The sequence below is a fragment of the Bufo gargarizans genome, chromosome 4 (genome assembly GCF_014858855.1).
Source record: "Bufo gargarizans isolate SCDJY-AF-19 chromosome 4, ASM1485885v1, whole genome shotgun sequence".
NCBI lineage: Eukaryota > Metazoa > Chordata > Amphibia > Anura > Bufonidae > Bufo > Bufo gargarizans.
The window spans coordinates 144,539,139-144,683,317 of NC_058083.1; the positions used below are offsets into that span (position 1 = coordinate 144,539,139).

General features: G+C 42.9%; 1 protein-coding gene across 1 annotated transcript; it reads right to left on the minus strand.

Moving 5' to 3' along the window:
* Nucleotides 1–21,731: 21,731 nt before the first annotated feature.
* Nucleotides 21,732–91,428, minus strand: IGSF10 (immunoglobulin superfamily member 10). Its single transcript, XM_044291636.1, has 7 exons — nt 91,064–91,428; nt 77,866–78,092; nt 42,471–42,600; nt 38,253–38,643; nt 32,602–37,716; nt 29,430–30,330; nt 21,732–23,968 (listed from the first exon to the last, which is right to left on the minus strand). Exons 2-7 carry the CDS (start codon nt 78,060–78,062, stop codon nt 22,060–22,062), a joined length of 8,643 nt encoding a protein of 2,880 aa, XP_044147571.1. The 5' UTR covers nt 78,063–78,092; nt 91,064–91,428; the 3' UTR covers nt 21,732–22,059.
* Nucleotides 91,429–144,179: the final 52,751 nt, after the last annotated feature.

The following is a 144,179-nucleotide window of genomic DNA, read 5'->3' on the forward strand; positions in this document are numbered from 1 at the left end:
AGGCATCGCTCTCTCTCAGGGAGTCACAGTCACAGACTTCTTCGCAGACAACCAAACTGGTGCTTTATTGTTGCACTTCAGCACCCACACAAACATGATCATCAAAATGAAATAAACACCTGCCCCTCTGGGCTCTAACTAATACTAATAGTTTTCCCTCACTCACCTCTATGTACAGGTTCTACACAGTATCTCAGGCTCCAAGCCTTAGTAGATCTAGTCATTAAGTCCATACAGGGAAGAGGTCTGGCTACACATAGCCTCATGGCCACCCAGAGCTTCACTAGGCCTCTGCTTACAAGTCCTCTCTTCTCAGACTGACACACAGAGGGTTGGTTTTATGCCTCCTTGATTACACCTACAATGACCTCAGGCTAGGGGAAAACCTGGCGTGGAATGGGAGATGGACTGGGAAGGTCCCACTACCAAACCTACCTTCCCAGTCCAAATAAAATCCAGCCCTTGTACTCCAACAAAACAAATAGCTCCAGCAACTATGTTTGTTGAAGCCAGCGCCATCCTCCTGGATTTTACTTCTCACCCAGTTGAGGAACCTGGTTGAGATATACACATACACATTGCCACATGACATTAAATAAAAACACCACTTAAAACACTATGACCACAATTTGGCATCAGTATTAAGAACACAATACTACTGAAACAAATTTTGCTCATTATAGGAGTGTACAGTATTGCAATTTTAACACATATGAAGGTGTGCGAGGGCGGACAAACACGCTACAGTGGAGCAGCTCACCGCCAAAGTGAACAAGAATGCTATCAGACATGTGCCTAAAACAGCACTCCAGTTAACCCTACTGCCTATGTGGCTCCAAAGCAGACAGTAGATCATGCCACCTGTGCTAATGAATCAGCAGAAAAGGCTTAAATTTGTGCTGCAGTATCGGGATTGGACCTTTGCTGATTGGCAAAGGCTTGCCTTGTCCAATAAGTCACGTTTACTGCTTCATCCAATGGATGGGCATTGGCATGTCAGGCGAGAAACATTAAATAACAAACATCCTGCAACCATTGCTGGAAGAACACAAGCTGGTGATGGCAGCGTTATGGTCTGGGGAATGTTTTCATGGCCTTCATTGAGCCCACTTATCCATGTGGAAGGCACTGTCAACTGATTTGGGTATGAATCCATCCTTGCAGATCACTTACACCCATACATGCTGATTGTCTTCCCCGGGGCAGATGGGATCTTCCAGCAAGACAATGTGACATGTCACACAGCTAGAAATGTCCAACATTGGTTAGAAGAGCATTAAATTTACTTTAGGTCATGTATCATACTAGTAGAAAAAGCGGAAACTGACTGTTATACGGAACTTCAGCCCACAAGCTTTGTGGAAATGTTAATTTTCATATAAATACTATACTTAATTCAGGTGTTTTAGAGTTCAACAAAAAAATCACAACTCAACTTTCTTTCACATTTTTGCTATTGAAGAGAATAAGTGTCTTTTCTTAAAAAAAAACAAAAACAAAACTAGAACGAGTTTTAGCTTGAGATTCCTGATTTTGTGTATTTTGGCAAAAGCACAGAAAGTTCACAGAAACTTTCCACTGGATGAAGGTTTTCTGTTACAGTACATACAGAAAAATGTGAATGAACTGAGGTCTGTGTAATTGCTGTAAAATAACAAGTGAAAATATGTCTATTACAGCATATATAGAGATTCCTGGCTACTTGCAGCACTCTTTTATCACTTTTACGCCTATGCTTTGGCAGAAGGCTGATCAAATAACTCTTACCTAGGTTATTTCACCTCCTGTCTCCTAAGTTCATGCATTTCAGATTGCTTGTGCGAATAAACAGCTGGCAATATTTGAACACCTTACAGAAGTCTGCAAGTTTTAAGCAATTTAATGTGGAAATTACAATTGTCAATAATCATATTAGTAAAGTAAAACTATAGATGTGCTCTTCAAAGGTTTTAACATTTGGACTAAGGCTACTTTCCCACTAGCGTTTTTGCTGGATCTGGCAGGGTTCAGCAAAAATGTTTCCGTTACTAATAATACAAACATCTGTATTATCCTTAACATAGCCAAGATGGATCCGTCATGAACTCCATTGAAAGTCAATGAGGGATGGATCCATGTTCTACTGTATCAGATTGTGTCAGACAAACCGGATCCGTCCCCATTGACTTGCATTGTGGGTCATGACGGATCCGTCTTGATCCGTATCCCAGGGCGTAAAGCAAACAACAGCATGCTGCAGTTTGCTCTCCGGTATGAGAACGGAACGCATTTTGGAGTATTCCGTTCTGTTCAGTTACGTTTTGTCCCCATTGACAATGAATGGGGACAAAACGGAAGGTTTTTTTTCCCGCTATAGAGACCCTATGATGGATCTCAAGTCCCAAAAATATTAGCGCTAGTGTGAAAGTAGCCTTACGTTTGCAAAAATCCAAATTATCACTATACGAAAACCTAAGAAAAAGCTAGAACTTCTTGAGTATTGTTCTTTTCTACAAGATGGAAAAGCCTTTTAACTTGTAGGTCCAAGAAGGATTAGCAGTCAGGCACTACAGATTCTGTACCTAAGTCAATGAATATAGATGACTGTGTTTGTGTTTCTCGCTATTTGGGTTCAGTTATAAGTAGTGGCGTCGCTAGAGGGGGGCGAGGGGGGGCAATTGCCCCCCCTATGTTGTCCCTTGCCCCCCCGGGTGCCCCCCCGCTGATTCCCCAGAGTGAATACTAATGAGCGCTTCCATTATGGAAGCGCTCATTAGTACCGAAGGACCAGGAAGTGGTGAACGCTCTGTACTCACCACTTCCTGGTCCTCGGCTGTCGGCTGTGCAGGGCTGCGCACAGCGTAAGGTCGCTCTGTGACCTCACGCTGTGCGCGCCAGTTTAGAGCACAGTCGACTGAGGAGAAAATGGCAGGCGGCGTCCGTCCAGGAGCAGGAGAGGTAAGTGTTTTTATTTTTTATTTTATAGAAAATGTGGCTGCTGGGGGCATTATGGGGGTTAATTGGAGGCATATGGGGCATTTGGAGGCATATGGGGGCTAATTGGAGGCATATTTGGGGGCTAATTGGAGGCATATGGGGGCATTTGGAGGCATATGGGGGCTAATTGGAGGCATATTTGGGGGCTAATTGGAGGCATATTTGGGGCTAATTGGAGGCATATTTGGGGCTAATAGGAGGCATATGGGGCTAATAGGAGGCATATGGGGCTAATAGGAGGCATATGGGGCTAATATGAGGCATATGGGGGCTAATATGAGGCATAATGGGGCTAATAGGAGGCATATGGGGGCTAATAGGAGGCATATGGGGGCTAATAGGAGGCATATGGGGGCTAATAGGAGGCATATGGGGGCTAATTGGAGGCATATGGGGGCTAATTGGAGGCATATGGGGCTAATTGGAGGCATATGGGGGCTAATAGGAGGCATATGGGGCTAATAGGAGGCATATGGGGCTAATAGGAGGCATATGGGGCTAATATGAGGCATATGGGGGCTAATATGAGGCATATGGGGGCTAATAGGAGGCATATGGGGCTAATAGGAGGCATATGGGGCTAATATGAGGCATATGGGGGCTAATAGGAGGCATATGGGGGCTAATAGGAGGCATATGGGGGTTAATTGGAGGCATATGGGGGTTAATTGGAGGCATATGGGGCTAATAGGAGGCATATGGGGCTAATATGAGGCATATGGGGGCTAATAGGAGGCATATGGGGCTAATAGGAGGCATATGGGGCTAATATGAGGCATATGGGGGCTAATAGGAGGCATATGGGGGCTAATAGGAGGCATATGGGGGTTAATTGGAGGCATATGGGGCTAATTGGAGGCATATGGGGCTAATTGGAGGCATATGGGGGCTAATTGGAGGCATATGGGGGCTAATTGGAGGCATATGGGGGCTAATAGGAGGCATATGGGGCTAATAGGAGGCATATGGGGCTAATAGGAGGTATATGGGGCTAATAGGAGGCATATGGGGGCTAATAGGAGGCATATGGGGCTAATAGGAGGCATATGGGGGCTAATTGGAGGCATATGGGGGCTAATTGGAGGCATATGGGGTCTAATTGGAGGCATATGGGGCTAATAGGAGGCATATGGGGCTAATAGGAGGCATATGGGGCTAATTGGAGGCATATGGGGGCTAATTGGAGGCATATGGGGGCTAATTGGAGGCATATGGGGCTAATAGGAGGTATATGGGGCTAATAGGAGGCATATGGGGGCTAATAGGAGGCATATGGGGGCTAATAGGAGGCATATGGGGGCTAATAGGAGGCATATGGGGGTTAATTGGAGGCATATGGGGCTAATTGGAGGCATATGGGGCTAATTGGAGGCATATGGGGGCTAATTGGAGGCATATGGGGGCTAATTGGAGGCATATGGGGGCTAATAGGAGGCATATGGGGCTAATAGGAGGTATATGGGGCTAATAGGAGGCATATGGGGGCTAATAGGAGGCATATGGGGCTAATAGGAGGCATATGGGGGCTAATAGGAGGCATATGGGGGCTAATTGGAGGCATATGGGGGCTAATTGGAGGCATATGGGGGCTAATTGGAGGCATATGGGGTCTAATTGGAGGCATATGGGGCTAATAGGAGGCATATGGGGCTAATAGGAGGCATATGGGGCTAATTGGAGGCATATGGGGGCTAATTGGAGGCATATGGGGGCTAATTGGAGGCATATGGGGGCTAATTGGAGGCATATGGGGGCTAATTGGAGGCATATGGGGCTAATAGGAGGCATATGGGGGCTAATAGGAGGCATATGGGGCTAATAAGAGGCATAATGGGGCTAATAAGAGGCATAATGGGGGCTAATGAGGCATAAGGGCTGATATGGGGGCTAATGAGGCATAAGGGCTGATATGGGGGCTAATGAGGCATAAGGGCTGATATGGGGGCTAATGAGGCATAAGGGCTGATATGGGGGCTGATATGAGAGGCATAATGAGGGCTAATGAGAGGCATAATGTGTCATCCACAGATGCCCCCATAACAGTGTGTCTTCCACAGATCCACCATAACAGTGCGCCTGTGCACTGACGAGAGACAGAAAGAAGGGGAAAGAATCCGTGGAAGCAAGCAGAGGACGGCACTGCAGACGACTGAATAGCTTCTTTTGTAAGTAAATTGCTTTATTATAACTGTATCCCTGCATATCGCAATTCTCTCGTATTTTGTAATCTTATTGATATATACTTATTTTGTTTGTGCCCCCCCATTTTTGACTGTGGTATCTTTGTGCCCCCCCTATATATTGTTCCTAGAGTCGCCACTGGTTATAAGACAAGCCTGTGTGAGTTTGTAAAAAATGTGTCATTTTACTCACATAGCCTTTTACAGACACAGCTTATTCTCCTTGTAAATGTGTTTATTAGCTTCTGCAAAGTGTGTGTAGGTCAATCCATCAGCACACTGTCCCTGTGTCTCAGTCATGGCCCTTTCTGCTCTCTCCTTCCTTCTCTCAGCATTAGAGATATCATAGGGCAGTTGTACAGATCTGTGTGCATGGGGGGTGATCCATAGGGATGAGCGAACTCGAACTGTATAGTTCGGGTTCGTACCGAATTTTGGGGTGTCCGTGACACGGACCCGAACCCGGACATTTTCGTAAAAGTCCGGGTTCGGGTTCGGTGTTCGTCGCTTTCTTCGCGCTTTTGTGACGCTTTCTTGGCGCTTTTTGAAAGGCTGCAAAGCAGCCAATCAACAAGCGTCATACTACTTGCCCCAAGAGGCCATCACAGCCATGCCTACTATTGGCATGGCTGTGATTGGCCAGAGCACCATGTGACCCAGCCTCTCTTTAAGCTGGAGTCACATAGCGCCGCCCGTCACTCTGCTCTGATTAGCGTAGGGAGAGGTTGCGGCTGCGACAGTAGGGCGAGATTAGGCAGATTAACTCCTCCAAAGGACTTGATTAACTGATCGATCTGCAGCTGTGGATCATTGAGCTGCTGATCCTCAATTGCTCACTGTTTTTAGGCTGCACAGACCGTTTGTCAGTCACATTTTTCTGGGGTGATCGGCGGCCATTTTGTGTCTTGTGGTGCGCCAGCACAAGCTGCGACCAAGTGCATTTAACCCTCAATGGTGTGGTTGTTTTTTGGCTAAAGCCTACATCAGGGTGAAGCTGTCACACCAAGTGCATTTAACCAGCAATAGTCTGTTCATTTTTTGGCCATATACAAAATCAGGGGCAAGCTGCGCCTGTCACCAAGTGCATTTAACCCTCAATGGTGTGGTTGTTTTTTGGCTAAAGCCTACATCAGGGTGAAGCTGTCACACCAAGTGCATTTAACCAGCAATAGTCTGTTCATTTTTTGGCCATATACTAAATCAGGGGCAAGCTGCGCCTGTCACCAAGTGCATTTAACCCTCAATGGTGTGGTTGTTTTTTGGCTAAAGCCTACATCAGGGTGAAGCTGTCACACCAAGTGCATTTAACCAGCAATAGTCTGTTTATTTTTTGGCCATATCCCAGTCTAATTCTGTCACTAAATCCATACCGGTCACCCAGCGCCTAAATACTAGGCCTCAAATTTATATCCAGCTAAATCTGTCCCTAGTGCTGTAGCTGGGCGAGGTATTTAGTGTCCGTTCAAGCACATTTCTTGTTCTGGGTTGAAATACAATTCCCAATTTAGCAATTTCATAATTTAGTGGTTTCTGCTATATCAGAGCTATTTGAAATCTATCCCTAAAAGGGTATATAATATTCAAGGTGCACATTGGGTCATTCAGAATAACTTCACACACACCCGCTACTGTGTATTTCCAAGTCTAATTCTGTCACTAAACCCATACCTGTCACGCAGCGCCTAAATACTAGGCCTCAAATTTATATCCAGCTAAATCTGTCCCTAGTGCTGTAGCTGGGCGAGTTATTTAGTGTCCGTTCAAGCACATTTCTTGTTCTGGGTTGAAATACAATTCCCAATTTAGCAATTTCATAATTTAGTGGTTTCTGCTATATCAGAGCTATTTGAAATCTATCCCTAAAAGGGTATATAATATTCAAGGTGCACATTGGGTCATTCAGAATAACTTCACACACACCCGCTACTGTGTATTTCCAAGTCTAATTCTGGCACTAAACCCATACGTGTCACCCAGCGCCTAAATACTAGGCCTCAAATTTATATCCCGCTAAATCTGTCCTTAGTGCTGTAGCTGGGCGAGTTATTTAGTGTCCGTTCAAGCACATTTCTTGTTCTGGGTTGAAATACAATTCCCAATTTAGCAATTTCATAATTTAGTGGTTTCTGCTATATCAGAGCTATTTGAAATCTATCCCTAAAAGGGTAGATCATATTGAAGGTGCACATAGGGTCATTCAGAATAACTTCACACACACGCTTCTGTGCATTTCCAAGTCTAATTCTGTCACTAAATCCATACCGGTCACCCAGCGCCTAAATACTAGGCCTCAAATTTATATCCCGCTGAATTTGAATACAATACATTGGGCCAAATAATATATTTGTTGTTGTGGTGAACCATAACAATGAGAAAAACATCTAGTAAGGGACGCGGACGTGGACATGGTCGTGGTGGTGTTAGTGGACCCTCTGGTGCTGGGAGAGGACGTGGCCGTTCTGCCACATCCACACGTCCTAGTGTACCAACTACCTCAGGTCCCAGTAGCCGCCAGAATTTACAGCGATATATGGTGGGGCCCAATGCCGTTCTAAGGATGGTAAGGCCTGAGCAGGTACAGGCATTAGTCAATTGGGTGGCCGACAGTGGATCCAGCACGTTCACATTATCTCCCACTCAGTCTTCTGCAGAAAGCGCACAGATGGCGCCTGAAAACCAACCCCATCAGTCTGTCACATCACCCCCATGCATACCAGGGAAACTGTCTCAGCCTCAAGTTATGCAGCAGTCTCTTATGCTGTTTGAAGACTCCGCTGGCAGGGTTTCCCAAGGGCATCCACCTAGCCCTTCCCCAGCGGTGAAAGACATAGAATGCACTGACGCACAACCACTTATGTTTCCTGATGATGAGGACATGGGAATACCACCTCAGCATGTCTCTGATGATGACGAAACACAGGTGCCAACTGCTGCGTCTTTCTGCAGTGTGCAGACTGAACAGGAGGTCAGGGATCAAGACTGGGTGGAAGACGATGCAGGGGACGATGAGGTCCTAGACCCCACATGGAATGAAGGTCGTGCCACTGACTTTCACAGTTCGGAGGAAGAGGCAGTGGTGAGACCGAGCCAACAGCGTAGCAAAAGAGGGAGCAGTGGGCAAAAGCAGAACACCCGCCGCCAAGAGACTCCGCCTGCTACTGACCGCCGCCATCTGGGACCGAGCACCCCAAAGGCAGCTTCAAGGAGTTCCCTGGCATGGCACTTCTTCAAACAATGTGCTGACGACAAGACCCGAGTGGTTTGCACGCTGTGCCATCAGAGCCTGAAGCGAGGCATTAACGTTCTGAACCTGAGCACAACCTGCATGACCAGGCACCTGCATGCAAAGCATGAACTGCAGTGGAGTAAACACCTTAAAACCAAGGAAGTCACTCAGGCTCCCCCTGCTACCTCTTCTGCTGCTGCCGCCTCGGCCTATTCTGCTGCTGCCGCCTCGGCCTCTTCCTCCGCCTCTGGAGGAACGTTGGCACCTGCCGCCCAGCAAACAGGGGATGTACCACCAACACCACCACCACCACCTCCGTCACCAAGCGTCTCAACCATGTCACACGCCAGCGTTCAGCTCTCCATCTCACAAACATTTGATAGAAAGCGTAAATTCCCACCTAGCCACCCTCGATCCCTGGCCCTGAATGCCAGCATTTCTAAACTACTGGCCTATGAAATGCTGTCATTTAGGCTGGTGGACACAGACAGCTTCAAACAGCTCATGTCGCTTGCTGTCCCACAGTATGTTGTTCCCAGCCGGCACTACTTCTCCAAGAGAGCCGTGCCTTCCCTGCACAACCAAGTATCCGATAAAATCAAGTGTGCACTGCGCAACGCCATCTGTGGCAAGGTCCACCTAACCACAGATACGTGGACCAGTAAGCACGGCCAGGGACGCTATATCTCCCTAACTGCACACTGGGTAAATGTAGTGGCAGCTGGGCCCCAGGCGGAGAGCTGTTTGGCGCACGTCCTTCCGCCGCCAAGGATCGCAGGGCAACATTCTTTGCCTCCTGTTGCCACCTCCTCCTTCTCGGCTTCCTCCTCCTCTTCTTCCACCTGCTCATCCAGTCAGCCACACACCTTCACCACCAACTTCAGCACAGCCCGGGGTAAACGTCAGCAGGCCATTCTGAAACTCATATGTTTGGGGGACAGGCCCCACACCGCACAGGAGTTGTGGCGGGGTATAGAACAACAGACCGACGAGTGGTTGCTGCCGGTGAGCCTCAAGCCCGGCCTGGTGGTGTGTGATAATGGGCGAAATCTCGTTGCAGCTCTGGGACTAGCCAATTTGACGCACATCCCTTGCTTGGCGCATGTGCTGAATTTGGTGGTGCAGAAGTTCATTCACAACTACCCCGACATGTCAGAGCTGCTGCATAAAGTGCGGGCCGTCTGTTCGCGCTTCCGGCGTTCACATCCTGCTGCTGCTCGCCTGTCTGCGCTACAGCGTAACTTCGGCCTTCCCGCTCACCGCCTCATATGCGACGTGCCCACCAGGTGGAACTCCACCTTGCACATGCTGGACAGACTGTGCGAGCAGCAGCAGGCCATAGTGGAGTTTCAGCTGCAGCACGCACGGGTCAGTCGCACTACAGAACAGCACCACTTCACCACCAATGACTGGGCCTCCATGCGAGACCTGTGTGCCCTGTTGCGCTGTTTCGAGTACTCCACCAACATGGCCAGTGGCGATGACACCGTTATCAGCGTTACAATACCACTTCTATGTCTCCTTGAGAAAACACTTAGGGCGATGATGGAAGAGGAGGTGGCCCAGGAGGAGGAGGAGGAGGAGGAGGAAGAGGGGTCATTTTTAGCACTTTCAGGCCAGTCTCTTCGAAGTGACTCAGAGGGAGGTTTTTGGCAACAGCAGAGGCCAGGTACAAATGTGGCCAGCCAGGGCCCACTACTGGAGGACGAGGAGGACGAGGATGAGGAGGAGGTGGAGGAGGATGAGGATGAAGCATGGTCACAGCGGGGTGGCACCCAACGCAGCTCGGGTCCATCACTGGTGCGTGGCTGGGGGGAAAGGCAGGACGATGACGATACGCCTCCCACAGAGGACAGCTTGTCCTTATCCCTGGGCAGCCTGGCACACATGAGCGACTACATGCTGCAGTGCCTGCGCAACGACAGCAGAGTTGCCCACATTTTAACCTGTGCGGACTACTGGGTTGCCACCCTGCTGGATCCACGCTACAAAGACAATGTGCCCACCTTACTTCCTGCACTGGAGCGTGATAGGAAGATGCGCGAGTACAAGCGCACGTTGGTAGACGCGCTACTGAGAGCATTCCCAAATGTCACAGGGGAACAAGTGGAAGCCCAAGGCCAAGGCAGAGGAGGAGCAAGAGGTCGCCAAGGCAGCTGTGTCACGGCCAGCTCCTCTGAGGGCAGGGTTAGCATGGCAGAGATGTGGAAAACTTTTGTCAACACGCCACAGCTAACTGCACCACCACCTGATACGCAACGTGTTAGCAGGAGGCAACATTTCACTAACATGGTGGAACAGTACGTGTGCACACCCCTCCACGTACTGACTGATGGTTCGGCCCCATTCAACTTCTGGGTCTCTAAATTGTCCACGTGGCCAGAGCTAGCCTTTTATGCCTTGGAGGTGCTGGCCTGCCCGGCAGCCAGCGTTTTGTCTGAACGTGTATTCAGCACGGCAGGGGGCGTCATTACAGACAAACGCAGCCGCCTGTCTACAGCCAATGTGGACAAGCTGACGTTCATAAAAATGAACCAGGCATGGATCCCACAGGACCTGTCCGTCCCTTGTCCAGATTAGACATTAACTACCTCCCCATAACCATATATTATTGGACTCCAGGGCACTTCCTCATTCAATCCTATTTTTATTTTCATTTTACCATTATATTGCGATGCTACCCAAAGTTGAATGAACCTCTCCTCTGCCTGTGTGCTAGGCCTAAATATATGCCAATGGACTGTTGCAGTGGTGGCTGACATGAAGCCTGATTCTCTGCTATGACATGCAGACTAATTCTCTGCTGACATGAAGCCAGATTGTCTGTTACGGGACCTCTCTCCTCTGCCTGGGTGCTGGGCCTAAATTTATGACAATGGACTGTTGCAGTGGTGGCTGACGTGAAGCCTGATTCTCTGCTATGACATGCAGACTGATTCTCTGCTGTCATGAAGCCAGATTGTCTGTTACGGGACCTCTCTGCTCTGCCTGTGTGCTAGGCCTAAATATATGCCAATGGACTGTTGCAGTGGTGGGTGACGTGAAGCCTGATTCTCTGCTATGATATGAAGACTGATTCTCTGCTGACATGAAGCCAGATTGTCTGTTACGGGACCTTTCTCCTCTGCCTGGGTTCTGGGCCTAAATATATGCCAATGGACTGTTGCAGTGGTGGGTGACGTGAAGCCTCATTCTCTGCTATGACATGCAGACTGATTCTCTGCTGACATGAAGCCAGATTGTCTGTTACGGGACCTCTCTGCTCTGCCTGTGTGCTAGGCCTAAATATATGCCAATGGACTGTTGCAGTGGTGGGTGACGTGAAGCCTGATTCTCTGCTATGATATGAAGACTGATTCTCTGCTGACATGAAGCCAGATTGTCTGTTACGGGACCTTTCTCCTCTGCCTGGGTTCTGGGCCTAAATTTATGAAAATTGACTCTTACAGTGGTGGGTGACGTGAAGCCTGATTCTCTGCTATGATATGAAGACTGATTCTCTGCTGACATGAAGCCAGATTGTCTGTTACGGGACCTTTCTCCTCTGCCTGGGTTCTGGGCCTAAATTTATGAAAATTGACTCTTACAGTGGTGGGTGACGTGAAGCCTGATTCTCTGCTATGATATGAAGACTGATTCTCTGCTGACATGAAGCCAGATTGTCTGTTACGGGACCTTTCTCCTCTGCCTGGGTTCTGGGCCTAAATTTATGAAAATTGACTCTTACAGTGGTGGATGACGTGAAGCCTGATTCTCTGCTATGATATGAAGACTGATTCTCTGCTGACATGAAGCCAGATTGTCTGTTACGGGACCTTTCTCCTCTGCCTGGGTTCTGGGCCTAAATTTATGAAAATTGACTCTTACAGTGGTGGGTGACGTGAAGCCTGATTCTCTGCTATGATATGAAGACTGATTCTCTGCTGACATGAAGCCAGATTGTCTGTTACGGGACCTTTCTCCTCTGCCTGGGTTCTGGGCCTAAATTTATGAAAATTGACTCTTACAGTGGTGGGTGACGTGAAGCCTGATTCTCTGCTATGATATGAAGACTGATTCTCTGCTGACATGAAGCCAGATTCTCTGTTACGGGACCTCTCTCCTCTGCCTGGGTGCTGGGCCTAAATTTATGACAATGGACTGTTGCAGTGGTGGCTGACGTGAAGCCTGATTCTCTGCTATGACATGCAGACTGATTCTCTGCTGACATGAAGCCAGATCCTCTGTTACGGGACCTCTCTCCTCTGCCTGTGTGTGTGCTGGGCCTAAATATATGCCAATGGACTGTTGCAGTGGTGGGTGACGTGAAGCCTCATTCTCTGCTATGACATGCAGACTGATTCTCTGCTGACATGAAGCCAGATTGTCTGTTACGGGACCTCTCTCCTCTGCCTGTGTGCTAGGCCTAAATATATGCCAATGGACTGTTGCAGTGGTGGCTGACGTGAAGCCTGATTCTCTGCTATGACATGCAGACTAATTCTCTGCTGACATGAAGCCAGATTGTCTGTTACGGGACCTCTCTCCTCTGCCTGGGTGCTGGGCCTAAATTTATGACAATGGACTGTTGCAGTGGTGGCTGACGTGAAGCCTGATTCTCTGCTATGACATGCAGACTGATTCTCTGCTGACATGAAGCCAGATCCTCTGTTACGGGACCTCTCTCCTCTGCCTGTGTGTGTGCTGGGCCTAAATATATGCCAATGGACTGTTGCAGTGGTGGCTGACGTGAAGCCTCATTCTCTGCTATGACATGCAGACTGATTCTCTGCTGACATGAAGCCAGATTCTCTGTTACGGGACCTCTCTCCTCTGCCTGTGTGTGTGCTGGGCCTAAATATATGCCAATGGACTGTTGCAGTGGTGGCTGACGTGAAGCCTCATTCTCTGCTATGACATGCAGACTAATTCTCTGCTGACATGAAGACAGATTCTCTGTTACGGGACCTCTCTCCTCTGCCTGTGTGTGTGCTGGGCCTAAATATATGCCAATGGACTGTTGCAGTGGTGGCTGACGTGAAGCCTAATTCTCTGCTATGACATGCAGACTAATTCTCTGCTGACATGAAGACAGATTCTCTGTTACGGGACCTCTCTCCTCTGCCTGGGTGCCGGGGCCTAAATATCTGAGAATGGACTGTTCCAGTGGTGGGTGACGGGAAGCCAGATTCTCTGCTATGGAACCTCTCTCCAATTGATTTTGGTTAATTTTTATTTATTTAATTTTTATTTTAATTCATTTCCCTATCCACATTTGTTTGCAGGGGATTTACCTACATGTTGCTGCCTTTTGCAGCCCTCTAGCTCTTTCCTGGGCTGTTTTACAGCCTTTTTAGTGCCGAAAAGTTCGGGTCCCCATTGACTTCAATGGGGTTCGGGTTCGGGACGAAGTTCGGATCGGGTTCGGATCCCGAACCCGAACATTTCCGGGATGTTCGGCCGAACTTCTCGAACCCGAACATCCAGGTGTTCGCTCAACTCTAGTGATCCATGGAGGGCAGCTTACATCGATAGGGTGGAAAGTACACACAGGACAGTGTCCAGGGGGAAGAGAGCAGCATCCGAGACACACAGATCCAGCATGTATTACTGGGAGCGACATGTTCACATGGTAAAAGCTTGATACTGGGAGCAGGTAGAAAATTGAATATCATGGAGTCTGAAAATGAATAAAGGAGTGAAGGTTGCAACTTTTATATTCAAGGTAGCCACTAACACATGTAAGAATCATTTTTTATATGCCAGGTGTCCTTAGACTTTGGGCTATGGGCACCTTAAGGGGGCATTTTTTTTTTAAATTAAGGCATAGTCCTTATTTTGGCTTAAAACATTTTTCTATTAGTCTTTATAAAAATGTTCAACTATTTGTCTTCTTCTGGCTTCAGGTTTCACTCACTTAGCATACTGGTCTTTCTACTTCTCAATAAAATCAGTTATAGAGTTGCTCTGATGGCTCAACCTGTATTCCTTATCTCTACATTCCTGAGGGCTACACTCATTTAAAGCCCTTTTTCATTTACTTATGCATAGGGAAACGATGGAGAACAAACTGGTCAGCAATGCAGCAATCATCCACTCTGTATGGGGATGAATGATCACTACTATGATTGTTCATCCTCATACATATTCAGTGCTTGTTCACAGCACATCCTCCTCTACACAGGGAAATGTGTTGCTGACAAATGATTATTTTAGGCACTTATTGGGTATGAACATTCTTCCCAGATAATTGGCATGATCCTTGGTCCATGTAAAGAACCCTTACAGTGGTTTTCCAGGAGTTGGCACCATTTTACTTAAGATCCTTAGTGTATGGTACCTAAGTTAAGAATGGAACCTTCTTCCTGCAGCTCGGGTCTGTCACCTCCGTGCAGCAGGCTTCCAGACCCTGACTTGTTTACTTTGGACCGGAGTGCTTACAGGGTCACATGTGCCACTGCAGCCAATGACTGGCCTTAGTGGTGAAATGTCGCCAAGTAGCAGGTGATCAAGCAGTGATGTCCCACTTGAGGACATATCACCATTGAGACTAGTTATTGGCTATAGTGGTACACGTGGTCCCGTTCCTCCTCAGCCAAGGACCAAAAGATCAGAAAATTGAGCCAGGGGGCCATAAGAGAAAGGGAGTAGGTCAGTTTTTTTTTTTTTTTTTTCTTAGGCACCACACATTAGGGAACGTAAGTAGAAAGTGGTCAAATCTTAGAAAATCCCTTTAAAGAGAACCTGTCACAATGAAATACAGTCCAGTTCTTTCTGTTGTACATGAGGCCAAATTATCGGTGACCGACAGCTATCTCTGCACACACTTATACAGGGAAGCTGCCAATCACTGACAAGACCACTTATTTGGCAACTGAGCAGAGATTTGAATGTATAAATCAAATGTGTTGCTGAGTTTTTCCCCCCAAAAACTATAAATCAATCTGAACAGTTTTTCCTATTCTACAGCATGAACATTTTTTTTTTTTTTATTATTGAACGCAAACAGTAAAAATTATTTTTCCCCCCAAAATGTGTACAATGTGAAAAAAAAAACAATGACCCCAAAGCTGTCCATTTCAAATGTAATTGTTTCACCAAGGTTTCTCTTTATCAGTCTAATAAACCACTACTGTAGGCCGTGTCAACTTTTTCCTTTTCAAGCATGTGTCCTTCCAACATAGCCCAGGGCAGGCAGCCATCTTGCACAACTGCCTCTGTCTTCTTGAATGGAGTCACCCTGCTTTTGTCTCTCCTAGATATCTACATGGAATGTTAAGATATAAAAAATGGGGCTCCCCTATTTCATTGAGAACCGAACCAATGAGCTCAATTCGAATTTGAATTTATTTTTGTTGTGCGGATTACCATAGGGAGGCCTCCTTTTGTATATGTTATTGCACATTACTTGGTGTATGGGGGCATCATGATATGCCATATTATGCATACTTCAGAATGGAGGACAGGGGTATCATATCATACACATTACCCGCTGACATCTCTAAAATGGGGGGCTCAGGTGTGGTAATACGTATTGGGTGGGGAGAGAACACATTATATAGAATCTTCTTTGATAATTGCTTCTCAGTCTATGACTCATGATGTTCTCTTTCTGTTTTGTATCAGGTAACCAGCCACAACAAACGGTGAATTTATATGGAGAGCCTTCCAGTTTCTAAACTCGGAGACATTCGATATATGCTTTTTGTGTTCTCTTTACAATGTGTTTTTGAAACTCCATGTTATAAACCTTTTTCTTATTCTGCTGACTGTGTGGGTGCCTCACAAGAGGAAGTTTTTGGTATTTGCTCATGTTTTACTTGGAGACCTAAAAAACAGTAGTCTGTGTTTTCTATTATTCATTTTCTGCTATTAAAATAAGAGCGTTGTGAATGTACGATGTTTGAATAAGACCAAACTACTGGCTTCTATAAGACAATGCTGTACTTAGTGGTAGACTGTACTGTACCTTCCTATGAAATCCCATGAATGTTTCCATACATATAGAGATGTAGACACACTGTTCATATTTCCTGCATTCTGCTGTTCAGATTCATTGGTGTAGTATGGTGTATATACCTACAATGCAGTGCTGAAGCCAATCACCAGTAAATGTGCGCTTACTGGAAAGGGTAATGCAAAATATTGCTTTACTGCTTAAATTGTCTTTGTCTCAGGGACCATTTTAGACTTTAGGCTTTGTACATATATTTATTGCACATAACACATTTATTTAGTTGGGAGTACTGTTTAAAAGGTTATACAAGATTAGTAGAAGTCAGCAAGTTTCTAATATACTTATAGTAGCTAATGTTTCCTTAACTGCCTGGAACGACTAAGTGCTTTCCCATGCCCACTGACTACAGGCTTCTGAGAGTGGTTTGTAGCTGAATCATGGAACCCACAATAGAGATTGCTATATATCGGTAAAGTCCATACCCATAGCGGGTAGGTAGCCATAAGAATTTTGAACTTGTGCATCTAAACATAGAGATTATTGAAACATTTACTATAAAAGAAACACAAGGAAATGGCCCCATTTTAATATAAGGAAGGGGGGGGGGGCTACAACTTAAAGGCCATGGGCCCTTTTTGCGACCATTTTTTATTGATCCAATAAATCTAAAATAAAAGACATAGCAGCATTGTAAATGGTCTTGATTTAAAAAAAATGTCAGACCCTAACATTGTTTTCTACCGCCTTCCATCTACGTTTGCTTCATGTTAACCTTCAAATATCCACATATGCTTTAAGTATCAAGCTTACATTGACAGGGCAGCCAGTAGTTTTACCCTCGTAATGTCTATGTATTTCTTGCTGTGGTCGCCCGTACTCTCCTATGGGGAAAACAAGAGCAGGAACGGCAGTATATATTTTTTTTTTCGGCCAATTTTTTTTTTTATCCCCAGAGTTAAGGAGTAGCAGAACACAGTACAATTAAGAACACAACCACTGTGTGGCGGACATAGACACACCTAGGATAGACATCTTATGTAAAAATATTGTAGAATCAGCTATTTTAAGCTGGTAATATCACACATCTCAGGATATGTTGGGCCAAGAAGAAAGGTAATGAAGTACACACCTGTAGCAAGCTTGTTAGGCCGAGTTGAATGAACAAGCTTTTCAGAAACGAAAACGGTCACTTTCTGATGTCCTAAAACCTTAACCATGCCAAGACAAATGCCTTTTCATGAGCCTAATCATCACATGGAGGAAAAAAATCAGAGCCAGCTTAATAAACTAGATGATAATCTGCTACAACAGCTTCATTTTAACATGTTTTTTTTGTTTTGTTTTTTGCCATTGTAAGTCAGCATCAATCAACACATCTTCATCTCTAAGGATTCGAGATAAATGCTCTGAATTATTGCAAAATTCTTCACTTGCTGCTGTAAAGTCTCCATTGTAGTGTTAACTGGAAAACACAATGTTAGTATACATGGCTGTTCTTGCTGATACATTTACAGGCTGTCACTCTGTTGGTTAAGACATTTCACATTTATTTGTGAAGAGGTGGTGTCCTTATGTTCATCATCAGCAGGCCAAATACTGTATGCACAATCTAATATCCTATTCATATCCTATTGATATGCCATAAATGTCCTGAAGGAACAACCCATATAAGTCTCAGTTCTGTGAATTCTGACTCCATTATCTTAGAATTCTGACTTTTTGTACCAGAGTTGTGTTACTATTTTTCACATGGCCAGTGTTTTTCTATACAATTACAATGTGCAAACTGGGTCCACCACATTTATGCATTATCAAGTACAGTCATACATACAGTACAAGGTACATTTCCTTCTTGTCCTTCTCTTCTGCTGCCATATGGCAATGCCACCTACAGTAAGTTGTAGCATTCCCTTTTATGCTCACAATAAAAACGTAGTACCGTAAGTCTTGACAAGGTTGTGAAATACTGCAGTGCTTTAGGGCACTTTCACAATTGCGGCAGAGGAATCTGGCAGGCAGCTCCGTCGCTGGAACTGCCTGCCGGATACGGCAATCCGGACGCAAACTGATGGCATTTGTCAGACGGATCCGGATGCAGATTCATCTGACAAATGCATTGCAATACTGGATCTGTCTCTCCGGTTTCATCTGGAAAAACAGATCCAATATTATTTTTATTTTTTCATTTTTAAAGGTCTGCGCATGGAATTTCAGGCAAGTGTCCAGTATTTTTGTCCGGAGATAAAACTGCAGCATGCTGCGGTATTTTCTCTGTCCAAAAAACTTAAAAGGGACTGAACTGAAGACATCCTGATGCATCCTGAACGGAATACTCTCCATTCAGAAAGCATTAGGATAAAACTGATCAGTTCCTTTCCGGTATAGAGCTCCTGTGACGGAACTCAATACCAGAAAACAAAAACGCTAGTGTGAAAGTACCCTTAGTTTTGTAGATAGCCATAAAGCAAACATGACTATCATTGGTAAGCAATGTAACTCCTTTTACAGTACCTTCAATCCTTTGCTGGTCCTCACAGAGACATTAGTGACTCGGATGAACTTTCAAATATCAACCTTTTTTCCAACTGAAGGTAGATTGGGCCTTAAAGTAACAGATTGACCCACAAACAGGATGGCTTTCAAGGCTGTATAAGAGGTTAGCTTCTCTTTTAGGACTGCAACACCTGCACCTCCGTTTTTAGTGCAGTAGAAATGTGAAGAGATGTTGCAGAGCTCAAAAAGACATGCTAAAATGAAGGTGTATTACAGTCTAAAACCCCTTGAAGATGGTAACCATGAACTTAAGTTTGGCCTCGTCCCTTGTCATAGATTTTTTTTTAACTATGACATATTACTGGCTGTGAAAACTGCTGCTATTACGTTTTATTATGCGTTTTTTTTCCCAAGAACACAAAAACCACATGTGTTTAACATCAGGAGATATATATCCATAATGCCATAGGACAAATTTGGCCTAGATTGCTAGGAATGTTAGACACATTTCCGCTCCTTACTAGTGATGAGCAGCTCAGGCTATATTCGTTTTCGCGATATTTCACAAATTTTTGCCTTAATATTCGCCATAAATTCGCAAATTCAAGAATTCATGATCTCCAGTCATTATTTTCTTGATTGCGAAAATCAGCAATGTTATATGGCGTATTGCGCATGCAATACAGGCGTGGGTCACTTTTGCTACATTTTTCAAGCTGCTAGAAGTTTTCTGAGACTGGAGAAAATGCACAGTACAGTCATTCCTATCACACTACCTAACACCCTGCACTGGAACCTAGCAGCTACACTATATCACTATCTAACCTACACTGACTATCTCCCACTGACTATCTGTATTATATATATGAGCTAACTAACTAACTATCTAATGTAATTGAATAAAGATCCAGGTGAAAGCACAGAGCACAGCAATAATACTGCTGTCTTTCTCAGAACTGTAAAAAACTGCAGAAAATGGCTGCTGGGGAGATTCTTATATAGTAAAGGGTAGGCAACTTTCCTATTGGTTGCTAGGGATGTTGCTAAGCTCAGACAAAGATATTGCAGCCTTCTCATTGGCCCACAAGCAAGAAGCAGGGAGGGTATTGATTAAAAAAAATCTAGAATATTTGCGATTACGAAGCTATAGCACTATATTCTACACTTCGCGAATTCTCGAAGTGCCGATATTCGCGATGCAAATTTGCGATTAGAATATTTGCGATCAACACTTACGCCACTTCATGGCTACCATACAAATATACCACCAAATTGCGCCAAAAAATACCGTGCTTATTTTGTAAATTTGGCAGATTTTTACTAATCCTCTCAGCCTAGAAGTTATACATAACTAAAATACAGAATACATTTTTGCATGCCATATATTCAACTTTTTAGTGCAATTTGCTATAGAATGTTTGTCTTCTGTCTGTCTTCTTCATTGTGTGAAGTGACCTATGTGAACATTCCCCTATCTACATATAACATATGTGTTATCTTAACAATGTCTAAATATTGTATAGGATATAAACGGTGGTCCTTAAAGTTAGCAGATTATTTGGTCCAGAACGACCATTAAAGGTTGAAAATATGGTATCTTGAGACCATAACTCTATGGAAAACCAATCACTGCTTGAGAGGACCTAAAGTTTCACCAAAAAAATAAGAACGTTTAAAGAATTATAAGAAGATAATGGATACAGTTAAAGCTAATCCTTACATATAAAGGTCAGTAATAGCTGCTGAGAGTTGTGCATCACTTTATATGAAGAAGACAGGGTCGTGTACAGCTATCATATGGTCTCCAAAGCAGCAGCTCATCCCGGCACAGATACAGAGCAGAGAGGTGCGATTAGGCAGCCATGTACTTCAATAATACAGTATGTGTTTTACCAGTGAAATGTTGAATGGTTGGATCTTGCAGACAATCACATGTGCCCTAGATCGGCAGAGTGTGTAGCACTGTATGTTGAATGTGGTCTCAAATTATAATTGCCCAAAAAGGGTATTTTACTGTAGGTTGGCAATATTGTAACCTGGGCCATTGTAACTTAATGGACTACCGTATTCCATACAGTACCTCAAAGATAATTAAAGCTTGCTTCGTAAATTAGATGTTGTGAGATTTTGCCCATAATAGCTAATAGATTGGGACCTTAAAGGGAAACTGTCAACATGATCTTAGACTATTGTCTGCAGGTAATACATGATTAGTACTGCGCATAAGAAGTCCAGGTCGCTATTTTTTTATTTATTCATCCCCTGTCAGCGTTTAAAGCTGCACTGAAATACATTGCCAGGACTGCCGTCCAAGCACACAGAAATCCACTCCATTATGTTAGCAATGCACAGTAGTCTGGACTGTGCATTTTAGAACAACTTTGAGTGCTGAGAGCAAGGGAATGAGGGGTAGTAGGAAAATAAAATGGCAATATGGACTCTTTGTTTCTCAATACTACTCATATATTACTGCAGTTAATAGTCCAAGATCATAGTGACAGATATCCTTTAAATATAATTAGTTGTTACGGGCCGATCCTCCGCTGTTCCTTAAGATTGATACTTAACAGTATGTTGCAGTATTCACTAATGATTAACACTATACAATGGATTTCACATAAGGTATACGGTACATCTTCCAGCTCAAACTGTATCTATAATGTTTTTCTTCCTATAAATGTTTGAGTTTAGCAGACTACATTATTCTGACAAATTGATAGATAGAAATGCTGTGCTTGAGAAGTCTTGTCCTTTTAGACAATTGGCTAATAACCCTTGTACTGCCATGTTGCTGCCATTGTAGCAGAATGTAAATAAAGCAGTAAATTATTTGCAAACTGTCTCATGTGACTTTGTCTCATTTACCAAACAAAAACCCATTGCGTCCTACAAAATAGCATATCGTAAAAATAATAAAAAACAAAAAACAATAGTTTTTATTTTATTGCTGTGATCTTAAAAAAATTACAGCACATCTAATCTTGATAGGTAAAGAAATGTAACAGAAAAAAAACTGTCCATCATATAATTCAGAATAAAAATATATTTTTTTTATATATATAATGCAATTTCAGTTCACAGTTTAATTACTGTAGGAGCTTGCAGAAAGGTGCTTTGAAGAAGAGATTTCTTAATGACATAATTGCTGATTAAAATTTCAACATATGGTACGATAAGAAAACTGATCAGAGGTCTTTTAACCTTTTTAGGTAAAGTATACTGTATCATTTATTTCCCAGCCACTTTGCTTAGATGACTTTTAAATATGTAGTGCTGCTATCCGTACCCAGTGGGTTCTTAGCAATGCACCTGTACATCCCAGAGTCTGAAGTTCTTGGATTTTGCACAACCAATGTTCCTTGTGGCTGAAGAAGCCCACTTCCCATGGGTCTTCCTTTGCTACCTGTTGTTAATATTGATAAGTCTGGTAACTCCCAAGATATCTCTGGTTTTGGTATTCCAATGGCCATGCAGTTGAGATGTACTGGGGATCCTACTCTTGTGTGAATGTTATGTGGAGGTTTATTTGTAATCCTTGGAGGATAGGCTACAATCATGACAGGGACACTAATAGCCGCCTCTCCAGCATTATTTTTAGCTTTGCACAAATAGTTTCCACGATCATGTATGGTTGTTTCTTGAATGACCAATGTACCGTTCTCCAGTAATAAGTATTTCCCATTGACTTGAGGTCTGTCGATAATATATCCACTTGGAAGGGTCCATATAATACTGGGTCTTGGTATTCCATCAGAAAGACAATGTAAAGATAAAGACTCACCAATTATGCTCTTTATTGTCCCCCGTGGATGTGTCAGAATATTAGGTTTCTGACCTACTTCCAAAATAATTAGTTTTTCAATGTAACCCACTTTATTCCTGGCTGCACACCGATATTTTCCCACATCATCTTTGGTTGGACTGTAAAGTATGAAGGTTCCATTAGTTCCTACATGATATTTTGAAGACTTCTGCCCATTTAGAAATCTGGTGCCATTTGGTAAAAGCCATGTAATTTCTGGAAGGGGATTCCCAACAGCAAAGCAATTAAGAATGGTCATTTTGCCTGGTTTAGCAATGATCTTCTCATTGAATGGATTTTGAAACATAGGTCTTCGAAGGACATCATGAACTTCCAGCTGAACTACCAATGAACTTTCACCTCCATCATTACGAGCAACACAGGTAAATTCAGCTGTATCAGAGGGTCTGACGTTACGAATTTCCAAAGTTCCATTCTTGTGTACTGTAATCCTGCTGCCGTGGTATGGTGCAGTTAGATATATGTTGTCAGGCATGATCCACATTATTTGAAGAGGAGGTGTCCCTTCTGCACTACAGTGGATCAACTTTCTAGAGTGTTTTAAGGCAGAATCTTTAATTATAGTCTTATTTGTGTATAATCCATTAATAACAGGTGGAGTTGAAAGAACATCTAACTTGAGAAGTCTTGTATCATCTCCTGCTGGATTGCGTGCCACACACATGTATTCCCCAGCATCTAATAACTTGATTTGGTTGATGGACAAAGATCCATTTTCATGCAATGTATATCTGTCATGGGAAGTTGCGATTACATCACTAGATGGAAGCAACCAGAATATCTTTGGTTTTGGTTCTCCAATGGCTTGGCAATCAAGAACTGTTCTAGACCCCGCTCTTGCTTCAAACTTTGTGTTTGGATTGACTTGAATACGTGGGGCAGCTGCTACAACACTAATATGTATTTTCATCTCATCTCTTCCCAATGTATTTTCAGCATAGCATGTATAGTCTCCTTCTTCAGACATCCCAACTTTGTTGAGGTACAATGTACCATTGTCAAAAAGGACATATCTTCGTTTTCTCCTACCACCGTCATCAGCTTGAAGAACGTTGTTTATCAATGTACCATCTGGTAAACTCCATGATATTTCTGGTACTGGAGATCCTAAGGCCTTGCAATCAACTTTAAAATCTTTGCCAAATGGAACTTGTTTTGTGAGGTATTGCTTTTGAACTATTTTAGCTGGTTTCATGCTTACGCTGACTTTCATTAGGATTACATCATCTCCCAATTTATTTCTTGCCACACACAAGTAGTCTCCAGCGTCTTTTTCATTTACAGAAAGAACAGCTAATGAACCATTTGGATAAACTTGTATTCGGCTTCCCATTCTGAAAAAGAAGACAATTTTATAACATTGATACTAGTTTTGCTGTAATAAATTTGAACATAAAATATGTTGCATGTAACAGAGCTAGATTTATCATTTGATTTGTTATTTTGTGCACATCAAAAGCTCACTATGTAGAACCAGCAGTCCAGTGGAGCACTGTTCTCAATGCATCAATGAATTGTCCCAATCTACAAATTCAGCTCTGCTCAATCTTTGTTACAAAATTAATTATGCAACTGTATGGGACCAATAAAAACAAACTATATACAGTACATGATCAGAAAATGATGCCACAAATGCTTGTCTTATTATATTCCTATTTATAAGCTTGACTCATTTCATGCCGCAAGCGGCAGCAAATAGCCAGGAGTCAAAGCCTTTTGCATCAGTTTTCTTTTGTAAAGGAAGTGATAAAATCACACCTCCCCCAGATGTGTAGCTTAGTCATATCCTGGGCACTAGAGTGCCCAGAGTGAAGAACCAGAGCTATGAGAGGAGAAGTTATGAACTTGTCCTAGTGCAGGGTATTGGCCATCCAGATAGTGGAGCAACTAGCACAAGCACAGTTTAAAGGGTTCCAGACGAATTCAAGCCACACAGGCAAGACTCATCCTTGAGACATGTACAAAAAAGAGCAGCTCAATGTGAGCAAGCACAATATTGTTCTGAATCTGCCATCAGCTCTATCAAAATAGATTTCTGAGTTACAGAGACTTTATGCATTATATTATCCTGATGTCTGCTGTGGTCCATGCACAGTAAAGACTGTTCTAAATGTACTTATATACTAGTTACATCTAGCCTGTTACAGCTAGAAATCACCCCCATAAATCACCCCATTTTAGAAACTACACCCCTCAAGGTATGAACTGATTTTACAAACTTTGTTAACCCTTTAGGTGTTCCACAAGAATTAAAGGAAAATGTAGATGAAATTTCAGAATTTCACTTTTTTGGACAGATTTTCCATTTTAATCCATTTTTCCAGTAACAAAGCAAAGGTTAACAGCCAAACAAAACTCAATAGTTATTGCCCTGATTCTGTAGTAACACCCCATATGTGGTCGTAAACTCCTGTACGGACAGACGGCAGGGTGCAGAAGGAAAGGAACGCCATATCGTTTTTAGAAGGCAGATTTCTCTGGGATAATTTTAAGTTGCCATGTCACATTTGAAGCCCCCCTGATGCACCCCTAGAGTAGAAACTCCCAAAAAATAACCCATTTTGGAAACTACGGGATAAGGTGGCAGTTTTGTTTTTACTATTTTAGGGTACATATGACTTTTGCTTGCTCTATATTACACTTTTTGTGAGGCAAGGTAACAATAAACAAATGTTTTGGCAACTTTTTTTATTTTTTTTATTTACAATGTTCATCAGACAGGTTAGCTCATGTGGTATTTTTATAGATCAGGTTGTTACAGATGCTACAAAACCAATAATGACTACTTTTTCTGATTGTTTGTTTCAGGTTTACATAATAAAGCATAAAAAAAAAAAAGATTTTTTAGTGTCTCCATATTCCGAAAGCCAAATATATATATATATTTTTTGGGCAATTATATAGGGGCAATTTTTTTTTTTCGGTATGAGATGATGGTTTGATTTGCCATCCAGATAGTGGAGCAACTAGCACAAGCACAGTTTAAAGGGTTCCAGAAGAATTCAAGCCACACAGGCAAGACTCATCCTGTACAAGACATGTACAAAAAAGAGCAGCTCAACGTGAGCAAGCACAATATTGTTATGACTTTTTGATCCCTTGGTATTACATTTTTTGTGATGTAAAGTGACAAAAAATTGCTTTTTTGACACACTTTTTATTTTATTTTTTTGATGTTGTTCACCTGACGGGTTAGGTCATATGATATTTTTATAGAGCAGGTCGTAATGGACGTGGCAATACCTAATATGTATACTTTTTTTTATTTATTTAAGTTTTACATAATAATATAATTTTTGAAACAAAAAATCATGTTTTGGTGTCTCCATATTCTGGGAGCTATATTATTATTTTTTGGAGGCGATTGTCCTAGTTAGGGGCAAATTTTTGCAGGATGAGATGACTGTTTGATTGGTATGATTTTGGGGTGCGTATGACATTTTGATCGCTTGGTATTACACTTTTTGTGATGTAAGGTGACAAAAAATTGCTTTTTTGACACCATTTTTATTTTATCTTTTATACGGTGTTCACCTGAGGGGTTAGGTCATGTGGGATTTTTATAGAGCATTTTTTTTTTTTTTTACATTTAACATAATAAAAGCATTTTAGAAACAAAAAAAATGTTTTAGTGTCTCCATTGTCTGAGAGCCATAGTGTTTTTATTTTTTGGGTGATTGTCTTAGGTAGGGGCTCATTTTTTGCAGGATGAGGTGACGGTTAGATTGGTTCTATTCTGCTATTTTGGGGGCATATTCCTTTTTGATTGCTTGCTGTTGCACTTTTCGTGATATAAGGTGACAAAAAAAATGTTTTTTAGCACAGTTTTTATTTTTTTTATGGTGTTCACCTGCGGGGTTAGGTCATATGATATTTTTATAGAGCCAGTCTATTCGGATGCGACGATATCTAATATGTCTACTTTTCTTATTTTCCTTTTTTTTTCCTTTTTTTTTGTCCCACTGTGAAAGATCACGTTTTCAGGGTTTAATCCCTGTTTCAATTGAACTGTCAGCGTCTTACACTGTAAGACGCTGAAAGTTGCCTAGGAGACCCAGCCCTCAGGCTATATCTCCTGGATTTCCATAGCTCGCAGGCTCCGATGCCTGTGTAAGGCATCGAGGCTGCCATAGCAACCACCTGCCCCCTGCCACCGCAGTGCGGGGGGCCGATGGAGTCAGAGGGAGCCCCTCCCTCTGTAAAGCCTGCACATGCCATGGTCAGCAGGGGTCCGGCTATCAGTAACAACCGGGCCCGCACTGCGGATTGGGCGGGTGCAGCTCCTGCACCCACCCAATCCCATCACGTACAGTACAGACCAAAAGTTTGGACACACCTTCTCATCCAAAGAGTTTTCTTTATTTTCATGACTATGAAAATTGTAGATTCACACTCAAGGCATCAAAACTATGAATTAACACATGTGGAATTATATACATAACAAAAATTGTGAAACAACTGAAAATATGTCATATTCTAGGTTCTTCAAAGTAGCCACCTTTTGCTTTGATTACTGCTTTGTACACTCTTGGCATTCTCTTGATGAGCTTCAAGAGGTAGTCACCTGAAAAAGTTTTCACTTCACAGGTGTGCTCTGTCAGGTTTAATAAGTGGGATTTCTTGCCTTATAAATGGGGTTAGGACCATAAGTTGCGTTGTGGAGAAGTCAGGTGGATACACAGCTGATAGTCCTACTGAATAGACTGTTAGAATTTGTATTATGGCAAGAAAAAAGCAGCTAAGTAAAGAAAAACGAGTGGCCATCATTACTTTAAGAAATGAAGGTCAGTCAGTCCAAAAAATTGGGAGAACTTTGAAAGTGTCCCCAAGTGCAGTCACAAAAACTATCAAGCGCTACAAAGAAACTGGCTCACATGTGGACATCCCCAGGAAAGGAAGACCAAGAGTCACCTCTGCTGCGGAGGATAAGTTCATCCGAGTCACCAGCCTCAGAAATCGCAGGTTAACAGCAGCTCAGATTAGAGACCAGGTCAATGCCACACAGAGTTCTAGCAGCAGACACATCTCTAGAACAACTGTTAAGAGGAGACTGTGTGAATCAGGCCTTCATGGTAGAATATCTGCTAGGAAACCTACTGCTAAGGACAGGCAACAAGCAGAAGAGACTTGTTTGGGCTAAAGAACACAAGGAATGGACATTGGAAATCTGTGCTTTGGTCTGATGAGTCCAAATTTGAGATCTTTGGTTCCAACCACCGTGTCTTTGTGCGACGCAGAAAAGGTGAACAGATGGACTCTACATGCCTGGTTCCCACCGTGAAGCATGGAGGAGGAGGTGTGATGATGTGGGGGTGCTTTGAGGGTGACACTGTTGGGGATTTATTCAAAATTGAAGGCATACTGAACCAGCATGGCTACCACAGCATCTTGCAACGGCATGCTATTCCATCCGGTTTGCATTTAGTTGGACTATCATTTATTTTTCAACAGGACAATGACCCCAAACACACCAACAGACCTCCAGGCTGTGTAAGGGCTATTTGACCATGAAGGAGAGTGATGGGGTGCTGCGCCAGATGACCTGGCCTCCACAGTCACCGGACCTGAACCCAATCGAGATGGTTTGGGGTGAGCTGGACCGCAGAGTGAAGGCAAAAGGGCCAACAAGTGCTAAGCATCTCTGGGAACTCCTTCAAGACTGTTGGAAGACCATTTCAGATGGCTACCTCTTGAAGCTCATCAAGAGAATGCCAAGAGTGTGCAAAGCAGTAATCAAAGCAAAAGGTGGCTACTTTGAAGAACCTAGAATATGACATATTTTCAGTTGTTTCACACTTTTTTGTTATGTATATAGTTCCACATGTGTTAATTCATAGTTTTGATGCCTTCAGTGTGAATCTACAATTTTCATAGTCATGAAAATAAAGAAAACTCTTTGAATGAGAAGGTGTGTCCAAACTTTTGGTCTGTACTGTACATGTACATGGGAATACGGTAAGGCACCACATTCCCCCACTTACATGTGCGTTAAAATGCTTGAAGGGGTTAATGTAACATTCACCTATTTCCAAATTAGAGGTAAAATTTTAAAAAACTTCCCACGCAGACTGCTATTCATCCAAATATTTGAAGCCCTGATGACATGGAAACTTCTAATCATATATTCCCTAAACTACAAAGACCGCTTTCATACAGGAAAGAGCCACGTGTTAAGCTTATTTTCCTACATTTGAATCCAGGAGAAGGAAATGAAGAGAATTACATGACAAGCAAATAACTTATTCATCCAAGGAGAGATCAAGAGGGACTGGAGTAAATGTCATTCAGGAAGGCAAAGAAAGCAACAAAAAAGGAATAGGTCATCAAAATTTTTCCAGGTTTAATTTTTTTCACCCAAAAAGTTTTATGTCTACAGGCTATGGTTTACAATGCCCTGCTGAATGTGTAATAATAACTTTTGCTTCACAATCTGTTTCGTCATTTGGCAAAGAAAGTACTTTTATATGCAGCTGAGCAGTTAAGTGCTTTTTGAGGTCCTTTTTGATTCAGAGGCCTGGTGAGATGGCTATGTAGGAACCGAACTATCCAGGAACCTAGTAAAGGCCATATCAGAAACATACATACACATGTCCACTTGATTTTGTAAGGACTTTAATTTCTCACAATACAATATTGTGACATGCTAGGAAAACCCTTGACAGGCTGTGAACCACATCACAACCACTGGATGGCCACATGTAGAAACACGTAGCATAAACAGCTCCCAAGAATAGGGGAGGAGAAGAAGGGTAAAAAAAGGAATATCAGCAATTTACCATAAATGTTTTTTCTTACCTGTGCCATTGATCTACCACAGCTTTTGATGGTAGTCTCCACATTATTCTTGGCGTTGGTTCTCCAGCTGCACTACAGTTTAGCATCAATTTTTCACCAAAGTTTATTTCAGTGGTCTTTGGAGATGCATAGATTATCTTTGGTCCAATATCATTTTGCTCCACCCTGAGAGTTACAACCCTTCTTTCTGAGCCAGTAGAGCTGGTTGCTATACACTCATAATTTCCATTGTCGGAGGACGCTGCATTCCGTAAGTAGAGTGTTCCATTGGAAAATAGAAATAACTTTTCATTTACATAATGTAATGGTTTCACCTTTGTACCGTCAAATGCTACCCAGTGAACACTTGGTTGAGGTTCTCCTTTTGCAGTGCAGTGAAGTTTAACATTCTCTCCTGAATGTGCCAGGACAGTTTGTCTTTTGTCTTCCAAAATAGTAGGGGGGGCAGCAATCACTTGAACTTTTACCGTAAATGTATCTGCTCCAGCTATATTCGTAGCAAAACACTTATAAATTCCTCGATCGTAAATAGTTACTTTTGTAATTGTAAGAGTCCCATCAGTCAGGACAAAAGCCTTGTAATTATTGTCAGATTTTTCAGATGCAATGGTCTCATTGGCTAGTATCCAAGTGATGGTAGGGAAAGGTCGGCCTTCTGCTTGACACTTTATGGTTATAGTACTCCCAGAGTGCACTGTAATCTCTTTTGATCTGCCCTGTATAATCCTTGGTGGATATGTAATGACAGAAAGTGTAACAAGCAACCGGTCTGAGCCATACTGGTTATTAGCAACGCAAAGATACTGCCCATGGTCCTCGACACTCACGCTTGAAATAGAGAGTGTTCCATTTGGAAAGACTTCCATCCTGTTTCCCCTTCTTGTCTTTGACACGAAAGTCCCTGGTAAGAGAAATATAAAAAGCATTCAAACATGAGTTCAGTTCTGAAATGTAAATATAACGACATTAGATTTATTTTTGTTCTTCCTCATCCTGATGTATGTTGTACTGTACCAAGTGGCAATTTAAATACATTTGCAGTATGACAAACAAGTGTGAAATGTGAATAAGGAAAATGTCCAAACAGAAATGAAAGTTGGAGTTTTCAGAGTCTGTTGCTAAAATATAAGCTGTAAGCAAGGAAACCAGCCACTGTTTTTAACCGCAGGAGCGGTTTTAAGAACAAGAGGTCCTTGCCAACAGCTACCGGAGGTAGCTAAGGGCTAGGGGCAGTAATCAGAGACCGTGACAAGCGGTCTCTTATCATACGTAGCCCTAATACGTTTAATAAAGGGCAAAAAAAAACAAAAAAAAAAACTGCTCAGTAACCATCAGGAACTATTCCTATTGCTCCCTGATCATGTGGTCTCCATGATAACCCTATCATGGAGATCATATTCATTATATTTACTAAACACAGCCAGAATATGGGCTGTGCTTCTCTCTCCCCTCAGTGCAGTTATTCTGTGAGGAGAGAGAGAAATCAGACTTCTGTCCTGACTAAGATTTACTGTGAAAAAAAGAAAAATGCATTCATAAACTATCCGTCCGTAACTGGCGGGTAGTGGGCGTCTGTCATTAGGCATCCGTCATTAGGCATCTATTAGGGACTGTGAGTTACTTTCATTAGGGACTGTGTGTTTATCTGTTACTGGCGGTCAGAGGCCATCTGTTACTGTCTGTCACTGGCGGTCAGAGGCCATCTGTCACTGTCCGTCTGTTACTGCCGGTCAGAGGCCATCTGTCACTGTCCGTCTGTCACTGACGGTCAGAGGCAATCTGTTACTGTCTGTCTGTCACTGGCGGTCAGAGGCTATCTGTCACTGTCCGTCTGTCACTGAGGGTCAGAGGCCAACTGTCACTGTCTATCTGTTAGTCCGTCACTGGGCATCTGTTAGGGTCCGTCCACAATTGTTGGTCAGTGGACGTACTGCTACTGACACTAGCGAACACTTACTTTTATTTTTTAGGGTGGGATATATATATATTTTTTTCAGATCTTTTTAGTAAATAAAATGGCTCGAAGATCATTCAGTGCAGAGCAGGCATATGAATTTCTATGCTCTGAAAACTCAGAATCCAACACCGCTTCAGAGGCGGAAATATTTTTTAGTGGGGACTCTAGCGTCGCTTCCATCCCCAGACTCCATAGCCCTATGGCGGTAGAAGTTGCCACCTCATCGCATTCACCACCCAGCGATCCTGTCCCTTTTACTACGTGGGTTCCTGCTTCATAATTTTCAGTTTTTTGATGTCACCAATTTTACCCATTATGATTTTTATTCATTTATTTGTGGACGATAAAGTTCTGGAATTAATTGTGCAGCAGACTAATCTGTACGCCACACAGTTTGCTGTGCAAAAGCCTACGTCTATTTAAAAGTAAAGTAAAGTCTATTTAAAAAAAAAAGTTAAGATTTTTTGTAAGTGCAGCCAAAATAAAGTAAAGATGTGGAAATATATTTCTGATACAAAATATTGAATAGTATTTATGTACGTATGGGAGATATTGCAATTGAAAATATTTTTACACATTTTTATAGATTTTTAAGTTTTTTAATAAAGATACGCATATTGTATCAGTAAAATTTTACCACCTAAGTAAAGTACAATATGTGACTAGAAAACAATGTTGGAATAACTTTTATGTGCAAAACCTTTACGAAGTTATTCTCTGCTAAAGTGACGCATGCTATATATCCAAAATCTGGCTTGGTCATTAAGGCCCAAACAAGCTTGGTCACTAAGGGGTTAAAGAACTATAGTTTTAGATGTATGTGTCATGAATGCAAAATGAAAAATATTCACAAACTGACTGCAGCTATAAGCAGTTTCATTGTGTACGATTGTGCGTTCATTAACAATTAAACTGGATTTATCTGCAGACAGCTTGAAAACCAGCTGATGCATGTGATGGCATGGTTGCATTGCAAGTGCACTTTGGCTGAAGTGTATTCAATCTGGGTTTACATGCTGCTATTGCCACATGCAGCTAAAGACCCACCCACGTGTAGTGACTAATGTCCACACAATTTTGAAGGTTTTACCTACAAACTCATTCAGCCATTAGCCACTGCAGGTGTGCAGGGTTCTGGCTCCATGCACCAGCCATGGCATGTAAACTCAGCTGAATGACAAATTTATTTCTTAAGTATTAAAAAATTTGCCTCACCTGAAGCCACTTTTGTCCACAATATCGTAGGCATTGGGTTCCCAGTTGCTTCACATGGAATGAAGGCATCAGAGTTAGCAAGGACTGTGAAACTTGCAGCTTTACCTCCCAAAATGTGAGGTTTTTTGTATATGATTTCTTCGGTTTTTTTAGGTGTTTCTTTAGTTACAGTTTGTTGTGTTATTGTGGAAGAAAAGTTGTATCGTACAGGTGTCCTCAATACATTTGGAACATGTACTATTGTATGTACATTTCTCTGAGATGTTTTTGTTGTCCTGACATTTTCCTTTCCAGATCCAGCTGTTGGTTGGGAAGTGCTTGGAATCATTATAGGTGCTGGGATAGTCACCCGGTTGATAACATTAGGTGCTATTGATAGTGGGGAGGGAGTACTAGTTGTAGGATTTCTCTTATGTGTTGAAAAGCCTTTAGTTTTATATGTTGTGACATAACGTTCATGTGGAGTATTCTTTTTGACTACTCGGTCAGATGTGGTTATATAATTTGTGTCTGATGGTTCTAGGTATGTTGTAGTTAAGGCATCAATACCATTTATTAGAAGTGATGGTTGAATGGTTAACTTATCATTCGTGGTCAGATTACTCCAGAAGGATTTGGTCACCATGTTTAGAGGAATATCATTTTCTAAACTTGATAATGTCGTTGGTGCTCTTGTAATAGTAGTAGTGAAGTATTTTGGTGTTAATGTCATTCTATGATATGTTGTATCTTCAGAACTAGTTGCCAAGTTCATGTTTGTTGATGAATTTTGAGTGTTTCCTGAGTTACTTAAGATATTCTTCTTTCGCTGTCGTTTTCTTTTCAGAAATCGATGTCTGTTGTAGGCAGCAACAAATGATTTGGGGGTTAAAGAAGTGGATACATAGCTTGTGGTAGGGATTAGAGTAATTTCTTTGGAAGCTTTTACCACAGTTGTACTGACTGAATGTGTTTCAGTCTTTGCAACGTTATAAGTTGTTGGCTGAACTTTAGTTGCTGCAAAATTTATACTGGATGGAACCTGTACAGTTTCTGGTACTGCAGCACTATGTAGGAAATTTAGCCCTTGTTTATCACTAGTGATTGTTGGGTAAACCACAGTTGTTTTTTTGGAGGCATACCTTGTTTCCTTTGCAATGGTGGTTGGATAAACAGTTGTTGCTTCTCTTGTACCAGTGGTGGGATGCATTATTGTTTTTAATGCTTTCGCACTAATTTGATAATCTTTACTTGATGTAGCTTCAGCGCTCATAGGGTAATTTACTGTTGTTATAATAGAGCTGCTTGGGCTTCCTCTTACTGTTATCCCTGCCTTTGTATAAGGTACATTAGTCTCTGACTTTAAACTATGCAATGTAGACTGAGCTGCTGGGATTGAGGTTCCAAGATTAGTAGTAGTAATAGTTGGTACTGGATAATAGTGTTTTCTTAGTTTCTTGAGTATCTCTCTTTGCATGTGCTGATTGTTTCCAAAAAGTCTATGCCAGGGAATTTTTCTTCTAATTATTTTTGAGGCTACTATAGGTTTGGTGGTAGACTGGGGAGATGTGGATACCAGTACGTCTGTTCTTTCAACTACAGGCATGGTTGTTGGAATGGGTGTTGTTGCACCTTGGGTATAACTTAATCCAACCTTAAACTTTTCCAAAAGAGACATGTCACTTGCTTTCAGAATATTATCAGGTATAGTTGTCAATGGTGTAACATTGATATTATCTGATTTTTCAGTGTTAACAGTGTTTTTGAATTGTCTGGTGACCAAAGTGGTTGTCTTTTTGCCCTTGAATGTTTCCAGTCCCATTATAGAAGACTGTTCAATGGCCAATGGAGCATTTGTGATTGAAGGTGCTGTACTATATAACATCTGTTTATATTTACCTGTTTCAGAAGCCATAGGGTATGCTGTTGTGGTTTCAATAATGTCATTTATATTGTCTACTTTTCCAAATTTAAATTGAGGAGCTCTAACATTTGGTATACGATCTGGCCTTATAATGCGCCTTCTTCCTGGGATTCTTCTGCGACCATACCGTCTTATGGTTGGAACAAATGTTGTAACTTCTTTACCTATTTGGATCTGTTGATGAGTAATGATGGTGGAACCAGCTGGAAGCCCTGGAGTAATAATTTTCTGAGTGCTACGAAAGTAGATGGGACCAATGTCAGTTTGCGAGAAAAACAATTTTGCACTTGACTTGGTGGAGGAATCAAAACTAACAGTTTGATCTTCCAAATCATCTCTTTCTGAAGAATAATGTGAAATCCTTGTGGTGTTATTCTTTGATGTAGAAACATGTAAATTACCAGAAGTTGTCTGTAGCACACTTGAAGCATAAACCTTTGTAATGTTTTTGGTATTCGAAACAACAGGTGCCATAGTAGTAATGGTTGGAATGTACAATGGTGTTTTTGAATGTGAATTAACAGTGAATAGTGATTTTTTATGAGAAACTGGAGTATTTGTAATGTGGTTTGTGACTGATGGTTCTGTAACTTCCTTCGGGGCTGTAGAAATGGCAGAACTTTCTGTACTTGAAATGGTTGGTGGAACAGTTATTTGTTCATAAGGTGGTGGTGTGCTAATAGAATTTTGAATTACATGGCGGTAGCTAGATGTAGTTGTTTGATCTATAATTATATTTTGTGTAGGGGACTCGTATGTTGTTGTTGTTGTTGTTGTTGGATTGATTATTATATTTGGAGGTGAGCTGTGGATATAAATTGCTTCTTGTTCAGGCATAGTGACCACATTCTCAGATAGACTATCCAAATAACTGGATGTTGTGACAGTGTTCATGTCATCATACCAAGATGTTGATTGTAGTCCATTTTCCAAAAGGACAGGGTTTGAAATATCAGTTGTAGCAGTATAATGAGAATTGGTTTGTGTAGTTACCGAGGGTGTTATACGTTCTTGTGAATCAGTATGAACGTAACTGCTAGAGATTGTTGGACTTATTACACCAGACTGTGGAGTTGCAGTTAATGATTTTATAGTAGTGATAAAAGTATTACTGTCAGATTCAAGTCCACTATATTTAGTTAATGGAAAATGCTGTGAGACTAAATTGGTTGTGGCATCGGTCGGTAACATGTCTGAAACACTTGTAGTAGGTGGTGATTCTGATATTGCCAATGCTGGTGGGTTTAAAATGCTCAGTGTTGTTGGCTGTTCACTATCATAATTGTTGGTAGTAGGGTTTACTCCTGAAGTTAAAGAATGTGATATGGTTGGTTCCTGACTGCTCACTGTGATGTAATTACTCACCCCTGTAATTTTTGTGGGGTTCTCATCAGTATTCATTGTTGTTGGTGTTGTAGGTAGTTTATCTGTTCTCCATTTAAGATCATCAGAAACAGGCACTGAAGACATTGTTGGTTTTGTATCTAGCATGCCTGCACTTGAGTATTTTTCTGTTACTATTAAAAACTTTTCATTCACTGGAAGTAATTCTTCACCTGATGGTTGTTCTGCATCCCCAGATGCACTTTCTATATCATTTTCTTCCTTGACTGTTTGCATGACTTCTGTTGTTGATTTGCTATTAATTGAGTTCTGTTTCGTTTTTTGCAATATTTCTGACCAGCGTTGGGGATCAATTCTTCTTGTGTTTTGAGTAAATTGTCTCCTATGTCCTCTATGTCTATGGTTAATTCTGTTCCTTCTCTGTGCTATATTTGAGTTCTGTCGCCCATCAGATTTATCAGGAATGCGTCTATTAGGGTATCTTTTATTCTCAGTGGCTTTCCCTCTTCCAGATTGAACATTTACTTTAATGTCTTCATTGCCTGACCCTTCATTATTTTCATCCTTATTTTGGTCCATATGTATTTTCCTAGTGATTGTGTTGATTCTTCTATCTTCCACTAAAACTTTGTGGGTTAGAATGTCTAAGCCATATTGATTAGCTGCTAAACATCTAAAATGACCTCTGTCTCTTTGAGTTACAGCTTGGATTTTTAGTGTGCCATTGGAGAAAATGATTTTGTTCTTTGAGGTCTCATGCAAAATCGTGTGATCTGGTAATATCCAGTTCACAAATGCATCAGGAACTCCAACTGAACTACAAGGAAGATAGAGAACATCTCCATGACTGACTAAAAGCTCAATCCCATTTATAGCTTCTTCTTCCACATCACCGCTTACCACAGTAATTCTAAATGAAAGTACATCGGCATCTAAATAATTGGTAGCAATGCAGTGGTAAACCCCATTGTCAAAACTATCAGCTGCCCTTAATATAAACTTTCCATTTTTTGTAATTGTTATCCTTCCTTCTTCACTTATATATGGTGCTGCAATTTTACTTCCATCAGGTAGAACCCATTCAATATTTGGTACTGGTTCACCCACAACTTGGCAGTCCATCTCTACTGTTCCTCCTATTAATGCAGTATATTCTGTCTGTGTCTGGTTGCTCTTGATAATCATAGCCCAATGGTTTCTTGAAGGGTATTCAACAGAATTAGGAATTGTGACATGCATATCTGTCAAGAAGCGAATATGCAATGTGCTGAGAGTTGTAGCTATCCTATCAAGTTGTAAAGTTACCAAGTCCTGCATCAGCCAGTTTGGTTCTGCTCGAATTTCTGCATCAATGTCAGTGAAGACATCATCAACAGAACTCACTTGCTTGTATTTGTAGCTGATAAAAGGTGTCTTCGTAAGCAAGAGTTCTTGTTTAAGTTTCATTGGGGAATCACTATACATTGCTAATATTCCCCATAACTTCTGGATATAATCATAGTCAATATTGCATATCAGGAAAGAAGAAAATGTTGTTGTCATGACTGTGTATTCTTCCTTTCTGTCCAACATTATCTGAGACATTTTGGTTGGTCTTTGAACATTACATGCCAGGTTTGCTTCATTCCCCGACTTGTCTGTCATGTTTAGGATCAGAGACCCAATTGGAGCTACAAAGTCTTTGGCTGATATAACTGTGAAGCTTCCTTCTTCAAGGGTAGAGGCATTTTTTAACTTCTCAATAGTAGGCTTAACACAGGTAAGATCTTGAAATGATATTTCATTTAAAGATTTTCCTTGATTTTTTTGGGGACAGGAGCAAAGAGGGCATTGAGTTCCTGAGCGATCTCTCTTGCACTTGATTAAGTCTGTGAAAACAAAAGTAAATAAGGACTGTGAAGTCATGTTGTTTAATTGCTATAATTATAACCTAATTCCATTTTCAAAACTTTTAATTCTATTTGTAACACACATCAGTTGTTTATCAAAACCACATATTTAGGAACTAAATGAGAAACATTCACTATATGGACTTTTTAAGCTATTTATTGAAATTTCCCATGTGATTTAAAGGGGTTGGCCCATCTCACACATTGGTGGGATATCACTTGCACACATCTAATGAAAGAGGTTGTCCTAACTAGACAAACCATTTAAGTATAAATGTTATCTTAGATTTAAAGGGGTTGTCCGCTTTTTTTATATTGATGACCTATCCTCTCGGCAACCCCGCTGACTAAGTCATCCAATTCACTCCAATGGGATGGATTCTTTCTTTTCTCTTTAAACAGCTGAGCCCCCCTACTAAAACCAACTTCCTTTTGGAGTGCTAATATTATACAGTACCTACTTCACATTGGGATCATGTGTATGTTGACATGACTATAAACATAGCTTAAAATACCTCTAGATTGCTCTCCCAATTCTGTGAGCCACTGAAGATCACAGTCACAGGACCAAGGATTTCCATGAAGATAAAGTCCTTCCAGTTCATCCAAGTACAAGAACATCTCTTTTGGCAGTGATGATAACTGGTTATCTGACAGATAGATGTGTTTTATAGTTGATGTTCTAAATATCTGTATGAAACGTAAAGTGACAAAAGTGTCCGGATGTAACTGCCTCAGTTCATTTCCCTCTAAGTGCACCAGTTTCAGAGATGTGAGCCCGTAGAATGATTCTGGGGGCAGGATTTCTAGTTTATTGTGGTCCATGTGTAGTCTGACCATACTCTTCAGACTGCAGAATGTATTCTTGTGGAGGGTTTTCACTTTATTGTAACTCATTTTCAATACCTAGAGAATGTGAAAAAGACTATAAGTTGCACATTTTCGTTGCAAGAAGAAAGTATAAAAGTATTATTAGAACCAAAACACTAAAAATATTATTTTTGCCCCACAAATAATGGTGTGCAAAAAGTAGCATGGTGAATAATATGCAAATTGGATGCTGCCAATTGATTATTTGACTTGGACCTTTGTTATAGTTATATTTTCAGATTTGGAAAAGGTCTATAAAATGGGGCCTGGCTAAGAGTAGTCATAAATAGAGTCATATATTTATTTATATGTACACTGAACAAAAATATAAACACAATACTTTTGGTTTTGCTCACATGTGTGGCATATCAAGGTGCTGATTAGACAGCATGAATATTGCACAGGTGTGCCTTAGACTTCCCACTATAAAATAACACACTGAAATGTTTTGCCCTACTGCAGGGGGTGGGGGGGGGGGGCAGAAAACCAGTCAGTATCTGGTGTGGCCACTATTTGCTTCACGCAGTGAAACTCATCTCCGTCACATAGAGTTGATCAGGTTGTTGACTGTGGCCTGTGGAAAGTTGGTCCACTCCTCTTCAGTAGCTGTGCGAAGTTGCAGAATATTGTCAGGAACTGGAACACGGAGTTGTATACGCAGATCCAGAGCATCCCACACATGCTCAATGGGTGACATGTCTTGTGAGTATGCTGGCCATGCAAGAACTGGGATGTTTTCAGCTTCCAAGAAATGTGCGCAGATCCTTGCAATATGGGGCCGTGCATTATCGTGCTGCAATATGAGGTTATGGTCATGGATGAATGGCACAACAATGGGCCTAAGGAAGGATCTTGTCGCGGTATCTCTGTGCATTCAAAATGCAATCAATAAAATGCACCTGTGTTCATTGCCCATAACATACACCTGCCCATACCATAACCCCACCATCACCATGGGCCACTTGATCCACAATGTTGACGTCAGCAAATCGATCACCCACACGATGCCACACAAGCTGTCTGCCATCTGCCCTGAAGAGTGAAAACCGGGACTCATGCGTGAACAGAATGCTTCTCCAATGTGCCAGACGACATTGAATGTGAGCATTCAAGTCGGGTATAACGACAAAAAAGCAGTCCGGTCCAGACCCCGATGAGGATGACGAGCATGCAGATGAGCTTCCCTGAGACAGTTTCTACCAGTTTGTGCAGAAATTCTTTGGTTATGCAAACCAATTGTTGCTGCAGCTGTCTGGGTGGCTGGTCTCAGATGATCATGGAGGTGAACATGCTGGCTGTGGAGGTCCTGGGCTGGTGTGGTTACATGTGGTCTGCGGTTGTGAGGCCGGTTGGATGCACTGCCAAATTCTCTGAAACGCCTTTGGGAATAGCTTATGGTAGAGAAATGAACATTAATTGCACGGGCAACAGTTTTGGTAAACACTCCTGCAGTCAGCATGCCAATTGTATGCTCCCTCAAATGATGCGACATCTGTGGCATTGTGCTGTGTGATCAAAATGCGCATTTCAGAGTGGTCTTTTATTGTGGGCAGTCTAAGGAATACCTGTGCAATATTCATTCTGTCTAATTAGCACCTTGATATGCCACACCTGTGAGGTGGGATGGATTATCTCTGCAAAGGAGAAGTGCTCACTAACACAGATTTAGATTTGTGAAGAATATTTGAGAGTAATGGGTCTTTTGTGTATGTAGAAAATGTTTCAGATCTTTGAGTTCAGCTCATGCAAAATGGGAGCAAAACTAAAAGTGTTGCATTTATATTTTTAGTCAGTGTATGTGTATATATTCCACAACCATGAGGCGGTTTATTGGGAGAAAAAAGGTGTAAAATACCTAACAAGATACAGCAAATATATCAAGGCATGTGGACCATTTTTAAAAATGTGGTGCCATTTTTCCCCAGCCTACAAACACTTTTGAGCAATCTTCTCCATAGATTAGTTGCTATGGGTAATAGGGACATTTTCTGGCATACTATTATGGGCAATAGGTGTGGACCCACTGTACCAACCAACTGTCTTAGGACTAACTCTAAGACCGTTACTTCTTGAGATAGTCCTGGTGTGGTTGGCAGATAACCCACAGGGGTCAGAGACACCGGTGCGAAGCACCGAAGGATCAGGCAATAAGTGTAGTCTGGAGGCGGGCCAAGGTCAAGGCAGGCAGCATACAAATGTATCTGAAAGACAAGTCCAAGGTCATGGCAGGTGGCTTTAGGACAATCCGAGAAACATGCTAAGGTCAGGGCAGGAGGCAAGAAATCATAGTTGGTAGTCAGATTGGAGTACAGTACACAGTTGATCAGACAGAATATACACCTTTACTGGTTACTATAGACTAGGAAACCTAAAGCTTAGGCACCCTCCCCCTGGGAAAAGGTGTCACGGTCACTCCCAGGCTAGGTGTTAGAAGGTCGAAGAGGCTGTCTGCATGTGATCTCTTCTGACAGCCTCTTTTAGTTTCACTTTGTTGTTGATGGTAATGACCACACCTCTAGTCAGGGTCAGCATAGTGGTCGTTGCTATTTAAGTCTGGCTACTCTCTTTACTCCTTGCAGTGTATAGCTTCATTTGCAAGTGGAAGAGCTGGTGTGTTTTCCCCTCGGGTGTTCCTGCTCTTTCTTCTACTTCAGGAAGTTAAGTGTCTCATTCCTTTGTATTTGTATTGTGCTGTTTCCCCTGCCTTCTGGTATCTGGTCTGAGTCAAGACCCCTGTTCCATAAGCTTAAGGAACGGGTCGTCTTTGGGCCCTACCACAACCTTAGGGCATTACAGGGTTATCAGGCTTTAGGTTCCAGTGAATGAACGGTCCTACCACTGAGGTCCATTCATTCGGTTAGCAGTCAGGTCTAGGGTTAGGATTCATTAGGTGGTGACCTTTTCCTCTACCTAGCTTGTAGGCCATATACCCCCTCCCCCTTGTGTTTGGTGTGGTGTTCCCTCCCACAAAAGGTCACTTATATACCCAAGGCCAACCAGCCATAGGCTGCAGAAGAAATTGAACGGGTTCATGCAGACCCTTAAATAGGCCAAAAGAGAGTATGCACACACTCTATGGAACAAGCCTAGGGCCTTCACATTGGAGCGCCGGTCGCAGCCTGCAGAATGCACAGGAGAAACTGGGAACTGGCACCACCACTGGATAGAGAAGGATGGACAGATGGACCCAGACAGTAGCTGAGTGACTGCCCCACTTCTCCTGTAAGTAAAAGTGGGGCAGCACTGAGCATGGGACACCAGCAGCTGTCATACAAGAGATTATGTATGAGATCATATATTTGCTTGACCAACAGTTTATAATGATAAGAAACTGAAACACTTGGAGAATGTCAGTGCAAACTCATCCCTGAGTCCCTAACCTAACCATAATTTGTATTTTTTCCCTCTCTTTGATGCCCCACTTTCTCCTGAGGCCGTCCTCTTTATGTACAGGTGAAACTCGAAAAATTAGAATATCGTGCAGAGTTCATTTATTTCAGTAATGCAACTTAAAAGGTGAAACTAACATATGAGATAGACTCATTACATGCAAAGCGAGATATTTCAAGCCTTTATTTGTTATAATTTGGATGATTATGGCTTACAGCTTATGAAACCCCTAAGTCACAATTTCAGGTACCCTTTGCTCAGGGGGTATGGATTAATTAGCTGACTAGAGTGTGACACTTTGAGCTTAGAATATTGAACCTTTTCACAAAATTCTAATTTTAAGTTGCATTAATGCAACTCCTTTCAAGTTGCATTACTGAAATAAATGAACATTTGCACTATATTCAAATTTTTCGAGTTTCACCTGTATACCTGTTATTTACATGTTTTGAACTGAATATGGCAACTCATACCTGCAATGAGGTTAAATCCTGGAAAGCATTTTCGTGAATTGTTTGGATTTCGTTACTATGTAACATCAGAAGCTCTAATTTCTTCAAGCCAGTGAAGTCACTCTCTGTCAGTTTGTTCAGGCTGTTGTACCTGTTAACATTTAGGGGCGTATAAAGAAAAGCAGTCAGCATGTTATCTATACAGAAGTCTAGGGTTGCCAATTGCTTGCACATTCTTGGGCAGTCCCCAAAAAATAATTTTTTCCTGGAATACAAACTGAAGCATCTGTGATCTTTTTTTAAACTGGACAAGCTTTTGCCGGTTATTGAAATTGTAATTCTTATCATTTCATAAATTACTACAAATGCAACATACAGTATCTCACAAAAGTGAATACACTCCTCAAACTTTTGGAAATATTTTAGTGTATCTTTTCATGGGGCAACATTGAAGATATGCTACTGTACAGTATTTTGATACAATGTAAAGTAGTCAGTGTACAGCATATATAACAGTGTAAATTTGGTGTGCCATTAATGTCTAAACTGTTGGCTACAAAAGTGAGTACATCCTTAAATGAAAATGGCCAAATAGTGCACAAAGTGTCCATATTTTGTGTAGCCACCATTATTTTCTAGCACTGCCTTAACTCTCTTGGGCATGGAGTTCAACTAGAGCTTCACAGGTTGCCACTGGAATCCTCTTCCACTCCTCCATGACAACATCACAGAGCTGGTGGATATTAGAGATCTTGCGCTCCTCCACTTTGCATTTGAAGATGCCCCATAGATGCTCTATAGGGTTTAGGTCTGGAGACATGCTTGGACAGTCCACCACCTTTACCCTCGGTTTCTTTAGCAAGGCAGTGGTCATCTTGGAGGTGTGTTTAGAGTCATTATCATGTTGGAATACTGCTCTGAGGCCCAGTTTCCAAAGTGAGGGGATGATGCTCTGCTTCAGTATGTCACAGTAAATGTTGGCATTCATGGTTCCCTCAATGAATTGTAGTTCCCAACAGCCAGTAGCACTCATGCAGCCCCAAAAATAGGAAAATAGCTAATTGAACACAATTTGGCCATTTTCACTTAGGGATGTACTCACTTTTGCTGCCAGAGGTTTAAACATTAATGGCTGTGTATAGAGTTATTTTGAGGTCACGACAAATTTACAAGCTGCATACTGTCTACTTTACACTGTATCAAAGTGTCATATCTTCAGTGTTTTCCCATAAAAAGATATAATAAAATATGAACATATATCAATTATATTTGTTATGATTTGTCCATAAGAAATAATAGTTACGCACGATTTTGGGAATAGGTTGGCAACCCTGTAGAATACACTGGAAATTACATTTTAATATTCAGTACATGTCTGTCTCCAGGAGTATGAAGTAATCTATAAAGCATACCTTAGAGAGATTTCTTGCCTAGAAATAACTTCATCATTTTTTTTTGAAATCACATATGCTACAATGTCTTTTACAAGAGTTTCTTTTATTCACTGGATTCTTGCCACCAGTTTTATGGCTTTACAAGGCAAGGGTGCTGTGATGTTTCTACATACTGAACAGCTGTAACTAGGAAAGAATACATGTACAGTTCACATATCGGGCTTATTTAACCCCTTACAGACCATCCACTCTCCTTTTTCATTGCTAATCTTTGCTAAATGATTGAAAAGGGAAAATTAAAATTGCATTGACGTAAGTATTCAGATCCTTTACTCGGTACTTAGTTGAGGCACCTTTGGCATCTATTACAGCCTCCAGTCTTCTTGGATATGATGCCACAGGGTTTGCACACCTGGATTTGGGGATTTTATGCTATTCTTATCTGAAGATCCTCTCAAACTCTATCAGGTTGGATAGGGACCGTTGGTGGACAGCCATTTTCAGGTCTCTCCAGAGATGTTTGATTGGGTTTAAGTCAAGGGTCCAGCTGGGCCTCTTAAGGACATTCACAGATTCGTCCCTAATCCATTCCTGTGTTGACTTAGCTGTGTGCTTAGGGTCATTGTCTTGTTGGATTGTAAACCTTCAGCCCAGAGTACTTTGGATCATGTTTTTATAGGAATATATCTGTGCGCTTTGTTCCATTTAGCTTTCCCTCATCCCTGACCAGTCTCCCTGTCGTAGACACTGAAATACTGCTGCCACCACCTTGCTTCAGAGTAATGATGGCATTGGGTAGGTGATGAGTAGTACAAGGTTTCTCCAGACATGACACTTAGAATTGAGGCTAAAAATTTCAATCATGGTTTGATCAAACCAAAGAATCTTGTTTCTCACAGTTTGAAAGTTCTTTAAGTGCTTTTTTTCAAACTCAAGGCAGGCTTTCAAATGTATTTTACTGAGGAGAGGCTTCTTTCTGGTCACTCAACCATAAAGCCTAGATTGGTGGATTGCTACACTGATGGTTGATCTTCTGGAAGTTTCTCCCATCTGCATACAGGATCTTTATGGCTCAACCAGAGAGACTATTGGGTTCTTGGTCACCTCTATAACCAAGACACTTCTCACCTGAATGCATAGTTTGATGGGGTGGCCAGCTCTAGTTTTTTTTTTATTTCTTCCATTTAAGAATTTTGGAGGGCACTGTGTGGAAACTTTCAGTGGAGCAGAATTTTTTTATGTCCCTTCTTCAGATCTGTGCCTCCAATCCTGTCTCTGAGCTCTACAGGCATTTATTTCCTCCTCGTGGCTTGGTTTTCTCAAATATGTATAGTCAACCATGAGACCTTATGTAGACAGGGGTATGACTTTGCAAATCATGTCTAATCAACTGAGATTACAGGAGGTGGACTCCAATCAAATTTTAGAAACATCTCTAAGATGATTTAGGGAAATGGGAGGTCCCCAGAACTGAAGTATCATAGCAAAGGGTCTGAATACTAGTGTTCATGCAAATTTTTTGTTTTCCCTTGGGTGTATGGGTTAGGGTTAGTACTGTAACACTGTATGCTGTCTCTAGGTGTCACTTTTGTAATGAATATTTACATAGAAGTATTTTCCAGTAAGAGGAAAGACTATGGCTAAACAGTGTGCACTAGTTGCCTGTGCAGAGCTGAGAGACAAAAAGTAGGCCAGAGAAATTCCCTAGAAAAAGGCCTAAAGAAGGGATATACCATGTTACCCATTGATCTCTAGTGGCTGGTGGAATAGATAAAGATAAATTCACTCACCAGTTTCCCTATGGGGAAAAAATGCCTGTTTACTAGCCACTACTGGTTTATGTTAAGAAATAACATTTATTATATTAATAAAATTGTATCCCTAATCCAATAATGCCTCACCAGTCACCAACAAAGAAAACATAAAATTATCAGATAACCGAGCATGCACGTTGATGTATTACATGGGATAACAAAATAAAGTCTGTAGCACTTCACTGCTTCAACACTTATCGTATAGACTCTCTACCACTAGGCATATATTATCAGTAGAGATAAGCCAAATTTGTGCCCAGATTGTTGTAAAAATGTGTGTGAGAGGTCTCCTAGTATTCTGTATCCATTCCTTTTCAAGATCTTTCATGCCAAGATATCATTAATAATGTCAAAGTGACAGCAATATATTTGCCTATGGGTAAATGGATAGTAGCCAGTGGTAGCAAGGCTGTAACTAACAACATACAGTGGATATAAAAAGTCTACACACCCCTGGTAAAATGTCAGGTTTCTGTGCTGTAGAAAAATGAGACAAAGATAAATCATTTCAGAACTTTTTTCCACCTTTAATGTGACCTATAAACTGTACCACTCAATTGAAAAACAAACTGAAATCTTTTAGGTGGAGGAAAATAAAAATAAAAAAATAATGTGGTTGCTTAAGTGTGCACACCCTCTTATAACTGGGGATGTAGCTGTGTTCAGAATTAAGCAATCACATTCAAAATCATGTTAATAAGGAGTCAGCATACACCTGCCATCATTTAAAGTGCCTCTGATTAACCCCAAATAAAGTTCAGCTGCTTTAGTTGGTCTTTCCTGAAATTTTCTTAGTCGCATCCCACAGCAAAAGCTATGATCTACAGAGAGCTTCCAAAGCATCAGAGGGATCTCATTGATAAAAGGTATCAGTCAGGAGAAGGGTACAAAAGAATTTCCAAGGCATTAGATATACCAAGGAACACAGTGAAAGTCATCGTCAAGTGGAGAAAATATGGCACAACAGTGACATTACCAAGAATTGGACATCCCTCCAAAATTGATGAAAAGAGGAGAAGAAAACTGGTCTGGGAGGCGACCAAGAGGCCTACAGCAACATTAAAGGAGCTGCAGGAATATTTGGAAAGTACTGGCTGTGTGGTACATGTGACAACAATCTCCCGTATTCTTCATATGTCTGGGCTATGGGGTAGAGTGGCAAGACTAAAACCTTTTCTTACGAAGAAAAACATTCAAGCCAGACTACATTTTTCAAAAACACATCTGAAGTCTCCCAAAAGCATGAGGGAAAAGGTGTTATGGTCTGATGAAACCAAGGTTGAACTTTTTGGCCATAATCCCAAAATATATGTTTGCCGCAAATACAACACTGCACATCACCAATAGAACACAATACCCACAGTGAAGCATGGTGGTTGCAGCATCATGCTTTGGGGCTGTTTTTCTTCAGCAGGAACTGGGGCCTTAGATAAGCTAGAGGAAATTATGAACAGTTCCAAATACCAGTCAATATTGGCACAAAACCTTCAGGCTTCTGCTAGAAAGATAAACATGAAGAGGAACCTCATCTTTCAGCATGACAACGACCCAAATCATACATCCAAATCAACAAAGGAATGGCTTCACCAGAAGAAGATTAAAGTTTTGGAATGGCCCAGCCACAGGCCAGACCTGAATCCGATTGAAAAGCTGTGGGGTGATCTGAAGAGGGCTGTGCACAGGAGATGCCCTCGCAATCTGACAGATTTGGATTGTTTCTGCAAAGAAGAGTGGACAAATTTTGCCAAGTCAAAATGTGCCATGCTGATAGACTCATACCCAAAAAGACTGTAATAATTTTATTTTTTATTTTTGTTCTTCCCTCTACCTAAACAATTTCAGTTTGTTTTTCAATTGAGTGGTACAGTTTATAGGTCACATTAAAGGTGGAAAAAGTTCTGAAATGATTTATCTTTGTCTAATTTTTTTATATCACAGAAACCTGACATTTTAACAGGGGTGTGTAGACTTTTTATATCCACTGTATATATTATAAATGGCTTGAAGAGGGGAAAGGGCACTCTTTTTTACTTGAAACATTTTTTTTTCTTATATTTACTTTTACAGTAGGCTTTCCTGTCTTTACTCTGATGTTGTTAAATGATGTGACAATAAAATGTGGACATTTTATATGGTGTTGGAAGAATAATTTTTAGACTTTACATTGGTACCTGTTGCGACTGAAGATTTTCCTTTCTTGCATGGATGTCTGACGTGTTATATTGCCTGCCTGGAGTGGTGAGCTCATTATACACTTTCTGATTTTTATTTTGTAGTGGTAACAAATGGCATGTTTAAAAACATACTGCACTGTCAGATTTTTTTGTGCTTATTTAAATGAAAAAATGGCTAAAAAATAATCATTTTTTGTCTTCTTGTGGAGTAGTTAAAGTATATATATATAAATATATAAATATTGTGGGGATTTTCTCTGGTAGACAGGCTTGCGGACGCAGTATAGATGCAACGACAACGTCTTTAACTTAAACAGTTCGGTGTTTATTCACACATAAGGATAAGCAAAACAAAAAGTCAGTTTTAAGGAAAACAGTCACCTTGAGTCTGGTGTTTGTTAACACCATGCAGCAATGCAGAAGTCCTTGGACATAGAAGAAACCACCTGCTCTCATGCCAACAAGGTAGCAGGCCTTTACCCAGGCCCAAACTCCCAGGTCCCAACACAGACAGACAGAGCTTCACTGTCAGAGAGGAGTAAATTCCTACCACCTGACAGTGCTGCCTGTGTTTTACAGCCCAAACCAAGACCCAGCCTGGAACATGGGGAGCAGCCACCCAACCTGCACTTTGGCTGCTCCCAGTAAGAGTCAGCCCGGATTGGCTTTACAGCCATACTAAATAGCAAAACCAAGTCAGCCAGCACTAGCTGCCACTGACACATGGAATTACCGTCTCTTACCTCACTGAGGCCAGGGATCTCGGTGACACATACCTTTCAGTACCAACCTTGCGCCTTCCTACAATATATATATATATATATATATATATATATATACACTGATGAGCAAAAGGGTAACACTGATTAGAACTTTTGACTTTCAGGCTCCATAACTCACCATCCACTACAGCTTAGAACATGAGACTACCATCATTTTATAGACAATCATCTTGGCTATCTCATACATAAACTGGACTTGGAACTATTTAGCATATGATTTGTTATGCAGATTTTTGTCATATAACTGCATTGTTACTGTGCTGCTCCTTGTGGTGGAACAATCTTTTTCTTCTTTCTTCTTGTTCTCACATTCCCTAATAGCTTAGAGTGTTATTAGGTTGATTCCCAAGTAAAAGGTCACTGGTTCGATCCAGGAGCAGCCATGAATAACATTTCCCAAGAAAATAAAAACAGCATCATCCAGCAAATTGATAGCGGTATCTCGGCCAAAAAGATTGCCAAACTGCATCACGTGAGTGCCATGACAGTTAGAATAAAACAAAATGAAGTCCATCCATCCATTCCAAAGCCAAGAGGTGGACGTCCAGGCAAAATATCAGAGTCAACAAGTCAGGTCATCACAAGGGCTGTCAGTTCTGGCGCAACAAACACAGCAGTGTAGGTGACTTGCATGCTTTGTAATAGTAAGATGCAAGACGTTCATCCATGCACCTTCCGACACGCATTACACAAGTCTGGAATGGTGGCCCAAAAAAAGGTGAAGAAGCCTTAATTTCAATATTGTCATAAGAAGCGTTGGCTTGAGTTTGCAATAAAGGACAAACAGTGGATAGTAGAAGATTGGAAAAGTGTGAATTGGAACAATTATGTGAAAGTCAATAGACTGGGCTTTGATGGGTGCATATGGGTCTGGAAGAAACAAGGGAAAAGGGGACTAATGGATTGAGAAATTGAAGGAACTGTCAAGTTCAGTGGAGAAAGCCTGATAATATGGGTTTGTTTCACAGCCAAAGGCATTGGATACTTGACCAGGATCGATGGTGGTCTCAATGCTGAGCTATATGTGAGTATCCTACAAGATGACGTACTTTGTACACTCAAGTACTATGGGTATGAAAAGGACGACATAGTGTTTCAGTAGGACAACAAACCCAAAGCATATGTCGAGACTGGCGAAGAAATGGTTCAATGACAATGAAGTAGAGGTGCTGGATTGGCCTCCCCAGACCTCAACCCAATTGAACACTTGTGGCTAGAGTTGAAAAAAAAGCTGTATTTGTACCCAAGTTAGTCAACCAGTATGCACCAACATTAAGAACGTGTAGAAGAGACCTGGGAACAGATTTCGGTCGAGACATGCCCAAAAGGATTCAGGCAGTGTTGAAAGCCAAAGGTGGATTTACAAAATACTTATAAAATAATAAAAACTTTGAATTTTAGGAGAAAAACAGTAATAATGCAGTGTCCTTTCACTTGGGAATCAACCTAATAACACTCTAAGAAATTAGGGAATGTGAGAACACATTATAATTTGTAGCATACAAGAAGAAAAAGATTGTTCCACCACCAGGAGCAAAACAGTAACAATGCAATTACTTGACAAGAATCTAATCATATGCTAAATATTTGTAAGTCCAATTGATGTATAGAGATAGCCAAGATGATTGTCTATAAAATGATGGTAGTCTTATGTTCGAAGCTGTAGTGGATGGTGAGATATGGAGCCTGAAAGTCAAAAATACAAAACATTACCCTTTTACTCGTCAGTAAGTACGGAAAAAGACATCACTCCATCCAGTCCAGCCTACAAACACACAAACACATTCTCTACCAATGCACAGTAGCTGTGATGCATAAAAATGCATCAGGTGGTATAATATCAGCACCGGAATACCAGGATAGATATTGTAAAAGCCTGTATTCTAGTTCATGTAGCTTTTGCTTTATAGTAGGTAGCCATAAAGCCTCTGTGCACTGTTGTGCATTCTCCATGAGCCCTAACTTGTCATTAGTGTTGAGCGAATCGAAACATCCGAAATGGAATTTGATCTGAAGTTTAGGAAAAATTACATTTGCCACAAATCCTAATTTTCCTCGCACTTCGTGGTAACGAATCGATTTTTTATAAAATAGCTGCTGCATGTGTTACAATGTGAAAGTAAGAAGGCCTTTAAGAAGCCTGATCCTGCATGGTCTCCACCATTTCAGTGTGAGTTCAGCTTAGGGAAAGATGTCACAAACGCTTATGCATTAGGGACAGTGTTTCAGAAAGCTATTGTAACATTTTGGATAGGGAGAGTGCACGGACAGTGCAGGGAGAGGTAGGGAGATTGTAGGGAGAGGTTTTAAACACTGTAGGGAGAGCATAGGAAGACTGCAGGTTGAGTGTAATCACCGTGTGCATCTTGTTCAACTGCTGTCCCAATCCCCATTAATCTGTTAGTTTATACATAGAATTACTGTGCCTCAGTATTCAAGGGTGGTCTCATATATCACCGCCTTTATCTTGTTCAACAGCTGCCACAATCCCTGTTAATCTGTTAGTTTATACATAGAATTACTGTTTCTCAGTATTCAAGGGTGGTCTTGTATATCCCTGCCTTTATCTTGTACAACTGCTGCCACAATCCCTGTTAATCTATTAGTTTATACATAGAATTACTGTGCCTCAGTATTAAAGAAAGGTCTAATATATTGTTGCGTTTACCTTGTCCAACTGCTGCTACAATCCCCGTTAATCTGTTAGTTTATACATAAAATTAGTGTGCCTCAGTATTAAAGGCCAGTCTAATATATTGCCACATTTGTCTTGTTCAACGGCTGCCACAATCCCTATTAATCTGTGAGTGTGCTTCAGTAGAAAAGGGCTGTTTAATATATCACTATGTGCATCTTGTTGAACTGCTGCCACATTCTTAGTTAATCAGTTAAATTACTGATTCGGTTACTGTACACTATATCCAACAGACAGTTGCCTGGACCGTCCAAAGGAATGGGCAGTGTCAAAAATATTGCTGCAGCGAGCACAAGTAGAAGCAGAAGAAGGAGTGGTGGTGTCAGCAGCATCCAGTGGTCGGGTTTTGACCAACAATGCAGCTGTACTGGAATGGTTGACTGCCTCTGTGCCCTCATCTGTCCTGAACCTGTCTCTTGCTTTTGCTGCTCCTTCTGCTAATCAAATAACGGTAGCCGCCAACTCTGCTCCAATTTTTAGCGAGAAATAGCTTTGTGAGGACAGTCAGCAGTTACAGTCCAGTCTAGACTGTACAGTACAGTCTAGGTGTGCAACTACCGATGATGACAGTTGGGTGGCAGCACATGTTGTGAGAAGTCAGGGACGTACACAAGAGACAGGTGAGGGTGACACAAGTGATGACCAAACAGATGTAGGTGATGATGTAGCCGATCCCACGGGGAAGCTGGGTGAAGAAGGGGCATTGTTGTCATCAGGGTGCAAGGGCAGCAGCGTGCCTGTGAGACAGCAGGGTGGAAGCTTGCCCATAAGAAAGCAGAGTGGATTCAGTGAGAAATCTGAAGCCAAACGCGAGAGAGGTACACTGTATGCTACTCTGGAGACTACCTCTGAGCAACACACTAGCAGTGAACAGATTCATATAAGTAGCCTCAGGCAGGTATCACGTAGTGATGGAGGGAAAATGCCATACTAATTCAACGGAGCACAAGCAGAACATGCTCCTGGCCAAGTTGCTGGCGCTACAGTTCCTCCCTTACCATGTAGTGGACTGCACATTTCAGAGAACTGATGGCTTGCGTCCACTCAAGGTGGAGAGTCCCAACTGTACAAGCTCTGCACACGTACATTGAACAGAAGGTGGGCCAATCATTGGGCCTATTTGTTTTTATTTTTTTATTTTTGTTGGTTGCGTCTCTCAGTTTAATTGGTATAGAAAAAGTAAAATTATACAAGCGAGGGGGCAGTTTCAAAAAATTATTATTGGAGAGAGAAGCTTCTGAATCTACTGAATGAAAATTATTAATAACATAAGGTATAGCAATATCGTAGGATAGGGATTATAAGTACACAAAAAAAAAGTTTAGTGGTGTGACAGAAGCCCTTTAAACACAGCTCACTCTTATGGAATGAATTATCATACAGATATTTTATTACATGTTAATATATGATTGTTTCTCATTCCTGCATTATTGTACATTGTGTCATTATTATTTACTCATATCTATATTTTTAGTGCAAGTCAGTCTTCAGCCACAGGCATGTACTGTACATAAAGAGTTAATATTATCTACATTTTAACCTACACCTGCACTGTGGGTGTTCCTTAATATTTTCAATTGATTTCATTCCCCCCTTTTTGCTTAAAAAGCAGTTACATGCCTGTATCTGAATACTTTATACTATGAATCTATGGAAAAGACCTGTCTTATGGTTGAAACAAGTTGTTGTTATGCAGGAGGATTACTTGTTTATACATTTTTTTTATTATTAAGAAATAAAGAATCATTGATTTTACTCATTGGATCTGTAACGGGGTACTCTAAGGAATTTGTCACATCATGGAATAACATTCTCAGAAGATACTCCATAAAACTAATGGAATTAATCGTTGATCATGAGAAAACTAAATTCAACTTCTTGCAAACTGAAATTAAGACAACTAAGATTAACTTCAATCAGTTCAAGCAAACACATGATTATAATGAAAAAATGACTGAAATTAAACAAGTGTCAGAACTGGAGGATTATATGGCACAAGTCAAGAAAAACAAGAATGCAAGAGATCTATATGATTATCAACAAACCCAAGTTTATGAATGGTGCAGAAGGTCTCAAGCTCCTCATGTACCAAGATCCATTCTTAAAAATAAATCCAAGCGATACCACAAACGCAGACCGAACAACCATGTTACTTTTAGCTCATCAGAAATGGACACATCAGACAAACAAACAGATGAGTTGGATTTGGAATCACCTTCAGTTTCAACAAATGCACGTCTTTCCTATTATAGGAATCCAAAGCCATTAAGAAAACAAAAATCTAACAACACTCCAAAAAACAGAGGAGAGCAGTATACAAACATAGAAAATGCAACAGGTGTGATTACATGCCAGCAGCACAGGAATAAATAAACCAGACACCAGTATTACAAGTCATGAACTTGTCTTCCTATGAACTCAACAAACATCAAATTGAAGTCCTCAGCTTGGGTTTAAATTTTGCACCTACTAATACTCCTAATATTTTGGTATCATAAAAGACATCAACAAATGTATTAGGGATCTAACAATCAGGAGACATTTTTTTGACAATCAGTATTTTTACCGCAGATGCGGAGCACACTAGTGAACAATCAGTCCATCAAGATCTGGAATTTTTAAAGCAATTATCGCTAATTAATTTAGAAAATTTGGATGATGGTGTTCGGCACACTAACCCTAATGTGAACATGTCCATAGATTTCAAGACAACCAATAAGGGTTTTTACCCAATACATTCTAGGGTGGAATCCATAGACCGTTTCCAAACAGTATTGGGAGATTAAAATTTGCATTCTAAATATGATGCTGCATATGTCCATCACAACTTGTCATCAGCTAAAAAACTTGCATTATCACAATTACAGAATGAGTCCTCTGTCACTATAAAAATGGCAGATAAAGAAGGTGCTGTGGTTGTGATGGACACTGTGCAATATAAGCAGCAAAGCATGAGTATGTTGAACAAGCCACTTATTTATCAAAAAAATCCTGACAAGAGACCCCACTAAAAACCTATTGTCACGGATGTAGTAGGGGAGAGCACCAAAAGACAACAAGAAGGAAGGGGAAAGACACTAAGCCTCACTGCTAGGGAAGGAAAAGGGTCACCACCTATAAAACCCTGCTGATGGCCCTAACTCCTATCCGTATGGGCACCTCTCGATGGTAGAGATGCCCATATACAGGAACCTAGAAAATCCTGGTTACCCTCGGATGCCCTAAAGGCAATGACAGGGCAGAGACAACCCGTTCCTTCCCTGGTGAAGAAACCAGCATCTCACTGAGGCCTAGTAAACAACCGGGGAAGGGGGGGAGGAAATACAAAACACAACAAGCGGAACACTTAACTTCTGAGGATGATGGATGAACAGGACTTTAACAAGAAACACACTTCAGCTCTTCCAAAACCAAATGAAGCTCTCCAGAGCAAGAAGTGATGGGTAAAGTCAGACTAAATAGGGAGAGGAAAAGGTCACATGATCCACACCTGAACAGGAGGTGTGGATATACCAGCAAAACACAAAGTGAAACCAAAAGAGGCTGTCTGATCACTCAGGTGCATTCATTCTTTCAGACCTTCTAACACCTGTCACAGGTGTGACAGCACCCCCCTTCTACGGGTGACCTCTGGGCACCCAGGACTGACCTTATCAGGATGAGCTCTGTGGAATGCTCTCACCAGACGACTAGGATTTACATCGGTTGCTGGAACCCACATCCTCTCCTCTGGTCTTTAACCTCTCCAATGAACGAAATACTGTAGGGATCTCCGGAGAACTCGGGAGTCCACAATCCTGCTGATCTGAAATTCTAAATTGCCATCCACCATGACAGGAGTGGGAGGTAAGGAGGATGGCTCAACAGGTTTGACACATTTCTTTAACAATGATTTATGAAATACGTTATGGATTTTCAAAGCCTGAGGAAGTTCAATATGAAAGGCTACAGGGTTAATAATGGCAGTGATCTTATATGGACCAATAAATCTTGGGCCCAACTTCCAAGAAGGTACCTTAAGTTTAATGTTTCTTGTTGACAACCACACAGAATCACCCACTCTCAGGTCCGGACCACTCATACGTCTCCTGTCAGCCGCACGTTTATACTTGTTGCCCATCTTTTTCAGGTTATTTTGGATTTTCCGCCAAAGAAGAGGAAAATCATTCCTCCTCAGGAATGCCGGAATTTTGAGCACCAGAAATGTACCAAACTGTGGATGGAACCCGTATGCCCCAAAAAATGGTGACTTATCAGTGGATTCCTGTCTACGGTTATTTATAGCAAACTCAGCTAACAACAAAAATAAAGACCACACCACTCTTCCTGATTTTCTATAACAAAACATCTCAAGTAAGTCTCCAGATCCTGATTAGTGTGCTCCGTCTGTCCATTCGACTGAGGATGAAAAGCCGAAGAGAAGGACAATTGTACACCCAGACGAGTACAGAACACTTTCCAGAATCTGGAAACAAACTGAGTACCTGTATCGGACACCACATCAGAGGGAATGCCATGTAGTTTTACGATGTTGTCGACAAACACCTGTGCAAGAGTTTTAGCATTGGGTAGACTAGGTAATGTAATAAAGTGTGCCATTTTACTAAAACGATCGACAACCACCAGAATCAAATTTTTTCCCAAAGAATTCGGTAAATCTGTGATAAAATCCATGGACAAATGGGTCCAAGGTCTGGACGGGACGGACAATGGAAGCAGAGATCCGGAAGGCTGAGTATGTGTCACCTTAGCTTGTGCACAGGTACCACAGGCTGACACATAGTCCTCAACACACTTACGCAACCGTGGCCACCAGAATCTGCAAGAGATGATATTGACAGTCGATCTGCTCCCAGGGTGCCCAGCAAGCACCGTACAGTGATGTTCCTCGAACACCTTGTAACGTAATTTGGAGGGAACAAACAATTTCCCCACAGGACAAGAATCTGGAGCATCCTCCTGTGCCTCCAACACCCTGGCCCCGAGATCAGGATAAAGAGCGGTTATGACTACCCCTTCAAATAAAATGGGACTAGGGTCATTATACTCACCCCCCCAGGAAATCTATGCGACAAAGCATCCGCCTTGACGTTCTTAACCCCAGGGCAGAAAGTGACAATTAAGATAAAACTGGTGAAAAACAATGACCATCTGGCCTGCCTTGGCTTAGTCGCTTAGCCGACTACAGGTAGGCCAGATTCTTGTGATCCGTAATTACCGTAATAGGAGGAATTGCTCCTTCTAACCAATGCCACCATTCCTCGAATGACAACTTAATGGCCAGTAATTCCTTATTCCCCACATCATAATTCCTTTCAGCAGTCGAGAGTTTTTTGAGAAAAATGCACATGGGTGCCATTTACTGGGTGAAGGACCCTGCGACAAGATTGCCCCTACCTCGGACGTGTCAACCTCAACAATAAATGGCTGAGACACGTCCGGTTGCACCAGAATAGGGGCTGAAGCGAAACATTCTTTCACAGCAGAAAAGGCCTGTAATGCTGCATCAGACCAGATAGAAATATCAGCACCCTTCCTAGTCATGTCTGTTAAAGGTTTAACCAGCGATGAATAGTTCAAGACAAATTTATAGTAGTAGTTGGGAAACCCCAAAAACCGCATAAACGCTTTCACCAGAAATAACTGCAACAGTGCAGTGTGTATATATTTTTCTTTTTTTACTGTAATACGCCCCTATATGCTTTCAACAGAAATAACGGTAGAAGTGAACTGGGAATATATTTTTCTTGTTGGGCTGAAATATGCCACTATATGCTTTCACCAGAATTAACTGCAGAAATGCACTGAGAATATATTTTTCTTGTAGTACTGAAATACGCCCCTATACGCTTTCACCAGAAATAACTGCAACAGTGCAGTGCGTATATATTTTTCTTTTTTTACTGTTATACGCCCCTATATGCTTTCAACAGAAATAACTGCAGAAGTGAACTGAGAATATATTTTTCTTGTTGGACTGAAATAGGCCACTATACACTTTCACAAAAAAAATGTAAAGAGTGAAGTGCGTATATATTTTTCTTGTAGTACTGAAATGCGCCCCTATACGCTTTTACCAGAAATAACTGCAGAAGTGAAATGCGTATATATTTTTCTTGTAGTACTGATATAAGATACTAAAGACACTAAGATATAAGCCACTAAAGGCTTTTCAAGATAGCACTTGCAGCCCAATAACAAATAACTGGAATGACAGAGCTGTCTAATGACTATTTGGATCCCCAAATAATCTTTCCCTGCACTTGTAAATCGCTTTCCTATCAATGTCTCTAGCGCCTTCTGATTTCTCTCCCTGCACTAAGATGCTGTGATATGATTCCTCCCTATCCTTTCCCTGCACTTTTAAATAGTTTTTTCAGTCTTTTTTTTTTCACAATGAGGTTTTTCCAATTGCTGTCCCTAGTGCCTTCGCACGTCTTTCCCTGCACTCTGAACGCTGGAAAATGGCAGAATCTAAAATGGCTGCCGTATTTATAGGGCTGTGACCAGTGGCGTATCTAGAAATGACTGGGCCCCACAGCAAATTTTTGAATAGGCCCCCCCCAGTAATTTTTTTTAAACCTCTTTCTTTCAAGCCGCCCCCATTCCTGTGCTAGTAAAAAGATCACTCTGTCAGACCAGGCCTGGCAGCTGTTCCATCCGTTTTCTACACTGTCTATACTGCCACTGTATATAATTTAATTGTGTAATACTGTTGAGGGGGCCCTGAAAAAATCTTTTAGTCCTCCTCCTGGATGGGCCCCTTCCGGGTCTGGGCCCCAAAGCAGCTGCCCCCCCAACTTCCCCTATAGCTACACCCCTGGCTGTGACATTACAGGGCTGGCTGGCTGCTGATTGGCTGCATGCAGGCATGTCAATCTGGGTGATCCCGCCTTCCCAGAGTTCCTTGCCCTATGTCCTCAGTCCTTACACATGTAGCCGCCATTTTAGGAAAATTGCGATTCGTATTCGTATTGGAAATTCGTATTCGTTGCAAATCAAATTTTTCCTGAAATTTGTATCGAATTCCACTTCGTCAGCTTTGATTTGCTCATCTCTAGCTGACACCTTCTCCACTCTGTCGGGGGAGGGGGGGGGCTCTACTTGTATAAGTGTTTAGTAGAACAGGATCTGTAGACATCTATGTTGAATCAGCTGGTGACGGTGTAAAGGGTAAAGGGAGTGCGCTTCTTCTTGGTGCCAACATAAACCTGTAAGCCTGAATTCATACTTGCGTTATTTGGTCAGTTTTGGCCCCGTGACTGCCCAAATAAGTGAAGTATGCGGTGATTCTAAGAGCGACGCCTGTCATTTGCATGTGATATGGACTCACAGTATTGTTTCACTACCACAGCAGACTCCCTATGCGTGTTACTACAAGGCAAGGTGTTCCACGCAACTATAAAGTCTCTTTGCAGCCAGGAAATAGCCGTTTTTTAACATAATTCTGCGAGAATAAATTCAGATCAAACCGAATTTTTCTCAAAAATTCAGCGAACCGGCTAATCGAACTTTTTAAAAAATTCGCTCATCTCTAGTCACAGGTAATTAACTTACGTGTCACAGGCATGTAAGCCACATGTCACAGGCACTTAAGTGATGAGTCGCTTTATACCCATGAACAAAAACACAAGTCAGAGGCAGACAGTGCAGGCGCCTAGTAGACAGCTCCAAACTAATTACATATCCAAGAATAGCTGAGTAGACACTGGTAAAAAAAAGGGTAGAAAGGTCTGATCAATGTTCAGAACATGGTCTCATTCTCCTTGTTGAACACAGGAGATACACCCTTAATGACATACAGCCATGGGTGTGGTCCCATATTCAGGTCTAATTCAACTCATATGGGAATCCCCCAGAAACTTGCACAGAATAAAAATATTAATCTCAAGCAACTCACAATGGGCCTGGATTAAAAAGATATTCCTGTTTTTGATGCTGATTAGTTTCCTAATAATTGTTCTTATCACTCACAAATACGCAGAGAGAAAGAAATAAACATATGAACATATGCCTAAATGAAAGTCCAACGAACATTTACTGAACAGTGACTCAGTTTCACAAACCATAGCGGTTTGAATAAATTGACCCTCTTTATATGTTTCTTACCTTCAGACCTCAGATCAGAGCGCGACTTTCATCTTGGTTATTAGTGCCAGATCTGAAAGCCAAAGCCATGCATGCAGCACTACGACAAAAAGGATCCTGTGCCTGAGTCAGGTACTCACAGCTACCTCGCTCAGGACCCCATTGACACTCTCTGTTGGAGACATGTGTCACCCATCACCTAGAGCAACTGTGGGCTAAAGAGGAGCCTCCAGAACACCAGCATTTGGTCCTGGGCTTCCTGAAGTCCCTGCCACAAGTAACCTCTAGGAAGATGCACCACATGCTTGCCCCATCATCCTCACACATGGTAGGCATACACAAACACTGATCCTGTCTGCCTCCACAGTAATAAAGTTAAAGGCGTTGGCCATTTTCTGGTTACTGTTGACCAACGTAAGCAGGGCCGGTTCTAGGTGAAATGGGGCCCTGGGGCAAAAAACAATAAGGGGGCCCCCCCCCCATGACACTTGATGATTTTTACAGAAGAAACTGTATATTTTGGGGCACAGTGTAGAGGTATACTGTATATTGTGTGGCACAGTGTAGCAGTATACTGTATATTGTGGGGCACAGTGTAGCGGTATACTGTATATTGTGGGGCACAGTGTAGAGGTATACTGTATATTGTGGGGCACAGTGTAGAGGTATACTGTATATTGTGTGGCACAGTGTAGTGGTATACTGTATATTGTGTGGCACAGTGTAGCAGTATACTGTACATTGTGGGGCACAGTGTAGAGAGGTATACTGTATATTGTGTGGCACAGTGTAGAGGTATACTGTATATTGTGTGGCACAGTGTAGCGGTATACTGTATATTGTGTGGCACAGTGTAGAGGTATACTGTATATTGTGTGGCACAGTGTAGCGGTATACTGTACATTGTGGGGCACAGTGTAGAGAGGTATACTGTATATTGTGTGGCACAGTGTAGAGAGGTATACTGTATATTGTGTGGCACAGTGTAGAGGTATACTGTATATTGTGTGGCACAGTGTAGAAGTATACTGTATATTGTGTGGCACAGTGTAGCGGTATACTGTATATTGTGGGGCACAGTGTAGCGGTATACTGTATATTGTGGGGCACAGTGTAGAGGTATACTGTATATTGTGGGGCACAGTGTAGCGGTATACTGTATATTGTGGGGCACAGTGTAGAGGTATACTGTATATTGTGGGGCACAGTGTAGCGGTATACTGTATATTGTGGGGCACAGTGTAGCGGTATACTGTATATTGTGGGGCACAGTGTAGCGGTATACTGTATATTGTGTGGCACAGTGTAGCGGTATACTGTACATTGTGGGGCACAGTGTAGAGAGGTATACTGTATATTGTGTGGCACAGTGTAGAGGTATACTGTATATTGTGTGGCACGGTGTAGCGGTATACTGTATAACAAACATATTTCACATGAAAACTTACAATTACTTGGCTTGGCCCTTGGGGGTCTCGGACACCACTTCCACACTTTGGCCGGGGGCTCGGCGGAGCTGATGTTGTGTTTTATCCTAATGAGAAAGATTTCATAATAAGGATTTGGAGAAGGGGCAGAGGGATAGCAGAGCAGGGAGAGGCTGGTGCTGCTACTAGGGGGTCATACCATGGGGGGGGGGGTAATAAAGCCCACCATAATGTCCCCCCCCAGTAGAAATAATTCTCCTTATAATGTGTCAGTGCAAAAAATACCCCCCTGTAATGCCCCCGGTTGAGCTAATGCCCCTATACAGAGCCCCCATATAAAATAACCGTTCTTTGTGGCCTCAGTAGATGCGCCTATAGTGCCACCAATAATGTGCCAGTAAGAAGTCCCCCCATAGATGTCCCCCAATAATGTGCCAGTGAAATGTGCCCTCATAGATGCCCCTTAATCATGTGCCAGTAGCCTCAGCCCCCCATTAACATGTGCCAGTAGCCATAGGCGCCCCCCTATCATGTGCCAGTAGCCATAGGGCCCCCCTATCATGTGCCAGTAGCCATAGGCGGCCCCCCATGAACATGTGCCACTAGCCATAGGGCCCCCCTATCATGTGCCACTAGCCATAGGGCCCCCCCTATCATTTGCCAGTAGCCATCAGTATTGTACAGAAAAAAAAAAAAAGGAAAAAACCCCTATACTTACCTCCTTGGCAGCGATGCGATGCAGGCCTCTTCCGGCCTGTGTCCCGCGCTGTGCATGGCTCAGGGCTCAGGCGGCGCGATGACGTCATCGCGCCGCCTGCGCCGGCCTCTGATAGCAGGGCTCCAGACTAAAAAAAATACCTAGTAACCATTGGCTCCTGAACTGAAAAATTTAGGAGCCAAATTAAATTTTTAGTCGCCAAATCGAAACCGAATGAAAATTTTGGTATCGTGACAACGCTACGCCGATCAGATCGGCGTAGGGTTGTTTCAATACCAAAATTTTGATTCGCTTTCGTCACCATAAAAAAGTATTGCGATACTCAATACCACGCAAAAAAGCCACGTGCATTTCGCATTTTATGAAACGTTCGGCCCATAATAGAACAGTCCTATCCTATTTTTTGGGGTGACAAGGTGACTAAAAAATGGCGAATGCTCACCACATAGGAGATATTTCTTAATAATTTAATAGTTTGGACTTTTCGGACGCAGCGCTATGTAATGTGTTTATTTATTGTATATATTTTTTATATGTAAAATTGGGAAAGGGGGGATTTAAACTTAATATTTTAGAGTACTTTCACACTAGGTTTTCTTTTTCGGCATAGAGTTCCGTCACAGGGGCTCTATACCGGAAAAGAACTGATCAGGCATATCCCCATGCATTCTGAATGGAGTAATCCGTCCAGGATGCATCAGGATGTCTTCAGTTCAGTCGTTTTGACTGATCAGGCAAAAGAGAAAACTGCAGCATGCTACGGTTTTATCTCCGGCGAAAAAAACTGAAGACATGCCTGAACGCCGGATTTGGCATTTTTCCCATAGGAATGTATTAGTGCCAGATCCGGCATTCAAAATACCGGAATGCAGGATCCGTCCTTCCGGTCTGCGCATGCCGGTAAAAAGATACAAGATGGATCCGTCTGTCCGCATGACAAGCGGAGACATGGATTCATTCTTGCAATGCATTTGTGAGACGGATCCGCATCCGGATGCATCTCATAAATGCTTTCAGTCACATCAAGATGGGCGGATCTGGCAGGCAGTTCTGACAACGGAACTGCTTGCCGCATCACACTACCGCAAGTGTGAAAGTAGCCTTAGTGTTTGTGTTTTATTTTTACTTACTATTAGCCCCCTTAGGGGCTGGAACCCTTGTCCTATTCACCGTTAGGCCCCTTTCACAGTGCACCCCCCCCAGTATAATAAACATTGAGTGCCCCCCCCCCTAGTATATGTTTATTATACTGGGGGGGGGCGCACTCAATGTTTATTATACTGGGGGGCCGCACTCAATGTTTATTATACTGGGGGGGGGGGGGTGGCCGCACTCAATGTTTATTATACTGGGGGGGGGGGGGGGCGCACTGCGCCACCAATGTTAATACAAATGCAGGAGGTGGGTGCCGGAGTGAAATAGCCGGCACCCGACCTCTATGATAGGGGGCTGCGATCAGCGGCAGTTAACCCCTAAGGTGCCGCTCCCTGTCATAGAAGTCGGGTGCCGGCTATTTGATTCCGGCACCTGCCTCCTGTATTTGTATTACAGGTCAGTTTTCATCATTGGTGGCGCAGTGGCCACAGCCCCTCCCCTCCTCCTCCTTTGTCTCTTCTTATTGGCAGAGGCGACAGCAGCAGCACAGGGGGGAGGGAGAGAGCCCCCCCGCCCCCGCCCCCTCCTCTATGGAAGCGCCGACGCCGTCCCTGCCTATAGTTAGTTGCGGGCCGGCGCGGGGGGCCCCTAAGGACTTGGGGGCCCGGGGGCAATTGCCCCCCTTGCCTCTATGGAAGCGCCGGCCCTGAACGTAAGATTACTATATAGCACTTACTAATGTAGCCTTTGTAAATATTCTGTGCTATTTTCTAAATTACATAAGGTATGCCCCCTTGTTGACCAAGTATAGTGATGAGCGATGTTATGAAAATTTCGATTCAGCTGCTCCGTCGAATTTCACAAATAAGTTTTCAGTTTGACGAATTACTTAGTTACAAAGAGCATTTCTTTGTAAGTAGCAGGTGTGATTGTGCGGCCTTCCCCCTTCCCCATCATTCAACCCCTCAGATGCAGATTTTATCACTGCTCTTGGCATCTGAAGTAAAAATGGAGACCTTTCAGGCTTTAAAAAAAAAAAAAAAAAAAAATCATCCATTTGATCGCGAATCAGCCACTGCGACCATCTTAATTCAAGATCCCACATGATCTTGAATCAAGATGGCCGTGGGGGCCTCTTTGCGCTCAAACGGATGAGGTGAGTAGTTTTTTTTAATGACATTTCAGGGAAAATTGATTTGTTACCACGGCGCACAAGGAAATTCAGCTTTGCGGCAAATCAAATTTTCCCTAATATTCGGATCAAAGTCCACTTTGGATACTTTGATTCACTCAACACTAGCCATACAGTCATTTTACAAACACATTGGTCAGCATTAACCAGAAAGTGGACAACTCCTTTAAAGGGGTTGTCCACTTTATACTATTGTTGAGCTATCCTCATTCACTTCTATGGGACGGCTTAGTAGTATTCACTTGAACAGACAGAGCCATCCTATAGAAGTGAATGGGGATGCCTTACTTGTAATTATATCTGCTCACCACTGCAAATGGTGTCGCAAGCAGGTAAGCAGATAAGCAAACAACTTATCGGCGAGGGTGCCGGGGGTCAGACCCTGCCAATCTCATATTGAGTATACAGTGCTGCCCATAATTATTCATACCCCAGGCAAATTTTGACTTAAAGTTACTTTTATTCAACCAGCAAGTAATTTTTTGACAGGAAATTACATAGGTGTCTCACAAAAGATAATAAGACGATGTACAAGAGGCATTATTGTGGGAAAAAAAACATTTAGCAGCTTTTATTTACATTTGAGCAAAAAGTGTCCAGTCCAAAATTATTCATATCCTTCTCAATAATCAATAGAAAAGCCTTTATTGGCTATTACAGCGATCAAACACTTCCTATAATTGCAGACCAGCTTTTTGCATGTTTCCACAGGTATTTTTGTCCATTCATCTTTAGCAATGAGCTCCAAATCTTTCAGACATTGCCACCAGCAGAGCCCAGATTCACCATTATGGCCTTAGTGGTGATCCTTGGATTCTTTTTCACCTCTCTAACTCTCCTCCTGGCCAGCACAGGTGTCACTTTTGGCTTCTGACCACGTCCTCTGAGATTTTCCACAGTGCGGAACATCTTGTATTTTTTAATAATACTTTGCACTGTAACCACTGGAACTTGAAAACATTTAGAAATGGCCTTGTAGCCCTTTCCTGACTTGTGAGCAGCCTTCAATGCGCAGCCACGTCCTCACTGAGCTCCTTTGTCTAAGGCTAGGTCTACACGACGACATTTGTCGCGCGACATTTTGTTGCACTAATGTCGCGCAACAATTTTTATAATGGCAGTCTATGGTGTCGCACTGCAACATGCAACAGTCGCAGAAAATCCATTCCAGATGGATTTTTCTGCGACTGTTGCGTCGCAGTCGCAGCATGTCGCATGTTGCAGTGCGACACCATAGACTGCCATCATAAAAATTGTCGCGCGACATTAGTGCAACAAAATGTCGCGCGACAAATGTTGCGTGACTTATTGCCGCGCAATAAATGTCGTCGTGTAGACCTAGCCTTAGCCATGACTGTCCACAAACCAACTGCAGAGAGCTGCTGTTTTTCACCTGTTAAGTTGATTAAAACAGCTGTTCCGAATTAATCAGGGTAATTAGGATGCTTTAGAACAGCTTGGACTATTTGGAATGGTATAGAACCTTTGATTTTCCCACATACTGTGACAGTTTGTGAAGGATATGAATAATTTTGGACTGGACACTTTTTGCTCAAATGTAAATAAAAGCTGAGAAATGTTTTTTTTTCCCCCCACAATAATGCCTCTTGTACATCGTCTTATTATCTTTTGATAAATGACTTGCTGTTGAATAAAAGTAACTTTAACCCCTTAAGGACTTTTTGCAAATCTGACCAGTGTCACTTTAAGTGCTCATAACTTTAAAACGCTTTGACTTATCCAGGCCATTCTGAGATTGTTTTTTTGTCATATATTGTACTTCATGACACTGGTAAAATGAAGTAAATAAAATACATTTTTATTTATAAAAAAAAATACCAAATTTACCAAAAATTTGTAAAAAATAGCAAATTTCCAAGTTTCAATTTCTCTACTTCTATAATACATAGTAATACCTCCAAAAATAGTTAATACTTTACATTCCCCATATGCCTACTTCATGTTTGGATCATTTTGGGAATGATATTACATTTTTTGGTGATGTTACAAGGCTTAGAAGTTTAGAAGCAAATCTTTAAATTTTTCTGAAATTTTCAAAAACACAATTTTTAGGGACCAGTACAGGTCTGAAGTCACTTTGCGAGGCTTACATAATAGAAACCACCCAAAATGACCCAATTCTATAAACTACACCCCTCAAGGTATTAAAAACTGATTTTACAAACTTTGTTAACCCTTTAGGTGTTCCACAAGAATTAATGGAAAATAGAGATACAATTTCACTTTTTGGGCAGATTTTCCATTTTAATTATTTTTTCCCAGTTACAAAGCAAAGGTTAACAGCCAAACCAAACTCAATATTTATGGCACTGATTCTGTAGTTTACAGAAACACCACATATGTGGTCGTAAACCACTGTACGGGCACACGGCAGGGCGCAGAAGGAAAGGAATGCCATGCGGTTTTTGGAAGGCAGGTTTTGCTGGACTGTTTTTTTTGACACCATGTCCCATTTGAAGCCCCCCTGATGCACCCCTAGAGTAGAAACTCCATAAAAGTGACCCCATCTAAGAAACTGCACCCCTCAAGGTATTCAAAACTGATTTAAAAAAATTTGTTAACCCTTTAGGTGTTCCGCAAGAATTAATGGAAAATAGAGATACAATTTTAAAATTTCACTTTTTTGGCAGATTTTCCATTTTAATAATTTTTTTCCAGTTACAAAGCAAGGGTTAACAGCCAAACCAAACTCAATATTTATGGCCCTGATTCTGTACTTTACAGAAACACCCCATATGTGGTCGTAAACGCTGTACGGGCACACGGCAGGGCGCAGAAGGAAAGTATTGCCATACGGTTTTTGGAAGGCAGGTTTTGCTGGACTGTTTTGCTTGACACCATGTCCCATTTGAAGCCCCCCTGATGCACCCCCAGAGTAGAAACTCCAAAAAAGTGACCCCATTTTAGAAAATACGGGATAGGGTGGAAGTATTGTTGGTACTAGTTTAGGGTACATATGATTTTTGGTTTCTCTATATTACACTTTTTGTGAGGCAAGGTAACAAGATATAGCTGTTTTAGCACCGTTTTTATTTTTTGTTATTTACAACATTCATCTGACAGGTTAGATCATGTGATATTTTTATAGAGCAAGTTATTACAGATGCTGCGATACCTAATATGTATACTTTTTTCTTTATGTACGTTTTTCACAATGATTTCATTTTTGAAGCAAAAAAAACAAACATGTTTTAGTGTTTCCATAGTCTGAGTGCCATCAATTTTTAAGTTTTTGGGCGATTACCTTGGGTAGGGTATGATTTTTGCGGGATGAGATGACAGTTTTATTGGCACTCTTTTGGGGTGCGTGTGACTTTTTGATCGCTTGCTATTACACTTTTTGTGATGCAAGGTGACAAAAAATTGCTTTTTTTACACCGTTTTTATTTTTATTTTTTATGGTATTCATCTGAGGGGTTAGGTTATGTGATATTTTTATAGAGCAAGTTATTACGGATGCTGCGATACCTAACTTAGACGGTTAGATTGGTACTATTTTGGTGGGCAAACGCCTTTTTGATCGCTTGCTGTTGTACTTTGTGTGATGTAAGGTGACAAAAAAATGGTTTATTTTGCAAAGTTTTTATTTTTTACGGTGTAGATCTGAGGGGTTAGGTCATGTGATATGTTTATGGAGCCGGTCGATACAGGCACGGCGATACCTAATATGTATAATGATCACAGCTCCCCCTGCGCTCCCCATCAGCAGCAGCAGGTAGGATACTGCTACACATCGCACTGCTGGTCTGTGTAGGAGGAGCAGTGGTTGATTCCCGGACCTGGACCGCTCCTCCTACACAGGTCAGCTTGATTAATTTTTCCATCACATTATACACTACTGATTTACATTAGTTATGACCACCCTGCAGTTCAGCAGTGGTGGCCATGCTTGCACACTATAGGACCCAGCCACTAAAGGTGCCAGCTTCTTTGGTGGTGGGGACCATGCATACCACCATCCGCAACCCCTGGAAAAGGCCAATGTGTAGTGTGATGTAAAAATGTGATGTAAAAGTGGCTGGTACTAACTTGCCTACATGATAAATGCCATTTGGTGATGAGACAACCCCTTGATGAGGGGTGATGAGGCCTTACATACGTGAATTTGCACTGATGTTTTTTTTGGACTGTAAAAACACAAGAATAACCTCACGTGTTTGCTTTTTTATTGCAACATTTTAGATTTAGCAAGGCTGTTATTCTCATATTCCAGTCTTGATCCCCTGTGCGCTGGAGTCAGATTCAGGGAGATGCCTTTTAATAAATTTGGCGCACCTCTGGTAGTCTGTTTTCCAGAAACTCAAATCTACCTCAGTTAGGGGTTGGACTTGAGCTATGACTGTAGGCTCGCCCTCCTGCTAAGCCCCCCCCCCTTTAACTTTAGCTAAAAAAGTTTCAAATTCTAGCACAAATATGATGTGTGCCATAGTTTACTTCTTTTAATCGTCACAATAGTAGCATAAATTGCTTGGTAAATGTCCCTTAGCCCAAAAGCTACAGTATTCTGTGCTTGTGTAAGCAAGAAAGACAAAAAAGCCACCTGATTAACAAAAATGCTAAGAGCAAAAAAATGCTTGTGTGTCTCGTGTGTCATATTTTCTATAGACCTTTAGCTAACGCTGTATGTCATAAATCAGGTGCAGCCTCCAACCGCCAATCTATGATAAATCTGTCCCTATGTGTGAAAGCATCTAATGGAGTTTGTCTGCAGCCCACTGAATCTTTCATACAGCGAAGTGTTGTGGTTTAAAGGGGTAATCCAATCTGGGACATTGATGGCATATCACTAGGATATGCCATCAATGTCAGAAAGGTGCAGGTTCCACATCTGGGACACTCTCCTATCTCCAAAACGGGGCCCCAAAATAAAGGGAAAGCAGCCGCACACATGTGCACCAGCCCTCTGTTCACCAGTCACCACTATAGAAGTTTGAAAAATAGCCAAGAGCTGGCTCTTCTATTTCTGTCAGTCCCGTAACACTAAATGGAATGGTAGCCGTGCGTGCACAGCTTGCTCTCTAGTCACCGGTTTTTTAAATAGACGAGTGCGCTCCCTCAGATGTTATCAGAAGTCCCATAGGAAGGAATAGAGAGCAAGCCACACATTAGTGGTGTGCTGTCCCTTCACTTTAGGGTCCTGTTCTGGAGATAGGAATGGGTCCCAGAGGACCTGCACATATCTTACATTGATGGCATATCCCAGCGATATGTCATCAATGTTCCAAATAGGAATGCCCCTTTATGCCGCAGTGCATATGGGAACAGGATCTTATTATAGACACTGGTTCTGGAAAGTAGCTCCAAGTGACTACCACATTTCACGAACCAACCACTTCTTGTCTGACACAAACTGCATCATAATGATTTATGTGTTGTACTGTTCTCATTGGCCGGCAAACAGTTCCCGGCGAACATAGCTTGTTAGCGTTCGCCGCGGCGGGCGAACATATGCGATGTTCGGTCCGCCCCCCTATACATCAACAGTGAGTAAACTTTGACCCTGTACCTCACAGTCAGTAGACACATTCCAGCCAATCAGCAGCAGACCCTCCCTCCCAGACCCTCCCACCTCCTGGACAGCATCCATTTTAGATTCATTCGGAAGTTGCATTCTCAGTGAGAGGAGGGACAGTGCTGCTGCTGCTGATTCAATAGGGAAAGCGTTAGCTAGGGCAGTGTTCTGTGTCCACAGACTCATCTGCTGTAAGGACAGCGTCCTGACAGCACCTCTAAAAGCCCTTTTCAGGGATGGTACATCAGTCTGCTTTTTTTATATATATATATATATATATATATATATAGCAGAAAAAGAGATTTGGCGGCACCAGTCTGTTGGCTCAGGTGCTATGTCCAAAGGAATGAGCTTTTCACCTTCTTATATATGTAGAGAATCGGACAGCACTCCAAGACTTGAAAAAAGTAAAAATCTTTATTCACCCATGTGAAAAATAATTGCAACGTTTCAGCTCACAATCGAGCCTTTCTCAAGCCTTATATATATTGCAGTTGCCTGGCTGCAAGCCCGTGTGTGTCAGGCCCACACAGACTGTATTGTGGCCACTGGCTAGAGGCTAGGCCTCCACTTATACCGTTACAGGGTGTCACTCACTCAAATACCTTGCAAATAAAAAAAATTATATTTAAAATATGACAGGCAGAGGCAGGCCACCCCGCAGGGGCCGTCGTGGTTGTGGTGCTGTGATTTCCACTGGCCCTGGAATAATGCCCAGTGTTCAGAGGGCACGTACCCTGAACCCAAAAAATTCAGAGAAAATAGTTGACTGGCTTACACAGGACACCCAATCTTCAACAGCTTCCGCTAAGAAACTTGACTCACCATCCTCCTCCAGCTCAGCTTTGGTCACCTGCTCTCAAGTTACCACTCTCCCGCCCGCCGCCACCACCACCACAGCCACCACAGCCACCACAGCCGCTTCACTTGATCCCTCAGAGGAGTTATTTACACATTATTTGGATGAAATTAGTGATGCGCAACCATTATTGCCAGAGGATGTAGATAATAGGGATATGTCTCAGTCAGGCAGCATTACACACATGGACGTACAGTGTGATGATGATGATGATGATGATGATGATGATGTTGTACCCGCTGCTGCTTCCTTTGCTGAGGTGTCAGATACAAGTGAAGTGGTTGCTGATGACGATGTGTCCGTGGATGCCACATGGGTGCCTGCTCGAAGAGAAGAAGAAGAGGGGGAAAGTTCAGAAGGGGAGACAGAGAGAAGGAGGAGATGAGTTGGAAGCAGGGGGAGGTCATTGCAAGGAGCTAGTGGCACAGTCAGAACGCATGTATCGGCACCCGGGGTCAGCCAGACAGCACGCCAATCAACGCATGCTGTTGCCACCACCAGAATGGCGTCATTGCAAAGCACAGCAGTGTGGCATTTTTTTTGTGTGTCTGCCTCTGATAACAGCAATGCCATTTGCAACCTGTGCCAAAAGAAACTGAATCGTGGGAAGTCCAACGCCCACCTAGGTACAACTGCTTTGCGAAGGCACATGATCTCACGTCATAAACGCCAATAGGATCAACACATGAGTACAAGCAGCACACAAACATAAAGCCACCATCCTCCTCCTGGTCTAGCATCTTCAGCCACGTCAACCACTGCTGTCCTCCTTGCCCCCTCTCAACTACCCGCCACTCCACCTCTCACCTTCCACAGTTCGATCTCATCTGCCCACAGTCAGGTGTCTGTAAAGTAAATGTTTGAGCGTAAGAAGCCAATGTCACTGAGTCACCCCCTTGCCCGGCGTCTGACAGCTGGCTTGACGGAACTCTTAGCCCGCCAGCTTTTACCATACCAGCTGGTGGAGTCTGAGGCCGTCAAAACATTCGTCGCTATTGGGACACCACAGTGGAAGGTACCCAGACAAAATTTATTTTCAAAAAAGGCAATCCCAAACCTCTACTCAGTGATTGAAAAGGAAGTCTGGCATCTCTGGCATACAGTGTTGGGGCAAGGGTCCATCTGACCACTGATACCTGGTCTGCAGAGCACGGTCAGGGCGGGTAAATCACCTACACTGCGCATTGGGTCAACCTGCTGACGGCTGCCAAGCATGGAATGCGTGGCTCTGCAGCGGAGTTGGTGACACCGCCACGACTTGCAGGCAGGCCTACTGCCACCTCCTCTACTCCTCCTACTCCATCCTCTTCCATAACCTCCTTGGCTGAGTCCTCTTCTGCTGCGGCGTCTGGCTGCACATCAACTGAATCCCCCCAGCTCCCCAGGGGCTATTCCACATCCCGGATACAACAGTGTCACGCTGTCTTGGGGTTGACTTGCCTGAAAGCAGAGAGCCACACCGGACCAGCACTCCTGTCCACCCTGAACACACAGGTGGATCAGTGGCTGACCCTGCACCAACTGGAGATCGGCAAAGTGTGTGACAATGGAAACAATTTGTTGGCGGCATTGAATTTGGGCAAGTTTGGATGTGTTGAATCTCATCGTGCAACGCTTTGTGTCTAAGTACCCAGGCTTACAGGACGTCCTCAAGCAGGCCAGGAAGGTGTGTGGCAATTTCAGGCGTTCCTACACGGCCATGGCGCACTTTTCAGACATTTAGCGCCGAAACAACATGCCAGTGAGGCGCTTGATTTGCGACAGCCCGACACATTGGAATTCAACACTCCTAATGTTCGACCGCCTGCTCCAACAAGAGAAAGCCATCAAAGAGTATTTGTATGACCGGGGTGCTGGGACAGCCTCTGCTGGGAATTTTTTTGCCACGTTACTGGACGCTCATGCCCAATGCCTGTAGGCTCATGCATCCTTTTGAGGAGGTGACAAACCTAGTCAGTCGCACCGAAGGCACCATCAGCAACCTCATCCCATTTGTTTTCTTCCTGAAGCGTGCCCTGCGAAGAGTGCTGGATCAGGCTGTAGATGAGCGTTAAGAGGAAGAGGAAAAGTTGTGGTCACCATCACCACCAGAAACAGCCTTGTCATCATCGCTTGCTGGACCTGCGACAACGCTGCAAGATGAGTATGAGGAAGAGGAGTCAGAGGAGGAATGTGGCTTTGAGGAGGACAAAGACCAACCACAGCAGGCATCCCACCAGGGTGCTCATTGTTGTCACCTATCTGGGACCCGAGGTGTTGTACGTGGCTGGGGGGAAGAACAGACCGTCAATGACATCAGTGAGGACGAGGAACGGGAAATGAGTAGCTCGGCATCCAACCTTGTGCAAATGGGGTCTTTCATGCTGTCATGTCTGTTGAGGGACCCTCGTAAAAAAGGATGAAGGAGAACGACCGGTACTGGGTTGCCACGCTACTAGACCCCCGGTATAAGCAGAAAGTGGCGGAAATGTTACCAAATTACCGACAGTCAGAAAGGATGCAGCAGTTCAAAACCAAACTAAAAAATATGCTTTACACAGCTTATAAGGGGGATGTCACAGCACAACGGGAATCTAACTGGGGAAGAGTTGAAAGTAATCCTCCTCCTACCACGACCACGGCGGCAAGGACAGGACGCTTTACAGATGTGTTATTGATGGGGACATGCAGAGCTTTTTAAGTCCTACACATCGCCACAGCCCTTCGGGGTCCCGCTTTAGAGAACAACTCGACCGACAGGTAGCAGACTACCTCGCCTTAACTGCAGATATCGACACTCTGAGGAGCGATGAACCCCTTGACCACTGGGTGTGCAGGCTTGACCTGTGGCCTGAACTATCCCAGTTTGCGATAGAACTTCTGGCCTGCCCCGCTTCAAGTGTCCTGTCAGAAAGGACCTTCAGTGCAGCAGGAGGCATTGTCACTGACAAAAAAAGTCACCTCGGTCAAAAAAGTGTTGATTACCTCACCTTCATTAAGATTAAGAGGCATGGATCCCGAAAGGACTGACAGTGGGGGATACGCTTGACTAACAAAAGGCCTGATGACATGCCTTGTCCTCAAAATGGTCCCCACGCTGCTGTATTTAATGTCTGCATACCGAATGACTTTCGTGAATTCTCCGCCACCAACTAGGGTTCAAGCTGCAATGTTTTAGTCACCTTTCTGCCTGGAAAACATCTATTTTTCCGGCCGCTGCTACAGCAGCGGCTGCAACAATACCTAGTTTTTCAGGCATGTGTACATGCCTAATTTTTCTGGCCTCTAGTGCTGTACTGTGGCTGCAAAAACAAAACAAAAAAAAAGGCACATACATGTGTCAATTCCCCTTCGTGATCGGTACCTTGTTGTGGTGAAGGGGCTTGCGTATCACAATGAAGCGATCATCACCTCTATGAGTGTGTTGGCAATGTTGCCACACCCCAGATAAGGCCGTTGCTTCATTATGATCAGACTAAAAGCGATCGGCTGGATAATTTTTCATAGAAATCACTTTTTTTGTAAGTTGTATGGGTTTTTAATACATAAAATAAAAAAATCATAATAAAGTCTCTTAGTTTATTAGAAATAATGCAGACAATTTAAAAAATCCCCATCAATTCCAATACAAAGCAAGTACAGAGCTCAGAACAAAATTATTTCAGTATGTCGTTAATTCGACAATGCTTAATCAATTCGACACACGTCCCTGGATAGGGGACGTAACAGGGATTAAACTGATTGGAATAGTACTATTTTTCGCCCCATAAGACACACTTTTTCTTCCCCCCAAAATGGGGGAGAAATGCCCCTGCATCTTATGGGGCGAATGCTTGCCGTTTTACATCGCAAGCTGCGATGTAGGAGCGAGCGGGGACTCGGGGAGGGACTGGGAGAAGGATCTGGGGGCTGGCAATAGCGGCGGGGCGGTGCAGTCAGTGTAGCATAGCCCCGCCCCGTCGCTCCGGTATACTAAAATAAGATGTCATATTCAATTAATGGTTATTAAACATGCCCCCTCAGTCCTATTACTACCTTACATCCTAATCGCATCTGTAGAATTCAGGCAGGCCAGGCGGGCGGCAGCGTAACTCTTGTCCTGTGCCTGCGCCGCCTACTTTATGAATGAAGCAGGCGGCGCAGACAAGTGACGTCAGTGAGAGATGCGCCGGCCGCCCGGCCGGCCTGCCTGAATTCTACAGAAGCGATTAGGATGTAAGGTAGTAATAGGACTGAGGGGGCATGTTTAACAACCATTAATTGAATATAACATCTTATATTTGCGGGGGCGATCTGTGGATGGCACAGTTATGGGTGGGGGGGTCTGTGGATGGCACTGTTATAGGCTGGGGGGTCTGTGGATGGCACATATATAACAGTGCCACCCACAGATCCCCCCCATAACAGTGTCCGTCATCTACAGATCCCCCCCCATAACAGTGTCCGTCATCCACAGATCCCCCCATAACAGTGTCAGTCATCCACAGATCCCCAGTAATAGTGCCATCCACAGACCACCATTAGTTCCAAACCCACCAAACACACAGCACACCTTTTGGTTAAAAATATTTTTTTTCTTATTTTCCTCCCCAAAAACCTAGGTGCGTCTTATGGGCCGGTGCGTCTTATAGGGCAAAAAATACGGTAGTTAAGACACCACTCATATAGGGTGTCACAGCACATTGCTCCGTGCACGCGCAGTGCCCCAACTTGGGAGTAAGAGGACCGACCAAGCTGCTTTTTCCATCTCCCGGTTCCTAAAATCAATTCAGTTTGGTGTATCAGAGTTTGGTCTGTCACTGTGAAGGCAGTCGAAGGTACCCGGCCTAAATTTTTTTTCACAAAAGGCAATCCCTGATATGGGATGTAACAGGGATTAAACTGATGAGAATAGTACTACAAAAAATACCACTTATATCGGGTGTGACAGTAATCTGCACGGCGCTGACGCAGTGACCGTGGCGTGGGGATCAAACAAAGGAGAGAGAGACAGCGTTTTTTTTAACCATCTCCCCGTCCGAAAAATCAATTTAATAAATGGACCCCAGATTGGGGACGTCACAGAACAGGAATTAAACTGATGAGAATAGTACTACAGAAAATACCACTCATATCGGGTGTGACAGTAAATTGCACGGCGCAGATGCAGTGACCGTGGCGTGGATTCTTTTAACCGTCTCCCTGTTCGAAAAATCAATTCAATTCACCTTTCGGGGACCCTTGGTGTTGTACGTGGCTGGGTGGAGGAAGAAACCTTCAATGACATCAACGGGACATGGCTAGCTTGGTATCCAACCTTGTGCAAATGGGGAGTTTGCGTTGGGCAAAGGGACTGTTTGCGGTTGTTTGCGGTGCATTAAAAGGGTAGTTTGGTCTGTCAATGTCTGTGAAGCGGGCGTAACCCTTACACTACCTGATCGATACAACATCATACCTGATCGTATACACACACTGGATGTTTTAAACCACGTTGTTAAAAAAAAAATTGGATTGTTAGGTGATTTATGCCCTTTATGGATTAAAATCCAACTCTGCGTCAACTATGCAATTTTCCATGGGAGTTTTGCCATGGATCTCCCTCCGGTATGCCACAGTCCAGGTGTTAGTCCCCCTGAAACAACTTTTCCATCGCTACTGTGGCTAGAAATAGTCCCTGTGGGTTTTAAAATTCACCTGCCTATTAAAGTAAATGGCGGTTCGCCTGGTTCGCCCGTTCGCGAACATTTGCAGAAATTCGCATTCGCCGTTCGCAAACGGAAAATTTTATGTTCGCGACATCTCTAGTGGCCATCTCTCAAAGGTGAAAACTATAGGGAGGAGGGCAATATTTTGGCAGATAAACAAGCATTTCTGCACTTTACCTTCCTCACTTTGGGAAGGGATATGCTATTTCAGTTATCTGTCCGGGTCCTGTTTGTAGATATGCTGTTTTAGCTAAAAGAAATATGTTTCAAAAACATCATCTGATTATAGCTTTAAGTTGGCAATGGGTGTGAAATCATTTGGTCTACAGAGATTCCCTACATCGATGCCATCATAAATGTGTCCATTTGGATTTGTAGTGACCCGCTCGTTGACTGCTAAAGTTATTCCCTTGTCAATTCTCAAGGCCTGCTGGAAAGTTGGATTATGACTCATAGGGAGCCACATCCAATTGATTCTCTTTCTTGGGAGATACTCCTGTTCATGTTCTGCTAAAGTTATCAAATGGTTCATTGCTAAGCTGTTAAATGTTTCCTCAGATGTTAACACTTCCAGTGATACAACTGGCAGTTAGAAAAAGTTGCTGGGTGATGGGCTGGCTAAGGGTCCATTCACACGTCCGTAAGTGTTTGCAATTTGCGGATCTGCAAAACACGGACACTGGCAATGTGCATTCCGCAATTTGTGGACCACACATCGCCAGCACTAAAAGGGTCCATTCACACGTCTGTAAGGGTTTTGCGGATCCGCAAATTGCGGATCTGCAAAACATCGACATCAGCAATGTGCATGTCGCAATTTTCGGACCACACATCACTGGTACTATAATATAAAATGCCTAATCTTGTCCGCAATAGGACATGTTCTATTTTTTTCGGAAACGGAAGCACGGAGGTGGAAGTGTGAATCCGCAAATGTGGATGCGGATCCGCAAATGTGGATGCAGACAGCACATTCCGGCCCTATTGAAAATGAATGGGTCTGCACCCGTTGCGCAAAATTGCGGACCCATTTGGCGGACGTGTGAATGGACCCTAATAGAAAATTCCTAATCTTGTCCGCAATTGTCCGCAAACGGAAGCACGGATGCGGAAGTGCGAATCCGCAAATGCGGATGCGGACAGCACATTCCGGCCCCATTGAAAATGAATAGGTCTGCACCCGTTCCGCATTTCTTCACACACCATGAAAAATAAACTGCCTTCAGTCAACCCACAGCACGCCAGCCCGCAGAGGTAGTATCTATAGAAAGAGACTCAGTGGGATCACATTCATAATAGCCACCTCCATAATCGTGTTTAGGAAATAGAAGAAATAAATCTGCAATCAGAAATAAAATCAGATTAGGAAAAAGGGATGTGCGCTACTATCTGGTTTTAAAAACAAAGTTTTGAAAACAAATAGCCGAGCGCTGGCTTGTCTATTTCCAGAACTCCCATAGAAACATAGAACGTGTCGGCAGATAAGAACCATTTGGCCCATCTAGTCTGCCCAATATATCTGAATACTATGGATAGTCCCTGGCCCTATCTTATATGAAGGATGGCCTTATGCCTATCCCATGCATGCTTAAACTCCCCCACTGTACTTGCAGCTACCACTTCTGCAGGAAGGCTATTCCATGCATCCACTACTCTCTCAGTAGAGGTTCATAGAGAGGTGGCTGTGCATGCACGGTGCACTTTACTTTTATGAGAGTTCTGGAAATGGTAGAGCACACTCAGTTGGCTATTTTAGAAGTGAATGGAGGGCACATGTGCCTTCACTCTCCTTCACTTTGAGGAACTTCTTCTAGACATAGGAGCAGGTACCAGAGGTGGGATCTGCAGCTATTTGACATTGGTGGCATATCCTAGTCTTGTTTTTCTCTTCTAAATTTTAATAGAGATGCTAACTTGTGATAGCTACATATGTTGTATTTGACAGTATGGTATAATATAATATAGTACAGAACAGTACATACCCTAAATTGATGCGTTCCACATGAGGCGTGATCTGTTTAGGGATGGCTTTGAGATATCTGAAAGTGCAGTGGACTTCTGTATTAACATAACAGGCACAAGGTTTCGGGCATGCCATGCCCTGTACAGGAAGGACAACAAGCCAGAGGAGAATAAAATATCCAGGTAGACTTCTAGCATGTCTGCCTATTGGTTGCATCCTTAATGGTTATTTTAAAGCAGCATCACACTGGAGAGAAGAAAAGAAAGGAAGATGTCATTATCATGTCATCTGTAATACAAAACCAAAAATAGGACTACATTTGAATGAAACTCCCGTACCCTAAATGTGTTTCATGACCTGGAACTTGCAAAAAAGCTACACCACTAGCTAAGCTTATAGGTAACCTGTACCCTTATACTCCATTGTCACCACCTTGTCTGACCTGAAAAGATCCTTCTAAAGTTATAGAGATTAATTGCTTGCAGTACTACGTACTTTTCAAAATTATTATTTTTAAACTCGTGTGCGTATACAGATGCCTGGATCTGCATGAGTGAAGTGTCTTTAGTCCTTTCGTTGTGGATGATACCTGAATGTCATCCAAGACTCAACAACCCGGTGGGGGCTGTGAGGGGTGGAGGATGAGATTGATAGTGATGTCTGAGGTGGAACTTAAGGTGGCGCCTGTCTTTCTGTCTCTCGCTCCCAGGGCTGTGCAGTGATGAAGGGGAGCACCTGCTAGTAATTTTTCTCCCTGGGCACACACCATGGTTGGAGTCTCCTGCCTGAAGGTGGGATGCCCTTGCTGTTGGAGTGGTGCGATGCAAAGACATGAGAAAATGAGGCTAGAGATTGCAGTTTAAAAATAAACACAAAGGGGGAGATTTATCATCTCCCTACACCATAGTGTAAAAAAGTAGCAAAACCAGTTTTTGCTACTTTTTAAATACTATTTTGACTAGATTTAGTTGCAACTGGTTTCCGAAAAAGTGTGGGAATCAGTCCTGAAATATTTATCATCATTTACACCAAACACTGACTGAAATTTTCACCAGTTACTACAAGCTGGAGTAGATTTCAGTCCAGCACACTGCCAGAGGAGGCATTTAATTTATTACGAGGCCTGCACCTCATCTTAAATTAAATGCCTCCTCTGGTGTCGCAGGTCTTGATAAATCAGGGCCAAAGTCTTAACTGGGCAAATGATTAGACAATCTTCCACAAGATGGAAATACACATCCTAAATAGTAAAAAAAAAAAATTGCAGCAAGCTCTAGGGCTGCAGAGATGCACTTTCATATGTAACAATGCTTCACATATCAATCATACCAATCCAGCCAAGGGGTGAAATTCCTTATACAATTTCTTCAAGTCTGACTGTGGGTTACAGACCCAAAACAAAATTAAAGGGCAAGGTATGTTAGGTACACGTCCCTGAATTTAATAACAGAACAAATATTACTAACAAGGACATTAAAATGGAGCAAAAATAATAAATATTTTATTAGTGCTATTAATGGAAAGGGGTGAAACCCTACAACCTTAGTGAAACGAATTCTCAACTGTCTATCCAGAATAATGACACCTAATCATAAATTGTCCGTGACCCTGACCATTATGGTGTATAAAGGACCACTGTAGGTATCATGAGTAAATACAGACCCAAAAGCAGCATTTGCAAACTTCCACAATAAAATTAATGGAGGCCAAAAGCCTTTAGTTCCAATCAACAGCTGTGAAGTCAAGTAACATTACACAGACATAATCTTCACAGACTTTGGCCACACACACACTATTTTGTCTGCTCAACTTCCTTAAGGATTATTACCTGCCATCCATCCGTGGCATTTTCCTTGAGTTTTACCTGGGTCCCAAGCTTAGCTGAGGCTGCTTGCAGGACTGGAGATGTTGCTCATGCTCCTGCCTCCCAACTAACTTAGCACCAACTAACTAACATCACAGGAAAAAGCCCAAGCCCAGGGGATAGACTCTGTCCTTACCTGGAGACAATAGCCAAGGGAAAGGATTTTACCCTCTGTTTTAGCCTGAAGTACAAGCAAATAACATAACACAGTACAACACATTAAAACATTAAGAACATGTGATATCATATAGCCAATCATTGGCAGAGCCTTAGTGGAGTTGAAGATGGCGTTGAATGGTTATCCTCATCAATTAAAGGGCTGAGAGAAGGTTCAACAAGACCCATTGTTTACCTAGATACACATCCAAGAGATACTTGAGGTATGACTTAGCGCTGGAGTTTTTTCAAATTCATTTTAGAGCTATTCTCTATAACTTTAAAAATATTATTCAAGGAGGTTGCAGTGATTTATATGGGAAATTATTGACAAAAGGTTATATTAAAGTTAAATAGGTTTTCAGGGTTTTAGGTAAATAAAGCTATATCACTCTATAATGAAAAGGTATCTAAAGTCTTAATATACCTACAAAATCTGATGATACCACCCTATTTAACCAAAACCAATGAGAACATTTTACCTTTAGTTACCAAAATGTTAATTCAAAACGTAACATGGCTGCACTTCTTGTATAAATGGCTATCCAAACATAAAAGCAAAATATCTATCTCTGTAAATAAATAAATTGATCACCACACTTTGGCTACTACTCTGGTTTCTGTGTGACAGCTATGTAGCCAATTACGTTATATATTTTGGTTGGAAATCCTTTTTAACAAAAAACATTTCTACTCACAGAAAGGAAACAGATATCTTGATAATGGTGAGGAATTACAAAGAAAAGCTAGGGAATTTTCTTCCATAACAAAATAATGGCTGTGCAACGTGGCAAAAATCCATATCTGACCATTAGTTATGGTCAGATGTGTCCTATTGCTTATATAGGAAACCAATAATCAGGACTGTGGGAAACACAGGGAGAACAAATTATATGCAGATGTTGCTCTTGGCATCTATTTTTCTGAGATTGATTGGTGACCACCTTGTTCTCTTCAAGTTAGTTCTTTAGGAATAGGGACAACTAGACCTTCTTTTCAATGTACCAGATTCTGGCTCTTCAGTTAAACCCAAATGTTAAAGCTTGGTTGTTGTTGTTTTAGTTTTTCCCATAAATGGAATTCTTGGAACTTGGAGTATGGACTGACATATCATGAACAGCCAAGAAGATGTATCTAGATGGTTAAGATGTGTAAGGGTAGAGAGCAGTGTTGGTTGAGCACCGAAGAGGGAAGGGTGTCTGATTCACAGGAAAAGGTCAAAAATGGATGGAAACACCACTGAAATGGTTCGGGAACACCATGGGGAGGATGTCTGGATGCATCTTGGACTCCCAGGTCGCTGCTGGAAACGATGTTGTCCGAGAAGTACGCCACTTTTACAGACTGACAATAATACGCACAAAACCAAAGATAAAGCCGATTTTAGAGGAAAAATTGTTAAGAAACATTCTTTACTGTATATTTACTTGTATATAAAGTGCAAGTGCTGCCAAAAATTACAAGGAAGAGGCACTCCGATATAACCTGTATATCACATAAAGGAGGGCCTCATTCACATTGTGGTACAATTGTTCAGGTAGTGGGACTCCTACACTCATAAAGCCTATGCAATAAGCTAAAGGGCTACCAAAATTACAAGGAACTGGCACTACAATGCACCCTTTATTCCACATAAAGGAGGGCATCATAGACACCCTTGAAAAAATATGATTGATGGCCTGCTGGTGACCCTCAAAAACTATTGGAGCAAGGGCCTGCTGATCTGACTATCTAAAACATTAGGGCTGAGGGTCTGATGCTGAGCTGACCATCTAAAACATTAGGGGTGAGGGTCTGCTGCTGAGATGACCCTCTAAAATATTAGGGGCGAGTGCCTGCTGCTGATATGACCATCTAAAACATTATAAACAAGGGCCTGCTGGTGACCCTCTAAAGCATTAAGAACAAGGGCCTGCAGATGACCCTCTAAAACATTATGGGTGAGGGCCTGCTGGTGACCCTCAAAAACAATAGAAGCAAGGGCCTGCTGGTCACCCTCTAAAACATTAAGAACAAGGGCCTGCTGGTGACCCTCTAAAGCATTATGGGCAAAGGCCTGCTAGTGACCCTCAAAAACATTATGGGCGAGGGACTGCTGGTGACCCTCAAAAACATTATGGGCGAGGGCCTGCTGGTGACCCTCTAAAACATTATGGGTGAGGGCCTGCTGCTGAGCTGACCCTCTAAAACATTAGAAATGAGGGCAGCCTAATAAGCATGTTGATATGATGGAGGAGGACGACGAGAAAAAGAAGATTGAACCATATACCCTTTTTAGTGGTGGAAGGGGTGCATGGGAATACAGTGTATTCAATACACCATAAAAGCCACATTTAGAGTGCCTTTATGTTCAGCCGCTTTCCTCTGGTGGACTAGAGAAGTGAGGGGCAATCCAGGCCTTGTTCACTTTTATATGTAAGAGTCAACCGGTCAGAATTTTCAGTTGACAGGCAGATGCACTTATCAGTTATTATGCCCCCCGCAGCAGTAAATACACCCTCTGACAAAACACTGGCGATGGGGCAGGCCAGCACCTCCAAGGTGTAGAGCGCCAGTTCATGCCACGTGTCCAGCTTTGACACCCAATAGTTGTAAGGCACACAGGCATCACTGAGGACGCTCGCACGGTCTGCTATGTACTCCTCCACCATCTTCCAAAATATTTCCCTCCTTGTGATTCTAGGCCGTGCATCAGGTTGAGGGTGCTGGCGGGGTGTCAAAAAAAACTGTCCCAGGCCTTGAAGAGTGTTGTCCTGCCTCTGTTGGAACTGCTGTGTGCCCCCTCGTCTCCCCTCCTCGGTTGGCCAAGGAACTATGTACTCTGTAGCCAGCGTTGTCAGCTGGAAATTTTTGGAGGAATTTTTCCACAAGGACTTTCTGGTATTGCACCATTTTACACGTCCTCTCCACCACAGGAATGAGAGATGAGAAGTTGTCTTTGTAGTGGGGGTTGAGAACAGCCAGTAATCGGTGTTGGCCAAAATGCTTACAACGCGATGGTCACTGGAAAGGCCGCCTAACATAAAGTCAGCCATGTGTGCCAGAGTCCCAACAGACAAGACTTTGCTGTTCTCATCAGGAGGATGACTCTCAATCTCCTCATCCTCTTCCTCCTCTTCTACCCATCCACGCTGAACAGATGGAATAAAACTTCCATGGGTACTACCCTCTGTAGCGGAGGAAACCGTCTCCTGCTCCTCCTCATCATCCAATTCGCACTGAGAAGACGAACTGAGGGTGGTCTGGCTATCACCCTGTGTACTGTCTTCCCTCATTTCCACCTGTTCCACATGTAAAGCATCCTCCTTAATTGTGAGCAGCAAGCGTTTCAGTAGACACAGAAGTGGGATGGTTACGCTGATAATAGCTGCATCGCCACTCACCATCTGTGTTGATTCCTCAAAGTTGCGTAAAACATCACAGAGGTCAGACATCAATGCCCACTCGCTTGTGAGGAGTGGAAGCTGACTGGAAAGGCGACAACCATGTTGCAGCTGGTATTCCACTACTGCCCTCTGCTGCTCACAAAGCCTGGCCGACATGTGGAACATCGAGTTCCAGAGCATGCTCACGTCGCACAACAGTCGGTGAGCTGGCAATTGCAAGCGCTGCTGCAGCATTGCTAGACCGACGGCAGCTGCGGAAATGGGCACACACGCAGCCCACCTTCACCAGTAGCTCAGGCAAATTGGGGTATGATTTGAGAAACCGCTGAACCACTAGGTTGAGCACATGGGCTAGGCATGGTATGTGTGTGAGCTTGCCGAATTCCAAAGCAGCCACCAAGTTACAGCCATTATCAGACACAACCATGCCTGGTTGTAGGTTGAGTTGCGAAAGCCACAGCTCAGTCTGGTCCCTTATCCCCTGCCAAACCTCTGCGGCAGTGTGCTGTTTGTCACCTAATCAGATCAGTTTAAGCACGGCCTGTTGACGCTTCCCCACTGCAGTGCTGAACTGCTTCCAGCTACTGACTGTTGTCTGACTGGTGCTGCAAGATGATAATTCAGAGGTAAAAGTGGAAGAGGAGGTGGGGGAGTAGAAAGGGGGGGGGGGGTTGCAGCTACTAATGTAGGTGGTTGCGGAAACCCTGATGAAAGTAGGGCCCGCTATCCTTGGCGTTGGTAGCACATGTGCCATCCAGGGTATGACTCACTCCCGGCCTCCACAATGTTCACCCAGTGTGCCGTAAGGGAAATGTAGCGTCCCTGGCCAAAAGCACTTGTCCATGTGTCAGTCGTTAAGTGGACCTTCCCAATAACTGTGTTGGTCAGGGCATGGGTAATGTTACGGGACATATGCTGGTGTAAGGCTGGGACTTCACATTTCCAGGGCCAGCAATTTGGAAAGGTGCACATTTAGTGCTATGGCCTGTGGGTGGGTGGCTGGGCATTTGTGCTTTTGTTCTAAGGCCTGGGGTATAGACATTTTTATGCTGCGCTGGAACATGGTGGCTGATGTGCTAGCAGATGGTGCTTGCAAAGTTCCAGGTGCATGGCGGGAGGCATCCGGGCCTGCATCAAGGAAAGGGGATTGGCCAGCACGTAACACAAGGGAAGAGGAGGCAGGGGTGTGACCCGCAGACACTGATTGTGGACCCAGGCGTTCGGCCCACCTATTAAGGTGCTTTGATACCATGTGGCGGATCATGCTGGTGGTGGTGAGGTTGCTAGTGTTCACGCCCCTGCTCATTTTGGTACGGCACAGGTTGCAAATGATAATTCTTTTATCGTTCGCACTTTCCTCAAAAAAGCGCCAGACTGTGGAACACCTACCCCTTGGCAAGGGAGACTGCCGCAAGGGGGTGCTCCGGGGAACAGTTGCCGGCATGTTTGGTGTGGCCCGCCTTATCCCTTTTGCCACCCCACTGCCTCTTCCAGCCTGTTGCGGTGCTGCGGATCCCTCCCCCTCTGTACTGCTGTCCTCGCTCGGCTTGCCACCTTCCCAGGTTGGGTCAGTGACTTCATCGTCCACCACCTCTTCTTCCCCTTCCTCATTCTGGTTTTCATCCTTACTTGTTGACCTAACAACAACCTCAGTTATTGACAACTGTGTCTCATCCTCATCATGAACCTCTTGAGACACTAATTGCGGTTGACTTATTGGCAACTGTGTCTCATCATCATCATCAACCTCATGAAACACTAATTGCTGTTCCCCACCGTGACTGTGGATGCTCAAGAGTTTGGGATTCAGGGCATAATATCTCCTCATGTCCCTCTTCAAGCTGGCTTGTCTAGAGGCCCAAATCAAGGAATGACGATGAAAAGAGCTCCTCCGAGTGCGGGATCACTTGTTTGCCAAGACTCTCCATGGTGGGAGGAAGGAGTATCAGGGTGAGGATTCTGTTGACCAGACTCTTGAGTACTTAATTTGTGGAAGACAGGGTGGTGCTTAACCGACTGGAAGCATTATCTGCTGCAATCCAACCGACCACCTGGTCACCCTGCAAACTTAGACATAATGCTAGGTGTTTATTGTGCTCTGGCAGTAGGCAGTTTCACCGCGCCCAGGGCCACGGCCTCTGCGTGCACCATCAGCAGCACAGCCACTTCCCCGTCCCTTACTGCTCGCCTTGCACATATTAAATGTTATATATGCTTGCAAGTACAGTCATGTGAAAAAATTAGGACACCCTTTGAAAGCATGTGGTTTTTTGTAACATTTTTAATAAAAGGTTATTTCATCTCCGTTTCAACAATACAGAGAGATTAAAGTAATCCAACTAAACAAAGAAAACTGAAGAAAAGTCTTTTCAAGATCTTCTGTAAATGTCATTCTACAAAAATGCCTATTCTAACTGAGGAAAAAGATAGGACACCCTCACATGTATTCCCTCTTAAATTGGCTCAGATCTCACACAGGTATATCACACCAGGTGCACATAATTAGTAGATCGTTACTCTGCATGTTGAATGAGGCTTGCCCTATTTAAACCTCAGACATTTAGTTTGGTGTGCTCCTGACTGTTGAAGTGAGAGTGAGCACCATGGTGAGAGCAAAAGAGCTGTCAGAGGACTTCAGAAAAAAGATTGTAGCAGCCTATGAGTCTGGGAAGGGATTTAAAAAGATCTCAAAAGATTTTGAAATCAGCCATTCCACTGTCCGGAAGATAGTCTACAAGTGGAGGGCTTTCAAAACAACTGCCAACATGCCCAGGACTGGTCGCCCCAGCAAGTTCACCCCAAGAGCAGACCGCAAGATGCTAAAAGAGGTCTCCAAAAACCCTAAAGTGTCATCTCGAGAACTACAGCAGGCTCTGGCTACTGTTGATGTAGAAGTACATGCCTCTACAATCAGAAAGAGACTGTACAAGTTTAACTTGCATGGGAGGTGTGCAAGGAGGAAACCTTTGCTTTCCAAGAGAAACATCGAGGCCAGACTGACATTTGCCAGAGATAAAGTTGACAAAGACCAGGACTTCTGGAATAATGTTCTTTGGACAGATGAGTCCAAAATTGAATTATTTGGACACAACAGCAGAGGACATGTTTGGCGTAAACCAAACACAGCATTCCAAGAAAAGAACCTCATACCAACTGTGAAGCATGGAGGTGGAAGTGTCATGGTTTGGGGCTGCTTTGCTGCAGCAGGACCTGGTCAGCTCACCATCATAGAATCCACGATGAATTCTACTGTGTATCAGAAGGTGCTTGAAGAACATGTGAGACCATCAGTTAGAAAATTAAAGCTGAAGCGGAACTGGACCATGCAACATGACAATGACCCAAAACATACTAGTAAATCAACCAAAGATTGGCTGAAAAAGAAGAAATGGAGAGTCCTGGAATGGCCAAGTCAAAGTCCAGATTTGAATCCCATTGAGATGCTGTGGGGTGACTTGAAAAGGGCTGTACGTGCAAGAAACCCCTCAAACATCTCACAGCTGAAAAAGTTCAGCATTGAGGAGTGGGGTAAAATTTCCTCAGACCGATGTCGAAGACTGGTAGATGGCTACAAGAACCGTCTCACTGCAGTTATTTCAGCCAAAGGAGGTAACACTCGCTATTAGGGGCAAGGGTGTCCTATCTTTTTCCTCAGTTAGAATAGGCATTTTTGTAGAATGACATTTACAGAAGATCTTGAAAAGACTTTTCTTCAGTTTTCTTTGTTTAGTCGGATTACTTTAATCTCTCTGTATTGTTGAAACGGAGATGAAATAACCTTTTATTAAAAATGTTACAAAAAACCACATGCTTTCAAAGGGTGTCCTAATTTTTTCACATGACTGTATGTCACACATACAGTAGCGAAGGTTTTGTAAGTGTATGTGCAAATAAATTAGAGATGGCCAGTTCGCAGTGTTCGCCCGCGAACACATGCGATCTGCCATCTTAACTGACATGTCCGGCGAGGCCTGCTCCCGGAGACCGCATTTCATTTCAGACCGGCTCACGCAGAGGCACAGGTAAGGACTTACCTGTGCCTCGCCAGACTTGTCAGTTAAGATGGCAGATTGCATGTGTTCACAGGCGAACACTGCGAACTGGCCATCACTGCACAGAATGTCACAGATATTTTTAGGATGCGCACACGTTTAACAGGAGATGTAACACAGATAATATTGTTGTACACAGCGTCTATGAAAAAAGTACACTGAATGTCACAGATAATTTTAGGATGTGCAAAGTTATACAGGAGGTATAGCGCAAGTAATGTCGCTGACACCAGCCGCTAATAAAAAATTACACTGAATGAATGTCACTGATATTTAGGATGCACAAACATTATACAGGAAATGTAGCACAGGTAATGTAACTGTCCGCAGCAGACACCGTCTACAGAAAAAGTACACTGGATGTCACAGATATTTTTAGGCTGCGCACACGTTACACAGGAGATGTAGCGCAGATAATATCGCTGTCACCAGCGGTAAAAAAAATTACACTGAATGTCACTGATATTTCGGATGTGCCAACGTTATACTGGAGATGTAGCGCAGGTAATGTCGCTGCCACCAGCAGCAAACAAATTAGACTGAATGTCACTGATATTTCAGATACGCAAATGTCATACAGGAGATGTAGCACAGGTAATGTAACTGTCCGCAGCGGACACTGTCTACGGAAAAAGTACACTGAATGTCACAGATATTTTTAGGCTGCGCACACGTTACACAGGAGATATAGCGCAGATAATGTCGCTGTCACCAGCAGCAAAAATATTAGACTGAATGTCACTGATATTTCGGATACGCAAATGTTATACAGGAGATGTAGCGCAGGTAATGTAACTGTCCGCAGCGGACACCGTCTACGGTAAAAGTACACTGGATGTCACAGATATTTTTAGACTGCACACACGTTACAAAGGAGATGTAGTGCAGATAATGTAGCTGTCTGAGACGGCCAAACAATTGCAAGCTATTTAGCGGAGGTTGCGCAAAAATATATATTGCTGCCAGATACAACTATAGTCCTTAAAAGGACTTGTGGGTCTCCAACAAGTTTTAGCAATTTAGCGCAGGTTGCGCAAAAATATATGTTGCTGCCAGATACAACAATAGTCCTTAAAAGGACTTTTGGGTCTCTCTAACAATTCCATGCAATTTAGCGCAGGTTGCGCTAATAATTATATTGCTGCCAGATACAACAATAGTCCTTAAAAGGACTTTTGGGTCTCTAACAAGTTTTTTTTAAAAATATTACTATTTCACTCCCTACACTATCTGTCTCTTCTTCAGCACAGCTCTCCCTGACTAAAACTGAGCCGAACATGTGTCATCGGGTGCTATATAGCACCCGATGACGCGTTCCGGACAGCAAATCCCTGTAATGCCAGTAGCCAACATGGCTACGGCATTACAGTGAATGGCAGTACTTACCTGCACATTTATTGGCTGTGTAGCAGCCAACAAATGTGCGGGGAGGAGACTCGAGCATCGCGCTCGAGCACACGCGGTGTTTGGCCGAACATGCTTGCCCAACACTAGTAGATACAAACATTCAGGTTTATTATGCATATTTGGAAGCCAAAACCAGGAGTAAATACAAAAAAAAATAAGACATAATATCTCTCCTTAATTCTTCCTCCCTTTTATGATCCACAGCTGGTTTGACTTCAAATACTACATAAAAAAACCTGAACATGTAGAGCATCCTAATACTGATGACCACCATACATTGATCCATTTAGAGGCCCTATAATGGGCAGATATTGGATGTTCCTTGATGTTCAATATAGCATAAATATTAGATACTAATAGTATTCATTGGGCAGGTGAGACTAGGTGCAGAACAGATCTTTGGTCAGGCCTGGAGAAGATCAATAATTTGCTGACCGGTGCAGGTATAGTACAATAACCAATTAGCCAGAATATGGCGGACAATTGTACGAGATTGTATGTCAGTGAAATATTTCTGGTTAACCCAGGTAATTGTCATGTAAGCATATTCAAGGATAAAAGTCAAAACACTAATAATTCCAAGATTTGTAGCTTACAAGCATATTTCATCCATTATCAACACTGAAATGGTCTGCACACAAACCAGTGCCAGAGAACACGTCAGCTTTCTGGTTGCCAAGCAGGCATTCCAAGGAAAACTAACTGTTATGGGAGATGGATAGCCTTGGCGAGGTAGGATTCCAAGAAGAAAATATGCTGATATCATTTCATTCACTTTCCCCTCCTCTGCAGAACATGGGCTTTGATGGACAATTCTGTCTTGCAGATGAAACATGAAGCCTTTGTGTATGTAGACATTTTCCTGCTGGGGGTGGAGGGCATGGTCTGAATGAGTGGTAAATAACTACATACAGCAGTTACGTATAAGCAATGGTAGCCTCCAGTGCACAGTATACCTAGGGGTGTTAACACTTTATGTCTAATTTCAATCCCTTTAGTGTTTAGTTCGACAGTTTTATGAGTACAAAAACTGCAGAATATCAGGAAATTCTAATCATTACTCCATACAATTGCTGTAATATAATGGATCACTTCCCATAAATGTGCAGACTGTTTTGGTGTCTTGTGATCAGGACAGGTAGCGGGCACTAAATGTATTATTGACCCCATTATTTCTACCAAAATTTAAGACCAGGTTCCCAAAGTGCAGATTTGCTCAACATTTTGCATTTGTATTTGTGTTTTTTTATTTTATATACATGCAATATACTGGCCAAATCTGCACTGTATGAACGAGGAATTGTAGCACATACTGTATGCCAGGTGAATAAACCTGATACAAAAGGTAGGTTTCAGAAAACTTGTCATTCTGCAAACATACAGTATACTGGAACCTACATTAATGCAACCAACAATAATGCCTATCAGAGAATTGCATGATAGCAACTCCCTAATAACTTAGGATGTAAACCACTCACAGATGGTTCTTAGTGACAATACAGCTGGGTGGCTAACACAGCACACATTCCATGTGGATTCTCCATCAGTTCATCAGCAGATCACAGATTATGTTATGTCAACCTTTAATCCCATTTAACGATTGTAAATCTGCCAAAGATTGACGCCTAAAATCTTAGTTCTGGCAGATTTGCTGGGAAATAGCTAAAAAAAAATATTTAGACCGATGATAGCAAATTCATCCATGTTTTTAAATGGACCTCCCACAGATGGCGTGTGGTATGTCTTTCTTGCAGACCCATTCACTTGGGTGAATACATTTTGCAGGAAAATCAAGATGCACGGTGCATGCTACGATGTCCATGGCATGGTCATGGATAGTCCATGTGAAAAATTATGAATTGACCCATCCGGGTGCTATCTGTCCTAAACTTGGTCAGTACCCAGATGGGAATGTCTTTCTGAATGAGCCTTAAGGGCTCATGCATACGACTGTGACGTTTTTTGCGGCAAAAAACGGATGCCGCCCATGTGCCTTCCGCAATTTGCGGAACGGAATAGGAGGCCCATTATAGAAATGCCTATTCTTGTCCGCAAAATACGGCCCGTATACGTAACGCAAAAAACGTTTGTGTGCGTGAGCCCTAAGGCTGAAGCTACACACAGACTTTTTCTAGCAACACTTTCCCATTTTAATTTTTGTGCTACGGTTGCTGTCCAAAGGAGCACATTGATTTGCATGCAATCTAGTGCACTTCTATGGACTACAACTGTCAATAGTCAAAATGGGAGAATCCCAACACATATGTCTTATTAGTCATCAATGCAATGAGTTATGCTCATGACTTCCACATCAAGGTAGAAACATACACATGGATTCAATGGGAACAGTACCTGGTACTTGGATGTTGCAGGATCCCCTTATGCGATGAGCAGACTTTGGCGCAGCTCTCAGAAGTCCACCCTAATAACACAGGTTAATGATATTGTTATCCCCTCCAGATGTCACTTTTTATGGCTTTAAACATCTCCATAATGAGCCTGAGCCATGTGCAGTGAGCGCTCCTCCAGGCATTGTATTACATGCTGCACACAGTTCTCTTATGGCTCCTATTTGTTTCCCTGTGATCAGTCTGCATCCAGCCTGTGTAATTGCTGTGTCCTCTCTAGAGCTTGCTGCAGTCACTTCTGTTCCTTACAAGTTTCTCTCCATCTGTTCCCAGTAAAAGCTGAAGTTTTCTTTCTATGTCTTCATATAGTTTTGGAATTCCTTTCTTGAATCATCTGTCTGTGCCTCCTTTCTGCCCCCTGCAGTCTCCCTCTGTGCTGGAATATAAGTGCACAAGTCAAGAGGAGCTGCTGCACAGCATCCATCCAAGGAGTTCTGAGGAGCAGCACATCTGATGGCACTGACACCCAATATGCTCCCGGGATTTTGGGCAACACAATGTATGCTTCCTTCAAAATGTCAGTGAAATCAATTCTGTGTAACAGTCAATGCAGAATAAAAAAAGTTTGTATATCAGTGAAATGATAAGTCACCGACAATTCTCAAAAGGAACAGCGAGTGTCCTACATGTGCGAGGCAAGACTTCACCTCCCGACAATTCAGTGACTTTACATTGTCCCACTATTCATGTAATCTTTCCTATTTATCATGATAAATTACTAAAGCCATGTGTGCTGTACATTTTCAATTAAAGCGCAACTGGGCATCACCAGTACAAATGAAAATAAATTTGCAAAGAAGAAAGCCGATCAACGCTATAGAGTGTCGTTGATGGTCTAAGGACAGACATTCAGATCACTCGTCTTTCCTTTCGTCTTGTCTGCTAATGACAAGTAGATACCTGTTTACATGGGAGGGGGGGATGTATCGTCAGGTACATTTTTTTTTAAGCCATCATAAATGATTCAATCAAGACAAGCAAATTCTGGCTGACCATGTTTACACTGTACAATCATTGGAAGAATGTCTACCAGATGATTGTTAGTGAGTAGTATTGAGCGAATCCGGATTTAAGAATAAATTTAATTTGCTGCAAAGCCAAATTTTCTCGTGCTTCATGGTAGCAAATGGATTTAACCTGAAATAGTGTAAAAAAAAACAGTAAAAAAAAATTACTGATCCATTTGCTCGTGACGGGCTGGCTGCCCCATCTTGCTTGGAGATCTTGCAGGAAATCCCATGCACGGTGATGTATGACATCACCATGCTGGCTGGCGTGATGATGTCATTTCAGACCATGCAAGATTTTGCTCCAGATCTTCAAGCAAGATGGTGGCAGCTGGCCCATCACAAGCAAATAGATCAGGTAAGTGAATTTTTTTTAAATTTTAATCTCTGTTACTTATATCAGATTGTCACACACACAGGGGGTAGGGAAGTGACCACTGAGCTCAACCCGCCCCCCTGTCCCTGCCTACTTGCCTCGCAAGTCCCAGTGACAAGTGACAACTAGTCGACAAAACCTCAACTAGGATAAGTGCAGGGAAGACGGACAAAACACACAACAGAGCAGTCAAACGAGCTGAGTCAAAACCTGGAGAGCAGCAAAGTACCAGAGGAGCAAACAGAGGATCGTCAGTAGGAAGCCAAAGTCAGAACCAGGAGGGACGCCAAGACCAAGGAATGAGATGGACGAAAGTCTAACACGAGCAGAACAGCAAACCAGGTAAGTAATCGCAGGAAGGACCTCAATAACAGGCAATCTGCGGCCAGCAGATTGCCTGTTTAAATAGGGCGCTGGTGGAGTCATGTGACGTGGCCAGCATCACATGACTCCTGAGTTCTAATACAGAGCAGTTCGGTGCTCAGCCCTATTGAGGTTACCATGGGAACGGGCAATGCTGGGTGCGCTGATGACACGAGCGCGCCCCAACCATCCCTGCCTGCGCACAGAGTGCACAGTGACACAGTTACCACGATCATGTATGAACGCAGCATCTGAGGTGTACAATGATGGGGAGCGGTGCAATTGCAGCTCTGTGACTTGTACCCACTACTTACAAAGAAATGCCCGTGACAAAGTAGTTTGTTATGAAGCTAATTTTTTTGTAAGATTCGGAGAAGCAGTTGAGTTGAATTTCCGAATAATTCACTCATCTCTACTAATGAGCATTCGTAGTAATGCTTGTTAGCGATCATCTGGCAGATCATTTGGCTCGTTTATCGGGCAGTCCAAATCTTTCAACAGGTTTAAAAATTATTGTTTGCCAGCGGCAGATGGTGCTGTCTAATCACGATCTGCTGCAAGCAAACAGTGATTCAATATAGGAAAGAGCTGTGGCATAATGATCGCTCCTCCCTATGCTGAGGAAGAGATCACTGCATTCAATAGCAGCGATCTCCTTAGCTGACAAGCAGGCGATTGCCGGGAAGGAACGCTTCCCTCCTGACAATTGCCTGACTGATTTGCTGTCTAATACAGCCTTTACTCCTAACATTAATATCTTACACAAAAATACACAATAATCACCCCTTGTGAAAGACCCAACACAAATGAAACCGTGGACTTATAAAGTGTATAATGGAAGTAAGAGTATGCCATTAAACAATACGTAGATTGCTTTATTGCTAAATTGCTCTTGGTCTGATCAAAGCTCTATGATCTATAGATGTCGATGTGTGAGTTGTATGGGTCAGTGAGCTGTGTTGTGTAGACACATTCCATGTAAAAGTGGTTAAGCAGAAGAAATAGGAGTCACTATCCACCTGGTGGTCTAAACTATCCTCAGATCATAAATCACCAAGAAGCTGTGTAATAATCTTGAGAGTGCTAATGGCTGCTAACTTTTGTACTGTCTGGTGTAAAGAGTGTGCTAAAGCAGCACTGGCAAACATTCAAGAACACTCTATAAGGCTTCTTTCACACCGCCGGCATGAGTTCCGACAGGCTGTTCCAGCAGATATACAAACAAATGCAATGAGAATAAATAATATGTAAATAAATAATCATGAAATAAGTATAATACAAGTATTGTGAGAACAAACCATGAGAAAAAAGAGTTTCCTGCACATAAGGGCTTACAATCTAAGAGTCCATCTGGAATGGCAGGAGTGACACAATGTGTACATTGCACTAATTTGGTTCATGGTGGCATCAATTATTTATCACATATTTACAGGCTATATATGAATATATTCTATTTTTTCTTTACAAAAAAACAGGTGGATTATTTGGGATACTATTTTTTGAAGTCATTCCATGTATTCTACTTCCTGTCTTTGCTCTTTCACTTCCTTCTTTGTTTGGACTTGGCATGGCAAACAGCGTTCCTGGACTTCTCAGTCATACCATTCACTGCAGCCAGAGAGGGAACGGGGTGAGTGACTCAAAGCATCGCACATTACACTGATAGGGTACAATGCTATTTTGTGAGCATCTTTATCTAGGCCTATCAAGAAAACAATAGAGCTGCCATAGTGTTATCTAAATTCTGCAATCTGTTGTTTTATTAACAGATAATGTCTTTCCCTCACAGCAGCTGGAAAAAAAATAATGGATTACCTACCTGTACAGGGGTTTTATCTGTCTGTTATTACTACTACAGAAGGACAATATTTTGTATTTAACTTTCAATGGCACAGTGCAGCCAAAAATTCTTAAAAAAACGTTTCCTATGAATACTAAGTAAAAAAAAAAAACTTTCTTACGGAAGTCCCCCTTTAACCACCTCAGCCCCCCTAGCTTAAACACCCTTAATGACCAGACCACTTTTTACAATTCTGCACTACACTACTTTCACGATTTATTGCTCGGTCATACAACTTACCACCCAAATGAATTTTACCTCATTTTCTTCTCACTAATAGAGCTTTCATTTGGTGGTATTTCATTGCTGCTGACATTTTTACTTTTTTTGTTATTAATCAAAATTTACCAAAAAATGACATTTTTCACTTTGAGTTGTAAAATTTTTCAAATAAAACTACATTTCTTTATACATTTTTATCTAAATGTATTGTTCTACATGTCTTTGATAAAAAAAATGCAATAAGTGTATATTTATTGGTTTGCGCAAAAGTTATAGCGTTTACAAACTATGGTACAAAAATGTGAATTTCTGCATTTTGAAGCAGCTCTGACTTTCTGAACACCTGTCATGTTTCCTGAGGCTCTACAATGCCCAGACAGTAGAAGCACCCCTCAAATGACCCCATTTCGGAAAGAAGACACCCTAAGGTATTCGCTGATGGGCATAGTGAGTTCATAGAAGTTTTTATTTTCTGTCACAAGTTAGCGGAAAATGATAATTTTGTTTTCTTTTTAGGGGCCCTAATGCATGAGAAGTAGTTTGAAATTCAAATATGTAAAAAATGCCCTGTGAAATCCTAAAGGCGCTCTTTAGAATTTGTGCCCCTTTGCCCACCTAGGCTGCAAAAAAGTGTCTCACATGTGGTATCACAAGTAGGGCAATGTGTTTTGGGGTGTATTTTTACATATACCCATGCTGGGTGAGAGAAATATCTCTCTAAAAGTCAACTTTTCACTTGTTTTATACAACGAAACTGAGTGTCCACATTCCTTGCTACCTGGAAAGAAATATTGTGGGGGTCACAGCTCTCAAGCACATACTGTTCCTGAGATATTACAAAAAAATGCAAATATGGCACATCACATGACCTACATTAGCCAATAGAAGCCTGCAAGTTGTAATTTCCCAACTGTCATACACACGGTCATATGTCCCTTATCAGCCAATAGAAGCTTGCATGCCCTTAGTTTCCACATACACACCATTTTACACCAGGTTTCCATAACAACCCAGCCATTTTTCTTCACTGCTGTAGGTCAGCTTTAAAGGGGCAGGGTGCTGTGGATGACACTGTTAAGGTAGCGGAGTGCTGTGGAGGTGACAGTTCAGGGGCAGGTAGAGTGGCCATTCAGGCCACCCTCAAAAGATGGACTTAAAAACCCTGCCCTCAGGTCCTGATAAGCCACGCCCCCTTCCACTCCACAGCCAACGGGGATTAAAAAAATGAAGGTAAAAATCAACTTCTGTCAGCTGCAGAGGATCAAGGGAGGGTGACTTTTTCCCTGCAGCTCATGCTCAGACAGCACAGTGATGCTGTCTGAGAGTGAGCTGTCCAAACTAAAACTGGATCTCTGGCCACCCTAGGGGGCAGGCTCCTGTGGAGGTCACAGATAAGGGCCTGTCCGCTATGGAGGTCAGTGTTAAGGGCCAGATGTTAAGGGGACGGGGTGTTGTGGAAATCACTTTTTTGGGAGATGGGGTACTGTGGAGGTCACTATTAAAGGGGCGGCGGCTGTGGAGGTCACTGTTAAAGGGGAAGGCTGTTGTAGAGGTAACTGTTAAGGGGGTGGGGTAATGTAGATGTCACTTATAGTGGATACTGTCAATATCTTTTAATGACATACACAAACATTAAATGAAATAGATAAAATATACTTGTGCGAAGCCAGGTCCTTCTGCTAGTGAGAATATAAATAAAGCTGCATAAACCTGTCACCCTACCAGTATGTGACACAATAAAAACAAAGTGCAGAGTGATGTGACAAAGGGAACTAGTTGAGAACCTCCAGTGGGCTATGTATGTGGACAATGGTTATACAATATGGGCCTTCAGAGTCATAAATTCCTCAAAATGTACAGTATGATAGAAATACAGATAGATATTACAAAAATTCTGCAGCACTCCACAGGGACTTTACTCACACATGTCAATGCAACATTTCGGTCCTTTCCAGTTGTTTCAGGACTGAAATGCCAATTTTACATGGGTGAAAAAAAGTCCTTTTTGTACATTTCCCGTGGAGTGCTGTGGAGTTTCAGTAATATTATATAAATCCAAGATCAAGATCCTATATGCTGGCACCTAACCTTATTTTTTGTAGGAAGTGCTGCATTGTGCCATCTATCTATTGTACAGATACTGTAGATAGATGGATTTCTTTTAGAAATGAGAACATTTCTTGAAATTCATTTTGGTACGATTACCCACATTTCAAAAATGTCTATTTAGACCAGAATCAAATATGCTCCAATTGCCATGAAATTTGGCATATAACATTCTTTGATCTCCTAGAATTGAGATTTTTTGAGAGAGCACACGAGAGCAAGAAAGCCAAGTCTAGTTGTCACAAGCTTACCTGTCCAGGCTCCAGTGGAAAGATCTCCAGCGTCTGGAGAGACCCACTACTAAGCCATACCCCCTGGTGACACAACAGCATGGTTAGCAACAGGATACAATGCTTTTTCTTTCCACAGCGGACATGTGCCGGAGGAACCTAGTAGTGGGTTGATTGCTTAGCTGCTCTATTCCTGTGTGCTGTGTTCTGACTGATGGAGCTCTGAGTCATGACCTATTCGATTCTGATCCTGGGACTCAGTGCTCTATTTAAACCCCTTTCTGGCCATATACCTAGTCTTGTTTGGGCTCACTATATAGGTTTCTGGTTCTCGGATTCATTTGCATTTGTTTGTGCTACTGACCTTGGCTTGTCTTTTGACCACTCTCTGTCTCATGTGATTTATATTGTGCATCTTGTCTAGTATTTAATCTCAGCTTGTCTTTTAACTACTCTCTGTCTCTCATTTTTGTACTACGTTGTCTGCCAGTTTCTGACCCACTTTCATACGATTATGTGTTTGTGTTGTTTTTGTCTCTTGGTGTTTGTCTGTCTCTGCACCTTAGTAGCATAGGGACTGTCGACCAGTTGCAGTCTAGCTACCTAGGGCTTGAACTGCAAGTAGGTAGGGAAAGTGGACTGGGTTCAAGGTCAGGGCTAACTGTCCATGTCTGTCACTATCTACAAGCATTACACTGCCATCTGGGTTTCTGGACAATATATATGCATTGTGTCAGAGTAATCTTTATTATAACTCAGAATATTGTAGGCCAGGCAACACCTCCTGGGTTTCTGGGAAAGATTTTCAAATAAGCATTCCTTGCTGGCAGATGTAAGGTGGGCTGATTTTCATATATTTTTTCCCACAAACCCAGAGGAGTATTAACTGGCTTACAATAATCCCCTGGAGAAATATTACCCCAACCAAGGCCTTTCGGGCAGCCAAGCAAATTTACCCAGAAAGAATGAGGTTCTTGGTATGAAACACTCATTTTTCCTTCCATTTGGAAAGAAGACTGGGAAAATTGATCTATGAAACACAAGGCGGTTGTATAAATATACAGTATATACTAGAGACGAGCAAATCAATTCTATTAATTTGGAATTCTCTAACTTTTTGAAATTGTTTTGGGTGAATCAAGAGAGAGATATGAGTGTGAACAGCATTTTCCTTTCCAAAAGGATTAAAAAATACTAGTCTCACTATTTTTCCCTCTCCTCACAGCTGCTGGCCAGCTACAGCCACAGGTGTTGTGGAACAGAAACCAGGTGAGTAATACATAATTAATAAATAAATAAATACATTTTTCTGTGGTACATGTGGGGCATGTCTGTTACTGGGAGCACTACTAAGAGCATATCTACGATTAGGGCCATTACTTGGGGTTCTATATGGGGCATTACTGGGAGTTACAGGGAGCAGTATGGGGATATGTTTAATACTCAGGCATTTTAAGGTATTACCAGGGCCACTATTATTAGTAGGGGCACAATATGAGGCATTTTTTATTGTTGGAGGCACTATAGGGTCATTATTATTGCTGGGGGCACAATATGGAGTCATCAATATTAGGGGAGGCACTACAAAGGGCATTATTATTGCTGGGGGCACACAATAAAGGGCATTATTATTTGTAGAGGTGCTTAAAGGGGCATTATTATTAATGGGGCAAAATAAAGGGGCATTATTTCTGCTGGATATACTATAGAGGCACTATTAATAATGGAGGAATTTTAATATTGGAAGCTCTATGGGGCATTATTATTATCAGGGGCACATTATTATTGATGACAGTATGAAGGGAATTATTAACACTGGGAACACACTGGGGGCAATTGTATTACTGAGGGCACTATAAGTGTCATTATTAATACTGAGGAATCATTATTATTATTATTATTATTATTATTATTATTATTATTACTGAGAGTGGGGAACATTAGTGGGCATTAGTATTGCTGAAGTCATTATAGGGGCATTATTAATACTTGGACCACTATAGGGGCAGTATTATTACTGAAGTCATTATAGGGGGCATTATTACTAGGGGCATAATAGAGGGCAATATTATTACAAGGGCACGATAATGGCAAAATTATTAATGAGGACATTTTAGGCGGCATTATTATACTGGGGATACTATTTTTCTGCAGTACAGTATGAGGGGGCATTGAAGAGCACAGCGGCCACAGGGGCACCAAGATGGGGAGTTTGTGTTGCGAAGATGGGGAGGATGATGGAAAAGTGAGGAATCTAAAATGTCAGAGAAAGAAATTCTTCAGAGATTGAACATGGTTAAAATAAATTATCAAGACGGTCTTGTCTGAATGGAGAAGGTGAGCAGAGAGAATGCATACATCAGAGGAGATGTCACTAGATATAATAGGTATGTAGTGCTGTATTCTTTTGTATGATCAGCCAGCATGTTGAAGGTAGGGCTGGCTCAGTGCTATAGCCCCTGTCTCATTTCCTCAGCCCCACTTCCATATTGTAGAGCCAACTGGAGGAAGAGGAGGACAAAACGTTGGCACTGGCCACCACAGACGGGCAGCTTCTCTGCAGGTATTTTGTGCTGCATTGAGTTTTTGGGTTCTTCTGGGGTAGAATTTTGGGCGGCACTGTGGTATTTGATTCTGCTGTGGCGTGTTTTGATCTGCACTATGATACTTAGTATGTGGTATTTCTAGTCTCACCTATGGTAATTACGGTATGTTGGCTACACCTAATTGTTTTTGCCTTACCGTTTGTCAATTTTTACCTGCCTGAACCATAGGACCACTTTTAGTTTTTAAGTTCCCAGTCTTCCCCTATTTCATTACTTATTACATTTCAAACTGGCTCCATGGTCAAAAATGGACTGTGGGTTGAAAAATATATTTACTAATCCTGTCTAATTTTTAGACAATGTAAACTAAAGGTTTTAGATAGGCGGATTACATGTTATGATCCACAAATCACAGTTTCTATATACAATTTATTGCTGGGAGAGACAACTGAATAGAAACTTTGTATACTTCAAGTACATTATAGGGGTTGTCCCCAACTCTGAACTATGAGCCAAAGCAGAAACCTGGAGATGCTTTTGGTCAGTATACCCAGACCTTCCAAATATTACATGGTTAGCAATGTATGGCCAGATGACCATTACCCTGGCAATGACAGCTGATCCCTGGGAGTAACTGTTTTAATAGTGAGGTGTGACTAGCTTTAAGAAAGAGAAACATAATTATGCTATAATTGCCTATATGCCACCATCCAGTAACTGTGATGTGAATTGCAGTCTCAAAGGTTTTGCTAACGTGTTGCGATATTGAGTTGAATTAGTTTACTGAGTCCATAAGCAAATTCAAGCATAGGTAAGGGTGGACACATAAGTAAGGGCACGTTAGCATTTGTGACAGCAGATCTGCCTGCCAGATCCTCCAGTTCCCCGCTGTATTCCCATTGACTATAATGGGGTTTGGTGCTGATTTGTCTGCTTTACAGCATAAATGCTGGGCTTTGGCTGGACAAAAAACGTTGCATGCAACAGTTTTTGTCCGGCCGACAACCTGGCATGTATGCTGGAGACCGGACATATCACCGCCGAACCCCATTATAGTCAATAGGAATTGGCTGGGGAACTGTTTCTGTCTGGCTGACAGCTGGCATTTTTGCCGGATCAGGCTGCCAGCTTAGGCATGTCACAGATATAAACGTACCTTAAACAGGAGTTCACATCACCATTATTTTTCTGTTCTCCTGATCCATCAGAAGAACAGAGAAATGAAGAATACGAAAAAATTGAAGAAATTATTAATAATAATAATAATAATAAAAAAAACATCCTGTGCATCAGTTCATCACAGAATTGTTATTACAGAACACAAAAAAAGTCCTGCATTCCATCTCTGACGGAAGTGATACAAACTGACCACAACTGATGCTCAAAATCATGGATCCATTTTTCAGTTCTTCTGACTGATCAGCAGAATAGAAGCGGGGATGTGAACTCTAAGCAGAGTACAGAGAATTCTTTAGGTCCCTTTCAGACGAGCGAGTTTTCCGCGCGGGTGCGATGCGTGACATGAACGCATAGCACCCGCACTGAATCCTGACCCATTCATTTCAATGGATCTGTGTACATGAGCGTTGTTTTTCACGCATCAGTTCTGCGTTGCGTGAAAATCGCAGCATGTTCTATATTCTGCGTTTTTCCCTGGCCCCATAGAAGTGAATGGGGCTGCGTGAAAAACGCATTGCATCAGCAAGCAAGTGCGGGTGCGATGCGTTTTTCACTGATGGTTGCTGGAGATGTTGTTTGTAAACCTTCCGTTTTTTATCACGCACTTGAAAAACGCATCAAAACGCATTGCACCCGCACGGAAAAAACTGAACAACTGAATGCAATCGCAGACAAAACTGACTGAACTTTCTTGCAACATAGTGCGAGTTTTACTGAACGCATTCGGACCTAATCCGTCATGCTCGTGTGAAAGGGGCCTTAGTATACAGCCCAATAGTTCATATGAAAGTCAAGAAACTGTATAGTGCAGCTGCTATATAGCGTATGCCTATACTAGGATATACATGAGGTGGGTATTTGTCCATTTTACCACATTGCAAATACAATATTTAGTCCAGTGCGGTAATGCCTATCCTACGGCACTCCAGCTGTGGTGAAACTACGACTCCCAGCATATTCTATTCATTTCTATGGAGTTCTAAGAACAGATAAGCAAGTGTGCATTTTGGGATTCGTAGTTTTACCACAGCTGGAGTGCCGGAGGTTAGCCATCACAGAGCTAGCGTATCACTTGTCAGTATATTGATCTAAATGTTAAAATAATGAAATAGAAAAAAAAAACACAGCTGAATGGGATAGTTATATGGAAGTGTGGTTGCTTGTACTAAGCATATGGTTCATACATTCTATTAGGTTTACCGCTCACAATCTTCCATTGATCCTGTATCTGTGTGCTGACAGTGACTGCTGTTCTTCTGCCTGCTGAATTCTTCTTGTCACTGTTATCTGAGGATGGAGCGTCCTTCTTCCTGTGCTAGAAATAGCACCATTGTTTGCTGTCCAGCTTTTGCTGACCGCTGACCCACTCCAGATGCCCTCCACATGCACAGGAACCATCATCGTCTTTCAGATCTCCAGGGACAGAGCTGAACCCATCCAATTATTTGTTTTACTGAGCCACCACGGACTGTATATAAATTGGGTCCATTAATATTTAGTTGATATTTCATACTTTGGATTTTCACCTGACCTTTCTGTCTTTTCATGTCTATTCCAGATATAGATCAGTTCCATTATAGCTAGACATTTATGTGTACAGGAAACATATAAAGGAAAAAAATGAATTTTTATTGCTTCCTACATTCCGTACAAAGCCTCTTTATAGGAAACACACCCCTGCACATCAGGGCTTAAGTGGTGAAGGGCAACCTTTCATGGGGTGTTTCCAGTTTTATGCACAGCAAAGTTTAATCCCTGTTTAAGTAAAAAAAAAAATAGAAAAAAAGTTATACAACTTTCTAAAGGTTCCATTCCCCATCATTTTCAAGATCTGTGCTTGCTGTGAGTAAATAGGAACATTCTTGTTTACATCAAATGGCTGAGAACGTGCTGTAGCATTGCTAAAGCCCAGATGTGGACTCAGCTGTATCTAGTGTAGGAAATGCTCGGTGAGCTAAATACTGTACATCTGCATGAGCACAAATCTTACATTGCTACAATGTAGCTCACATTGCCTAGTCTAGAGTAGTGATGAGCGGCAGGGGTCATATTCGAATTCTTGATATTTCGCGAATATTTTGTAGAATATTCGTCGAATATTTGCAAATTCGAATATTCGTTATATTCATCGATTTTTTTTAACTAAAAAAATCGGCAAGGTAATGATCGTGTAATATGCAAATTTTCGAATTTTATAGCACTACAGGGAGTGCAGAATTATTAGGCAAGTTGTATTTTTGAGGATTAATTTTATTATTGAACAACAACCATGTTCTCAATAAACCCAAAAAACTCATTAATATCAAAGCTGAATATTTTTGGAAGTAGTTTTTAGTTTGTTTTTAGTTTTAGCTATTTTAGGGGGATATCTGTGTGTGCAGGTGACTATTACTGTGCATAATTATTGGGCAACTTAACAAAAAACAAATATATACCCATTTAAATTATTTATTTTTACCAGTGAAACCAATATAACATCTCAACATTCACAAATATACATTTCTGACATTCAAAAACAAAACAAAAACAAATCAGTGACCAATATAGCCACCTTTCTTTGCAAGGACACTCAAAAGCCTGCCATCTATGGATTCTGTCAGTGTTTTGATCTGTTCACCATCAACATTGCGTGCAGCAGCAACCACAGCCTCCCAGACACTGTTCAGAGAGGTGTACTGTTTTCCCTCCTTGTAAATCTCACATTTGATGATGGACCACAGGTTCTCAATGGGGTTCAGATCAGGTGAACAAGGAGGCCATGTCATTAGATTTTCTTCTTTTATACCCTTTCTTGCCAGCCACGCTGTGGAGTACTTGGACGCGTGTGATGGAGCATTGTCCTGCATGAAAATCATGTTTTTCTTGAAGGATGCAGACTTCTTCCTGTACCACTGCTTGAAGAAGGTGTCTTCCAGAAACTGGCAGTAGGACTGGGAGTTGAGCTTGACTCCATCCTCAACCCGAAAAGGCCCCACAAGCTCATCTTTGATGATACCAGCCCAAACCAGTACTCCACCTCCACCTTGCTGGCGTCTGAGTCGGACTGGAGCTCTCTGCCCTTTACCAATCCAGCCATGGGCCCATCCATCTGGCCCATCAAGACTCACTCTCATTTCATCAGTCCATAAAACCTTAGAAAAATCAGTCTTGAGATATTTCTTGGCCCAGTCTTGACGTTTCAGCTTGTGTGTCTTGTTCAGTAACATAATAACATAGTACATAAGGCCGAAAAAAGACATTTGTCCATCCAGTTCGACCTGTCATCCTGCAAGTTGATCCAGAGGAAGGCAAAAAACCCCTGTGAGGTAGAAGCCAATTTTCCTCACTTTAGGGGAATAAAAATTCCTTCCCGACTCCAATCAGGCAATCAGAATAACTCCCTGGATCAACGACCCCTCTCTAGTAGCTATAGACTGTAATATTATTACGCTCCAGAAATACATCCAGGCCCCTCTTGAATTCCTTTATTGTACTCACCATCACCACCTCCTCAGGCAGAGAGTTCCATAGTCTCACTGCTCTTACCGTAAAGAATCCTCTTCTATGTTTGTGTACAAACCTTCTTTCCTCCAGACGCATAGGATGTCCCCTCGTCACAGTCACCGTCCTGGGAATAAATAGATGACGGGATAGATCTCTGTACTGACCCCTGATATATTTATACATATTAATTAGATCTCCTCTCAGTCGTCTTTTTTCTAAAGTGAATAACCCTAATTTTGATAATCTTTCAGGGTACTGTAGTTGCCCCATTAGTGGTGGTCGTCTTTCAGCCTTTCTTACCTTGGCCATGTGTCTGAGTATTGCACACCTTGTGCTTTTGGGCACTCCAGTGATGTTGCAGCTCTAAAATATGGCCAAACTGGTGGCAAGTGGCATCTTGGCAGCTGCACGCTTGACTTTTCTCAGTTCATGGGCAGTTATTTTGCGCCTTGGTTTTTCCACACGCTTCTTGCGACCCTGTTGACTATTTTGAATGAAACGCTTGATTGTTCGATGATCATGCTTCAGAAGCTTTGCAATTTTAAGAGTGCTGCATCCCTCTGCAAGACATCTCACTATTTTTTACTTTTCTGAGCCTGTCAAGTCCTTCTTTTGACCCATTTTGCCAAAGGAAAGGAAGTTGCCTAATAATTATGCACACCTGATATAGGGTGTTGATGTCATTAGACCACACCCCTTCTCATTACAGAGATGCACATCACCTAATATGCTTAATTGGTAGTAGGCTTTCGAGCCTATACAGCTTGGAGTAAGACAACATGCATAAAGAGGATGATGTGGTCAAAATACTCATTTGCCTAATAATTCTGCACTCCCTGTATATTAGCTAAATTGCTCTATATTAGTTTTTTTCGAATATTCGCTATATTGCTATAAATTAGTTTTTTCGAATATTCATAATATTCTAAAACAAAAATATATAGCAATATAGCGAATATTGAAAAAAAAAAAAAGAATATAGAGCAATTTAGCTAATATAGTGCTATAATCTTCTTTGTCTAATAGTTGTAATTTTTTTCTCATCTGAAGTTCAGATTGGGAAAAAATTACAACTATAAAAAAAAAGATTATAGCACTATATTAGCTAAATTGCTCTATATTCGTTTCTTTTCAAATATTCACTATATTGCTATAACTTAGTTTTTTCAAATATTCGTAATATTATAAAACAAGAATATATAGCAATATAGCGAATATTTGAAAAAAACGAATATAGCACAATTTAGCTAATATAATGCTCTAATCTTCTTTGTCTAATAGTTGTAATTTTTTTCTTATCTGAAGTTCAGATTGGAAAAAAATTACAACTATTAAAAAAAAAGATTATAGCACTATATTAGCTAAATTGCTCTATATTCGTTTTTTTCGAATATTCGCTATATTGCTATATATTCTTGTTTTAGAATATTACGAATATTAGAAAAAAACGAAGTTATAGCAATATAGCGAATATTAGAAAAAAAAAACAATATAGAGCAATTTAGCTAATATAGTGCTATAATCTTCTTTGTCTAATAGTTGTAAGTTACGAAAATTTGCATTACGAAAATTCACAAACAACACTACTCCTAAAGTCAAGTATATTTCAGCCTTCTTATTGGCCCACAAGCTAGAAGCAGGGAGGGATCATGTGTACTGATCGAATATTCGAAATTACGAATATATATAACTATATTCAAAATAATAGCGAATTTTCAAAGTACCTATATTCGCAATAAAAATTCGAAATTCGAATATTCGTGATCAACACTAGGCTAGAGACAATGGTATCCACTTCCACGTGAGAGCAGGTCTAAGGCTAGGGAGCTCACACAGACACACATACACTGCGAGTTTCTCGCATTGAACTCACTCGTATGTGTCTGGTATAAGACCTTTAGTATTCGGTTCGTGATTTCCATCAGTGATTGTGAACCAAAATCAGGTGCGGGCCAAAAATGCAGAACAGAAGCAAATCTTTCCATCTCTGTCAAGGCTCCACTCCTGGTTTTGGCTTACTAGCACTGATGAGCACCAACTCTCATAAAAGTCTCTCACCCGAAAACATCTGTACGACAAGTTGCTGTTATGTAACTATTTTACAGTAGCAAAAAAGTTAGACAAGTTGCACCTGCATTGTGGTCTCTGACTGCAGGTTTGAGTTGTGACCTGAGACCACAGCTATCACAGTGTCACAGTCGTTGGATGTCCCCGTTGACCCATAAAATGCGATGCACTGTGCGTCTTGATCTTCATGTCACAAGACATGTTGCCGTCTTGCCCCAGCCTAATGGGTGGGCTCCCTGCACTTGACATCATCATGAATATTAGGTGGCTCATTAGTTAGCACTAAAGCCAAAATGGGCAATAAGTATTCAATCCCAACAAGGGTAAGATCCACACAGATAGTGGATGCTCTCTTTTTAATGTGAATTTCAGTATTTAAAGGTCAAGAAATCAGATAGAACTAAACAGATTTCCCATCCAAATACAATATTTAGTTTGAGATGAAGTCATGTTTTTTCAGATAATTTAGGATTAGAGTTGAGCGAACACCTGGATGTTCGGGTTCGAGAAGTTCGGCCGAACATCCCGGAAATGTTCGGGTTCGGGATCCGAACCCGATCCGAACTTCGTCCCGAACCCGAACCCCATTGAAGTCAATGGGGACCCGAACTTTTCGGCACTAAAACGGCTGTAAAACAGCCCAGGAAAGGGCTAGAGGGCTGCAAAAGGCAGCAACATGTAGGTAAATCCCCTGCAAACAAATGTGGATAGGGAAATTAATTAAAATAAAAATTAAATAAATAAAAATTAACCAAAATCAATTGGAGAGAGGTTCCATAGCAGAGAATCTGGCTTCCCGTCACCCACCACTGGAACAGTCCATTCTCAGATATTTAGGCCCCGGCACCCAGGCAGAGGAGAGAGGTCCCGTAACAGACAATCTGGCTTCATGTCAGCAGAGAATCAGTCTTCATGTCATAGCAGAGAATCAGGCTTCACGTCACCCACCACTGTAAGAGTCCATTTTCATAAATTTAGGCCCAGCACCCAGGCAGAGGAGAGAGGTCCCGTAACAGACAATCTGGCTTCATGTCAGCAGAGAATCAGTCTTCATATCATAGCAGAGAATCAGGCTTCACGTCACCCACCACTGTAACAGTCCATTTTCATAAATTTAGGCCCAGCACCCAGGCAGAGGAGAGAGGTCCCGTAACAGACAATCTGGCTTCATGTCAGGAGAGAATCAGTCTTCATGTCATAGCAGAGAATCAGGCTTCACGTCACCCACCACTGCAACAGTCCATTTTCATAAATTTAGGCCCAGCACCCAGGCAGAGGAGAGAGGTCCCGTAACAGACAATCTGGCTTCATGTCAGCAGAGAATCAGTCTGCATGTCATAGCAGAGAATGAGGCTTCACGTCACCCACCACTGCAACAGTCCATTTTCATAAATTTAGGCCCAGCACCCAGGCAGAGGAGAGAGGTCCCGTAACAGAGGATCTGGCTTCATGTCAGCAGAGAATCAGTCTGCATGTCATAGCAGAGAATCAGGCTTCACGTCAGCCACCACTGCAACAGTCCATTGTCATAAATTTAGGCCCAGCACCCAGGCAGAGGAGAGAGGTCCCGTAACAGACAATCTGGCTTCATGTCAGCAGAGAATTAGTCTGCATGTCATAGCAGAGAATCAGGCTTCACGTCAGCCACCACTGCAACAATCCATTGGCATATATTTAGGCCTAGCACACAGGCAGAGGAGAGAGGTCCCGTAACAGACAATCTGGCTTCATGTCAGCAGAGAATCAGTCTTCATATCATAGCAGAGAATCAGGCTTCACGTCAGCCACCAATGCAACAGTCCATTGTCAGATATTTAGGCCCAGCACCCAGGCAGAGGAGAGAGGTCCCGTAACAGACAATCTGGCTTCATGTCAGCAGAGAATCAGTCTGCATGTCATAGCAGAGAATGAGGCTTCACGTCACCCACCACTGCAACAGTCCATTTTCATAAATTTAGGCCCAGCACCCAGGCAGAGGAGAGAGGTCCCGCAACAGAGGATCTGGCTTCATGTCAGCAGAGAATCAGTCTGCATGTCATAGCAGAGAATCAGGCTTCACGTCAGCCACCACTGCAACAGTCCATTGTCATAAATTCAGGCCCAGCACCCAGGCAGAGGAGAGAGGTCCCGTAACAGACAATCTGGCTTCATGTCACCAGAGAATCAGTCTGCATGTCATAGCAGAGAATGAGGCTTCACGTCAGCCACCACTGCAACAATCCATTGGCATATATTTAGGCCTAGCACACAGGCAGAGGAGAGGTTCATTCAACTTTGGGTAGCCTTGCAATATAATGGTAAAATGAAAATAAAAATAGGATTGAATGAGGAAGTGCCCTGGAGTCCAATAATATATGGTTATGGGGAGGTAGTTAATGTCTAATCTGGACAAGGGACGGACAGGTCCTGTGGGATCCATGCCTGGTTCATTTTTATGAACGTCAGCTTGTCCACATTGGCTGTAGACAGGCGGCTGCGTTTGTCTGTAATGACGCCCCCTGCCGTGCTGAATACACGTTCAGACAAAACGCTGGCTGCCGGGCAGGCCAGCACCTCCAAGGCATAAAAGGCTAGCTCTGGCCACGTGGACAATTTAGAGACCCAGAAGTTGAATGGGGCCGAACCATCAGTCAGTACGTGGAGGGGTGTGCACACGTACTGTTCCACCATGTTAGTGAAATGTTGCCTCCTGCTAACACGTTGCGTATCAGGTGGTGGTGCAGTTAGCTGTGGCGTGTTGACAAAAGTTTTCCACATCTCTGCCATGCTAACCCTGCCCTCAGAGGAGCTGGCCGTGACACAGCTGCCTTGGCGACCTCTTGCTCCTCCTCTGCCTTGGCCTTGGGCTTCCACTTGTTCCCCTGTGACATTTGGGAATGCTCTCAGTAGCGCGTCTACCAACGTGCGCTTGTACTCGCGCATCTTCCTATCACGCTCCAGTGCAGGAAGTAAGGTGGGCACATTGTCTTTGTAGCGTGGATCCAGCAGGGTGGCAACCCAGTAGTCCGCACAGGTTAAAATGTGGGCAACTCTGCTGTCGTTGCGCAGGCACTGCAGCATGTAGTCGCTCATGTGTGCCAGGCTGCCCAGGGGTAAGGACAAGCTGTCCTCTGTGGGAGGCGTATCGTCATCGTCCTGCCTTTCCCCCCAGCCACGCACCAGTGATGGACCCGAGCTGCGTTGGGTGCCACCCCGCTGTGACCATGCTTCATCCTCATCCTCCTCCACCTCCTCCTCATCCTCGTCCTCCTCGTCCTCCAGTAGTGGGCCCTGGCTGGCCACATTTGTACCTGGCCTCTGCTGTTGCCAAAAACCTCCCTCTGAGTCACTTCGAAGAGACTGGCCTGAAAGTGCTAAAAATGACCCCTCTTCCTCCTCCTCCTCCTCCTCCTCCTGGGCCACCTCCTCTTCCATCATCGCCCTAAGTGTTTTCTCAAGGAGACATAGAAGTGGTATTGTAACGCTGATAACGGTGTCATCGCCACTGGCCATGTTGGTGGAGTACTCGAAACAGCGCAACAGGGCACACAGGTCTCGCATGGAGGCCCAGTCATTGGTGGTGAAGTGGTGCTGTTCTGTAGTGCGACTGACCCGTGCGTGCTGCAGCTGAAACTCCACTATGGCCTGCTGCTGCTCGCACAGTCTGTCCAGCATGTGCAAGGTGGAGTTCCACCTGGTGGGCACGTCGCATATGAGGCGGTGAGCGGGAAGGCCGAAGTTACGCTGTAGCGCAGACAGGCGAGCAGCGGCAGGATGTGAACGCCGGAAGCGCGAACAGACGGCCCGCACTTTATGCAGCAGCTCTGACATGTCGGGGTAGTTGTGAATGAACTTCTGCACCACCAAATTCAGCACATGCGCCAAGCAAGGGATGTGCGTCAAATTGGCTAGTCCCAGAGCTGCAACGAGATTTCGCCCATTATCACACACCACCAGGCCGGGCTTGAGGCTCACCGGCAGCAACCACTCGTCGGTCTGTTGTTCAATACCCCGCCACAACTCCTGTGCGGTGTGGGGCCTGTCCCCCAAACATATGAGTTTCAGAATGGCCTGCTGACGTTTACCCCGGGCTGTGCTGAAGTTGGTGGTGAAGGTGTGTGGCTGACTGGATGAGCAGGTGGAAGAAGAGGAGGAGGAAGCCGAGAAGGAGGAGGTGGCAACAGGAGGCAAAGAATGTTGCCCTGCGATCCTTGGCGGCGGAAGGACGTGCGCCAAACAGCTCTCCGCCTGGGGCCCAGCTGCCACTACATTTACCCAGTGTGCAGTTAGGGAGATATAGCGTCCCTGGCCGTGCTTACTGGTCCACGTATCTGTGGTTAGGTGGACCTTGCTACAGATGGCGTTGCGCAGTGCACACTTGATTTTATCGGATACTTGGTTGTGCAGGGAAGGCACGGCTCTCTTGGAGAAGTAGTGCCGGCTGGGAACAACATACTGTGGGACAGCAAGCGACATGAGCTGTTTGAAGCTGTCTGTGTCCACCAGCCTAAATGACAGCATTTCATAGGCCAGTAGTTTAGAAATGCTGGCATTCAGGGCCAGGGATCGAGGGTGGCTAGGTGGGAATTTACGCTTTCTATCAAATGTTTGTGAGATGGAGAGCTGAACGCTGGCGTGTGACATGGTTGAGACGCTTGGTGACGGAGGTGGTGGTGGTGGTGTTGGTGGTACATCCCCTGTTTGCTGGGCGGCAGGTGCCAACGTTCCTCCAGAGGCGGAGGAAGAGGCCGAGGCGGCAGCAGCAGAATAGGCCGAGGCGGCAGCAGCAGAAGAGGTAGCAGGGGGAGCCTGAGTGACTTCCTTGGTTTTAAGGTGTTTACTCCACTGCAGTTCATGCTTTGCATGCAGGTGCCTGGTCATGCAGGTTGTGCTCAGGTTCAGAACGTTAATGCCTCGCTTCAGGCTCTGATGGCACAGCGTGCAAACCACTCGGGTCTTGTCGTCAGCACATTGTTTGAAGAAGTGCCATGCCAGGGAACTCCTTGAAGCTGCCTTTGGGGTGCTCGGTCCCAGATGGCGGCGGTCAGTAGCAGGCGGAGTCTCTTGGCGGCGGGTGTTCTGCTTTTGCCCACTGCTCCCTCTTTTGCTACGCTGTTGGCTCGGTCTCACCACTGCCTCTTCCTCCGAACTGTGAAAGTCAGTGGCACGACCTTCATTCCATGTGGGGTCTAGGACCTCATCGTCCCCTGCATCGTCTTCCACCCAGTCTTGATCCCTGACCTCCTGTTCAGTCTGCACACTGCAGAAAGACGCAGCAGTTGGCACCTGTGTTTCGTCATCATCAGAGACATGCTGAGGTGGTATTCCCATGTCCTCATCATCAGGAAACATAAGTGGTTGTGCGTCAGTGCATTCTATGTCTTTCACCGCTGGGGAAGGGCTAGGTGGATGCCCTTGGGAAACCCTGCCAGCGGAGTCTTCAAACAGCATAAGAGACTGCTGCATAACTTGAGGCTGAGACAGTTTCCCTGGTATGCATGGGGGTGATGTGACAGACTGATGGGGTTGGTTTTCAGGCGCCATCTGTGCGCTTTCTGCAGAAGACTGGGTGGGAGATAATGTGAACGTGCTGGATCCACTGTCGGCCACCCAATTGACTAATGCCTGTACCTGCTCAGGCCTTACCATCCTTAGAACGGCATTGGGCCCCACCATATATCGCTGTAAATTCTGGCGGCTACTGGGACCTGAGGTAGTTGGTACACTAGGACGTGTGGATGTGGCAGAACGGCCACGTCCTCTCCCAGCACCAGAGGGTCCACTAACACCACCACGACCATGTCCACGTCCGCGTCCCTTACTAGATGTTTTTCTCATTGTTATGGTTCACCACAACAACAAATATATTATTTGGCCCAATGTATTGTATTCAAATTCAGCGGGATATAAATTTGAGGCCTAGTATTTAGGCGCTGGGTGACCGGTATGGATTTAGTGACAGAATTAGACTTGGAAATGCACAGAAGCGTGTGTGTGAAGTTATTCTGAATGACCCTATGTGCACCTTGAATATTATATACCCTTTTTGGGATATATTTCAAATAGCTCTGATATAGCAGGAACCACTAAATTATGAAATTGCTAAATTGGGAATTGTATTTCAACCCAGAACAAAAAATGTGCTTTGACGGACACTAAATATCTTGCCCAGCAACAACAGTACAGCGGTAACGAGAGATTTAGCAGGATATAAATTTGAGGCCTAGTATTTAGGCGCTGGGTGACAGGTATGGGTTTAGTGACAGAATTAGACTTGGAAATACACAGTAGCGGGTGTGTGTGAAGTTATTCTGAATGACCCAATGTGCACCTTGAATATTATATACCCTTTTAGGGATAGATTTCAAATAGCTCTGATATAGCAGAAACCACTAAATTATGAAATTGCTAAATTGGGAATTGTATTTCAACCCAGAACAAAAAATGTGCTTTGACGGACACTAAATATCTTGCCCAGCAACAACAGTACAGCGGTAACGAGAGATTTAGCAGGATATAAATTTGAGGCCTAGTATTTAGGCGCTGGGTGACAGGTATGGGTTTAGTGACAGAATTAGACTTGGAAATACACAGTAGCGGGTGTGTGTGAAGTTATTCTGAATGACCCAATGTGCACCTTGAATATTATATACCCTTTTAGGGATAGATTTCAAATAGCTCTGATATAGCAGAAACCACTAAATTATGAAATTGCTAAATTGGGAATTGTACTTCAACCCAGAACAAAAAATGTGCTTTGACGGACACTAAATATCTTTCCAAGCAACAACAGTACAGCGGTAACGAGAGATTTAGCAGGATATAAATTTGAGGCCTAGTATTTAGGCGCTGGGTGACAGGTATGGGTTTAGTGACAGAATTAGACTTGGAAATACACAGTAGCGGGTGTGTGTGAAGTTATTCTGAATGACCCAATGTGCACCTTGAATATTATATACCCTTTTAGGGATAGATTTCAAATAGCTCTGATATAGCAGAAACCACTAAATTATGAAATTGCTAAATTGGGAATTGTACTTCAACCCAGAACAAAAAATGTGCTTTGACGGACACTAAATAACTTTCCCAGCTACAACAGGACAGCGGTAACGAGAGATTTAGCGGGATATAAATTTGAGGCCTAGTATTTAGGCGCTGGGTGACAGGTATGGGTTTAGTGACAGAATTAGACTTGGAAATACACAGTAGCGGGTGTGTGTGAAGTTATTCTGAATGACCCTATGTGCACCTTCAATATGATCTACCCTTTTAGGGATAGATTTCAAATAGCTCTGATATAGCAGAAACCACTAAATTATGAAATTGCTAAATTGGGAATTGTATTTCAACCCAGAAGAAAAAATGTGCTTTGACGGACACTAAATAACTTTCCCAGCTACAACAGGACAGCGGTAACGAGAGATTTAGCAGGATATAAATTTGAGGCCTAGTATTTAGGCGCTGGGTGACAGGTATGGGTTTAGTGACAGAATTAGACTTGGAAATACACAGTAGCGGGTGTGTGTGAAGTTATTCTGAATGACCCAATGTGCACCTTGAATATTATATACCCTTTTAGGGATAGATTTCAAATAGCTCTGATATAGCAGAAACCACTAAATTATGAAATTGCTAAATTGGGAATTGTACTTCAACCCAGAACAAAAAATGTGCTTTGACGGACACTAAATATCTTTCCAAGCAACAACAGTACAGCGGTAACGAGAGATTTAGCAGGATATAAATTTGAGGCCTAGTATTTAGGCGCTGGGTGACAGGTATGGGTTTAGTGACAGAATTAGACTTGGAAATACACAGTAGCGGGTGTGTGTGAAGTTATTCTGAATGACCCAATGTGCACCTTGAATATTATATACCCTTTTAGGGATAGATTTCAAATAGCTCTGATATAGCAGAAACCACTAAATTATGAAATTGCTAAATTGGGAATTGTACTTCAACCCAGAACAAAAAATGTGCTTTGACGGACACTAAATATCTTTCCAAGCAACAACAGTACAGCGGTAACGAGAGATTTAGCAGGATATAAATTTGAGGCCTAGTATTTAGGCGCTGGGTGACAGGTATGGGTTTAGTGACAGAATTAGACTTGGAAATACACAGTAGCGGGTGTGTGTGAAGTTATACTGAATGACCCTATGTGCACCTTCAATATGATCTACCCTTTTAGGGATAGATTTCAAATAGCTCTGATATAGCAGAAACCACTAAATTATGAAATTGCTAAATTGGGAATTGTATTTCAACCCAGAACAAAAAATGTGCTTTGACGGACACTAAATAACTTTCCCAGCTACAACAGGACAGCGGTAACGAGAGATTTAGCAGGATATAAATTTGAGGCCTAGTATTTAGGCGCTGGGTGACAGGTATGGGTTTAGTGACAGAATTAGACTTGAAAATACACAGTAGCGGGTGTGTGTGAAGTTATTCTGAATGACCCAATGTGCACCTTGAATATTATATACCCTTTTAGGGATAGATTTCAAATAGCTCTGATATAGCAGAAACCACTAAATTATGAAATTGCTAAATTGGGAATTGTACTTCAACCCAGAACAAAAAATGTGCTTTGACGGACACTAAATAACTTTCCCAGCTACAACAGGACAGCGGTAACGAGAGATTTAGCAGGATATAAATTTGAGGCCTAGTATTTAGGCGCTGGGTGACAGGTATGGGTTTAGTGACAGAATTAGACTTGAAAATACACAGTAGCGGGTGTGTGTGAAGTTATTCTGAATGACCCAATGTGCACCTTGAATATTATATACCCTTTTAGGGATAGATTTCAAATAGCTCTGATATAGCAGAAACCACTAAATTATGAAATTGCTAAATTGGGAATTGTACTTCAACCCAGAACAAAAAATGTGCTTTGACGGACACTAAATAACTTTCCCAGCTACAACAGGACAGCGGTAACGAGAGATTTAGCGGGATATAAATTTGAGGCCTAGTATTTAGGCGCTGGGTGACCGGTATGGATTTAGTGACAGAATTAGACTGGGATATGGCCAAAAAATAACCACACTATTGCTGGTTAAATGCACTTGGTGACGGGCGCAGCTTGCCCCTGATGTAGTATATGGCCAAAAAATGAACAGACTATTGCTGGTTAAATGCACTTGGTGTCACAGCTTGACCAACCACACTACTGAGGGTTAAATGCACTTGGTGACGGGCGCAGCTTGCCCCTGATGTAGTATATGGCCAAAAAATAAACAGACTATTGCTGGTTAAATGCACTTGGTGTGACAGCTTCACCCTGATGTAGGCTTTAGCCAGAAAACAACCACACCATTGAGGGTTAAATGCACTTGGTGACAGGCGCAGCTTGCCCCTGATTTTGTATATGGCCAAAAAATGAACAGACTATTGCTGGTTAAATGCACTTGGTGTGACAGCTTCACCCTGATGTAGGCTTTAGCCAAAAAACAACCACACCATTGAGGGTTAAATGCACTTGGTGACAGGCGCAGCTTGCCCCTGATTTTGTATATGGCCAAAAAATGAACAGACTATTGCTGGTTAAATGCACTTGGTGTGACAGCTTCACCCTGATGTAGGCTTTAGCCAAAAAACAACCACACCATTGAGGGTTAAATGCACTTGGTGACAGGCGCAGCTTGCCCCTGATTTTGTATATGGCCAAAAAATGAACAGACTATTGCTGGTTAAATGCACTTGGTGTGACAGCTTCACCCTGATGTAGGCTTTAGCCAAAAAACAACCACACCATTGAGGGTTAAATGCACTTGGTGACAGGCGCAGCTTGCCCCTGATTTTGTATATGGCCAAAAAATGAACAGACTATTGCTGGTTAAATGCACTTGGTGTGACAGCTTCACCCTGATGTAGGCTTTAGCCAAAAAACAACCACACCATTGAGGGTTAAATGCACTTGGTCGCAGCTTGTGCTGGCGCACCACAAGACACAAAATGGCCGCCGATCACCCCAGAAAAATGTGACTGACAAACGGTCTGGGCAGCCTAAAAACAGTGAGCAATTGAGGATCAGCAGCTCAATGATCCACAGCTGCAGATCGATCAGTTAATCAAGTCCTTTGGAGGAGTTAATCTGCCTAATCTCGCCCTACTGTCGCAGCCGCAACCTCTCCCTACGCTAATCAGAGCAGAGTGACGGGCGGCGCTATGTGACTCCAGCTTAAATAGAGGCTGGGTCACATGGTGCTCTGGCCAATCACAGCCATGCCAATAGTAGGCATGGCTGTGATGGCCTCTTGGGGCAAGTAGTATGACGCTTGTTGATTGGCTGCTTTGCAGCCTTTCAAAAAGCGCCAAGAAAGCGTCACAAAAGCGCCAAGAAAGCGACGAACACCGAACCCGAACCCGGACTTTTACGAAAATGTCCGGGTTCGGGTCCGTGTCACGGACACCCCAAAATTCGGTACGAACCCGAACTATACAGTTCGAGTTCGCTCATCCCTATTTAGGATACGTTATGTTCCACCAATAGAAGATTATCAAATCTTATTTGTAAATAACCAGACATCAATTATTCTGCAAGGATGATTTGTAGATGTTTTCCAGAGAGCAAATATTTAATGGAAAATTCTATTTGATCAGTTGATATTTGTAATTCAACAACAAATATAAACTTTCCTAAAAGGGGAGAACTTTCCAAAGAGATTAACAAATAATAGTGTATGGAACACACGTCCACTATTACAGAGAGGGAGACAATAGCCATGGCAGGAGAGAGGCTTGTTAATGAATTGCATGTGCTCCATGAAAGAAAGTCAATGGTTTTCATTATCTGGCTTAATAAACAAATCAAATATGCTACACTTTATCTGAAGAAACAATCATTTTCCTATTAAGCGCTGAACTCTTTTCCTGTTACCGTCTTAGGCAATAAGGATTTTTACAAAAGAATTCTAAATACTACACCATGCTGCTAAAATGCAGTCCTGGTATGACACGTATGTTAAATATTGTCCTGTATCATGTGAATAATTGGGATTTTTTTTCCTTGTTATGAACAGTTATATAGTTTACAAGCATCTCTCAGTTACTGTCACTATAGATACGGTATGTAATATACAGTACTGTACATTGAAACACTCGCCAAATAAACAGCATCCAAATTTGCTGTATTTTACCAGTCATGTAAAGCAAATTGATCACTCTGGGCTAATGACATACAGTATGCCATCATAGAGGAGGAAAGCATGATGCAGCATCCCTAATTTCAAGGGAAGGGGCGGGGCATGGATAGGTTGGACAACTGTATCATAATAGCTGCATAAGCTTAAAGGGATATTTCCATCACAGACAATGGGGGCATATTGCTACAATATGCCCCAATTGTCTGAAAGGTGTGGGACCTGCACCTACACCGGGAACGGAACGGGGAAAGCGGTGGCTGGAGGTCCCCAGGTTTCCTGGGGTCCATCCACCACCAAGGTCTCTCCCCATACAAGTGAAAGGGAGTGCACTGAGCTTGCACGGCCACTGCTCCCATTAATTTCTATGGGGCCAATGGAAATAGCCGAGCCAGTGCCAAAGAAATGAATGGAGGGCGGCTGCGCATGTGCGGTGCGCCCTCCACCACCTTCACTGCTCTGTTCTCGGTGTAGGTGTGGGTCCCAGCGATATGCCCCCATTGTCTGTGATGAGTTACTACCTCGGGAAGGGAGCTATGCGGCAGTGGAGAAAGAATGCTTGGCCCTGGTCTGGGCCCTAAAGAAGTTGAGTCCTTATCTGTACGGGCAGGAATTTTCCCTTGTAACTGACCACAACCCATTGGTCTGGCTTAACAGGGTCTCTGGGGATAATTGCAGGTTGCTACGCTGGAGCTTAGCCCTGGATTTTGTATGGGGAGGATTTTGTATGGGAGTGTTTTACTGTATTGTACATGTTTATTGGTTGTTTTTACAAAACCCTGTGGGTGGTACTAATGTGTATATAAGAACAATAAACCCACAGATCTGGCTGTCCACTGCTTTACCCTCAACACAGAGCTTGGTCTCATATATTTTTTTTTTTTGGGGGGGGGGGGGGGGGAGTTCTTCTAAACGGCGGTTTCATTCTCTCCTGCTCAGAGGATCGTAACAAAAGTTAAGTTTTAGAAGTATCATCAAAGACATATGTTAAAACAAGGCAAATAGTCTATATGACTAATTGTAAATACTCACCATAAAGTGCTTTAACATATGCCTGGGTCTATGTCATGTAGTGTAAGGTAAGTTGTACTTATGGCACCCTTTATTATTCCTTATGATGTAGGAAGCTGGAATTTTTTTTTAAATGGAGTGGAATTGGAAAAAAAAAATGCAATTCCGCCATTTGGTTATGGTTTGCGTTTTTACGACTTTCCTTTTGCAGTAAAATGGAGATGTTAACTTCATTCTCCAGATGAGCCCTACTAGCTTGGGTTTTCATTATGTATGAAAAAAGTTAAAGAGCAGCACACTTTTTTAAGCTGGTGCAATACCTTGAAGCAGACCACTGACCTGGTCTTGTTAAATATGTGCAAAAAAGGCCAAGGCAGCACTCACATATTTGTGAAAAACAAAGGGTATTTTATTAACCCGTGTGGTAACTAGTGATGAGCGGGAGGTGCCATATTCGATTTTGCAATATTTCGCGAATATTTGATTGAATATTCGTCAAAATTGAATATTTGTAATTATTCCAATTATCGCGAATAATATGCGATTTAATTAATTTTTCTTTTGATAGTATAAGGCAACGTTCCTATGACTAATTGACTATGGCTAGGCTAATATGTGTATTTTAAGAAATTTCGTAATATTGCTCTAACTTCTTCTTTTAGAATATTACGAATATTCTAAAAGACGAAGTTAGAGCAATATTATGAAATTTCGTAAAATACACATATAGATTGTAATTTAGCTAATATAGTGCTATAAGTGCTATAATCCTTTTTTTTCTAAATTTTTTTTTGCCTCTTCTGAACTTAAGTTTTGTAAAATATGTACACTATAAAAAAAATTACTATAGCAGTATATTAGCTAAATTACAATCTATATGTGTATTTTACGAATATTCGTAATATTGATCTAACTTCGTCTTTTAGAATATTCGTTATATTGCTCTAACTTGGTCTTTTAGAATATTACGAATATTCTAAAAGACGAAGTTAGAGCAATATTAAGAATATACGTAAAAAGTTGAAATCGCAATTCGATTATTATAACTTGAATTAATCGGATTGCGATTTCAACTTAGCACTGCTATATTCCATATTAGGCTAGAATTAACGAATATGGAATATAGCAGTGTTAAGTTCAAATCGCAATTCGATTATTTTAACTTGAATCAATCGGATTGCGATTTCAACTTAGCACTGCTATATTCCATATTAGGCTTAGCCTAATATGGAAATTTAGCAGTGCTAAGTTGAAATCGCAATTAGATTAATTCAAGTTATAATAATCGAATTGCGATTTCAACTTAACACTGCTATATTCCATATTCGTTAATTCTAGCCTAATAGGCTAGAATTAACGAATATGGAATATAGCAGTAAGTTGAAATCCCAATTCAATTATTATAACTTGAATTAATATAATTGCGATTTCAACGTAATTCTCAAATCCGACAGTACATTCTAGTATATGGAGACGTTCCCTCGGTGATGGGGACGCTCCATGAGCACGGAAGTCGGCAGAAGCGGCAACGGGCACTGACTGGAGCAGCTACTAAGCCAGGAATCCAAAGGACAGGTAAGAACAACTTTAGGGAAGTGGGAAAGAAAAAAATATAACAATAAAAAAAAAACAATATTCGATTTCGCGAATATATAGAACTATATTCTAAATATTCGCGAAATCTCGAAGTTGCAATATTCGAGAAAAAAATTCACAATTCGAATATTCACGCTCAACACTAGTGGTAACAGCACTTGACAAAGGCTCCATGGAGTGAGCTGAAACGTTGCTGTTACCACATGGATTAATAAAATACCCTTTGTTTTTCACGGATATTTGAGTGCTGCCTTGGATTTTCATTAGCTATGGGCAATAATCATCAATATTAAAGGAGCTTGAGCTTGCTTAAGCTCAGCCAGAGAAAAGAAAGTATGATGTTGAAAGAAGTCCTAACTTCTCATCAGGGGTCACAGGTAGCTATCAAGTACTGAGGTGAATGTGTATGTGTCTACCAGTAGAAGGAGGCTGCACAAATTTTTATCTGCTTGGGTTAGCCAGAAATTTTTACTCTTCAGAAAGATTATCTGGGCGAGACTAAGGCTTGACCATGAACACCTAGACAAACACTAGGGATGGAACAGCAGCCTATATTTACTATGAGTTAGAGCTCATGCACATGACCGTAAGTATTTTTCAAAACACGGCTCTGCAAAAAAAATAAAAAATGATGACATCCATGTGACGTCTGTGTTACATCAATTTTTTTGCGGATCAATTGTAGCAATGCCTTTGCTCGTTCACAAAATGGACAAGAATGTTCTATTTTTTTGTGGAATGAACATGTGGCCATACAAAATGCACTTGGAGGCATTCCCATTTTTTTGCGGCCCCATTGAAATGAATGGTTCCACATACAGGCCACAAAAAAGATGGAACGGACACGGATAAAAAATACATTTGTGTGCGTGAGCCTTTAGAAAGAGTAAGAATCCAGATAGGGAACATTTAAATGCCCTAGAATTATCACAATGGCTCATGTTGCATGATAAATCCGGCACCTCTATGGACGGCCTGTGGAAAAGTTAAGTTTTTCTGATTTGTAAAACACAAAATAATTTAAGCAGATATGCCCTTGCTAGTTAAGCCATGCTCCCTGTCTACAACAAGAGATGCAACATTTTGCACCAAGTCTAGCAAAATGCCCCAAAATTGTAGAAAAAATTGTGATGCATAAATCTAGGCTAACATGCTTTGTATAGAGAAGGTCCACACTTCACTGTGGGTACTTGATACCAACTATAAATTGTGGTTGGAGAAATGTTATTGTTTGGGGCTGTTGTGCTACATCACTGCCGGGGCAGGTAGCCATCATCAAAACAAATTCTATAGTTTACTAGGGAAAACAGTGGCATGCCCAGGAACAACAGTTGTCACACTGGAAAAATGCAGGACTGGTCAGTTGTGTTCGTCATAGATATGCAACAACTAGCTGGAGGCAACTGATATACAGTATGTGAACCCAGCCGTAGAATTTACTATAAATTATTCACTGTACCAAAGGACCCTTAAAGGAGTATTCCAGGGTGTTAATATTGATGACCTGTCCTCAAGATATGCCATTAATATCTGATCAGTGGAGCTTAACCCCACTGATCATCATTTTCAGAATAGTTTTGGTGCCAGAAGTCAGTTCTGGAACTACAGAGCTTCATCCATTGTGTGGTGGATGGAGCTGGTGACAACTGAAGTTAATGGGAGCAGCGCTAAAGTAACCAGTTCCATCCACTGCACAATGGACAGAGCTGTGCTGTTCGGGTGCTGACTTCTGGTGTGGGAACTATTCTGCAAATGCTTAACTATTCTACAACCCCAGTCACATGTTGATGGTCTATTCTGAGGATAAACCATCAATATTAAAATCCTGCAATACCCCTTTAAGAATAATGTAAGAGATATGTCAGAAGACTGAAGCTCAGCAAAACGTGGTACCATGCAACATGACAATGATACTGGCCACACACAAACTCTCTTGATGTCAGAGGCTGCTAGACAGTTGGAGATTGCTTGTACCACGGGGCCAATACCAGATATTAGACTTTCTTTGTAGAAGAAAATGGTCAAGCGCATCTCTCAGATTTCAAAGTCAATTTGTTAGTGCTTCTAGTCTGTCTGGTTATGTATCTATCTGTAATCTTACACAAACTCTTTATTAGTCATGCTATATTTATGAGGGCAGAAGGCACACCAGATATAGAAATTCAGCATTCCCATAGACAAACACAGGTTTATGAGCTTTTTTTAGTTGAGTGTGAAATTTTTTATGGAGGAAAATTTGGCTTCTTTGGACAAGTCCTGCTCTTTCATCCTGAGATGGACAAAGCCACCAGCTTTCAGATTTTTTACACAAGTGACAGTTACAATGCTATAAACATTATTCGTGTATTTGATGTTGGTTTAAAAAGCTTTTTTATGGTTCCACATGTCTTTTTCGTTTTGCATACCAAACACTTTCCCCACAGTGTAACGTATGCAGGTTTTCTTCAGAAATAGAGATGAGCAAATCGATTGTAAAAAAATGGGACTTTTTACAAATTTCACCAAAAAAGTTTCCAAGTAAATTAAACTTTTGGACGAATCAAATAAAAACGGTACCCAACACCATTTTACTATAAATATAGGAGGGGAAAACTCCTCCTATCATAGGTGTAAAGTGAAGCGTTGCCATGCCATGTTAGGCCTCTTTCACACGGGCGTTGCGGGAAAATGTGCGGGTGCCTTGCGGGAACACCTGCGATTTTTCCACGCGAGTGCAAAACATTGTAATGCGTTTTGCACTCGTGTGAGAAAAATCGCGCGTGTTTGGTACCCAAACCCAAACTTCTTCACAGAAGTTCGGGCTTGGGATCGGTGTTCTGTAGATTGTATTATTTTCCCTTATAACATGGTTATAAGGGAAAATAATAGCATTCTGAATACAGAATGCATAGTAAAATAGCGCTGGAGGGGTTAAAAATAAATAAAAAATAAATAAACTCACTTTAGTCCACTTGCTCACGTAGCCAGCATCTCCTTCTGTCTTCATATTAGCTTTGTGTAGCAACAGGACCTGTGGTGACGTCACTCCGGTCATCACATGATCCATCACCATGGTAAAAGATCATGTGATGGATCATGTGATGACTGTGACATCACCAAAGGTCCTTGTTGCTACACACAGCTAAGATCAAGACAGAAGGAGATTCCGGGCTGCGCGAGCAAGTGGATTAAGGTGAGTTAAATTTTTATTTTTATTTTTTTAACCCCTCCAGAGCTATTTTACTATGCATTCTGTATTCAGAATGCTATTATTTTCCCTTATAACCATGTTATAAGGGAAAATAATAATGATCGGGTCTCCATCCCGATCGTCTCCTAGCAACCGTGCGTGAAAATAGCACCGCATCCGCACTTGATGTGTGAAAATCACCGCTCATGTGAACAGCCCCATAGAAATGAATGGGTCAGGATTCAGTGCAGGTACAATGCGTTCACTTCACGCATTGCACCCGCGTGGAATACTCGCTCGTGTGAAAGGGGCCTTAGAGTAGTCACACAGCTAATCACTTGCTAAAGTACAACAAGCAGCAAACATCCCACTGGCTGTCTCCCTGCCAACTCCAACTGGGCAAGGTGGTCAGCAAAAATGACTGAAACACTGTGACTGTTCTGCATTTGTGGTGAATAACGCTGGCTCTCTGTATGGCACACGTGATAAATTTTATTGTGCAGCAATTTTTGGAAAAGTACAGTGGCTTGCAGAGGGTTCTGGCATATCCAGGAGACTATCCTCACATTTCAACCATTCTTATGTGGCAAGGAATGCCAGGAGGGCTATGCGGTGCTATTTTCACGCACGGTTGCTAGGAGACGATCGGGATGGAGACCCGATCATTATTATTTTCCCTTATAACATGGTTATAAGGGAAAATAATAGCATTCTGAATACAGAATGCATAGTAAAATAGCGCTGGAGGGGTTAAAAAAATAAAAATAAAAATTTAACTCACCTTAATCCACTTGCTCGCGCAGCCCGGAATCTCCTTCTGTCTTGATCTTAGCTGTGTGTAGCAACAAGGACCTTTGGTGATGTCACAGTCATCACATGATCCATCACATGATCTTTTACCATGGTGATGGATCATGTGATGACCGGAGTGACGTCACCACAGGTCCTGTTGCTACACAAAGCTAATATGAAGACAGAAGGAGATGCTGGCTACGTGAGCAAGTGGACTAAGGTGAGTTTATTTATTTTTTATTTATTTTTAACCCCTCCAGCGCTATTTTACTATGCATTCTGTATTCAGAATGCTATTATTTTCTTGCTGGAATTCCACCTTGCACATGCGGAAAGCAGTGAATTTGTTTGTCATTCACAAGACAGCATTTGTTGTATCATGGTCAGGCAGCGGCAGCTCATCAGAGACACCCTAATATTTATCTTAGAGCAGGCGTTAACAGTGATCTAAAAAAATGATGAAGGAAGAAGCAGCTTACGCATCTTGCTGGCCACCCTGTAGCTGGGGACTCACATGGAGAAAGTCCTATGGTGGAGGAAGTGGAGGATGAGGAGTTTCCACTGGAGGAGGAGCAGGAGGAGGAGCCACATGTGCAGGAGGACAAGGTTGATGATGATTATGGTGATGACAACATTGACTTCAAATGGAGTCCTTGCAAATACAACACAGAGAGGGGCTCAAAACAAAAACAATAAGAGAAGTCCTCTCAAACAAATGGCAGCTCCTGCTCCATATAAAGGTTTAGTAATGGCCTACTTTATTTGTAGGGATCTGAAGAAGATGACACATCCGTAGAGATTGGACTTCCAGAATCCCAGGAATCACGGGAAGATCCTTCCAGTTGTCCCTCCATTATCTGCTGTTTAGGTGTGAATGGCAATTTCAGTTTTTCACCTTTTCAAAGATAGGGGGCTGTCCTTTCTTTATGTTGTAATCCAGCCCACTCGCAGGGTCAATCCTGGTTACAGGTTTGGATTCCTCTGGTGGATCTTTCATTGATGAAGAATTTGCGTTTTTTCTTCATAAGTTGGGATAGTAGATACCTGATGTTGTTGTACAGCTAGTTGTTGAAATAGAACTGCACAGTCCTCTGCAGCTGTACTGTGACTTTGTGACTCGGGCCTTCCTCTTCTAACCAGTTCCCTCTGGGGTCTAGGTTTACTGACAGGGTCTTTGGTAACAATGGTGGGTTGCCATAGAATATTGGTACCTGCAAAACCAGTGGCGTATTGATTCTGAGTACTTGGTGGCACATACTTTGCAGCAGGCCGCACAGGCGCGGTAGAAGGTTCCTGCTCTAGATCCTCCTCAGACTCAGAGTCTTTGTCAAGCTCCTGGGTCTCCGTGGGCTGTCCTGGCTGACGTACTGCGGTAGCATAAGGTCCATGTGTACCCTCTGCAGAGGTGAACTCAACCACCCCATTAACCCCTTCATGACTGCAATACGTTCATATACGTGATATTTGCACATGCCCCGTGCAGCTATCACGTCTATAAACGTCAAACCAGCTCTTTAATCCAAGCTCTGCAAAGTGCTTGGATTAAAGCTTCTGCCCCTGCACTGCTGCTGTCACGGACAGCATACAGTGCAGTAATGCCGGCAAGGGACCAATCAGAGTGGCCCCTTCCCGGCAATCGATCAGATTGGTTAGTCTGTGCAGACTAACCAATCGGATCGTGGCAGTGAAAAAATGCCGGCTTCAGGCTCTGATCTGCGCTCTGCAGAGCAGAGCCTGAAATGAGGTAGTGTCTCTGTGGCCCCTGATCTGTGCCCCCCGATCTGTGCCTCTCCAATCCCCCCTTGTGTCCGCCTGCCGCCTGCAGCTCATCTCCTGCTCCTGCGCTCATCTCCTGCTTAGAGGCAGCTGCCCTGATGCGATCCGCCCCCTCCCCGCCCCATGCATTCTCCCCGCCCCTTCTGCCCCAGCCTCCCTCAATGTTGGCGGCCGTACCCCCCCTTTCCAGCACTGCCCCCGGTCCCCCCGCTGTGTGTGATGGCGGCGGCTCCATTCCTGAGACTCTGACACTCTGCTGTAACCCCATAGATGCCGCGGTTGCGACATCCATGCGGTTAATAGAGGGAGGTAGCTCCCTCTCTCAACCATCGGGGCTGCCGCGCTGCGATGGCAGCACCCGCTGTTGCCACCTACAGGGCATCTAATAGTATTATATTTTGCAATGCAAGAGCATTGCAAAGTATAGTACAGCCATCAGCCCACTGGATCTTCATGATCCAACAGGGACTTGATAAAAAAAGAAAATAATAAAAATGAAAAATAAAAAAATAAAGAAAAATGTAAATTAAAAAAAGAAATTACCTTTTCCTATAAAAAATGAAAAAATAAAATAAAATACACATATTAGGTGTCACCACGTCCTTAATGACCGTCTCTATAAATATATCACATGATAGACCCCGTCTGATAAACACCATAAAAAAAAAACTGCCAAAAAAGCTATTTTTGTCCCCTTACATCACAAAAAGTGCAACAGCAAGCGATCAAAAAGGCTTATGATCCCCAAAATAGTACCAATCAAACCGTCACCTCATCCCGCAAAAAATGATACCCTATTTAAGACAATCGCCCAAAAAATAAAAAAGCTATGGCTCTCAGACTATAGAGACACTAAAACATAATTTTTTGGGTTTCAGAAATACTATTATTGTGTAAGACTTAAATAAATAAGAAAAAGTATACATATTAGGTATTGCCAAGTCCGCAACGATCTGCTCTATAAAACTATCACATGACCTAACTCCTCCTGTAAAAATAAATAAACTGTTCCAAAACAGCCAATTTTTGGGTCACCTTGCCCCATAAAGTGTAATAATGAATGAATAAAAAATCCTACGTACCCAAAAATGGTACCAATAAAAACCTCAACACTTTCTGCAAAAAACGAGCCCCTGCACAAGACGATCGGCAGAAAAATAAAAAAAATATGGCGTTCAGAAAACCAATCCAGCAAAATCTGCCTTCCAAAAACTGTATGGCATTCCTTTCCTTCTGCGCCCTGCTGTGTGCCCATACAGCAGTTTACGACCACATGTGGGGTGTTTCTGTAAACCTAGGAATCAGGGTAATAAATATTGAGTTTTGTTTGGCTGTTAACCCTCAAAGTGTTAAAGAAAAAAATGTAATAAAATTGAAAATCTGCCAAAAAAGTGAAATTTTGAAATTTCATCTCCATTTTCCTTTAATTCTTGTGGAACACCTAATGGGTTAACAAAGTTTGTAAAATCAGTTTTGAGTAACCTGAGGGGTGTATTTTCTACAATGGGGTCATTTATGGGGGTATTCACTATGTAGGCCCAACAAAGTGACTTCAGACCTGAACTGGTCCTTAAAAAGTGGACTTCAGACCTGAACTGGTCCTTAAAAAGTGGGTTTTGGAAATGTTCTTAAAAATTTTAAGAATTGCTTCTAAACTTCTAAGCCTTCTAACGTCCTAAAAAAATAAAATCACATTTCCAAAATGATGCCAACATAAAGTAGACATATGGGGAATGTTAAGTAATAAATATTTTATTAGGTATCTGTAACGGATCTCCTTGCACCCCGACTGGGTACCTCTGTCGATAGATGCTCCTAGTGCTTTCCGAAGACTCCAAGCACTCCACTTGACACCGTCGTCCAGCATCCCGGTAGGTCTGGTGCAGAGACTGCGGTCCCATCTGCACCATTGGAGTTAGGGGTGCTGTCCCCCTGTGGTTGGGGAGAGAGACCGGTTGTCTCCTCTCCCTTCAAAGTACACTGCCGCTGGGGAATTGAGACGATGCTCTCCTCTCCCTGCAAAACATACTGCCGCTGGGGAGCAGGACCAACTGTCCCTACTCCCTGAAACTCCGGCTGCCGTTGGGGATCTGGGCCGACTGCCCAGCATCCCTGTAGGGCCGGTGGAGAGATCTCAGTCCCATCTCCACCTGCCATATGAGTTTTTCCCCAAGACCAGTCTATGAGGTCCCCTACCTCTGTAGCTGGTACTGAAGCAGGGGATACTTCAGTCGGGTCTTCCCAGCTGCAGGGTTATAGGTCTGGGACTGCCACCCAGATCTCTGGCAGTGTATATTGGGACCGAATTGAGCTGAAGAGGTATTGGTAATCCTGCTCCAGCTCCCACTCCTTTGACACTAGAGATGCCAGGTCTTGTCTCTTCTCTCTCGCTGTAGCCCAATCATGCATAGCCTCCCTGTAGTCATAGATATCCCAGAACCGGGACTCTCCAGCATCTCCGAACTCCGGTTCTGCGAAGGCCTCAAACAACAAGTCAAGGCCATCATAACCCCCACCTTTGGGTCTGTCGCGCTCAGCCATACAGGGGGAGTGCCTAATCATATACCACCAGAGTGCCTGGTAGGCGTTGTCTAGCTAAAGCTCCTTCCATACCAGGCTCTCATCCAGGGGCTGCTCTCCCAAGAGACCCAGCCGCATCGCCACACCCTTCTGTAGCCGCTGCTCATAACTGGGGAGGCTCTCACCTTGCCGCTGCTGGGCATTTTCCAGGGCATCATACCAGATTTCCTTTCTGTCTGCATCCCTGTAGTCCGCGGCTGCCTCCTCCTCCTCGTCATAGAACGCTGTCCGAAGACTAGCCAATTCCATCCTGCTGTAGCCAGGGGCGCTGTATGGATACTAGCGTTGCCCTCAATTGTGTAAATCCATGAACAGTGTCTCCGAGCTCCTTTTCCTCTCATTAGGACGCCATCCCACTGCTGCCACCAATGTAATGGATCTCTTGGCACCTCAACGGGGTACCTCTGTTGATAGATTCTCCTAGTGCTTTCCGAGGACTCCAAGCACTCCACTTGACACCGTACGCACTGCAGAACCCACGAACTGCCGAAGCTTGGTTGAGCTCTCACGGTCTCCTACCCACCCTGGACCTACGACAAGGCTCCAGGCTCCAGTGGGTGAACCTCTCCTACATCCAGAGAGCAGGAACAGCTCTTACAAGAGCTAGTAGTTATGCCAGGGGAGTATAGCAAATCTTCAGCGTATAGCAATCCCCCAGTGTCGATCAGTTACCCAAACACCAGCCTCAACTTGGTAAAGGGTAAAACAGGAATTCTTTATTTGAACACACAGCACTGATTTATACACATCTTCCAACAAGGTTACCACCCACAGTGTTTTGTAAAAACAGCCAATCACATGTATTTACAGTATTGACACCTTCCCAGCAATTGTACACAAAATCCCCTTCCCTCTGTCTGTAACGCAATCAACAAAATACAATAAGCATTGTCTGTGACGCAATTAACTAACACACTGGCATTGCCTGAGACGCAATCAACAAAATACAATTACCAAACGTAATGGGCTAACTTAATCACTCACAGACAGAAAACACACATTTTTCCCCAAAACACAGAAAACACCCCAAAACCCCACATATCCCCATAATATATACATCCATGGATAGCTCTGATCTGGGTGAACACCATATCCAAAGATCACCCAGATCCGAGCAGGGGTTCCCGAATTCCATGGAAGTCACATTTGGCCGGCCGCAAGCATGGCTTTCCTGCCCAAAACAGTTCCACAGATTTAAGCTGTGCGGCCGTTCTGTCTTCTCCTTCAAAGTTAGTATGGGCCATAATCCTGGGGCAAGAGGCTGGCAAACAGGACCCTCCAAAACCCAGTGGCGAGGTTGGTTTTGCCACAGTATCACTTTCTGTTTTAGAAGCAAAGAAATTGAAATTTGGAAAATTTAGAAGTTTTCGAAATTTTGGGTACATTTTGGATTTTTTCATAAATAAAGGTGAAATATATTGACTCAAATATATGACTATCATGAAGTACAATGTGTCACGAGAAAACAATCTCAGAATGGCTTGGATAAGTAAAAGTGTTCCAAAGTTATTACCACAAAGTGACGCATGTCAGATTTGTAAATTTTGACCTGGACACTAAGGCATCAATGACCCTTGGTCATGAAAGGGTTAATATATAGGTTATGTAGCCAAGCAGGGAGCTCCTTCCTCTTCACAGACTGGCGATTTACATAATAGTCACGATTGGTCTCCATATCGCGAATAAATCCAAATCCCCGTTGTTTGCAGAAGTCAAGAACTCTGCCTAATTTCCGTACTGGAAACGGAAAGTCCTTTACAGGTTCCTTCAGTAATTTACGAGTTAGGCGCTCATTATATTTCTTACAAGCATGGGTGCGCGGGAGTCGAGCTGACTTAATCTCCACTGACAACTTAGCCCAAAGTGCTGTCTGTTCAGTAGTGGGCCACGCTATGGCGGAGGCATCAGCAACCAGACCGGACTTCTCGGCATAATTTGGAGACTGGTGTCGCGGCATCGCAACTGCGCGCTGACCTGCACTGTAATCGGCCGATTCAGGGTTGCGGTCCACACTACGTTCCCTCCAGTGGTGGTCCCACAAGTCTTGTACATGAGCCTGCAGCTCTGGAGTCATATGCGTAGGGGTCCATGTCGGAGCGGCGACAGGGTCCCATCCAGATTCAATCTCTGGTGCAGAGCTCTCTTGCTTTTCTGCCATGCTGCTTCGGCAATACACTCCTCTCTCCATATAGCAATCAACGTCTCTCTTTGTAACGTGCGCACGCATGTCATGCTCTTCCTGAGTGCTAGGCCCGCCTCCCAGGTCTGTCTGACTGACAGGAGCGACGCAACCATTATCCACTGTACAAGGGGTGGTCTCAGGGAATCGGGTGTCCGGAGCAACAATGGTCAGTACTCCAATTGGGTTTGAAGATTTGGTGACACACAATAATGGAGCAGTCTTTTGTGCATTAAGATACTCATAGGTGGCTATGTCTTTGTCACAACATCCAATAGGTGGGCACATCAATATTCCACACATGGTTCCACCCATTCTGTTCTGCGGCAGAACTTTTTATAGGGCAGAGGAGGCGGCGCTGCGTTTGCATAAAGGGTTCGGCCTCTCAGAGTCAACACAGTAAAGATAGGATGGGCTTGACCAGAAAATTTTGCACAAATGGGCGGCACAAGATTTTCCCGTTCTTCAGGGGTGTCGCTAACTTATCCACAGTGATGGCGCAGTATTATTTTTATCAAACAAGAAGGCCCCCGGCGGGCATCTTAAGTGCATATAAACAGTCTATTCAATGACAGCAAGCTGTTTTAGTGACACACAAATGTCTGCTTTTCTCACTTTTAACACTGCAATTTTTATGCTGGTGACTAGTATAGCACTTCCATGCAATTTCCAAGCAGTTCAAACAGTTCTGTAGCCCAATACAATGCACAATAAGCAAAAGTCTCTCAATAAAGTAAAGGGGCTTATTCACATGCGACAGTCTCTCAAATATGGCGCAGGGGTAAATATCCTGTTCGTGACGCAAATAAAAGATATGCAGCCAGCCAGAACCGCAGGGGCAACACGTGAGGTGCACGGTGGACCGATAAGGGGCCAAATAACAACACAGTTCATCAGTTTACTCACAGTTAGCAGAAAGCCTCCCTGGGCTGGCAGCACAGTGTTGAGGAAGACAGCATGAAATCCTCCGGGGCATGCTCTGTGTTAGGGAAGCTTCAGCCAAGACGGAGGTTGAGGTGCCCTTGATGTTAGGGGTGCTTAGGGTGCTTGTTGTGGCTGAGGCCCTTAATGGTATTTGTCGTGACGCCAGTACCGTTAATGGTGGTACAACCAATGGTAAGAATGAAGTAGACAGTGGTAAGATACAACTCACAACTTTTACTGATGTTGGTTCCAGTTGCATTTACAGCCAGACAGAATAGAGTCTTTTGGAATTTAGAGGAATTCTGTTGATCCACTGCTAATAGGTTTGGCTGGGTTTAGCTTAGCTTGAAGGCTCTGTAGAAGTAGTTCTGGTAGGTGACTTTGCTTCAGGTCCCTAGTAAACCAGAGCTATTTGGTGAGGTTGCCTGTAATACATATTTGGTATGCTTAGTCCTTCTCGTTTCTATGACTTTTAAGCCCTTGAACAGGTAGCTAATCTGTATTCTTCAAAGTATGGTGAGCCTGCCTGTAGCTAGATTGTCCTCCACCATGTGCAAAGGTGCCCATTAAGCCTTTAGTATGGGTGTTATCACCGATGTCTTTAGTATGGGCTGTTATCACCGATGTCTCTCTTTAGCTTGGTTAACTTCTTCCAGGGACAAAAACGCTATCCTCTGGTTGTAGGTTCTGGGATCTACGAAGGTCACAGGAGGGAAACGCTCTCCTGCGCCTTATACCTTGGCTCTACCTCATTTGGCTTTACCCACTAATCTGTGGTATGTAGCCCCAGAGTAACCACTGACTCTGCTACTCTCTCACTTTACTTCTACTACCAACTGACTACTCCTCTCCCTTTACACTAGGCCTGACCTAAGTATATATATGACCTAAGTACTATCCCCATCTAGTGGTGGGATGTATAAATTACACCAGACCAGCCTATGAACAGGGATACAACAGGCGTTGTAGTACAAAAATGACATGCAATAGGATAATGCAGTTTTAAAGCTATTTCGCAGTTCCCATGTGTCCTGAGTGGGACGCTGTATTTAGACCGGCAGTGGATGTGCCGAAGTTATGTTGAGGCAGATCCACCGCCAGCACATAGGGTTATTAAGATTAGAGTCTAAAATGTTGGTCTTAATAAATGACCCCTTAAGAGCTTAAATGGGTTATCAGGGAATTATTATTCATGACCTATCCTCTGGATCAGCTGTTAGAAGAGGCCACTGCATCATCTGTGGTCAGCTGAATTATTATTTTTTATTATTTTTGGAAACCATGTGGACTCAAGAAGAGAGGGACCATCCAGTTTATCAGCACAAAATTCAAAACCATGTATCTCTGATGGTATAAGGTTGCAGTAGTGTCTATGGCATGGGCAGCTTACACATCTGGAAAGGAGCTGAACAGTATATAGAGGTTTTAGAATAACATATGCTCCCATTCAGACAACATCTCTTTCAGTAAAGGCTTGGCATATTTCCACAAAGCAATGCTAAACCATATACTGCATCCATCACAGCAGCATGGATTTGCAGAAGAAGAGTCAGGGTGCTGAACTAGTGTGCCTGCAGATTTCACCAATAAAAAATGTTTAATGCTTCATCAAATCTTGCAAAGAAGACTCAGAACTGTTTAGCAGCTAGAATCTAACATCAGACAACAATGGGAGACTTGGTCTCCTCACTTCTCAGATGTTTACAGACTGTTGTTATAAGAAGAGGGGATGCTACACAATGATAGACGTGGCACTATCCCAACATTTTTGAGATGTGTTGCTGCCATTAAGTTTTTAATGAATTAATCTTTGTGTTCATGAAATGGCATATAAAATCTGAGTCTATGAGATTTACGAATCATAGCATTCTGTTCTTGTTTACATAGCATCCCAACTTTTTGGGAATTGGGGTTGTATTTTATTAGAAAAAGCCTGGCCCTGGTGAAAGGTTCTTTTTAAGTTAAGTAAACAAAAAAGTTTCATTTTACGGAATACTTAAACAATTTATTACAACATGCAAACAGCAAGTTTCTTATGGGTCAAAAAGATTTAACTTCATTTTAGTAAAATGCTAATATATCCCCTATGTATAAAAAAAAAACAACAACAACAACATATATAACACCTCCGATCAAGCTACAGTCCTGTCTACTTTAGCACAGATTTATTAGTGCTACATCTACATCTGGTTGTCATTAGTAAGGAGTTTTAAATGACAATTTACATACAGTATATGGCTGCCTAGACATACCTAATGACTTGTACATGTGTGCCTGTTAAACAGCACAGAGTATTGCTGTTCCTAGTAGTGGAGTCTAGACTGGTGCTGACATTGCAAGGTTCAGCAGAAACAGAATACCCCAGAGCAAGCTAGCAAGATGTCTGACATGATGCCAATTGTGTGTAAATATATGTATATTTTATTTCTCATAATGGGTTTAACTTGGCATTCTTTGATTTACTACTGTGGTTATGCCAAGAGTTGCTATTTATTATAATGTACTGTGATGCAGACTATCATTTTGAAAGGAAAAATACTCAATATCAGCAGGGACCAGCTTGTGCATTAATGTACTTTGTTATGGCTCCATACAACCTCAAACCATACAACTAAGATGAAAGAAAGAGTTGAGTTTTGCATTGTAGAGTGTAGTGACTAGAGATGAGTGAATTTCTAAATAATTTGATTCGGCTGGTTCGCTGAATTTTCTGAAAAGATTCAATCCGAATTTATTCACGGCGAATCGTGTTAAAAAACTGCTAAATCCTGGCTGCAGAGAGCTTTATAGTGGTGTAGAACACTGTGCCTTGCAATAACACGCATAGGGAGTCTGCTGTGGTAGTGAAACAATACTGTGAGTCAGTATGACATGCAGATGACAGGCGTCGCTCTTAGAATCACTGGACACTTCATTTATTTGGGCAGTTACAGAGCTAAAACTGACCAAATAACTCAAGCATGAACTCAGCCTTATAGGTCAATGTTAGCGCCAGGTATAAAGAACCGTGCAGAGGCACAAGACCCTACTATAGTGTGAAAGAGCGCACTCCTTTTACACCACCATCAGCTGATTCCACATCATAGATGTCTACAGAACCTGTTCTATTAAACACTTATACAAGTAGAGCCCCCCTGACAGAGTGGAAAGGGTGTCAGCAGTAAGTTTGTGTTGACGTCACTGATTATTCTGTTGAGTCTGTTGAGCATCCGCCTTCACTCGGTCAGCATCTGGTCAGTAATTAATCAGCCCCCCCCCCCTTCCCGAAAAACAGAGATCACACATGAATGGAATATTTGCATGTCTTCTGTGTTTTGTACTCACTCCTGCTTTTGGCTACCAAATCATAAGCAAATTTTGATGGGACCATACAGGCCTTACAGCTGCTACATAGACAGGATCCATTGTGCGTCTCATTTTTCTATCCTCCTGACAGGATAAGCGTCAAATGAATGATGATGTCAACCAGGCCAAAAAGGCAAAATAGTGGCCCAGTCATGGAGTGTGGAGGGTGGGAGAACAGCTTGAGAAATCCACAGAGAGGCCCAATGACATATTTTTGAAGTAGCAGCAGCAGCATGAGGAGACTACAGAGTGGCCCATTTATATAGTGTTGAGGTGACAGCAGCATGAGGAAGCCACAAAGTGGCTCAGTGACATACGGTAGTGTTGAGTTAGCAGCAGCATGAAGATGCCACAGACTGGCAAGGTGACAGTGTAGAGGTGGCAGCAGCAGCATTATGAGGCCACAGAATGGCCCAGTAACATAGTATTGAGTTAGCAGCAGCATGAGGAGGCCACAGAGTGGCCCAGAGACAGAGTTGTTAGTTGGAAGCAGCAGGAGGAGACCACAGAGTGGCACAATGACATAGTGTGGAGGTGGCAACAGCAGCATGAGGAGACCTCAGTGGTGAGTTGGCAGCAGCATCAGGAGACCACAGAGTGGGGCAGGTAGGTGGCAATAACAGTACCCACTGACAATGATGGGTGTAAAAAAGAGCACATGGCATCAGATGTGTGGCATCAGGTGGGTGGCAGCATCAGAAAAGTAGTTGAGGCAGGTAGCCAAAAGTAACTGGCCTTATTTGTCAAGGTTTGGATGAGGCAGCATGGATGATCTAATCTGATGCATTAGGAATTGGTGGGCGGAAATCCTGGCTGATCTACTCCTGATTCTTCTTGACTAAGGTCAGTCTCTCCACATTAGGGTGGACAGGCGAGTTTTCCTTGGGGTAATTATGGCCCCCACACCACTAAACACCAGCTCTGATGCCACAATACTGGCTGGGCAGGACAACTTTTCAGGGCAAACTCGTCCAGTTGCGGCCACAAATCAAGTTTGGCTGCCCAGTAGTCCAGCGGATCTTCAATGTGGGGTGGCAGGTGCTGTCCAAGTATGCCACCACCTGCTGGTTCAGGTTGTGCTCCAGGTCTAGCTGCTGGTGAGTAGGTTTTTCACTAGGTGGGTTAAGAAAGCCGCTCATCGTTGACTCTAGACTCAAGCTGCTGCTGATGGAGCTGGTACTGCTCCTATCCCCCCACCCCACCACAGCAACCATGGCAGTGGAACAAGAGGGCAGAGGGCCCCTCTGGTCAGACCGGCGAGAGGATGGACAATGGTGCAGATAGGCAGCGCCAACTGACTGCATAGGATGTCTGTATAGTAGTTCTGTTTGCCCTCCCTCTCAGCGGGTGTAAAAAAGGCCCCTATTTTGGACCGGTAGTGGGTCCAACAAGGTGGAGAGCCAGAAGTCATCCCTCTGCCGAAAGGTGACAATTCGGCTGTCACTACCCAAGCAAGTTAGCATGCAGTGGGCCATTTGTGCAAGTGACTCAGAGGGACTCCCTGCCTCCATCTCCACTGAATAGCGCCACGGTGTGCCTGAGTCATCTGCCTCGTCTTCCTCATCTCTTTCTTGCTCCTCCTGCTCATCCTCTCCTGTCACCTATGTACAAAAATCACCCATTTTGCTGCACATTGCTTGTGCTCCAATGTCCTCCTCCAGTTCAGCCCCCACAGGGCTCATGTGGCCGTGAGATGTAGGCACCACATCTCCAGTCCCCTGACCAGCCAAAATTACCAGCAACTGTTCCAGGATATGAAGCAGTGGAATGATGTTGTTCATCCCGTAGTCCAGGCGACTGACAAATAACGTGGCTTCCTCAGAGGGCCTTAGCAAACGGCAGGTGTCACGCATGAGCTGCCACTGTCTGGCAGCGAAGTTACACAGGGGAGTACTCCTGTCCGCTTGGATCATCAAGAAATCGTTTATGGCCTTTCTCTGTTCATATAGTCAGTCCAACACATGGAGGTGGAAATGTTGCATATCAGCCTATGTTGGGGGACGCTGTTCTGCCGCTGCAGCTCAAGGAGTGTGTGCTTTGCGGTGTACGAGTGTCTGAAGTGCCTGCAAAGTTTACTGCCCATTTTTAGGATGTCTTACAGATGGGTGGAAGACTTCGGAAAATCTTTACAATAAGATTAAACACGTGCGCCATGCAGGGCACATGGCTCATCCCTCCTTGACGCAGTGCCGACACCATGTTCTTCGCATTGTCGGTCACCGTGGTTCCAATTTTGAATTGTCGCTGAGAAAGCCAATGTTAGATTTCTTGGTGAAGGCTGCAGAGCAGTTCCTCCTCTGTGTGACTCCATTCTCCCAGGCAAACTGTGTGCCCTGCACATGTGTTATGCTGGAGGAGCACTGTGAATTGTCACTGCAGTAGAGGTGGAGGACATGGTGGAGAATGAGGAGGCAGAGGCGGAAATTTTTGCAGGACCAATGGCTGCATATGTTGACGCAGGGCCGTGGTGCCAACATTGGAACCCTGGCCCCACCTCACCTTCTGCCCACAGATTCGGCAGATGGTCATGTTCACCTCCGCCGTCGGCTTAACAAAAAACTGCCACACTGCCGAGTAGGTTATTTTACCCCCAACACTCTACACTGACCGACTGCTACGGCCGCTGCCTCTGTGAACCCCTGCATCACTACTTTCCAGGCCGGTAGGCTCCTGTAAAGTGGGTGGTCTACCCCCGGGCACTTTTGGCTCCCGACCTCCCAATGCTTTCACCCTCCTGACTCCCGGACATGCTACCGACTTGCTGGCTCCGCCGCTGCCTCACGTGCCACCCTCTTCCCCCAATGATGATGAAGCCCTATCGTCACCCGGCTCCCAATTGCGATCGGCTACATCATCATCGAGTACTGTCTGCAAGTCATTGACGTCCTCCTCAACGGTCTCTGAGCCAGGAGCCTGACCGCTTGCAACACCTGCTCCCACACCACTTTCCTCATCACTACTTGCCAACCTACCGGATGAAGCAGCGGATTTCTCCTCCAGATCTTGACTGGGCAGTAGCTGCTGACTGTCCTCTAGTAGCTCGTCTTCAATGTATAGTGGAGCTGAGCCCACAGAATATAATACTTCTCTGGCTGATGTAACAGAAAAGGACAGAGGCAGGTTGAGGACAGGTGAGTGCACAGGACCTGCTTCCGGGCCATGCTAATTAAGGGTTGTGTCAGATGAACCCACCGGCCGGGAGTGTCTGATGTCACTTGGGAAAAAGTGATTGACCGAGTCAACCATTCAAGAACCGCTGGGTTGCTGGTTAAGACACGACCTCTAGCTGACCCTGGGAGCTCAGGCCTCTCGAAGTGACCCCTGCTGCCACAGCCCCTTACTCTGCTGTGACCTGTGCCTGTGCCATACACATTTAGTCCTCTTCCCCTCCCCTGTGCAGGGCATGTTACTTTACTGTCTGACACACTGTTAGATCAAATAAATATTATTATTATTAGAACATATCACTGTACCGATGAATGGCTAATAAGCCCTTTTTTCCACTAATACACTCCAAAAAAGCCTTTAAAATATATAACTGCACCGCACAGGGGCTAATAAGACATAGAAATATTTTCTAGTAATACACCCTGTTAATGGCTGTTTCACATAGCACTTGCTCCCAAATACCAAGAAGGGTTTGCTGGAATTACAGAGGTATTATGTATTGCAAACCTGAAAGCAGCAGTATAATAGCAATTTGAATCCGCAGTCAGTGCAGCAAGGTGTAATAGGATTGTTCCTATTACCCAGGCTGTACACTCCCTTATTGGACCCTGTTCTGCTTCAATACTGTAGAATAATTTTTCCCTATCCTTTCCCTACACTTCTAATGATCTTTACCTAAACTTCTATTTAGCAAAATAAAAGTTTTCAAGTCTTTCCTAGCACTTTCTCCAGTGCCTGCTGACATCTCTCTACACTAAGTACACTGAAAAAAGACTGAATCCAAGATGGCTGGGGCCATTTATAGGGCTGTGACATTACAGGGCTGGCTGGCTGTTGATTGGCTGCATGCATGGCATTGTGGGTGATTTCTCTTTCCCAGAGTTCTTTGCTCCATGTCCAAACATATGCAGCAGCCATTTAAGGAAAAAATGTGATTTGTTACCACAATTTTTCCCCCTAAAATTCGGATCGAATTCCACTTTGTCAACTTCAATTCGCTCATCTCTAGTAGTGACCCATCTAAATAAGCTTGGCTTGTTGTGGCAGGTAGGCTCATGCAGTTCGATCAAAATGATCAAAGCATTGTGCTGCAATATCTGTGTTTTTCTTACATATGCAATTATAGTTCCCTGCCCTGCCGCAGATCACCGCCATAGGATTCAGGCCTAGTAGTCCTGAGGCCTATGCGGTAGTGAAATCCCGGCGCAGGCATGCGTGATGACGTCATCGCGCGTGCCTGTGTTGGGACGCAGCAGCACAGTGAAGTGTGCACACCTTCCTCTGCAAATAAGTGCACGTGAGTATTTAGCTTTTTTTTGGGGGGGGGGGAACTACTGTGTGGGGGCAGTATGGGAGAAATTACTGTGTGGGGGCAGTGTGGGGGAAATTATTGTGTGGGGAAAACTACTGTGTGGGGCAGTGTGGGGGAAACTACTGTGTGGGGGAAACTACTGTGTGGGAACAGTGTGGGGGAAATTACTGTGTGGGGGAAACTACTGTATGGGGCAGTGTGGGGGACACTACTGTTTGTGGGCAGTGTGGGGGAAATTATTGTATGGGGCAGTGTGGTGAAAACTACTGTGTGGGGGCAGATTGGGGTAAATTACTGTGTGGGGAAAATTACTATATGGGGGCATTGTGGGGGAAATTACTGTGTGGGGGCAGTGTGGGGGAAATTACTGTGTGGGGGCAAATTACTATGGGGGATTACTATGGGGAGCAGTGTGGGGGAAATAACTATATGGGGGCAGCGTGGGGGCGTTGCTATTGGGGAGGCACTGTAGGGGAAATTCTATTATTTCTGGGGACACTATACATGGATTATTACCTGGAGCACAATATAGGGTGTTATTATTACTTGGGGCTTTCTAGGGGAAATTATAGCTGCTGTAGACACTATAGGAACATTTAGGGTAATTTACAAAACTGGTGTAAAGTAGAACTGGCTTAGTTGCCCATAGCAGCCAATCAGATTCCACCTTTCATATTTGACAGCTCTTTTGGAAATCCAGTTCTACTTTACATCAGTTTGATAAATAACCCCAATTATGTCTACTGGGGTCTCTACATTTTCAGCAGTATAGTACCTGGGGCATTGAGGAGCACAACGGGCAAAGTATTGGGGGTGGTAGCAGGATGACACTGTGGGGACACCAGGATGGGGAGGTTGATGGAGAAACTGAGAAATCGAACGTGTCTGTAGAGACAAGATGCGGCTGAAAGAATTTGCAATGGCTTTCTAACGGAGGAGAAGAGGAAAGAGAAGGTCTACATGACAGGAGATGTCACTGGATGTAAGACGTATCTGGTCAAGTATTGGGGAGGGGGGGTGCCAGAGAAAGGACCCGCCCCTAGGCACGCCACTGCAGAGAGGTTGCCCAAAAAAAAAAAAAACAACCTTGTTGCACAACCCTATTAAGGTAATATTATCCAGATGTAGCACGTTTGTGGTAAATATTTCTATTACTAAAAATTTGTTCTATTCATGTGAATACAGTTGTCTTGCAAGAAAGCACATGGATTTCTTCAATCCACATTCAGACAGTCACATCAATTTTGTAATAAATCTGGCATGTGTGCATATACTCTAATGATTTTTGAAAAAATTCATACTAGATTTTTTTTACTTCTGTTGCAGTGTTTCTTTTAGCTCTGCACAACAGCTGTCTATCTGGCACCAGTTTACAAGAATAGTCAAGATGCCGCAGAAGACATTTACTGCTACTTCTTGGTATTTTCATAAGAGACTGCTGTGCATATTGTCATTGCTCAGAAATCTTTAGTGTAAGATACTTAAAAGGTGACTGTTCATCATCCCATATAAAAATATCAGAAGGTGTTCTCTAAAGCTCTTCTGTCTTCTGATCTTAGATGTTAAATAGCTACTACTCCAAAAAATTTATCCATACTAAGTAATATACAATAATGCTAAGATATACCCAGGGGTACTGTAAAAACTGGAATGACTTTACTAGAGGATATAATTAGAGATGAGTGAATTTTTCAAAAATTCGGCCAGTTTGACAAATTATTTTTGTAAATTTTCTTTGATCCAAATTTATTTGTGGCGAATCACATTAAAAACAGCTATTTCTTGGCTTCAGAGAGCCTTTATAGTGGTGTAGAACACTGTGCCTTACAGTAACACGCATAGGGAGTCTGCTGTGGTAGTGAAATAATACTGTGAATCAGTATGACATGCAGATGACAGGCGTCGCTCTTAGAATCACTGCACCCTTCACTTATTTGGACAGTCACAAGGCCAAAACTGACCAAGTAACTCAAGTATGAATTCAGCCTTACAGGTTGACGTTAGCATCAAGAAGAAGTGCACTTCTTTTACACCCTCGTCAGCTGATTCCATATAGATGTCTACAGAACCTGTTCTATTAAATGCTTATACAAGTAGAGCACCCCCGACAGAGTGGAGAGGGTGTCAGCAGTAAGTTTGTGTTGCAGTCACTGATTATTTTGCCCTTCTTTTAATCCGTCAGAACAATAACCCCCAAAAAACGGATCCTTTCTGTTGAGCAGCCGCCTTCGCTCGATTAGCATTTGGTCAGTAATCTATCAGTATTGCTAATGCCAAAATAAACAGGAGTGGATCCAAAACAGAGAAGACAGAGTCAAGAACCGCTGGGTTGCTAGTCAAGACATGACCGCTAGATGACACCGGGAGCTAAGGCCTCTCGCTGCGACTCCTTCTGCCACGCCCCCTTACACTGCCGTGACATGTGCCTGTGCCAAAAAAATGTAGGCCTCTGCCACTCCCCTATGAAGGGCCTGGAACTTCTCTATCTGACATACTGTTAGATCAAATTAATAAATAAAAAGGAAATTAAAACACCCCAAAAAAGTCTGTAAGTTTCTCACTTCTCCACACAACGGCTAATAAGCCCTTTTTTCCCCACTAATACAGGCTAAAAAGGGCTATAATTTTCTCACTTCCTCACTGAACGGGAAATACTTTTTTGTGCCACTAATACACGCAAAAAAAGGATTTAGAACATATAACTGCACCGGTGAACGGCAAATATATTTTTCTTTTGCCACTAATTCACAACACAAAGGGCTTTAGAACATATAACTGCACCGCTGAACAGCAAATAGGCCCTTATTTTTTCCACTTACACACACCAAAGAAGGCTTTAGAACATATAACTGCACGGGTGAACGGAAAATATATATTTTTTTTGTCACTAATACACGACAAAGAGGGCTTTAGAACATATAACTGCACTGTTGAACGGCAAATATATTTTTATTTTGTCACTATTACACGACAAAAAGGTCTTTAGAGCATATAACTGCACCGCTGAATGGCAAATATATTTTTCTTTTGTCACTAATGCACGACAAAAAGGACTTTAGAACAGATAACTGCACTTCTGAACGGCAAATAGACCCTTATTTTTTCCCACTTACACACGCCACAGAAGGCTTTAGAACATTTAACTGCACTGGTGAATGGCAAATATATTTTTCTTTTGCCACTAATACACAACAAAAAGGTCTTTAGAGCATATAACTGCACCGCTGAATGGCAAATATATTTTAATTTTGCCACTAAAGCCCAACAAAAAGGGCTTTAGAACAGGTATCCTCAACCTGCGGCCCTCCAGCTGTTGTAAAATTACAACTCCCTGCTGTAAGCTAATAGCTGTAGACTGTTTGGGCGTGCTGGGAGTTGTAGTGTTGCAACAGCTGGAGGGCCGCTGGTTGATATAACTGCACCTCTGAACGGCAAATAGGCCTTTATTTTTTTCCACTTAAACATGCCACAGAAGGCTTTAGAACATATAACTGCACTGGTGAACGGCAAATATATTTTTCTTTTGCCACCAATACACAACAGAAAGGTCTTTAGAGCATATAACTGCACCACTGAACGGCAAATATATTTAACTTTTGCCACTAATAGACGACAAAAAGGGCTTTAGAACGTATAACTTCACCACTGAAAGGCTAATACTTTTTTTGTGCCACTAATACACACAAAAAAGGGCTTTAGAACATATAACTGCACTGCTGTACGACAAATAATTTTTTTCTTTTGCCACTAATACACGACAAAAAGAGCATTAGAACATATAACTGCACAGCTGAACTGCAAACATCTTTTGCTTTTGCCACTAATGCATGACAAAAATGTCTTTAGAACATTAAATTGCACCGCTGAACGGCAAAAAGTCCCTTATTTTTTTTCCACTTACACACGCCACAGAAGGCTTTGGAACATATAGCTGCACTGGTGAACGGCAAATATATTTATCTTTTGCCACCAATACATGACAAAAAGGTCTTTAGAGCATATAACTGCACCACTTAACGGCAAATATATTTTACTTTTGCCACTAATAGATGACAAAAAGGGCTTAAGATCATATAACTTCACCACTGAACAGCAAATTTATTTTTATTTTGCCACAATTACATGACAAAAAGGTCTTTAGAACATATAAGGCTACTTTCACACTTGCGCTTGATCGGATCCGTTCTGAACGGATCCGATCATATTAATGCAGACGGAGGCTCCGTTCAGTACGGATCCGTCTGCATTAATAACTTAGAAAAATTTCTAAGTGCGCAAGTAGCCTGAGCGGATCCGTTCAGACTTTTAATGTAAAGTCAATGGGGGACGGATCCGCTTGAAGATTGAGCCATATGGTGTCATCTTCAAGCGGATCCGTTCCCATTGACTTACATTGTAAGTCTGGACGGATCCGCACGCCTCCGCACGGCCAGGCGGACAGCTGAACGCTGCAAGCAGCGTTCAGCTGTCCGCCTGGCCGTGCGTAGGCGAGCGGAGCGGAGGCTGAACGCCGCCAGACTGATGCAGTCTGAGCGGATCCGCTCCATTCAGACTGCATCAGGGCTGGACGGAGGCGTTCGGGTCCGCTCGTGAGCTCCTTCAAACGGAGCTCACGAGTGGACCGACAAACGCAAGTGTGAAAGTAGCCTAACTGAACTGC

What these genes read in the sequence shown, in the direction of transcription:
- IGSF10 (XM_044291636.1), bottom strand. Translation starts at nt 78,062, where the DNA reads ATGCAACCAATAGGCAGACATGCTAGAAGTCTACCTGGATATTTTATT. An exon ending in ATTGGGAGAGCAATCTAGAG is followed by an intron (nt 37,717 to 38,252) that starts GTATTTTAAGCT and finishes TTGTTTTCACAG; the next exon opens with ACTTAATCAAGTGCAAGAGA. An exon ending in GTGGACAAAAGTGGCTTCAG is followed by an intron (nt 30,331 to 32,601) that starts GTGAGGCAAATT and finishes TTCTCTTACCAG; the next exon opens with GGACTTTCGTGTCAAAGACA.